This window comes from Macrotis lagotis, chromosome 2, assembly GCF_037893015.1.
Source record: "Macrotis lagotis isolate mMagLag1 chromosome 2, bilby.v1.9.chrom.fasta, whole genome shotgun sequence".
In the NCBI taxonomy this organism is placed as follows: domain Eukaryota; kingdom Metazoa; phylum Chordata; class Mammalia; order Peramelemorphia; family Peramelidae; genus Macrotis; species Macrotis lagotis.
The window spans coordinates 89,595,985-89,740,163 of record NC_133659.1 but is presented as its reverse complement, the minus strand read 5'-3'; the positions used below and the strand labels follow the sequence as shown (position 1 = coordinate 89,740,163).

At 33.5% G+C, this 144,179-nt stretch overlaps 1 non-coding gene and 1 pseudogene across 1 annotated transcript; both read right to left on the bottom strand.

Moving 5' to 3' along the window:
• Nucleotides 1–30,404: 30,404 nt before the first annotated feature.
• Nucleotides 30,405–138,198, bottom strand: LOC141511905 (ADP/ATP translocase 3-like; annotated as a pseudogene).
• On the bottom strand, nucleotides 81,016–81,122 carry LOC141515660 (U6 spliceosomal RNA). Its single transcript, XR_012476421.1, has one exon. It is a non-coding gene; the product is annotated as a U6 spliceosomal RNA (small nuclear RNA).
• Nucleotides 138,199–144,179: the final 5,981 nt, after the last annotated feature.

The following is a 144,179-nucleotide window of genomic DNA, read 5'->3' as shown; positions in this document are numbered from 1 at the left end:
GCTATCTTCCCTCTGTTTTTATTTTCCCCCTTCCCCCACTTTTCCATATTCCCCAGTTTGTTGTTTCTGAACAACACCCTCATCAGTGTGTTTGCCCTCCTGTATCACCCCTTCTCTTTTCTTTCCCCTTTCCCATTTTCCCTTTTCCCTTCCCTTCCTTTTGTTGTTTCCCCTTTTTTCCCCACTCCCCTTCCCTTTCTTTGTCCCACCCTCCCCTTTTCCCCTTTTAATTCTTGAAAGGTTAGATGTTTTATAAGTTAACTGTGTATGTGTAGGTTGACTTTAAGCCAAATCTGATGAGAAGAAGATTCAGGTGTTTCTCCTCTGCTCCCTTCTTCAACTCTATTACCATAGGTTTTTTGTACCTCTTAGTGTAATGAGATTTTCCCCATTCAATCCCCTCCCTCCTCCAGTCTCTTTCCTGTCCCCCATTTTAAGGAGTTGGTGCTTTTTAAAGTCATTCTAAGTCATAGAAAATTCTGAGTGTCTGTCCCTTTTAGTTCAGTATATTCTATTGAACAGAGGCAAAATTCCTGAGAGTTATTTGAGTCTTTCTCCCAAGTGGATTAATGTCAGTTACATCCCATTAGATAGCAGTCTCATGGATAGGTCATGAATGTCCATCATTTCTGACTAGGTGTATTCTTTCTGTTAGAGTTACATTTCTCAAGATTTATGAGAATTCCCCTCCCCCATCCTGGGAAATAGCCAGTTTCAACTTATTGGATTGCATTTTTTTTCCTTTTATCACCCCCCCTTTTTTTAGCTTTACATGTGTCTTTTGAACCTCCTGTTTGATGCCCAAATTTTCTGTTTAGCTCTGGTCTTTTAATCAGAAATTTTTGGAATTCTTCCATTTCGTTAAATGTCCATCTTTTTCCCTGGAAGAGAAGGCTGAACTTTGCAGGAAAGTAGATTCTTGGCTGCATTCCAAGTTCCCTTGCTCTTTGAAATATCTTCTTCCAGGCCCTTTGATCCCTTAATGTTGATGCAGCCAGGTCCTGAGTGATCCTGTGGCTCCTTGATATTTAAATTGTTTCTTTCTGGCTGCTTGCAGAATTTTCTCTTTTATCTGATAGTTCTGGAGTTTGGCCACAACATTCCTTGGTGTTTTCATTTTAGGATCTTTTTCTGCTGGGGATTGATATACTCTTTCAATAACTAATTTGCCCTCCTATTCCATGATATCAGGGTAGTTTTCCCTCACTAGATCCTGTAATATTCAGTCCAAGCTTTTTTTCTCTTCGTTTTCAGGAAGTCCTATAATTTTCAGGTTGCCCCTCCTCCATCTATTCTCGAGGTCTGTGGTTTTGTTGATGAGGTATTTTACATTTGCTTCTATTTTTTCTATTTTTTGATTTTGTTTATCTGACTCATTAGTTTCTGTAGACTCCATTCTTTTTTTGGGTGGGGAGTTTTCTTCATTAACATTTTGCAACTCCTTTTCCAATTGGTCAATTCCACTTTTGAAAGAGCTTTCCATTTGGCCAATTAAGGTTTTTGAGAGAATTATTTTCTTTTTGCCTTTGCTCATTTGAGGATCTAAGAGAATTATTCTCATTTTGTATTTGTCCAATTGAGGATCTGAGAAATTTATTCTCATTTTGTATTGGCCCAATTGATGCTGAGAGATTTATTCTCCTTTTGTATTTGTTCAATTGTACTTTCTAAGTTTTTGTTTTCTTGTTGGGAGGAATTGTCTCTCCCAAATTTTAAAGCTCCTTCCTTATTTCAAGGAAGTCTTTCTCTGCTGAAGACCTGATTGTATTCTCCTTAGAGGTTCCAGGTCTCTCTGAGTTAGGGCCTTTCCTTTCCAAGAATTTTTCTATGGATCCACCTTTCTGCTTACCCTTCTTCATTTTGCTAAGAGTTTGAGTTGGGGAGGGGCTGGTTCACAGGGGCTTGGGATCCCTAAAGGCTTTACTCACTGTGTGCAATTTCTCTGGCTGGCCAGTAGGAGGTGTTGGTTGCTTTCTCTGGAGCTTCTGTGACCTTGGCTGAGGCCTCCTCCCTTTGCTTGGAGGCAGGATTTGGAGCTATTGAACTCTTTTGCCTTCAATCAATGGTGCTCTTTACCCTGGCCTGAGGTCATTCCTCATCTGAGCTGGTTCTTCTGCTCACACACCTGGGCCTGAGGCAGAAGTAGTTTGCATTTGTGTGCTCTGGGAAGAGGTCTGAGTTGTCATGGGACTCAGACTTCCTCAGACCAGAGGAGCTACCTCTGCTTTTTTCACTTCCTCTGAAGCAAAAGATATGTTGTTCCAACCTTTTACCTTTACTTTTTACGTATCTTTCTGCTTCAAATGAGTTACTTGTAAACAGCGTATTGTAGGATTTTGGTTTTTAATCCACTCTGCTACTTGCATACATTTTCACATTCAACATTCTAATTACTAATTCTTTATTGTCTTCCATGCTATCTTTCTTCTGTTTGTATTTTCCCCTTTTCACTTTATCCATATTCCCCAGTATTTTGTTTCTGAATACCACCACCTTCAGTGTCTTTGCCCTCCTATATCCAACTCTCCTGCCCTTTCTTTCCCCTTTCCCTTTGCTCCTTCTTTCTCCCCTACCTTCTGTTAGGTTTCCCTTTTCCTCTCCCCTCCCCTTTTCTTAACTTATCTGAGTGTATGTATGTTAACTTTAAACCAAATTTGATGAGAGTAAGATTCAGGTAGTTCTCACCTCCTCCTTCTTCCCCCCATTGCAATAGGTCCTTTGTACCTCTTATTTTTTAGTTTTTACAAGACAATGGGTTTAAGTGGTTTGCCCAAGGCCACACAGCTAGGTAATTATTAAGTGTCTGAGGCTGGATTTGAACTCAGGTTCTCCTGACTCCAGGGTTAGTGGTCTATCCACTGCACCACCTAGTCACCCCTGTACCTCTTAATGTAATGAAATTTACCCCATTCAGTCTCCTCCGTCTTCCCATAGCATTCTGTCCACCTTTTTAAGGAGGTATTGTTTTTAAATCATTCTATCTGAGTCACAGAAAAATTATGAGCATCAGTCACTTCTGGCTAAGTATATTCTCTCTAATAGAGTTACAATTCTTGATAGTTATTAGAGTCTTCTTCCCAGATAAGGATATAGCCAGTTTCATCTTATTGGATAGCAGTTTTTTTGTCTTAAGTTTTTTTTTTTTATTACCTTTTCATTTGTCTCTTGAGTCTTCTGTTTGATGGCCATATTTTCTATTTAGTTCTGCTCTATTCATCATGAAATCTTGGAAGTCTCCCATTTCATTACATGTCCTCAGCTTTGCTGGGTAGTGTAATCTTGCCTGCATTCCAAGCTCCCTTGCTCTTCACAATATCTCATTCCAGGCCCTTGATCCATTAATATTCATTCACCCAAGTCCTGTGTAATTCTTACTGTGGATCCTTGCTCTTTAAATCATTTCTTATTGGCTACTCACAGAATTTTCTCTGTTATCTGATTGTTCTGGAATTTGGCCACAATATTTCTTGGTGTTTTTATTTTAGGATCCCTTTCCAGAGGGGACTGATGTATTCTATCAATAACTATTTTGCCCTTTGGTTCCAGGATATCAGGCAGTTTTCCATCACTAAATAAGTTAATATTAAGTTCAGGCTTTTCTTCTCTTCAACTTTTTTTTCAGGAAGACCAATAATTCTTAGGTTATATCTTCATGATCTATTCTGGAGGTCATTGGTTTTGCTGATGAAAATGTGTTATATCTGACCAGTCTCCCCCCATGGTCCATCCTTTCCTCCTTTATTCACATCCCCACCCCTTCCCCCTGCTCCCCCCCTCCTTCTTACTTCAGATGTCTATATCCCATTGAGTATATATACTGTTTCTTCTCCTAGCCATCTCTGATGAGAGCAAAGGTTCCCTCATTCCCCCTTGCCTCCCCGCTTCCATATCATTGCAATAGCTCATTGTAATAAAAAAAATCTTACGTGAAATATCTTGAACTATTCCCCCCTCTCCTTTTTCTTTCTCCCATTCCATTTCCTTTTTTTCCTATTGACTCCATTTTTACAACATATTTTATCTTCGAATTCAGCTTTCTCCTGTGCTTCAACTATAAAAGCTCTCTCTACCTGCTCTATTAACTGAGAAGGTTCATATGAGTATTATCAGTGTCATTTTTCTATGCAGGAATACATGCAGTTCATCCTCATTAAGTCCCTCATATTTCCCCCCTCTCCTCCAATCTCCATGCTTCACCTGAGTCCTGTATTTGAAGATCAAACCTTCTATTCAGCTCTGGCCATTCCAAAAGGAACATTTGAAATTCCCCTGGTTCATTGAAAGTCCCTCTTTTTCCCTGGAAGAGGACATTCAGACTTGCTGGGTAGTTCATTCTTGGCTGCATTCTAAGCTCTTTTGCCTTCCGGTATATTGTATTCCAAGCTCTGCGAGCTTCCAATGTAGTTGCTGCTAAGTCCTGTGTGATCCTGACTGCAGCTCCACGATATTTGAACTGTGTCCTTCTGGTGCTTGTAATATTTTCTCTTTGACTTGTGAGTTCTGGAACTTGGCTATAATATTCCTAGGGCTTGGTTTTTTGGGATCTCTTTTTCTGGGGGATCGGTGGATTCACTCCATTTCTATTTTGCCCTCTGCATCTAGAATATCAGGGCAATTTTCCTGTAGTAATTCTTTGAAAATGATGTCAAGGCTCTTTTCCTGATCATGACTTTCAGGTATTCCAGTAATTTTTAAATTATCTTTCCTAAGTCTGTTTTCCATATCAGTTGCTTTTTCAGTGAGATATTTCATATTTTCTTCTAATTTTTCTTTTTTTTTGTTTAGAAGTATTGATTCATGATTTCTGGTAAATTCATCAACCTCCCCGAATTCTATTCTATGTCTGAAGAATTTGTTCTCCCCAGAGAGCTTTCTTATCTCTTTTTCCATCTGGCCAATTTTGCTTTTTAAAGCATTCTTCTCCTCAATAACTTTTTGAACTTTTTTATCCATTTGACCTAAGCTGGTTTTTAGCATGCTATTTTCTTCAGCATTTTTTTGGATTTCCTTGACTAAGCTGCTGACTTCATTTTCATGTTTTTCCTGCGTCTCTCTCCTTTCTTTTCACAGTTTTTCTTCCAATTCCCTCATTTGATTTTCAAAGTCTTTTTTGAGCACTGTCAAAGCCTGAGCCCAATTTCTGTTTTTCTTGGAGTCTTTAGCTGCAGGAGCTTGTGCTTCCTCATCTTCAGACTGAGTATTTTGATCCTTCTTGGACTCATTTGCAAAATATTTCTCAATAGTTTTCCTTTTGTTTCTCTGCTTGGTCATTTTCCCAGCCTGGTCCTGGTTTTGGGGTGCTTCCTGAGCTTTTGGGACACTCCCACAAGGGTCTCAGTGTGTGAGGCTCTGTCCAACCTCCTGGTCTGTGAATGACCATAAGCACCTCCTTCTGCCACAGGGCTGAGGTGGGGGGGGGGCTGCTGTTCTATGGGGGGGCCTAGATTGCGATCAGGATCTGAATGTGGTCAGAGCCCCAGAGTCCTGTTCCAGGGGAAGAGGACAGAGCTCCACAGTCTCTCTTCACTCCCCTCCCTCAGCTCAGTGGGCTCATGCCCTGGAGGCTCCTGCTTACTGACTCTGCCTGCTTCTGTTTCTGGCTCGGGGCTGCAGAAAGATCATGGTGTTCCCTCTGTGCCCTGAAGGCTGGGCTCCACATGCTCTCCCTGGCAGAGGTCCCCCGCTGTTCCACCACTTTGTGCCTGGTGCTCCTCAGGTGCAGCTCTGGAGACTCCCCCACTGCTGTGAGCTGAGGCTCCCATCGCCCTGGGGCTGCCTCCAGGAGGCTGAAGTTCTTTGGCTCTGGCAGGCCATCCGTCTGGCAGGCTGCCTCTCTGATCCCAGGGAGCAGAGCCTTTCTACTCTTTTCCAGTTTACCTTGAGTAGGAGAACTGCCTCACTGGGTCCCTTTGTGGGTTCTGTCTCTAGAAAGTTTAGAGTCCTTAGCTGATGAGTTTTATCAGAGAGCTCCTAAGACTCCATCCCTTCTTGTTGCCATCTTGGCTCCACCCCTTCATCAATCTTAAAGAAATAGTATATCTTACACATTTCTATAATCTCATCAATATCGGAAGTCTCACCAAAAGTACAGATCACAATTCTTCCACATCTTCCTATCCACTTTACTTCTCATCCATGGGTTTCTGTGATCTTTCAGAGGGAAACTATCAACCTGATCTTCATCTTATTACTTAGTGAATACCAACTGAACACTCATGATGTCCATTGCTTTTCCCTTTTTCCCACTATTTTTCTCTAGTTATCACTATTTTCTCTAGCCACACATATCCATGTTTCATTTATGTGACTTTTCTAGATCAATTCTTTATTGCTAATGTATTGCATTTTATTCATTCACACCATTCTCCTTTCAATAGCCCTTTGTGTGATCCAAAAGTAACTTTTCAGCTGTGATACTGCAAAAATCCAACTTTTTTTTGAGAGACCACCCAATGAATTAATGCCATCCCACATATGTACCTTATGGGAAAATTCATTTCAGATTTTGTCAGATACTAAAATAAAGTACTGAATATTTTACCATACTGAATTTATGATCCATGGATAAATCAGTTTTATTTACTGTTGTACAAGTTGAAAAGCTCTTCACCCTGTATAAAATTTATTACTGGGAATATAAATAAAAGAGGCATTCATGGAACTTGAGACTAAAAGGGACATGAATAAGTTCTTAAATTTATTATTACATGAGGCAGAAAACTATCTGACATTTTAAAATTTGTTTTGTACATTAGGGAATGATCAATTTGTATTTATAATGATTAATCCAGTAAGTCCAGATAATTAGGGGACAAAAGGGAAGAGTTAACCCTTTTTGTTTAATTATTATTTTAAATAAATTTAAAATTTCTATTACACTTTAAGGTTTAAGAAGTACTTTGTAACATTTGATCCACCCAATTCTTTGAAGTAAGAACTCTTGTTTCCTCCTTCCACAGATGACAAAAATGAAGGTGAAAGAGGTTGCACCTCATTCAGTCCCAAAGCTCACTCCTAACTCAGTATTGAATTTAGATATTCCTGATGCTAATTCTAACCTATAAGTAATCTGGGATAGTTTTTCCTTAATAGTTTCCTATCTCAAACAGGACCAAGTTCAGGATTACTCCTGAACATATATCAGAAATATATGTGACTTATCCTAAGTACAGGAGTTTCAAGATTTACCCTAAGAAAGTTTTATCACCTACCAAGGTGGAAGTGAATCTCTATAAACTTAGCTATCCTGATCCTTATATAAAAAAATCACATCAATGTGTATGCCACCACTGAGACAATATTCAGGCCTTTCCAGTATGATAGTCCTTACTAGATTTTTTATTCTACTGACTGGCTATTCAAAACACAATTTTATCTCCAGGCTAGCCTAGAAGAAGAAGAATTTTAATGGAAGATAAATACCAAAGGATTTAGCATTTCTGAGTAATAATAAGAGAATGGTTCTATATCGGTATGTTCATGAGGGATCAATATGACTCAGATAATATGTGAAAATTAGTGACATGGACTTCTGGTCAAGATGGTGGAGAGAAGACAGGCACTGTGCTAAGGCCTCCTGGCTTCCCCTCAAAAATAACATGAAAGGAAGCTCTTAATAGAAATTAAATCGAAGAAACCCAGAAAGACAAGCTTAGAGAAAAATACCTACCAAAAGTCTGTCTCAAGGTACCAAGAATGAACCAGGAGGAAAGCAGAGAACCAGAAAAGGGGAAGTAGTGGGGTAAAGCCAGAGGACAGGCCTTAGCCACAGAGGCTTTGGTGATAGGCAGGTTGGAGGAACAACTTTAGTCATGGAATCTAAAGCTGGGGGAGCAGAGGTCTGGTGAGTCCCAGCTAGGGTGGCAGGTGAGTCCCAGCACAGAGAGCTGCATAACACAGCTAGACATCAACCTGCTGGGCTGGGGACAGGAGCTCCATACTTTCAGCAGAGACCTCTTTCCAGAACAAACAGTAACTGCTTCTACCCCCCAACCCCACTCAGGTTCAGGTTTTAGCAGCAGAACTCCATCAACAGAAAGGGAGAGGAACTCCTTCCCCCCAGGGCCCAGTCCATTATTCAAGGACAATTCAGACCCTGCTGCTGAGGGTTTCAAACACTCCAAGAAAAGTAACAAGCATGTCATACAGGCTGACCCATTTGGAGCTACTAAGCAAAGCCTCTAGGGTTTTCAAAAGCAAACCTCTGAGGGGTAGCTAAGTGGTGCAGTGGGGCAGCTAGGTGACACAGTGGATAGAGCACCAGCCCTGGAGTCAGGAGTACCTGAGTCAAACTTGGCCTCAGACACTTGATAATTACCTAGCTGTGTGGCCTTGGGCAAGTTACTTAACCCCATTTCCTTGCAAAAATCTAAAAAAAAAAAAAGCAAACCTCTGAGAGTCAATCCCTCCCCCAACACCAGATCCTAGGAGAATGAAGAAAGGTCAGTGGAAAAGGGGCCACTGAGAATTACTTTGAAAGCACAGACCCTAACCCAGGGAGATTGAGAAATTCTGATGAGAATATGAATTGATTTCCAGCCCAGAAAGAATTCCTTGAAGAAATCAGGAAGGAGTTAAAAAATGAATTTGAAAAATGGAAAAAAAAACTCAAGAGAAAATTAACACCTTGCAAGAGAAAATTAACATCTCACAACAAGAAAACAAATCCTTGGGACAATGGGACAAATACAAAATAAGAATAATTCCTCTCAGATCCTCAATTGGGCAAATGCAAAAATCCTTGAAAACTAGAATTGACCAATTGGAAAAGGAGTTGCAAGAGGTAAATGAAAAAAATTCTTCTCTAAAAAAAGAACAGAATCTGTCAAATTACTTTATGAGACAGCAAGATTCTGTTAAAACAAAAAGATCAAAAAAATAGAAGAAAATGTAAACTACCTTTCTTACTTCTTGCAAGGGGCTGGGATTGGAAGGTCTGCCCAGGACCATGGGGCCAGGTGGATGCTGGGCTTAAAGGGTGGTATGGGGGCTCAGGGCTTCTTGGCCCCAGGACCAGGGATCTGTATGCTGAGCCAGTAAACGACCCTAAGCAGAGTCAGAGTGAAAGGAGAGAGAAAATAGAGTACATGGTAGTGGAGAAATAAGAAAGGAGGGAGTTGCGATCAGCAATGGCAACGGTGGAAAAATATGAAAGTAACTTTTGTGATGGACTTATCATAAAGAATGAGATCCACCCATGACAGAGTTGTTGGTGTTGGAACAAAGACTCAAGCACATTTTTGTTATTATTATTTGGGGGAGGGTGCAGGGCAAGTGGGGATGGATGGCCTGCCTGGGGCCACATAGCAGGGTGATCTTTGGGTGTCTGGGGCCGGATTTGGACCCAGGTGCTCCTGGCTCAAGGGCCAATGCTCTGTCTGCCAGCCAGCCACCCCTACTATTATTACTATTTTATTTTATTTTGGGTCTTGTTTTTCTTTTTTTTTTTTTTTTTTTGGTTTTTGCAGGGCAGTGGGGTTCGGGTGGCTTGCATGTCACACAGCTGGGTGATTGTTGGGTTTATGAGGCTGGATATGGACTCGGGTGCTCATAGCTCCAGGGCTTGTGCTTCGTCCATTGCGCCACCTGGCCATACCTAAAATTATTACTATTTTTTTTATTTTAATTTTTTTCTCTCCTCTTTACTTTTTTCACCCAAGCAAGTCTATCTATATTCATGGGGGGAGGGGTATTTTTTACTTGTAAACAAGAATATTTTATTAATGTAAAAAAACATTTGTACAAAATGAGAATAAAAAAATAAATTAAAAAAAAGATTGATGAAACTTTGGTGAAGAATGTTTTTTTTTTAAATCTTTGCTCAAACACAGCTTCCTTTTTATTGAGATAAAAGGTGTAATCATATAAATTTATAGAAAGTATATACAAAATAAATTCAAGACAATTTGGGAAGAGAGAAAGAACTAGTATCTGAAAGTGAAAATAAAGTCCTAATGTGGGAAGTGACTTTTCAGAATGACTTTTTAAAAAAAAAGTATTTTTGTGTAAAGGAAATGATTCATATTGATTGTCAAATGATATAGGATATTGCCATTTAAGGATGAACATTTTGAGCCTAACTTGGGTAGAACCAACAGAAATTTATTTAAATATTGATAATACATGTATAAAAAATAACTTTCACATAGGATTTAAGAAATTATAGAGAAAAATTATTTTTAATATCTAAGGACAGTTCTCTTTGTGAGATGGCTTGATGCTTGCCAATGAAGAATTTAATGCTAAGAACAATGGAGAAATATCTTTTGTTTATTAAAAATTAAAGGAATGTGCATTAAAAGAAATAGTTTCAAGATCCCCAAAGAGACTATTTTTTTAATGAGCTAAGATCTTTTTTGCATATCAGAGAATGTTCATTATATAAACTTTATGTTTAAAGAAGGAAAAATAAAAAATATTCTTTTCAAGAGAACTGATAAGAAATAAAAACAAATTCCATTTGGTGAGGTACTAGAGAGGCCAATTTGTGTAGTGGCTAATGCTTTGAACTCAGAGATATTCCTGGATTCAAATCCTTTCTAACTCTCCATCAAAGAATGACTCTTGACAAATTATTTAATCTCTCTGTGCCTTAGTTCCCTTATCTGTAAAAGGAGTGGGGGGTAGTATATTTGATGTCCAATAAGTTCTTTGCAACTCTGATCCTGTGGTCTTCTGTATGCAATTAATTCATTTCACAAGTAAACACTGGAGTGGGGGGGTGTTTAAGCACATATTCTGATTGATATTCTACACAACCCAAGCATTTTATTATTTTTCTAAAGAATTAGTATCAAACAAGGGAAAGCATTTAAGGTTTACAGTTAGAGAAACTTGAATGGAATTCCACCTCTAATACTTACTAGATGGGTGACATTGAGCAAATCGCTTCTAATTGTATTTCAATTTTACCATCAGTACATCTCTAAAGCCCCTTTGAATTGAAATTCTATGATTCCAAAAAAATAACATAAAACAATCTCCAGACAATGTCGCCTTCTAGTCAAAGTGTCATATTTGTATTCAGTCAATCAACAAACGTTTATTATGTACCTACTATGTTCTGAGCACTTTGCTGAGAGATGGGGACATAAAGATTAGGAAAAAGTTACTGCCCTTCTGGAGCTTACTGAAAAGCAAGGAGAATGGAGGGTTAGAGGAAAGACATTGGCATGGAGGAACTTGATAAGCAAGTGGGGTATAGCTTGTGGGAAATGAAGAAATGTTTGACCTTTCTAAAATAGACATTATGGGAGAAGCTTCCAGTTCTCCATCTGCCTAATGGAGGAGAGAAAGAGTTACCAGTGAGAGAGTTCTGAGCTGCTGTGAGTCTCAGCTGAGGTCACCTTACAGCATGACAAAGTTCCAGGGATGGAAAAGTTCAGAAGAGTGGGGAAAGATGGATGGAGAAAAAGTCAAGTAGACTTTGATTTAAATACTTCTGACATACAGTTGAAGGAGAGTGTGAAGCTTACCATATTAGTATACCCAGTTTACACTTAGATAGTTGTTAGACATAAGAATTCAATCTGCTTCAGTGAAGAGAGTTTTCAAATTGGGAGTTCACCACACTTAATGAAATCACATATCTGTGCAAAAGAAAATTAATATGAAAATTATGTTGAACACAATTTAATCTTTCTATAATGTCTCAGAAATCACCTCAGCACCTAGCAAAGTACCTAGAACAGAGAGGGAGTTTAATAAACGCTTGTTGATTGATTAAACATCCTTGGATTTTGCAGTGCTTCAGGGAACACTAAAAACATTAATTATCATTAAACTTGGATGTGCTGAATGCTACATAACATAAATTTCCAGTTGGTAGTCAGACATAGGGGTTATTACCAAACCTCTAAGGCCAAAATGATAACTTTGGACTATTCTCTGATTGCTTCTGAACCAATCTTAAAAATACTATATTTTCCTAATATCTTCAGAACAACTTTTGCAATAACCCAAAACAGAAACTCTCCTAAAGAAGCACTTAGAATCTGTTTTTCTTCATCCTGGTTAAGCTATTCCATGAACCTTTTAAATACTTGTTTCCCCAGAGTCCCAACTTCATTTCTCATGGTCTTCTTTGCCACTATTTGTACTATACATTTAAAAAAATGCATTAACTCCTTTATATCTTATTCTTAAAAATTGAATAAAGCTTTCTTATTAACTAAAAGTTATTTTCAGGTTTCAACCACTCTAGAAATTGAAGCCTGCTAACCTTCAGATCTTTGCATAATGGATGCAATGCCAATAGAAGTCCTTATTAGCAAATTTCAGCATGAAATTTATAAAATTATATGATTTTATTTTCAATGTTTCCATCAAAAACAGAAACCTTCTCTGGATCTTTTAAAGCACAAATCCAAGAAAGGGAGATATTTAGAACTCTTGCTTTTCTATTATGAACAATCATCAACCTGATTTCAATAAATTTCCAGAAGAACAAGAAAGTGGTTTATATAAGCAAGTGTCCATTTTTGATACATATAGTTAAAGAAGTATATCTATGTATATATGTGAATATTTATACACATATTTTCAATTTAACAAGGTAACAAAACATCTCTAAGTATAGTCCCTTTTGAATGAAAAAAATTCTAATAAATTCCTAAGGTAAAAACATAATGCCCCAATATGAAGTTGAAGTCTGCCCTCCCTCCCAAAAATCCATGGAAATAGTCATAGCACATCTAATTGCCTCTGATGAATTAAAGCCATCTAGCACAGATTTATGAAATTCAGTGGTACTGAAGGAGGTGGAGAATATGATATTTGAACCACTGTCAGTGACATATAGAGAAAAAGAGAGGGAGAAGTCTTATCTACTTTTCCTTCCTTAACATCTCTTAACTCTTTTCCCATTTTCCCTACTACAATATACCACAATTCAAGTCCTCATTATATTTATGCTTCACTAACACAATAACTTCTTGACTGGTTTTTTCATTTCGAGGATATCCCCTCTCAATTTCACAACTGTCAAATTGTTATCCCTGAAACACCAATCAGTACACTACTTGAAAATCTTTTCTGATTTCCTATTGCCACTAGAATAAAATTCATAATCCTCCATGTGGTGACTTGGAAAAAGCATTCAATATTATGACTCAATCTGACATTTTCAGATTCCATTCATATACTCAATTTTCTTTTCTTTTTTGATTGATATTTTATTATATTTTTCCAATTACATGTTATGAAAGTTTTTCAACATTCATCCACTAGCATCCACTATTCACAAGTTACACATGTTTCAGGCAACCCCCCTTTCAATCCTACTCTCCTCAGCAAATAGTCCAGTAAACATTGCATATGTACATTTGCATTCATTCACTTTTCTAGTCAAATAGTCAACTAATTGTTTCTTAAACATAGCATTCTATATCCAGTCTTATTACCTTTTTCACAGATGGTCTCCTCATGTCTCAAATTAATCACCCCAATACCTGGTAATGCTAACTTCCTTTAAATACACAGTGTAGGAACAAACCTTCTTTCTTGATCTATTCTGCTATCCTTATTGTTAGTATTTTCTTCATCTTGAAATTACTTTGCCTAACTTTGTATTTATTTTTCTGTGTGTAAATTGAATCTTCCCCTTAGACTGTCCATTCCCTCAAGGTTATTTTTTTGTCTTCCTATCCCCATGGCTGAACGTGGGCATTTTGCCTATTTAAAGTGCTTAATAAGTATTTCTATAATTGAATTATAAAAGTTCAAAGAAATGGTGCATAAGAAAATTGTACAGGGAAGTCAGTGGAGGTGAAGTAGGGAATGAAAGACTCAATAACAAAGTTCTGAAATCACATAAAAACATAAAAAAATAGTTCTGACTAGAAAGAGAGAAACAAAAGGGCCTGGGTTTGAATTTTTCTTTTCTTTTTCTTTTTTTTTTAAGTTTTTGCAAGGCAATGGGTTTAAGTGACTTGCCCAAGGCCACACAGTTAGGTAATGATTAAGTGTCTGAGGCCGGATATGAACTCAGGTACTCCTGACTCCAGGGCCGGTGCTCTATCCACTGTGCCACCTAGCTGCCCCCGGTTTGAATTTTTCTTCAAAAATTTCCTAAGCTCTGTGACACTATACAATTTTCCCAAATTAAGTTTATTTGTCTAAAATATAGGGTCAATTATTATTCCTGCCTCACAACATTGTTTTGAGGATCAGCTGTAGCAAAAGAATATGTTAAAAATCTTCTTCAAAACTTAAAGTACTACATAAACATTATTTTAAAATATTATAACTAGAGCAACCTACTATAATTTTGTAGAATTGTAATTTTTGATCAAGTTCTTTGCTTATATGCAAAAGTTAGCATCTATACTATTCCCAGCTATTGATCATATTATTTACCATCATCATTGTACACAAAACTAATCCTTTTGGCACTTTATTTCATATATCTGATGATAGATATACTATTGTCCTAATTCTTATTTTCTTTGAATTATATATTTCAAATGGTGTTCCTTTGGTTTCATTTTAAGTTCTCACCATCTTGGTTATCATCCTCAGCACATTTTGAATTTTATCAATGAGGAACAATTCAGATATGATTTACCCAGAATTGAATGTAATGGGACTTAGATAGATAGATAGATAGATAGATAGATAGATAGAGAGATAGAGAGATAGAGAGATAGAGAGAGAGAGAGAGAGATAGAGATAGAGATATAATAGAGATGGAGATGGAGATGGCGATGGCGATGGCGATGGCGATGGAGATGGCGATGGAGATGGAGATGGAGATGGAGGGAGAGAGAGAGAGAGAGAGAGAGAGAGAGAGAGAGAGAGAGGCAGCTAGGTGGTACAGTGGATAAAGCACCGGCCCTGGAGTAAGGAGTACCTGGGTTCAAATCCGGTCTCAGACACTTAATAATTACCTAGTTGTGTGGCCTTGGGCAAGCCACTTAACCCCATTTGCCTTTCAAAACAAAACCTAAAAAAAGAGAGATAGAGAGATATAGATATAATTTTCTGGATACTATATTCTATTAATTTGACTCTAATTGTCTTGATTGTTTTTGTCTTCCACTTTGTATACTTCATTCCAATTGAGTGAAATAACTAAAACACATAAGCTTTGCTGTTGTCTAGACCATCTATTAATTTTTAAAATTGAAACGTACTTTGGCATCTGGGAAATATTTCCATTTGAAGATGTACTATCTCAAAGGTAAGAACTTCAAAGAGTTCTTATACCCATCATCACCAATATTTTTCTCTCTTTTTCACACAATATTTCTCCAAATGAGGCACCAATCCTCAAAAGCTACCACTATGAAATCCAAATTGATGCAGCAATAAAAAATGATTTTTATCAGGTTTAACAGCAACCAACCAAGCTTCTATTAGAAACAACCTCTCACAGATAAAATTGAGTTTCCCCATGGATAATATTTGACAATGCCAACATAGCCAGTTTATTAATTAAAGTTATTAACAAACACTTCCTTTAAGGAATGAAATAAAGCAACTATCTTACAATAAGTCACATTATTCCTGTGTTATATATTATTTATGACCACTTTGGTTCAGAAAACAAAACAAAGCAACTCAAAGAAATCCCTTGCTTTTCTTTAGCCTCTATTCAACATTGTATATATTAGTTTCAGGACTCTTGATAAATCCCTTTATGTAACCCCTTATGTCAATTTTTTATTTTGTGGAAAAAAATTCTTTTCTCCTTTAACAATTATTTATGGTACAAAGTACTATCAATTTTTTTCTTCTGTAGCTTTTCTTGCATTTCTTCAAATACTCACTCATTGTCCTTAACTATTGAAGGTTGAAGGTTTATATATTGTTTCAACCAATCATACTGTATTTATTTTCCCAGTTCAAGAAATCTGTAAAAACATGACTTTCTTAGTTGTTATTATTCTGTAAAAATTTTCAATTGGATGGCCCTTTCTCTTTATTCGTTTTGAGAATACCTAATCTCTTGGAAAAGATGCTACTTGTTCTATTTAAAAATATATCTATATTTAGATACACATACATATACATATATATATAGTTATTTATTATTCTCATTATTATTCAACTTCTTTTTTCAAAATTTTCTAGTGTTTTATAGTACTCTAATCAAAAAGTAATTAAGTTATCATTTCATCATTTTCCCTTTACATTAAATTCTCTAAAACTTAAAGATTCAATTAATTATCAATTAATATTGCTATTGCTTATTTTTTCATATTCTCTAATTTCCTCATGCTCATGTTAAACTGGAAAAAGTTTTCAAGACATAGAGGTAAAGGATCTGGATTTTAATTTTGGCTCATTTTTAACAAGTCAATCAATTTCTTTGTCCTTGGTTTCCTTACCTGTAAAATAAGAGTATTAACCTAGATGAGTATTAAAATGCCTTCTAGTAAAAAGTTTAGGATTCCACTATATATTCACATCCTATTTGTAAAGACATAACTGTTAGCATGTATTTCCATAATGTTCCAAATTGATCTCTATACATTCCACTTACATAATCAGTTTAGTACATTCAAGAATGAAGAAAGGAAAAATAAACATTTATTAGGTATCTATGATGTGGAGTATTCGATCAATGGATTAGGATATTTCAAAGAAACAATAGTAAATGACTGCTATTTGACAAACCCAAAGACATTAGCATCTGGGATAATAACTCACTATTTGACAAAAATTAATGAGAAAACTGGAAAATAGTATGACAAAAACTAGACATAGACCCACATCCCACATCCTATATCAAAATAAGGTCAAAATGAATACAGCATTTAGACATAAAGGGTGACACCATAGATAAATTAATAAAGCAAGAAATGCTCTATCAATCTGATCAATGGAAAGGAGACAAATTTATGACCAAACAAGAAATAGAGAACATTATAAATTACAAAATGAATGATTTTGAATGTATCATATTAAAAAAGGTTTGCACTAATAAAATCATTGCTGCCAAAATTAGAAGGAAAGAAGAAAACTGGGAAACAATTTTCACAACTAGAAGTTCTGATAAAAGTCTCACTTCTAAAATGTATCAAGAATTGCATCAAATTTATAAGGTTGCAAGTAATTTTCCAATTGATATATGGTCAAAGGATGGTCAGCTTTCAAATTAAGAAATTAAAGCTATAGATAATCATTTGAAAAAATGCTCCAAATCATGGATTAGAGAAATGCAAATTAAAACAACTCTGAGATATCACCTCACACCTATCAGACTGGCTAAGATGACATAAAGGGGAAATGATCATTGCTGTTGAAGTTGAGAAATGATGCAACCATTTTGAAGAAGAATATGAAATTATGCCCAAAGAGCATTAGAATCATTCATATCCTGTGACTCAGGAATTTCAATTCTAAGTCTATATCCCAAAGAAATTATAAAAATGGGATAAACTCCACATGTTCCAAAATATTTTTAGCAACTCTTTTTGTAGCAGCAAAGAATTAAAATTGAGGGGACTCCCATCAATTGGAGAATGATTAAAAAAGTTATGGTATATGAATATTATGGAACACTATTGTTCTATAAGAAACCATGAAGCATGGAATGACTTACAGGATCTGATATTGAGTGAAGGGAGCAGAGCCAAGAAAAAAATGTACACATTGACAACAATATAGTGAGGTGACCAACCTTGATGGATGTAGATCGTCTTAGCAGTTGAGTGAGCTAAGACAACTCTATTAGATCAGTCTTAGACAATTCTATCCCCACCCAAAGGAAGAAAAAATAAAACAAATAAACAAAAAAACCTTCTGAATCTGAACATTATATTCATTATATATATATATATATATATAATATATCATGTATTTCCCTTAATCCTAATTCCTCATACTGAAAATGACTACTCTGTAACCATGCTTAACATAAATATATATGTATAATATTAACCAGATTGTTTGCCACAAAGGGGAGCAGGGTGGGAAGGGAGCTTGGATGAATGTTGGAAAACTTTCATAAGGTGTATTTGGAATAATAAAAAAATTTTAAAATTATCTATGATGTACCAGTTACTGTGATAATCAATTTATAAGTATTTCAATTGATCATAACAACAGCCCTGGAACTACCACAGCATCACCTTTCTTTATTCTGAACACTGTGTTAACAGATGTGGATTGCTTGAATTATCTTTCTTGGCATGTATAGTACAGTGTAGACTCCTAGAGATCTTGTAATTCACTAATACCTTCAGATCTTTTCCTTATAAATGTCTGTTTTACTTTCAATACTTTTCTTTTTAATCCAGATATAGGATATATCATTTTAACCCATTAAATTTCATTTTATTAGTCACTGTACTCAGAAGTATGTGTGGTTATAAAAAGTACTGAGCTGTACTCTATCATTAAGGAATTTAGTGACAAACTAAAATTATTTCAGAATGCCAATATTTAAGTAGTTTTCTTCTATATTTTTATCTGAAAATAATTTTTCCAGTATTAACTTCAAAAACCTTTCCCTAAAATTAGTATAATGATAAGGACACTATAATGTCCTATGGAATGCTGTTTTAATGTGATCATGGTGTCAAAATAAGTATTTGTATAAATACCTCATGGTTATGAGGTCGCAAGTACAGCCACCCCATTGTATTGTAGAATTTTGAACTAGAAGCAGATAGAAGACTTCAAATCCTGTCTTCTACACTTAAAATGTTCCAGAAACTATCCAGCTTTGGGGACATACAAAGATTCAGAAAATATTATCTGCTTCACAGTCATCAATATTAATTGGTCAGACAAGTATATAGATAGATAGATAGATAGATAGATAGATAGATAGATAGATAGATAGATTACATAGATATATAGATATATGTATAATTTTCTCCAATTTCATGAAAAACAGTATATAAAGGAAGGAATACACAAGACTTAAGAGATGTAGGGAAAGGTTTCCTATGAAGTAGAACATGGGATTTTAGTTAGATCTTGAAGAAATTCAAGAAAGTCAGGAAGGAGAGATTAAGAGGGAAAACATGGCATGAGGGATAGATAGAGTACTTGGAGTAAATAGATGAACTGTCTTATTCAAGCAACAACAAGAAGACTAATGTGACTGCATAGAAGAATACATGATAGAAGATAAATGAGTAAGGTAATGAGGATGGAAAGCAAAGAGAGAACTTGGTTATGAAGGGCTTCGGTTACTATATAGAACCATCTGTATTTGATCCTGGAAATAATGAGCTATTCAATCACTTAGCCTCTTTTAATCTCAATTTCTTCATCTGTAAAATGGAGATAAAAGTAGTTCCTCCCACAGAACTGTTATCTCAAGTGAACTAATTTAGGCTTTGATTTGGAAAGTTTAAATAATTTTATGAATGCCAGTTATTATTATTATCATGATTGTAGCACTCCCTTTTCTTTTCTATTCCTCCATTGTAATAGACTCAGTTCTCTGATAATTGAAACATTTTTAAGTCAAAGAATTGAATAAAAGATATGGTAGTGATTAAACAAGATCTCTGTCCTTAAAGGAATAAAAAGGACACTAATAAGGATTTTTAAGTATGTATAAATACGGTATATAAAAATAGATTAAATATAAACCAAATAGGTATAAAATAGATAACTGAAGAGTTCAGTCAGCATTTATTAAGCCCTCTGTGACCAGTCACTCTTCTAAGCGCAAGGATTACAAAAAAAAGTAAGAACAATTCTCTCTTAGAATGTACACTTCTAAAAGAAGGACTTTCAAAAGGTGAAAATTGAACTAGGTTTTGAAGATAGACAGAAAAAGATGGTGGTGGGGGTGGAGAGCAGCATACTTAAGTCATGGAAGACAACTAATACATGGACAGGGAGATAGAGCTGTTTTTGTGTAAGTACACAAGTGTGACTGAATCAACAATATGTAAGAAAATTGGAGAGGTAGGAAGGTTTGGGTCATAAAAGGTTTTGAAATAGCAAACAGAGGAGTTTATATTTGATCATGTAGATACTACTGGGCCACACAAACTTTCTGAGAATGGTCAGGAATTATATAATAGGGGGAAAAGAATCATCTTGGTTAGATATGGTGGCATACTTCAGTAATACAGACTATGACTGGTAGATAATATGAAATCAGGAGTTCTGAGCTGCAACAGGGTTAGATATTGTACTGTCTGTCACCAATATTTTAGGCAACCTGAAAAGGATGGGAAGTGACTTATCCAAGGTCAAGAACAGAATAGGTCAAGGATTCTGGATAGGTCAATAGAGGGATTGGGTGATGATTAACTACTATATTACCAGCCTAGACAAATTATGGATAACCAGTCCAAGCTCAAAGGAGGTTAGAGAGACAATGGAGAGAAGGAGAGGAGAGAGGAGGAAACATATAGGATAGTTATTGTGAACCCAGGTTTTTATGTCTTGTCTCTCATCTAGAGGGCAAAAGGTGAACTCCCTTTCCCTATACTGGACTGGGACTTAGGTAGAGGTTAAAGCCTAAAGTCAACGCCCAGATTCTTCCTGTTACATTCACGATTCTCTTCATTTTCCCCTGTATCATTATGAGACCTAGGTTTTCTATATTTGCCTAGCCTGACTAGTTCTTTTTCAAGGTATCTCTACCTTACTGGAAGAAAAATGGACAATTATGAACTAATTCTAAGATTCACCAAATATAATATTAGTATAAATAATTTAAAAGTTAGAATTTTTTAGTACTCTAAAAGTAGAGAATGGATAATGAAAGTTTTTAAAAATGATTTTTAGATTTAGTGTGAGAAAATAGAATATACTAGGAACTTACCATCTTCTGTAGTCAATATATGTCAAATTAGCTTAATTTAGCAAGATTACTTATCATAAGAAATTTCAACATTCCAAAATAGGCAAAAAAAAACTTGCTTTCCAAATCAAAGACAATTTGGTTCATATCTAGTGGTTGCAGGAACCTACAAGTAAAGCATTGGATTTGAAGGCTACCAGAGATCAAGGAAAAGTTCATGAAAAAAAATTATTTTTGAGTATTACTTTAAGGAAGCAAAAATTCTAAAGTAGGATCTGGAGTGAGAGTCTCATATTCTATTTTCTTTTCTTTCTTTCACTACTTCTCTTTTTCTAAGAATTAAAGAAGAAAAAAATACAACAATGGATAGCAATTGGTGGATAGAAGGATAGATGAAGAAACCTTATCTCTTTAGCATTATTTCCTTCTTAAAATCATTTTGCTCTCTCTTGACTCATTAAATTGTTAACTTCTCCAGAGCAAGGACAGTTTTTTTTATCCTCTCTTTTTCTTCCAGAAGTTAGTATAGTTCTTATCATCCAGTAGGCACTTAAGGGCAGAAGGATAAAGTGCTAGTACTAGAATCTGAGTTTACATGTATCCCCAAACACTTATTAATTGTGTGAATCTAAGCAGGTTATTTAATTCTACTTTGCTCAGTTTCTTAATCTATAAATGAGTTGGGAAAGGAAATGGCAAAGCATTTCAATATTTTTGCCAAGAAAACCCTAAATTGGAACGTGAAATTTTGGACAAGACTGAAATTTAAAATATGTTCATTGGCTGACTGATTCCCTGTCTCACAGAAAGTCTACCCTTTCCTTCTTGGTTTCATCAATCATTGCTGCAAGATCTGCTTCATTCTATACCAAACACCTTATTATTTTTTTAAATATAAAAGAGACTTTTTGGCAAATACATTGTAGCAAACATATCAAAAAGGATATGAACTATCTGATGAAAGTTCATCTGTTTCAGAGCACTCTACCATCTTTTATAGTAGGTGAGTTTTTGATTTTTATTCATGTCTGTGTCTACATAGGAAGAATTTCAAAAGAACTTCGAATGTCATTTCTTTATTCTCTTCAATAGCAGGGAGCAGGGAGACTTCCATGCTCATACACTTGTTTATTTATTTCAGTCACTAAGTCCCAAGTATGAACTACATTCAAACCCCCAAGGCTCAATTGTGCCATGCAATTTAGAAACCCATGATATTAAAAATGTTTCTAATGTCAGCCGAACAATTTTTCTTCTCTCTATAGATATGTGTTTCCCGTGATGTCCCACTGACAAGTCAGTATCACAGAGGCAAGTTGTCACTGGAATAAGCTTCCAGTGTGTAGTTCTAATTTGCTTGAACAGACAAGGAAAAAAAATCCATAGTAGAAACTCCCTGCTGAGACTTACAGCTCTTATTTCTTATCTTTGGGCATATGTGGAGTTTGGTTCACAGCCACCTCAAAAAAGTGTGCCAGACTTTAACTATAATACTATGGTATTTATTTATAATTTGTACAATAATTTGTGGCAACTAGAGAGCCCGTCTCAAAGTTAGAAAGATCTTGATTCAAGATCCACTTCTGACACGTATACTGACCCCAAAAATGTTACCTAACCTCTCAACCATTCTGTAAGCCTAAAAATTATATGGATGATGATGACTTGTAATGATAGAAAAAGTTTTCTCATTCCAAAGTTCCTTATACCAATTAAATAATAGATCTGGTCCCTATCCCTATATCTAACTAAAATAAAGGGGATCTTGAGAAGTATCTGGGAAATAATATTGCTGTGTAGTGTATAAATAAGTTTGAACTGAAAAAAGTTCAGTCAAAATAACTCTCAATTTTCCTACTTTTTCTCAATCTCAATTGTGATACCCTACAAATACCTAAGTAATATTCAAGAATAAAAGGGAAGAAAACATTTTATAGCTTTATAATTGAACATAAGAAAGGTTCTCAAGGGAGTATCTAATGTTTATTCTGTTATTAAAAATAAATGTGTGGTATAATAGTGGATAAGGTGTAAGAAAGGAACATAATTACTGAAAGCATCATGTAAGCAATATATTACTCACAAACATGCATGTTTCACCCTAAACCCCATAGGCTAAGGATGGGTAGTGACAACAAGGACCTCCTGTGAGTTGAATACTTTGATCAAGGACACAAATGTCTGATTGTCTTTGATGGGCAGATTCACAGAGATGAGGTGAAAAGGGCATCTTAGGGATTTTCAATTATTAGGTGACCCAAACTGAAAACTTCCTTATTGGTCACACCAGTATCTTGATTAAGCAATCTTTCAAACTTTGCATACCTGTATTAGATAAGATTTGTTCATCTGATTATAATCAGGACAGCTTTAACTTCTTAAACTAAATGAAGCCACTGAATCAGTTATTAGATACATAAGAATGTCCTAGTACCCAAGCATGTGAATATGAGTTTTCAAACATGGACTCATATTTGTCAGCAAGGACCTAGTAGTAAACAAATCTTTACAAAACACAAGGAGAACTCCACAAAATGTAGCAGGAGAGAAAATTACACCCCATCCTTTACTTTTTTATGTGATATGATGGGGGAAAATGCTGACTCTGGAGTAAGAATTTCAATGACATGAATTACCTTAGATCTAGAAATAGATACGACTTCAGAGGCTAGTGGGTCAACTCTCTTATTTTATAGATGATGCAACTGAGACATGAACTGGCCAAGTAAATATGATAAACCCATAAAGGTTAAAAAGTATGAAGGGTAGAATTTGAACTCAGGTCCTCTGACTTTAGGGTCAGTGCTCTTTTCCTAGTATCATGTTTCCAACTCCTCTGATGAGATGGCCTCTAAGATCCCCTTCCACTCCAATTCTATATCCCAAAGAGTTTGTTATTCTTTCTATCACCCCTTCTCTACAACCCTATAGACCCTAAAATCTAAAGCAGCCTTAAGTCAAGACAGCTAGGTAGCACTGTGGATAGAATGTTGGACGTGGAGACGGGAAGATCTGAGTTTAAAATTGGACCTCAGACACTTCTGAACTATGTCATCTAGTGCAAGTCTCTTAAATTCTGTTTGCTTCATTTTCTTCATCTCTAAAAAGTAGATAATAATAGTTCTTCATTTCATTGTTGTGAAGATCAAATAAGATAATAATTTTGCATCATATAGTGCAGTGCCCTGAATATAAATATTATCTAAATGTCAGTTATTATCAAATAATTTACTCATTTATTTCAGATTGTCTGAGCTTCAGAAACAGAACTTGTCAGGTTCACAATTCTTTCAAGAAGACACTTAATAGTGAAGTCAGTTCAAGGATCTCACATACACAACAAGATTATGTTAAGATTAATCTCAAATGTCCTCAGAAAAGACTAGAACCCTAAAATTATTTTATTTTCCAGGAATCTCAAAATATTTTTCTTACCTGGGGAAAGACAGAAGCTCTTGAAATTTGTGTGTATTGGGGACCCCTTGGCAATCTGGTGAAGCTTAGTCCTCATAATTATATTTTTAATGAATACAATCAAATAGCAAAATTGTAAAGGAAACTAATTATTTTTCAATGTTTGGTTTTGTTTTATTTTTATTTAGTCCAGGTTATAGAATTCATTTCAAGTACAGCTTCTTCAAGCTAAAGTAGTCCCTATTCATTCCAAATGCAAAAGCCAATTCTATAGGTCCTTTTGTTAGGATATAGTCAAGTCTTACAGAAATAACTTCCTGGAACGTTTTTCAAGACTACACATTTATACCTTATATGAATTGCTTGCTTTCTCAATGAGGGAGGATCAGAGAGAAAGGAAGAGAATTTAGAATTCAAAGTTTTAGAAGTGAACATTAAAAATTGTTTTTACATAAAACTGGGAAAAATTAAAATATCAAATAATTTTTATTTTCATCATTTGTAAAAGAAGAATCAAATAAAAAGAAGGGAAAAACTATGACAGTGAAAACAACATAATGCATAAAGGACATTGTAAAAATTGAAAATAGCATGCTTTGGTCTTCATTCAGACTCCATAATTCTTTCTCTGGATATAGATAGTATTTTCCATCTCAAGTTCTTTAAAATTGTCTTTGATTATTGTACTGATGAGATGACAGAACACACTGTAGTTGATCATCACGAAATGTTGTTGTTAGTTTGTTAATGTTCTTCTGGTTCTTTTCACTTTATCCAGCATCACTTCTTTGCAGGCTTTTCTGAAGTCCAGTTCCTCAAGATTTCTTACAGAAAAATAATTCTCCATTACATTCAAATACCACAATTTATTCAACTTTCCCCAATTAATGGACACCCCCTCAATTTCAAGTTCTTTGCTACTATAAAAATAGGTGTTATAATTAGTTTTGTACATGTGGATTTTTTACCCTTTTACATGATCTTGTTCCTTTTTTAAATTTTAATTTACATTTTTATTCATTTAGACATTTACTAAAATAGTCTTGATGTAAGAGTAAACATAATCCCCCCTTCCCCAACAAAAAAAAAATAAAAAAACCTCACAAGAAGTAAAGTGAAAGAAAGAAAAAAATTTCTTTAGTCTGCACTCTAATACCATCAACTCTGTCTCTGGGGTGGATTGCATTCTTTATCATTAAGTCCATCAGAGAAGTTACTTACATATTTTTCAACAGTGCTGTTGCTGCTTGTAATTCCCTCCATCCATTCCTTCCCACTATCATTTATTATATTTTCTTTCTCTCCTTTCACTCTGTTACCCTTCAAAAGTTTGCTATGAAGCAAGTGAGTAGTGCAGTGGACAGAGCACTGGTCCTAGGCCAGGAGGCCCCAAGCCTACATCCTACCCCAGAGACCCAGAGCCACCCAACTGTGTGGTCCCAGACATACCACCCAATCCCAGCACATTGCAAAAAGTAAAAAAAGAAAATGTTTTATATTTGACTACCCTCTCCCATGATCTACCCTCTCCTCCCCCTGTTCCCTTTCTCTCCTTTTTCTTTGAGATTTCTATACTCTACTGAGTGCATATGCTGTTTGCTCTCTGAGTCATTTTTTTTTTTTAGTTTTTGCAAGGCAACAGGGTTAAGTGGCTTGACCAAGGCCAGACAGATAGGTAATTATTAAGTGTCTGAGATTAGATTTGAACTCAGGTACCCCTGACTCCAGGGCCGGTGCTCTATTGACTGTGCCACCTAGCTGCCCCTCTCTGAGCCATTTCTGATGAGAATGATGTTACCTCATTCCCCCTCACTTCCCTACCTTCCAAATCATTGCAAATATTATTTCTTGACTCTTTTAAATGAAATATCTTAGCTTAATCTCCTTCTCCTTTCTTACTCCCAATGCATTACTTTTTCACTCATATACTCCAATTTTACAATATATTATACCTTTATATTCAGCTCCCTCCTGTGCCTTGTTTACATATGTTCCTTCTACCTGCTCTAGCTTCATATGAGTATTATCAGTATCATCTTCCCATGCAGGAATACACACAGGACATCATCTTTAAATCCCTCATAATTTACCCTTCCCATCTGCCCCCTCTATGCTTCACCTGAGTCCTGTACTTGAAGAGCAAATTTCCTGTTTAACTCAGGTGATTTCAATAGGAACATTTGAAATTTCCCTGTTTTATTGAAAGTTCATCTTTTCCCCTGGACAAGGATGTTCAGTTTTGCTGGGTAGTTGATTCTCAGTTGCATTCTAAGCCCTTTTTCCTTCCAGATTATTATATTCTAAGCCCTAAGAGCCCTTAATGTGGATGTTACTAAATTCTGTGTGATCCTGACTTTGGATCCACAGTATTTAAATTGTGTCCTTCTGAAATACTTTAAAAGTGAAGTCAAGGCTCTTTTCCCGATAAAGACTTTCATGTAGCCCAATAATTTTTAGATTATCTCTCTTGGATCTGTTTTCTAGGTCTCTTGTTTTTTTCATTGAGATATTTCATATATATATGTATATATATATATATATATATGTATGTATATACATATATATATTTTTCTAGCTTTGCATTCTCTTTTTTTTTTTTTTTGATTTTTCAAGGCAACTGGGTTTAAGGGCTTGCCCAAGGCCACATGGCTAGTTAATTATTAAGTGTTTGAGGTCGGATTTGAACCCAGACATTCCTGACTCCAAGGCCAGTAGTATATCCACTATGCCACCTAGCCACCCCAGCTTTGCATTCTTTTGCCATTGTTTTATTGTTTGTTGATTTCTCACAAACTCATCAGCTTCCTTTAGCTCCATCAACATTTGAAGGAGCTATTTTCTTCTTTTCGTCTTATTTTATCTTGTTTTTATCTTCTGTTCCATCTGGCCAGTTCTGCTTTTTAAGGTATTCTTCTCTTTATTAACTTTGTGGACTGTTTTTTCCATTTGACCTAAACTAGTTTTTAATATATTGTTTTCTTCAGAATTTTTTGGATCTCCTTGACTAAGCTGCTGACTTGGTTTTCATGATTTTCCCGCATTTCTCTCATTTACTTTCCCAATTTTTCCTCTACCTCCCTTACTTGATTTTCAAAATCTTTCTTTAGCTCTATCATACCCTGAGCCCAACTTCTATATTTCTTGGAGGTTTTGAATAAAGAATCTTGGAGTTCTCTTCTAACCTCTAAATCAATTAAAATACTCACAAAGATTAAATCTCAGTTTAGAAGTAACATAACTCCATGAGTATCTATCAGTCACTTTTCAGGATCTCAGGAAATCTAATGATTATGAATCATAAGGTAATATTAATATTACTATAGAATATTATATATTTGGAGTGGCAGCAATGGTGTTACAACTATTTTTTTGCAAATTTCTTATACCTATAAAGTGTAACTTATTAGATAGCATACTGCATTTGGAATCAGAAAACTTTGAGATCAGATATGACCCCAAAATGCTTCCTAGTTGTGTGTCCCTGGGTATTTCACTTATCTTATTTCACATTGTTTCCTCAACTATAAAATGGTATAACAGTACCACCTACCTAACAGCTTTGTAATGAAGATCAAATGAAATAATATTTGCAAAATACACAGTGTCTGGCAAATAGCCACAATTAATAAATGCTTGTTTGTTTTCTTTATTCCTTTCTTGCCTCAGTGGATTATAAAGAATATCATTCTGTAACTCTCATAAATGTCCTTTATATATTTACATTTTAATAAGGTCTTCTTTTCACATTATATCTCTGATTTCATTACAATATCATTCATTTTACAACACTGCCAAATGTCAGAATTAAAATTTGGAGAATAGGGCGTGGCTAGGTGGCATAGTGGATAAAGCACCAGCCCTGGAGTCAGGAGTACCTGGGTTCAAATCCCATCCCAGACACTTAATAATTACCTAGCTGTGTGGCCTTAGGCAAGCCACTTAACCCTGTTTTCCTTGCAACCCCCCCCCTTTCAAAATACAATGAAATAAAATAAAATTTGTAGAATAGGAGCAATTATTTTCAGGGGGAAAAGCTACAAACCTAAAGAAATGGTACTAATCTTTTTAAAATTTAAGAAAAAGAGATATTGAGGAAAAACTAAAAAATGAAAATAAGAACAATTCAAGAAAAACAATAAATTATGAAAAGAAAATAAATAAACTTGAAAAGAAAATCCAGACTCCTAAGGAAGAATATGACTCCTTGAACATCAGAATTGAGCAAGGGGAAGCCAGAGAAGTTTTAAGGCACAAAAAAATAGAAAGAAAGATATAAGAAAAACAACAGATTTGGAGAACAGATCAAGAAGGAAAAAACCATAAGAATAATTGAACTACTTGAAAACTATGTTAAAAAAAGAATCATGATAGAATAAAACAAGATGTAATTAGAGAAAATTGCCCTGAAATGTTAAAACAAAAGGAGAAAGTCAAAATAGGGAAAAAATTCATCAATCACCAATCAGAAGGCATCCTAGGAAGAAAATCTACAGTAATACTATAGCTAAATTCTCAGACTCCTAGGTAAATGAGAAAATATTAAGAGCAACAAGAAAAAAATTAATTTAAATATGGCAGAATCACAGAATTATACAAGATTAAGCAGAAGCTATTATAAAGGACAATTGTCAAAGAGTAAAATAAAGGGGTTGCAGGTGAAAATATCATATCTAGCAAATAATGAAATACACTGGACATTCAATGAATTGCCAGACTTTCAGGATTTTGTTGCTTAAAGATTGAAACTTAACAGAAAATTTGACATACAAAAAAACAAAAGAAATACAAAGTAAAAGATAAAAAAGATAAAAGATAAAAATCATAGAATAATTACAAGGGACTCAACAAGGACAAATTTTTACTTTTAATATGAGGAAATGTAAACTATACGTCCAAAATTATTGTCAGTATTTGAATAATTAGCGGAAAAAATGAGAGTAGAGCTGATTAGGATGGGATTTTTAAAACTAAAATGGTCTAGGAAAAGATTTTTTTTTTAAAAAAGTTGTTATCTGGGAGTCTAGGTGGCATAGTGGATAAAGCACTGGCCTTGGAATCAGGAGAACCTGGGTTCAAATCCAGTCTCAGATACTTAATAATTACCTAGCTGTGTGGCCTTAGGCAAGCCATTTAACCCCATTTGCCTTGCAAAAACCTAAAAAACCTCCATAAAAATAATAAAAAATTGTTATCAAATTGGATGGGAAAAGAAGAATTGATATGGAGGAATTAGATGGGGTAGGAAAACTGGTGGCTCTGGAAACCTATTCTCATTGGGAATGGGTTAAAGAAGGAACTATACATATATATATATATATATATATATATACACATATATGCATATATTATTGTGTGTGTCTATGTGTATGTATGTATTTAAATGTGTGTATATTATATATATATATATATATATATATATATATATATATATATATATATATATATATTTGTTCCCAGGCTTTATTATAGTTGTCTTTCAGGGAAAGGGGAGGAGAAAAACAAGCATGCATAGCAGGGAATAGAACAGATGAAAACCTGTTAGCAAGGAAAGAAAATATAAACAATTTTTAACATAATATGTAAAATTATTTTAGAGAATTATTTGAAATCAAAAGTTATTATTATTTTACATTATAAATCCTCTCATGTTTAGTTGCACACAAGATATTTTTTAATTTGTAAAATATAAAATTAAAAATAAAAATAACTTAATAAAAATTTAAATCAAAAAACAAATAGTATTAGTTAAGTCTTTTTCTTTAGAGTCTTTTGTGTATTTATTGTTTTACAGCAGAATGCCCAACACAGATCATCATAACTGCCAAATAGTGAGCAAAATAGTAAATATATATATATATATATATATATATATATATATATATATATATAGTGCTTAAGTACAAATGGGAGACATGGAGACATGATTTTTTTTAAATAAATACTTAAACACAAAATTATGGTCCTACAAAAGAGTATTTAAACTAGATGGTCTAAGTTGATCTGCTTTCTTGGACCCATAGTAACTGTTATTTTCCCAAAAGCCAATAGAATCAATATGCAGAATCATCATCAGTTCCACTGTATGAATAATGGATCACAATAAATGAGTCCCTTTTTCTAAGAGCTGTTCTTGGCTCTTCTACAAATATGATCTGGCCTGAATAAAAAGACAACAGGAATTTCTTGAAGGTCAATGGTCCAAAAATGCTAAATATGGTTAAGTATTCTACATGATCTATATTTACTGGTTCCATTTTTAGTTAGGATATTCTTAGATTATTTTCTTCAATTCATCATACAGGACAAGCATGAAAGCTCCACCCATGCCTCTTAGAACATTGGACCAAGCACCCTTGAAGAAAGCTTTGCCACCCTCATCTTTAGCGATTTTCCTCCGGCAGTCAATTATACCAGTGTTCATGATATCAGCTCTTTTGCGTCCAGACTGCATCATCATTCACCGCCTTACGGTTACAAAAGGATAGGAGACCACACCTGCTACAGCAGTCACTGTCTGTGCAATCATCCAGCTTTCCACAATGTGAGTGTTCTTCGGATCTGGGAGGATACCTTTTGCTGTATCATAGATTCCAAAGTAGGCTGCTCTATAAATAATGATAGCCTGAACTGAGACATTAAAACCTTGATACAAGCCACGAATTCCATCAGATTTGGTGATTTTTACAAGGCAGTCTCCCAGGCCTTTGAATTCTCTTTCAGTGCCAGACTTCCCAACATCAGCTGCCAAGCGGGTTCTTGCAAAATCCAAGGGATAGAGAAAGCAGAGAGAAGTGGCTCCAGCTGCACCACCAGAGGCAAGATTGCCAGCAAAATACCTCCAAAATTGTGTGTGCTTGTCCACTCCTCCCCAAAACACCTGCTTATAACTTATCCTTAAAGGCAAAGTTAAGGGCCTGAGTGGGGAAATATCGGATGATATTGGCTACGTTTCCCCCCAAGAAAGAAAGCATCCCTTGTTCCTTTGGAATTCGGACTATACAGTCCACAATGCCTTTGCACTGCTTATCTGCAGCAATTTGTTTACTTGCATGCTGCACCTGCAACAGCAGCTTGACTCTCTCGATGGGGGCCACCGGGGTCTTGGAGATGGACGCGGCGATGCCGCCGGCCAAGAAGTCCGTGGCGAAGGAGATGGCCAGTTCTGTCGTGGTTGCGGCGGGAGAAGGAGCTGGAGCTAGGAGCAGAAAGCCGGCGGGAGAGGGCCGAAAGCCGGAGAAGTCGGTGCCGCCCGCACAGCCACTCGCTACAGCTCGGAGCGAAAGGCAAATTAAGTCTTAAACATGAACATTCAATGTACTCACTTTCATTCTTGTTGCCTTCCTTATATCTGCTTATTGGAAATTTAATCTTCCTTCAACAACAAAGTCAAATCTTATTCTGTCAAGAAAAATTCTTGGATTCTTTCAGCTGAAAAGGATCATGTGATTTATATAGATCAGTAAGTTATTTTAGAAGTCCTCTAGTCCAATTCATTTTACAAATGAGATCGAGGCAATATACATTAAGTGATTTGCTCATAGTCACACAGCTAATAGTACCTGAGGAAGAATTAGAACCCAGATTTTTCTACATACAAATCTTGTATTCATTACACTTTACTAAACTATAATCTTATAACACTTTTTATACCTATCTTTAGTACTCATAAATTTCATATAATTATGTATTTTCAAATCTTATTTCCCCTGCTAGTATTTAAGTACTATAAGAGTGACCGCTTCATAGTCATATTTTCCTTTTGGATCTAGTATTGTGATTTAAACGTGACTGATATCAATAAATATTTACTCATCTGAATTGACTTCCATGGTATAACAATAAGAAAAATACTGCATTTGTAATTCAAAAAACTTAAATTTGAATTCAGTTATGCTCCTTACTAACAGTGTAACCTTTGATATCATAGAATTTTTCTTGCTTTGTTTTATATCTGTGAAATGGAGAATGAATTCAAAGAAATATCCTACATTTCAATAAAATAAATGGAATTTAGGTTAAGAACTTTCACTTGTTTAAATGAAACACTATGACTTGCCCAAAACCACATCAAATTAGTAAAATGTGCATTGAGAATTCAAATCTGGTACTCCTTTTTACTATCCCTGCTACTTTACTGTAACTTTATTCATCTACTTCATTCAACTAATGGGTAGAAAGCACTTGATTGAATAATTGAGCTTAGGTATAATAAAAAAAAATGGTCAAGGGGGTAATCCTTTTGTACTAAGAACATAGTGCAGTTAGAAAACACAACTAACAGCTTAGGAACACAACTCTCTCTCTCTCTCTCTCTCTCTCTCTCTCTCTCTCTGTGTTTGTGTTTGTGTGTTTGTGTGTGTGTGTGTGTGTGTGTGTGTGTGTCTGGTTGTCTCTGTCTCTATCTCTGTCTCTGCCTCTATCTCTTCTTTTATCTATATTTCCATTCAGCATCAAATCAACTGTCTTTACATCTCTTATGCAGGAAAATCTGTGTGGTGTCTGATTTTTCCCACAGGATAGTGTGGTGAAGTAACACCTACATATTTGAATTTTAAAAGGTAAAAAAATATCTTTCTCCTCCATTGGTTGTTTTTTAGATTTATCTTCCACTTCTCTTGCCTTTAAGTCACGGTTTTGCATTCAGAACACCTACTCTTCATCCACTACTCTGCCTGATGCTTTTAAGGATTCTCTACCTACCATTATAACTTTTCCGCCTACAGTTTTCTCTTCAGCACTGGTGGAAACCTGCAATGCATGATCAAAACAAATAAAATTAATTATTTCTCATCTCACTCTAAGTAATCTCCTTGGGGCTTAATGTTGCATCCTTTCTAATGATGTGATAAAGTATGAGATACTTTAAAGGACCAGAGGTGTGAAGATGTTTGTTAGTTCTTTTTGTGACTGACTTGACTTATTAAGGGGATTACTCTTAATTACCTATCTCATTCCATATTTTATTTAATCATTTAAATTTATATTTTGTCCAGACTCCAAACACAACTTCTTTCATTTGAACTTTCCAATAATAATAATAATAATAATAATAATAACAATAACTGTCTTGAATCCATAAAATCTAGATCTAAATTGCATTACATTTCATTATTTACAACTTTTATACATTTTTGAGGTAGTTCAAAGACTATATTAATTCATTAAGCTATATAAAGTAGCTGTGCAAAATCTATTCAGTAGTACAATTCAAGAGACTACACTCATTGCCAAATTCAGCAAATTTCTTTATCTGTTAGGGGTTTGGGAAACATGACATGGATACATAAAGGCAGAAAGTAGAACACTGTGCTGCTACTTCCCTTTGATTTATGCATCTTAAAATTCTGAGAAATGGAATGTGTTTTTCCTTATACTTCTACACCAGGTTTGCAGATTGAAGTGTATAAATTGTAAAGAGAAGGATGTCACATGGAGAGTCAGGAAGAATTCAGTACAGTAATTAATTTTTGTGTCTATCACATATCTACAACTAGACATCACTATGTATAAAGTTTTAAGTAAGAAAATGGATGGAGTACTGAAGCTTAAATCAGAAAGAGCTGAATTCAAATTTGACTTCAGATACTTACTTGCTATGTGACCTTGGGCAAATTACTTAACTCATATTCGTCTCAGTTTACTCCACCATAAAATGGAAGCCATTAATATCCTTTACTTCTTAAAATTGTTGTGAGAATAAGAAAAGAATCAAGTTATGAAATGGGATACTTTTTGTAAAGTATTTAGCACAGTGCTAAATATATATATATATATATATATATATATATATATATATATTAAGAACTAGATAAATGCTAGTTAATGTTATTGTAATTTTTACTATTATAGAGTAAGATATAGAGATAAATCAGACAGAGTTTCTACCATTCTGAATAGGAATATTTCAAATAAAATAAATTCAAGTTTGCATAATACAAGCTGTGATAAGATGGGAGGTAGGAAAATGGTATATATGATGAGAAAAAAAAGAAAAAGATATATATGTCACACTGAAACAAGTATGGATTCATGAAGGAGGTGCCAGTAGTTAAGGTGAACCTTGAAATACTAGTAGTATTTCAATAGATAAAATTAAGGGGAAAGGTCATTCCAAGTGTAGGTTAACAAGAGATTTGTAGAAGTATGAAAGCATCCAAGTTTTCTAGGTGCTAGTAGAATACATAGTAAAGAATAATATGAGAAAATATTGGAAAGGGAGGATGTTTTCATGTCTCAGAAGGCCTTGAATTCTGTGATAAGCTTCAAGATTTTAAATAAAGATTTCAGACATTTATGTAACTATCTTCATTTTAACCTTTTTAAGCTAATTGTATTTACTTATTAGCTTCCATCTACCAGTTATATTCTTTTATATTCTGAATTAAAAACATGTTTGTAGGCAATTGTTTCTGATTCTATCACTGTAAAACCAATTTTTATATAGCCTAAGGGCACTCAGTGAACTACACAGTCTTTTATTTGGCTTTTTATCATGACAACCTTTCTGTACATTATGAAAGTAACACTTAACCTAGGTTAAATCCAACCTAAGTTGTGTATCTGGCATGTTGATTTTTTTAAGTGTAAGATTATACGATTTGCAAATGTATGACTGCTAAAAAAATCCATTGCATGTAATTGGAAAAATAAAATGAAATTTCAATTGAAAAATGATAAAAATAAATAAAATAAAAAGTACATAAGAAAGAACAAAAAACAAAAAGAAAAACATGGCACTATTTAAAGTTGGGATCTTTGAGGACAATCCTGTCTTCCCCTCTCCGAATCCCCAGTCAAATCCTATCAATTTTAAAATGGTGATACATACCTTGACACAGAAAGAAAATATTTATTTCAAAAATTCTGAAAAGTAAATAACTCCACTGAATTCTAAAGCAGGAAAATTAGGAGGAGCTATTATCTATCTTAGACAGAAAGTCTTTAAAAATAAAGCCCTCTGGGGTGGCTAGGTGGTATAGTGGATAGAGCACAAGCCCAGGAGTCAGGAGTACCTGAGTTCAAATCCAGCCACAGACACTTAATAATTACCGAGCTGTGTGGTCTTGGGCAAGCCACTTAACCCATTTCCCTTGCAAAAACCTAAAAAATACAAAAAAATAAAAATAAAGCCCTCAGAAGACAGACAAAATGACAGATTTATACAGACTACTTAATATAAAATTTTCATTTTCAGAAATATTTAATCATTATGTACTATATGCTAGCCACTGATGCTAGAACCACTTTAAAAGGTATTAAAAAGGAAGTATCAATAAAACTTGGTGAATTATTATATTGATGTATAAGGTAAAATAAAGGAATAAATAATAATTATTTCAATATTTTTTCGTTTTTTCTTTTTTTAAATTTATTTTTGTCAAAGATATTATGTGAGTTTTACAATTTTCCCCCCAATCTTACTTCCCTCCCCTCCCCCCCTCCCCCATGGAAAGCACTCTGTCAGTCTTTACTTTGTTTCCATGTTGTACCTTGATCCAAATTGAGTGTGATGAGAGAAATCATATCCTTAAAGAAGAGACAAGAAGTCTAAGAGATAACAAGATCAGACAATAAGATATCTGGTTTTTTTTTTTCCTAAATTAAAGGGAATAGTCCTTGAACTTTGTTCAAACTCCACAGCTGCTTATCTGGATACAGGTGGCACTCTCCTTTGCAGACAGCCCAAAATTGTTCCCAATTGTCGCACTGATGGAATGAGTGAGTCCTTCAAGTTTAATCAACACTCCCATGTTGCTGTTAGGGTATACAGTGTTTTTCTGGTTCTGCTCATCACACTCAGCATCAGTTCATGCAAATCCCTCCAGGCATCCCTGAAATACTGTCCCTCCTCGTTTTTAATGGAAAAAATAGTGTTCCATGACATACATATACCAAAGTTTGCTAAGCCATTCCCCAATTGAAGGACATTTATTTGATTTCCAATTCTTTGTCACCACAAACAGGGCTGCTATAAATATTTTTGTACAAGTAATGTTTTTACTCTTTTTCATCATCTCTTCAGGGTATATACCCAGTAGTGGTATTGCTGGGTCAAAGGGTATGTACATTTTTGTTGCCCTTTGGGCATAGTTCCAAATAGCTCTCCAGAAGGGTTGGATGAGTTCACAGCTCCACCAACAGTGTAATAGTGTCCCAGATTTCCCACAACCCTTCCAACAATGATCATTATCCTTCCTGGTCTTACTGGCCAATCTGAGATGTGTGAGGTGGTACCTCAGAGAAGCTTTAATTTGCATTTCTCTAATAATAAATGATTTAGAGCATTTTTTTCATATGGCTATGGATTGCTTTGATCTCCTCATCTGTAAATTGCCTTTGCATATCCTTTGACCATTTGTCAATTGGGGAATGGCTTTTTGTTTTAAAAATATGACTCAGTTCTCTGTATATTTTAGAAATGAGTCCTTTGTCAGAATCATTAGCTGTAAAGATTGTTTCCCAATTTACTACATTTCTTTTGATCTTGGTTACATTGGTTTTATCTGTGCAAAAGCTTTTTTAATTTAATGTGATCGAAATCATCTAATTGGTTTTTGGTGATGTTCTCCAACTCTTCTTAGTCATAAACTGCTCCCCTTTCCATAGATCTGACAGGGAAACTAGTCCTTAATGTTCTAATTTGCTTATAGTATTATTTTTTATGTCTAAGTCCTGTAACCATTTGGATCTTATCTTGGTAAAGGGTGTGAGATTTTGGTCTAATCTAAGTTTCTTCCATATTAACTTCCAATTATCCCAACAGTTTTTATCAAAGAGGGAGTTTTTATCCCAATGGCTGGACTCTGTATTTATCAAACAGCAGATTAGTATAATCATCTCCTGCTTTTATACCTAGTCTATTCCACTGGTCCACCACTGTATTTCTTAGCCAATACCAAACAGTATTGATAACTGATGTTTTATAATAATATTTTAGATCAAGTACCTTTTTAGATAAGCCACCTTCTTTTGTACTTTTTTTTTCATTAAGCTCCTGGCAATTCTTGACTTTTTTATTTCTCCATATGAATTTACATAAATTTTTTATAACTCATTATAGTAATCTTTCGGAATTTTGACTGGTAGGGCACTAAACAGATAGTTTAGTTTTGGTAGAATTGTCATTTTTATTATATTAGCTCTACCTATCCATGACAGTTGCTATTTGCCCAGTCATTTAAATATGATTTAATTTGTGTGAGAAGTGTTTTATAATTTTTTTAGGTTTTTTTGCAAGGCAAACAGGGTTAAGTGGCTTGCCCAAGGCCATACAGCTAGGTAATTATTAAGCGTCTAAGAGTGGATTTGAACCTAGATACTCCTGACTCCAGAGACGGTACTTTATCCACTATGCCACCTAGCTGCCCCTATAATTGTTTTCAAAAAGATTCTGAGTCTGTCTTGGCAAATAGACTCCCAAATATTTTGTTGTCTAAGGTTACTTTGAATGGGATTTCTCCTTCTAGCTCTTCCTGCTGTATCTTGCTGGATATATATATATATATATATATATATATATATATATATATATATATGTAAAAGTTGAGGATTTATGAGGGTTTATTTTGTAGCCTGCAACTTCACTAAAATTGTTCAATGTTTACAGTAATTTTTTGGATGATTTCTTGTGATTCTCTAGGTAGACCATCATGTCATCTGCAAAGAGTGACAGTTTTGTCTCTTCCTTCCCAATTCTAATTCCTTCAAATTCTTTTTTCTTCTCTAATTGCTGACGCTAACATTTCTAACACAATATTGAATAGTAGTGGTGATAAATGGCACCCTTGTTTCACCCCTGATCTTATTGGGAATGCCTCTAGCCTCTCCCTATTGAATATAATGTTTGTTGATGGTTTCAGATAGATACTGCTAATTATTTTGGGGAACAATCTATTTAATCCTACACTCTCTAGTGTTTTAATAGGAATGGATGCTGCATTATGTCAAAAGCTTTTTCAGCATATGTTGATATGATCATATGATTTCTGATAGGGTTGTTGTTAACATAATTGAGTATACTAACAGTTTCCTAATATTGAACCAACCCTGCATTCCTGGAATAAATTCTACTTGATCATAATGTATTATCCTAGTGATAACTTGTTGTAATCATTTTGCTAAGATTTTATTTAGATTTTTGCATCTATATTCATCAGGGAAATAGGTCTATAATTTTCTTTCCCTATTTTTACTCTTTCTGTGTTAGGTAACAGCACCTTATTGGTTTCATAGAAAGAGTTAGTCAGAGTTCCATCTTTCCCTATTTTTCCAAAGAGTTTATATAGGATTGGAACCAATTGTTCCTTAAATGCTTGGTAGAATTCACTTGTGAATCCATCAGACCCAGGAAATTTTTTTTTAGAGAGTTCAATGATGGCTTGTTCAATTTCTTTTTCTGAGACAGGGTTGTTTAGGTATTTAATCTCTTCTTCAATTAACCTGGGCAACTTATATTTTTGTAAATATTGATCTATTTCACTTAGATTATCAAATTTATTGGCGTAGTCGGACAAAATAATTTCAAATTATAACTTTAATTTCCTCCTCATTGGTGGTGAGTTCACCTTTTTCATTTATAATACTAGCAATTTGGTTTTCTTTTTTCTTTTTTTAATCAAATTGACCAGATGTTTAGAAATATTATTGTTTCTTTCATAATACCAACTTTTGGTTTTATTTATTAATTCAATAGTTTTTTTTTGCTTTAAATTTTATTAATTTCCTTCTTTAATTTTTAGAATTTCTAATTTGGTATTTAATTGAGGATTTTTGATTTTCTCTTTCTCTAATTTTTTTAGTTGAATGTTAAGTTCATCGATTTCCTCTTTCTGCAACTTATTCATGTAAGCATTTAGAGCTATAATATATCCCCTGAGAGTCACTTTGAATGAATCCCATAGGTTTCGTATGTTGTTTGATTAATATAATTATCTAGGATAAAATGGTTAATTCTTTCTATAATTGTTTTTTGTCCACTCATTTTTTAAAATGAGGTTATTCAGTTTCCAGTTTGTTCTAGGTCTATAACTCCTTGGTCCAGTATTGCATATGACTTTTATAGCATTGTGATCTGAGAGAGATCTATTAACTATTTGTGCCTTTCTGCAGTTGATCATTAGGTGTTTGTGCCCTAGTACATGGTCAATTTTTGTATATGTTCCATGTACTGCAGAGAAAAAGGTATATTCCTTTCTATCCCCATTAAGTTTCCTCCATAAGTCTACCATATTTAATTTTTCTAACAATCTATTTACCTCCTTAATTTCTTTCATGTTTATATTATGACTCAATGTATCTAGATCTGATAGCAGGAGGTTGAGGTCTCCCACTAGTAGAGTTTTGCGTCTATGTCTTCCTGTAGTTCTTTCAGCTTCTCCTCTAAGAATTTGGGTGCTGTCCCACTGGGTGCATATATATTCAATATTGAAATGACTTTATTGTCTATGGTACCTTTTAGGAGGATAAAGTTTCCTTCCTTATCTCTTTTAATGCTATCTATTTTCGCTGCTGCTTTGTCTGAGATAAGGATTGCTACCCCTGCTTTTTTTACTTCAGCTGAAGCAAAATATATTTTGCTCCAACCCTTTACCTTTACTCTATATGTATCTGTCTGCTTCAAATGAGTTTCTTGTAAGCAGCATATTGTAGGATTCTGGTTTTTAATCCACTCTGCTATTTGCTTACATTTTAAGGGAGAGTTCATCCCATTCACATTCAAGGTTATGATTACTAATACTTTATTGCCATCCATGCTATCTTCCCTCTGTTTGTATTTTCCCCTTCCCCCCTTATCCATATTTCCAGTATTTTGTTTCTGAATACCACCCCCTTCAGTGTGTTTGTTCTCCTATATCACAGCTTCCCCTTTCTTTCCCCTTTCCCTTTTTCCCTTCCCTTCCTTTTGTTGTTTCCCCCTTTTTCCCCCACTTCCCTTCCCTTTCTCCATCCCCCCCTCCCCTTTTCCCCTTTTAATACTTGAAAGGTTAGATGTTTTATAAGTTAACTGAGTATATGTAGGTTGACTTTAAGCCAAGTCTGATGAGAAGAAGATTCAGGTGCTTCTCATCTGCTCCCTTCTGCCCTTTTATTACATAGGTTTTTTGTACCTCTTAGTGTAATGCTATTTACCCCATTCAATCCCTTCCCTCCTCCAGTCTCTTTCCTGTCCCCCTTTTTAAGGAGGTAGTGTTTTTTAGATAATTGTATCTAAGTCATAGAAAATTCTGGGTGTCTGTCCCTTCTAGTTCAGTGTATTCTATCAAATAGAGTCAAAATTCCTGAGAGTTATTAGAGCATTTCTCCCAAGTGGGGTTAAAACCAGTTACATCCCATTAGATAGCTGTCTCATGGAGAGGTAATGAATGTCCATCATTTCTGGCTAGGTATATTCTCTCTGTTAGAGTTACAATTCTCAAGATTTATGAGAATCTTTTTCCCCATGCTCGGATATAGCCAGTTTCAACGTAATGGATAGGATTTTGTTTCCTTTTACTGCCTCTTTTTGTTTTCTTTTGTTTTTTGATTTTTGTTTTTTTCCTTTTCATGCGTCTCTTGAACTTCCTGTTTGATGTCCAAATTTGCTTTTTAGCTCTGGTCTTTTCATCAGAAATTTTTGGAATTCTTCCAGTTTGTTAAATATCCATCTTTTTCCCTGGAAGAGAAGGCTCAGCTTTGCAGGAAAGTAGATTCTTGGCTGCATTCCAAGCTCCCTTGCTCTTCCAAATATCTTGTTCCAGGCCCTTCGATCCCTTAATGTTGATGCAGACAGTTCACTGGTGATCCTTACTGTGGCTCCTTGATATTTAAATTGTTTCTTTCTGGCTGCTTGCAGGATTTTCTCTTTTATCTGATAGTTCTGGAGTTTGGACACAACATTTCTTGGTGTTTTCATTTTAGGATCTTTTTCTGGTGGGGATTGATGTACTCTTTCAGTAACTACTTTGCCCTCCAATTCCATATCAGGGCAGTTTTCCATCACTAGATCCTGTAATATTAAGTCCAGGCTTTTTTTTTTCTCTTCAGTGTTTTCAGGAAGTCCTAGAATTTTCAGGTTGCTCCTCCTCGATCTATTCTCGAAGTCAGTGCTTTTGATTATGAGGTATTTTAGATTTTCTTCTATTTTTTCCTATATTTTGATTTTGTTTAACTGGCTCTTGCTGTCTCATGGAGTCATTAGTTTCTGTAGAACTCCATTCTTTTTTAGGGAGGATTTTTCATCATTAAGCTTTTGCAACTACTTTTCCAATTGGTCAATTCTACTTTTGAAGAAGCTTTCCATTTGGCCAATTCAGGTTTTGAGAGAAGTATTTTCTTTTTTGCATTTGCCCAATTGAGGGTATGAGAAAATTATTTTCATTTTGTATTTGTTCAATTGATGATGTGAGAGATTTATTCTGCTTTTGTATTTTCACAATTGTACTTTCTAAGGATTTGTTTTCTTGTTGCAAGGTATTAATTACCTCTCCCAAATTTTTAAGCTCCTTCCTTATTTCTTCAAGGAAGATTTTTCTATGCTGAAGACCAGATTGTATTCCCCTCAGAGGTTCTAGGTCTTTCTGAGTTAGAGTCTTTCCCTTCCAGGAATTTTTCTAAGGATCCACCTTTCCGCTGACCCTTCTTTATTTTGCTAAGAATTTGAGTTGGGGGGGGGGGGCTGGTTCACAGGGGCTTGTGATCCTAAAGGCTTTACTTACTGAGTGCAATTTCTCTGGCTGGCCAGTAGGAGGTGCTGGTTGCCCTCTCTGGAGTATCTGTGAGCTTGATTGAGGCCTTCTCCCTTTGCTTGAAGGGAGGAGTTGGAGCTGTTGAATCCTTTTGCCTTCAATCAGTGGTGGGCTTTACCCTGGCCTGAGGTCATTTGTCTGCTGGGCTAGTTCTTCTGCTCACACACCTGGGCCTGAGGCTGCAGTAGTCTGCATTTGTTTGTTCGGGAAGAGGTCTGAGCTGTAGTGGGACTCTGTGTTCCTCAGACCAGAGGAGCCCAGAGATGGTGTCTGCAGCTCTCCTGCACTGGAACTCTACCCCCAGCCCTGTCCGCAAGCTTCAGAGGGACAGCACCAACACCAGTGCCTCTACTTCCTAGTTGATTCAAGCACCTGTCGTACAGCCCCAAGGCTGATCCAGCAGTTCCAGCTCTCCGGGCCCTCAGGCTCCTGACTCCAATTCAGCTGTTAATCTGTTTGCTCAGGGCTGATCCTCCCTCTGAGCCCAGATTCACCCACCGGAATTCATCCAGTGCTGCCAGGGGAGACTATTCCTGAGGTAGATGTTCTTCCTCCTGGCTTTTCTTTCTGGGTTTTGTGGGTCAGATTTCTTTTAAGAGGTTTGTTTCATGTGTTAGATGGGGAGAGATCAGGAGACTTTAGAACTGTGCCTGTCTTCTCTCCACCATCTTGGTCGGAAGTGTATTTCAATATTTAAAGCATGGGCGATTGATGATGATGATGTTTGTCCTTCATTCCTTTCTTATTTATTAAATTCATTCATTCATTCATTTATTTGTTTGTTTTTTGTTTTTTCATTTATTTGCATGTCCTCTATTCTTGAAGAAGACCATTATATTAGGGAGGTAATGTTATGACAACAATTGGATTTGAGTGGAAGGGTGCTGTGGTGTCACCAGCCTCACTTTCTCCTCCAGAGCCATCTGGGTTCAATGGCCAGATATGAATCAGGATGACTGGAGATGACTCTGCATATTGGCAATCAGGGTTAAGTGACTTGCCCAAGGTAACACAGCTAGTAAGTGTAAAATATCTGAAAATGAACTCATATAATCATCCTCCTTGACTCCAAGGCCAGTGCTTTATCCACTGCACCACCTTAGCTGCCCTTGGAAGAATTATGGAAATATTGGAATAAGAAAATAAAGAGCAATACATATTTGAGTCAAATTGCTTTTACAAAAGGATATCAATATATTCTAGGCCTATCAAATAAGACTAAGACATATTATTAATCTAATTATCAGGAATATATCTATATAATATTTTTTCACTAGAGAATTAGAAAAAATTAATAATGATCTAAGTAAAATTTTCAGAATGAAAGACTGAATCTTTTTAATGATATCTAATTCCATAGGAAGTCACAACGTTAGCTAACTTTTTGATAGTTATAAACAAGTAGATAAAAGAAGCCAATATTTTAAATTTTATGTTACTTAGAGTTAAGGAAAGATTTTTATTAAAATTCTCAAATGTTTTGGATAAAATGGAGAAATAAACTCTAATCCATCATATAATTAGATGGATTAATGCCATGGGATTATTAATATAAAACAACACAGAAAATAGAAGAAAGTTGTGGATAAATGAAAGGATGATTGACAAGTTATCTTTAGAGAGGCAAATAAAGTGAGTACCTACTATCATAAATCCAAAGGAAGCAAAAAATACTTTCATGGGTCATCTTATTTATGTCAAATTATTGGCATTTACAAAAGGATTAGCATTACCTTTAGAACAGAAAAAATACAAATGTCTGCTACAGTGTATAAAAATAGATGGCTATATGTTTTGATATTTGGATAGTTTCGATGAAAAAATCAAATTAGAATCACAAAAATATTGGAAAATTATTGCATCCACAAAACCTTAACTATATAATTTAGGAGTAAGGAATAACAGACTAAGCACACATGTATCACAAAGAAGCCTCATATCTCCATATTAGGAAAACTATATTAAAAAATTAGAAGACTGAGTAATCTGTAAAACTTTAAAGTATATATTTTAATAGGCAGGAAATGATTTATTACTGTCAATGAAATAAGTTCTGAATTCTGTTTAAGATCACATTTAGAACAACATTTTCATTATTTCTTGGAGCTGCAAATGTATTTTCTCTCCAGTTATTCAATTCCAGGATCTCTGAAAACAGAAAAAAAAAATCAAGCATAAAACTCTTCAATGAAGCTAGACTAGATTTTCCGAGCCTTATATATAGAAAATGTAAATGAATTTTTGTTATCCATTCAATTCCTTCTCTTCTTAATCTAGGTTCATTAATTTTGTTTTAAGAAAACTTTTCAACTTCATGAATTCAAAATTTTCTATTTTACCTTTAGAAATTGCTTCCATCTCTTACTTGATTAAGGATTCAACTCATGTCTTCTTGCAAATGCTCTGGTTTTCTTTATTTCATGATATCTTTAATATTTGAATATATTATAGAGTACGATACAAGATGTGGGTCTAAATCTAAATTCCAAGAGAGTACTTTCAAATTTTTCTAATAGCTATTTTCAAATAGTGATTTCTTTACTAACTAAAACCTGCTTGTATTTATCTAATACTAGTTTATTAAGTTGCATCATTTATGATTTTCCCTTTTTGGATGGATCCATTGATTTACTTCTCCAGGGTAAATCTTCATATCATTATCAAATATGGTTAGTTTTATCCCTTGTTTGCCCATCTTTATGTTTTTTACTTTTATTTTCTTTCCTATTACCATTTGTGAACTTATACAACTATATCAACAGCAGAAAAAGTAGACATCTTTGCATTATTCCTATATTTATTAGGAAAGCTGCCCTGCAACACTATCAAATTACTTTAATTTTATGTTTTTCATAATAATAAAAGATCCTCAATAATTCATTATAGTGTTTTTGCCTAAATGGATGACTTACTTTTGAAAATATTTTTCTATATTTATTGACATAATTAATGGGATTTTTATGTTTTTGCTTTTAACATGATTATTTTGAAAGCTTTTCTAATATTAAACTCTTCTTGAATTCTAGTATAAATGAAACTTATTATAGTGAATGATACTTTGGAAGAATTGCTATAGTTCCATTTGACAGGTTATTATTTAAAATATGAAATTGGTATTTATCAATGATAATGATCTACAGAGTTTTGCTTCTCTCCAAAATCTTTATCAGATTTATAATAAACTTAATCACAATAAGCCATAAACAATTTTTAAAAAATAGAAATAGACATTTGTGTTACTATCTCAGATTTCAAAAAAATATATAGAAATACAACTAAAAAACTTATTATCTACCAAATGCAATTATAAAAAACATACATATATTTCATATCTCCAATTGAACATTAGAAAAACTAAACAGATATGAAGACAAAATATTATTTATAGATATAAAAAGACAGAAATATTAAAATATATTATGGACTTTAATGTTTTAAAAAGTAAGTATAACCATATTTCACAAAGCCAAATGCACAATGAAATTCTTAATAATGAATGGTTCATCCCCAATTGATAAATGGTAAAAGAATATGCATAGATAGCTTTCAAGTTAAGAAATTAAAGCTATATATAAACATATAATAAAATGTTTCAAATCATTATTAATTAGAGAAATGCAAATTAAAACAACTTTGAGGTATCACCTCACACCTATCAGATTGCCTAAGATAAAGGAAAGGGAAAATAATCAATGTTGAGGAAGTTGTGGGAGGATTGAGACATTGATACAATGCTGGTGGAGTTGTGAAATGATCCAAACATTCTGGAGAATAATATGGAATTATGCCCAAAGACAAATAAAACTATTCAATTCCAATTCCAAGCTTATAACCAGAAGAAATCATAAAAAATGGGGAAAATCCCTCATGTTCCTAAATATTCAAAGCAGTTCGTTTTTTGCAGTGGCAAAGAATTGGAAATTGAGGGGATGGCCATTAGTTGGGGAATGGTTAAACAAGTTATGGTACATGAATACTATAGAATACTAATGTTCTATAAGAAATCATAAATGGCTGTACACAAGAGAAGCATGGAATAAATTGGAGAATCTGATACAGAGGGAAGAGAGTAGAACCAAGAGAACAATATCCATATTAACAACCACATTGAGATATGATCAACCCTGATGAATGTAACTTCTTTCAGCAGCTTAGAGCTATCTCCATCAAAGGAAGAAAAACGAAACAAACAAAAAATCCCCTTCAGAATCTGATGAATACTACATTCAGTTTTTTTTAAATCATGTATTTCTTTCCCTTAATCCTAATTCCTCATACCAAAAATGACTAATCTGTAAATATGTTTAATAAAAATGTGTACATTCAAAATTATCCTGACTGTTCACCACTGAAGGGAGGGGGAAAGGAAGGGAGGGGGGAAGGAAAATATTTATATATGCATTTGGATGAATGCTAAAAAATCTTCATAGTATGCATTTTGGAAAATAAAATAGCAATTAAAAATAATGAATGGGTCAAAGTATATCATTAAAACTTTATTTTGAGAAAAACAGTATGTTTAGAGTTTCAGATTTCTTAGATATATCCAAAGCAGACATTAAGGAAAAAGTCATATCCCTAAGAACGTGCATGGCATCTAACAAATACATTATTTACATAAATTAAAATACATAGCAATAAATTGCACAAATAATTAGACTATGCTTTGAAAAATAAAAAGTCAACAAATACAATTAAAAATACAAATATAGAGATATTGAAAAGTATAGAAATGTATAATTTACAAACCAAAATTGAGTAACAATGCATATGTGTGTATATGTAGTACATTGAAAATATTAGCAAATGATTACACCATTAGCCAATCTGACCTTAAAGAAGGCAGAAAATCTGATCAATGAAATAGCAAATGAGCAAAGCAAAGTAATGAACAAGCTAAATGAAATGAAATAATCTTATCAAAACTGCAATTTATGTTATCAAAACTGAGAACACAATGAATTGAAGCTATAGTTTCAAAAATATAAGTTATCCAAGCTACCAGAAGTCTATATATTGGTATTAAATATCCTAACCTCAGAAGAGATAATAAGCTAGCTGAAAAGTATTTAAACACTTTCATTAACAAATAACTGAAAGATCAAGAAATTGTTCACATTACTTAAAAATAAAAACTTTGCAAACTAAGTTTAAAAAATAAATGCCAAAATTGAAAGACAAGATAATAAAATTTTATAATAAGTTTAAAAGGTAATTGTTTCATGAATGAAATTGAGTTCTTTTAAAAGTAATTAACCATTATTGAATAAATTTTAAAAGAAAAAATCAGGTTACAGATTTAAAAATTAAGAAAAATTATTCATAACCATTTGGGGAGGGATATAGTGCCAGCTTATAAATACTTTTGCTCAGCAATTTTTAAATAAATCAACAATTCAAATACACTAACTGAACACCTATAAAAATGTAGACTATCTAGAATAACACATTGAGAAATTTAGAATTCAAATAATAAAATAACAAAGAATAAGAAATTGAAGGAATCTGAGTTTCCTCCAGATAGTGATAGGGAAAAATGAACACACACACACACACACACACACACACAACACACCACAAACAGAAACAGAAAACTGAGATTATATCTATTTACAAATGGACATGGACACTCAAAGAACAACCAATTTCCATATTGCAAAAATTGCAAAAGAAAACTTGAAGAGATTCTGTCAAATTTCTTACATAACATCAAAATTGTCTCTTGAAAGACCAGGAAAATACAGTACCAAAAAAGAAAACTCTAATCCAAAATCTCAAATGAATATTTATTTAAAAGATCAATGAAATAGTAATAAAGAGGCTAATCATATTATAAAGATTATACAGTGTGACCACTTTGTATTTATATCAAGAATAAAGATGTAGTTCAATAAGATAATTTAAAAAAATCATAGGAAGATATAAATAATGAAGAAAATTTTTTGACAAAACTTAATTTAATTATAATTTTAATATAATTATAATTTAAATTAAATTTTAATTTAAAAATTAAAATATAAATTATAATTTTAAAATAGTCTAAATACATGAATAAATGTTTTTATTTATCATGGAAAGTAGTGTATATATCTAAAACTAAGAGCTACCATTTTATGTAATGAAGAGAAAATGGAGTTCTTTTTAATAAGATTGTGGGTAAAGCAAAGATGTATTTTTTCCAATACTAGTTATCATAATTTGATGATATGATGAAAAAGAAAAATTATTTGGTATTCCATTAGATCTCTGTTTCAAAGTGTTAACAACTTTATCTTCAAAACAAAAACAAAAAACAAACTTTGGAAAAACCAATATATGTCAATCTGTGCTAACAAGACATTAAAATCTTTAAAGCAGTATAATTCCTGTACTCAACCCGCTCACATTTTTATATTGGGAGACAGCACAAATAGGATTCTAATGCAAGTCAGATAGAAAATCCCAAATGTTGTTAGATACAGTGGCAAAGTACATTTTTTTTTTTTACGTTTTTGCAAGGCAAATGGGGTTAAGTGGCTTGCCCAGGGCCACACAGCTAGGTAATTATTAAGTGTCTGACTGGATTTGAGCCCAGGTACTCCTGACTCCAGGGCCAGTGCTGTGCCACCTAGCCACCCCTCAAAGTACATTTTTCAATCTCATTTCTTTTTTTTTCCATTGATATTTTATCTTCCCAAATACATGCTTTGAATGTTTTTCAACACTAATCCATATGCATATGCATCCTCGTTCCATCTTCCCCTCCTCTTGGTGGTGAACAGTCAGGATAATATTGTGCATACACATTTTTGTTAAACTTGTTTACAGATTAGTTATTTTCTATATGGGAAATTAGAATTAAGGGAAATAAAAGCATGAGATTTTTTTTTTTAAGTGAATGCAGTGTCCATCTGATTCTAAAGGGTTTTTTGTTTGTTTTTAATTTTGTTCTATTGTGCTTTCTTTCTCTTCCTCTGGATGGGAATTACATTGTCCATAGCCACTCTAATAGGGTTGTCCTAGAATCTGCTGAAGATTTGCTTCCATCAAGGTTGATCAACTCACAATGTTGTTAACATGTATATTGTCCTCTTTGCTCTACTCCCTTTGCTCAGTATCAGATCCTGTAAGTCATTCCATGCTTCTCTTGAAAACAATTATTTATGGTTTCTTATAGAACAATAATATTCCATAGTATTCATGTGCATAACTTGTTCAGCCATTCCCAAATTAATGAGCATTCCCTCAATTTCCAATTCTTTGCTGCTATAAAAAGAGCTCCTATGAATATTTTGGAACATGTGGAACTTTTCTCATTTTTTTATGATTCCTTTGGGATATAGACTTAGAATTGGAATTCTGGGTCATAGGGTATGAACAATTTTAATCTTCTTTGGGCATAATTCCATATTGCTCTCCACAATGATTGGATCATTTCTCAACTTCACCAGCAATAATCATTTTCCCTTTATGTAATCTTAGCCAGTCTGATAGGTGTGAAGTGATAACTGAGTTGTTTTAATTTGCATTTCTCTAATACATAATGATTTGGAGAATTTTTAAATGATTATATATAACTTTAATTTCTTCATTTGAAAACTATCCATCCGTTGACCATTTATCAATTGGGAAATGACTTGCAACCTTATAAATTTAATGCAGTTCTCCATACATTTTAGAAGTGAGACTTTTATCAGAACTCCTAGTTCTGAAGATTGTTTCCAAGCTTTCTACTCTTCTTCTAATTTTGGCAGCTATGATTTTATTAGTGCAAAAACATTTCTTAATTTGATACACTCAAAAGCATTCATTTTGCAATTTATAATATATTCTATTTATTGCTTGGTCATAAATTTGTCCACTTTCCATAGATAAGATAGATAATTTCTTGGTCTATTAATTTATCTTATAGTGTCATCCTTTATGTCTAGGGACTGTACCCATTTTGACCTTATTTTAGTATAGGGTGTGAGATGTGGTTCTATGCCTAGTTTTTGTCATACTATTTTCCCGTTTTCTCAACAATTTCTGTCCGATAGTGAGTTCTTATCCCAGAAGTCTTTTGGTTTGTCAAACAGTAGGTTACTGCAGTCAATTACTTGTTTCTTTTGAAACTATTCTAATCCACTGATCCATTTCTCTATTTCTTAATCAGTACCAGGCAGCTTAAATGACTGTCTCTTTATAGTATAGTTTTAGATCTGGTGGAGCTATGCCATCTTCCTTTAATTTTTTTCATTAGTTCACTTGTTATTCTTGACTTTTTGTTGCTCCAGATGAATTTTGTTGCTATTTTTTCTAGCTCAGTAAAATAATTTGTTGGTAGTTTGATTGCTTTGACACTAGATAAGTAACTTAATTTGTGTAGAATTGTCATTTTTATTATATTAGCTCACCTAACCATGAGCCATTGACATTTTTCCAATTATTTAGATCTGAATTTATTTGGGTAAGAAGTGCTTTGTAATTGTATTCATACAATTACTGGGTTTGCCTTGGGAGACGGATTCTCATTTTTTTAATGCTGTTTACAGTTACTTTAAATGGAATTTCTCTTTCTATCTCTTGCTCTTGGGCTTTATTGTTCATATATAGAAATGCTGATGATTTATGAGGGTTTATTTGATATCCTGCTAGTTTGCTGAAAATCTTGTTTCAAGGAGCTTTTTTAGATGATTTTTCTCAGGTTCTCTAAGTATACCATCATTTCATCTGCAAAGAGCAAAGTCTTTCTTTCCCATTGCCAATTCTATCCACCAAAACCGAGCATAATTTTTAAGTGGAAAAGGTGGATAATTGATGAAGTAGGAGTCTTCAAACTTTCCTAATGAAAAGACTAGGATTGAACAGAAAAATTGATTTTCAAATATGAGGCCCAAGTGAAACATAAAAAGGTAAACAGGAAAGGGAAATCATAAGGACTTAATGAAGTTGAACTGCTTATATTCCTGCGTAGGAAGATGATACTGATAATTCATATGAAGTTTCCCATTTATTAGGTAGTTAGAAGGCACACATATAGACAAGACACAGATGGGAGTTGAATATGAAATGATAATATATTAAAAAGATGGATTTAAGGAAGAGAGAGGAATGTATTGGGAAAAAATAGTTTGATTTTTCATGTAATAAGGTAAAATAAAATGCCAATAAAATTTTTTTAGGTTTTTTTCCTCAAGGCAAATGGGGTTAAGTGGCTTGCCCAAGGCCACACAGCTAGGTAATTATTAAGTATTTGAGACCTGATTTGAACCCAGGTAGTACTGACTCCAGGGCCTGTGCCTTATCCACTGCGCCACCTAGCCTCCCCCAAATAAATTTTTAAAAAGTAATTTCTAGTTCATCTTTTTGGGTTTTGATAGTTGTATAACTAAAAAACAACCTATGGATATGTTTCTAACTAGAAGATTATCACTTCTGTCATGTGAATCATTTTTCATATTTAGTTCCTCCTACAGATGCTTACTTAGTCTCTTATTCATGTAACTTTACCATTCTTTCAACTTTTTAAATGGCTAAAAATCATTTGTGAAATACCAAAGTAAAAACAAGAAAATAAGGCAATTGACAACTTAGGAATGAATATTCCTCCTGTGATATCTTTGTTGCAGGGAACTTCCAGATGAGTAGGTTAGCATCTTACAACCTCAGAGTTACACAGAGAAATAATATCAAACTGAAATGGAAATAGGGACCACTAAGACATACATAATAAATCATGCAGGTCAAAATATACATTTCTTTTTTATAGATTCATAAAAAGCAGATTGGACCATACTCTGGAGCACTGGGGCCAACTACATGCATTTTTTTTTGCAAGACAATGGGATTAAGTGGCTTTGCCAAGCCTACACAGCGAGGTAATTAAGTGTCTGAGGTCAGATTTGAACTCAGGTACTCCTGACTCCAGTGCTTGTGACTCCACTGCGTCATCTAGGCACCCCCCAATTACGTGCATTCTTAAAGAAAAGTCCTTACAGAATGAAGTTTTTTAGAAGCTGAAAGAAGGATTTTTTTTTTTTATTTCTTCCATTTGGTTTTGAAAATAATATATTCAGGGAGTAGGTAAGTGATGTAGTGGATAGAACAATAACCCTGGAGTTAGGAGGACCTGAATTCAAATCTGACCAGCCTCAGGCAATTAATGAATACTTAGCTGTGTTACCTTGGGCAAATCACTTAATCCTTATGGCCTTGCAAAAACCAAATAGCTAACTAACTAAATACAAATACAAGCTAATAATACATACAAACTAATAATATATTTAGATGACACTTTAAAGGTTTATATCATTTAACATTCTCAACACTTCTCTGAGATAAGTAATTCAAGGATTATTATCTTAGTTTAAAGAAAACTGAAATTCAGTTCACATACTAGACTGATTTATTTTTAATTTTAACATTTTAATTTAAATCAAATGACTATAGATTAAAGCATACTTAACATAATTTCATTTTTATTGGAGCTTCTTTTTTTGGGAGGGGTTCTAAGTCTAATTTCACAGCATGAATATTATGAGAAATATTTTGCATGACTATACATTTTTAACTTATATCGAATAGTTTGCTTTTACATGTAACCAAGAAAAAAATAAAATAAAATAAGATTGAATTAAATTAAATTCCAAATTCTATTCCTTCCTCCCTTAAGTCTTTCTTAATGGGTTGATCCATCACCTGAAAGATGGTCATCTACTTAAAAATTCAGAAAGAACTGAAGTGTGTTTTATATGGTCTTTACTGCCCGACATGTCCAGGAGAAATGCCAGGAGCAGAACAGAGGTATGTACCAACCATTCACCTGTCATACCAAAGCTTTTTATTCTATTAGTTGTGAAGGGTTATGGAAATTTATGTCAAGATTTAGTTCATCATTATTGTACAGCAATTTCTTTTTTTTTTTTTTAGATTTTTTTTTGCAAGGCAATGAGGTTAAGTGGCTTGCCCAAGGCTACACAGTTAGGTAATTATTAAGTGTCTGAATCTGGATTTGAACTCAGGTACTCCTGACTCCAGGGCAAGTGCTCCATCCACTTCGCTACCTAGCTGCTCCTGTACATGAATTTCATGACAACATGCTTGCCCAGGTCCTGGATAATGGACAATGTTCTCAGTCTTTCCCAGTTACCAGTGTAATGAAAGAAGATTCCATGTTTTTTTAGCATGATATTTTCAGCCATTTTGTTAGAAGCCTTCAATTAGGATGAAAATGACATCATAATCATCTAAGGAACTGATGATAAATTCTTCAACTGGAAAAGACTACAATGCAAGATTAAAGTGTGGGAGTGTTGGTGCATGATTTTTTTGTTTGTACATGATTATGCACTCAAAGCAACCTGTGAAGATGAGATGCAACAAAGTATGGCTCAATTTTCAGTTGCTTCTGCTAAATTTGGCTAAGAAAACACCAAGAAAACACAGATGTTCCTTGCACCAGCATCACATCATCTTTATGTGAAACCATTGGTTACAACAAAAGGAGAAGTTTTGAATATTATGGATAAGTTGTATAATTTCCAAGGAATGTACACAAAGATAATGATTTTGTTTACATGCATTATCAGAGCCAGCTTAGTGCTTGGGAGACTCCTAAGGAAAATGTGTAACAGAAGAGGTATTAAGTTGACAAGCACACTAAATGTTTATGAATCTGTTATGTTGATCTCTTGGTGGTATGCCAGTGAAACATGGAGAAAATGTCAGGAAACTGAGTCACTTAGGAAGATTCTAAAGATCATCTGGCAAGAGAAGGTTCTGGACACTGAGGACTTTTCTAGGGTAAGCTACCAGGCATTAATCTCCAATACAGAATGCAACTCCAGTGCCTGAAAGATTGTTTGATAGAGAACTCATTCAAGTAAGCCCTCCTGTGATGATCAGAAGAAACAATAATGTCAAGGTCTTTCTAAAGAACTTTCCAATTGATTGCATGACATAGGAAATGAAAGGAAAGGACCACCCAACAAGACATGTCTGCATCAAAGAAGGCACTGTACTCTATAAACTAAGATGAATAGCAGAAACTCTAAAAAATGTGAGATGCACAAATTAGACACACCAAAGGAAATGTTCACATGTTCCAGACCTATGGAAGAACATCTCAAGTTCCTATCAGTCTGATCAGTTATGTCAAACACTTTAGCTTGACTTGAATATAGGGATGCCATTTTTATTTTCTTTGAAAATGAAGAACAACAACCAATTGAGAATGAAGAACAACAACCAAATGTATTTTCATAATTTTCTTATTTTTCTCTCATTTCTTTATTTTTCTTCTGCCATTCTGATTTTCAAGATTAAAGTTCTTCCAGGAATTCTTGTTAGGCTTTTGTCCCATTCACTTTTTTTTCCTCTGAGATTTTGCTTTTAGCTATTTTTTGACTGTATTGTCTCATTCTACATTTGTGTTTTGATCATTCTTGCTACCATAGGAACGTTTAAGTTCAGGCTCTTTTTGTGCTTTAATAATTTTTCTACCTTATTTTTTTCAGTTTTTTCCCTTTATGTTAAAGGTATATTCTGTTCTGGGAATTTTCAACTTTCAGGTTTATTTACACTGCTTTTTCAGTTACTTGCCAATGTTTGTAAGTTTTTGGTGTTTTCAAGGTGGTGTGATCTGGGGAGAGGTGTGGTCAATGCTCTTCTGGTCTGTGCTATGGTTATCACAATATTAGGGAACTTATTCCCATGGATTTACAAACAATACTGTTCCTTAGGGCTCTTGCTCCCTTGGGGGTCAGAAGTATTCTGACTATTCCTCAGGGTCCCTGATTCCACAAACACTACTGCTCCATGTGAATCTCCCTCTTTCCTTCACCAAAAGTGCTCCTCGCTGCCCTTGAACTCTGGCCCAGAATTGGGTACAGACAATTGATTTGCTAAACAGCATCTGACCCTGCAACCAGTACGAGCACAACAGCATACCCTATAATCTCTTCCTGACCAGTTGTCAGATCCCGTTCTTGCCTCTGGTATGAGAACTCCTAAAGCTACTGCTTCTATCACTACCACCTAGCCCCACTGCTAGTGTTTCATCTCTATGGGCTTTCTTGGATCAGTCTCTACTCCTTTGTCACAGTTCTCCCTTTGCAACCTCCTAAGTTGCCTAAGAGGCAGAAATAATGTCTCACTCTGACCTTTTGTTCACTCTTCCATTCTAGAATTCTATTTGAGGTGTTATTTTAAAGTTGTTTGAAGCCATATGTTGGGAGAGCTCAGTGGCATTCTTTCTCTCCTCTGCCTTTTGGACTCCACCCCTAGAAAATAGGGGCAGATATTAGTTTAAAAGGGGATATTTGAGGCCTTTGATCAGTTCACAAAGGTGAGACTCTGCATCCAGGCAAGTAGAATTATTTTGAAGAAGAAAGGATTTTAGAGACTACTCAAATCACCCCAAAAGTGTCTTCAGCCAAGATATATGCTAGATCTTTGATGTGATATCCTTGGGATACAACCACAATATTAAGAGCACAACTGATAATACCTGATGCTCATTCTCAAAATAAAAACCTTTTTTCTACAAGATAATGACCTCATTTTCTTTATGTCATTCAATTGTTTACAACTCTTATTTTCTTCCTTAATAATAATACTTATTGAAAAAGAAATCGTTTCATTTTAAATTCTCCTTTTCCCACTAGATACAAATTGCCTCATTCTTTTCAAATTGCTAAGTACTGCTATTCCTTTTCCTATTATTCCTTATTTAAAATGTTCATATATATATTTTGATCTCACATACTTTATTGAATCACTGGCCTTATTTCTCTATTTTATAGGTCAATATCTACTTTTTGACATAATGATTTTGTTCAGTCATTTCAGTCATGTTAAATTCATTGTCACCTCTTTTGGTGTTTTCTTAGCAAAGATAATGGAGTGGAATACCATTCTTTTCTTTAGTTCATTTTACAGATGAGAAAACAGGCAAATAGGGTTAAATGACTTGCCTACGGTCACATACCTGTGTCAGAGGACATACTGGAATTCAAGAAATTGAATCTTTCTAATTTCAAGTCTGGGACTTTTTCTACCGTACCACCTCATTAATAATGCTCTATTAATAATTTTTTCCACTTTGGGTAATATCCTGAGTAGGATCTCAAATTGATAAGATAAAATTTGTAGCATCCTGTATTGGGAATGCAAGTGAGAACAAAAACATACACATAGTCCTTTCCATGAAAGGAATGGAATGAATAGTTTAGCTAAGATACCAATTATTTGTATAAATTTTTAATTTTTGGTTTTTTGATTAAATTTTGTTTTTGATTAAGTGAACTTCCAACCAGTTTTTATATTCCAACCAAGAGACTCTGACACTATAATACTTAGTGAGGTAGAGAATGCTGTAGACCTCGATATTGGTGAAACTGGGAAGATATAAGTCAATCTACCCCATCACCTCCACTCCAAAAACACAAGGACATGCTGATACTACAGCAAGAATTCTAGGGCAGTTGATCTTAATATTGCTCCAGATAAATAGATCTGGGATTTTACTTTGAACTCTTTATTCAGGGAGTATAAAAGAGATTTTTACAGTTTTTCAAACTGTTCCTGAGACCCTAGGGAGCCTTCTTTCAGGCTGCCTTTGAAAACTTGTGAGTAGTCTTTATTTGTTTCTGTCTTCTGGATAGATAATTAACTGCCTTGAAAACTGCTTCTATTTATGAGAATTGTAATTTTTTTTTTTAGTAAAAGGACTTTGAACGCTGTGAATCTAAGTGACTCATTGTATGAGAAGCAAAATAGTGCTCAAGACAGAGGCAGACAACCAGGCTTAGGAAGTAACCCTATTTATTTGTGGCTGTAGCAATGAGCAGTGATTTCCATTATACTGTATTTGAAACCCCAGAGAAATCATTATAGGCTGAGACAGGATTAAAATCTACTTAACCCAAGGGGAGACTTACCTGTGGCAATTACTTGTTTTTTCTCTCATCCAGTCTTTTAAGTTTACAAATGTCTACTAAACGGAGCAACCATCTTGCAATTCATACAATTTTGTTATAATGATAAATGAGGTAAACTAGGAGGAAGATGGAGGGAAATAAGACAAGTCCAAGAACCAGATATGGTATAAGAATTCTTTTTTATTGCATGCATAGTGGTCTAAGGAAAATTACGTGAGCTATTCCTCTTTTGTTTTCTCTTCCCTTGTTTGACAATGAATGTTCCAACCTTTCAAAGACTGATTTTTAATTAATTGGGACTAAAGCAGCCTAGTCGGGCTATAGAGAGGGAAATGATTGTTAGTCCATGGAGGCATAAAGTGTCTTATGGACAGTTGGTTGGTGTGGTGGACAGAGCACTGGCCTTGGAGTCCAAAGGACCTTAGTTCAAATTTGGCCTCAGATGCTTACCACTTACTTGTGTGACCTAGGCAAGTCACTTAACCTTGATTCCCTCACATTCAGGGCCACCTCCAGTCATCTTGATGCATATCTTGCCACTGGTGCCAGATAGAGGAGAAAGTGAAGCTGGGAGCATCCCTTCCCTCAAATCCAATTCACCTGCATGTCTTGGCAGTACCTCCTTGATGTCATAGTTTTCTTCTAGAAGAAAGGACAAACAATAACAACAATAACAAAGGAACTTAGAGAATAATTGGAGAAGAAGAATTTACAGATGTTTTTATTAAAGAGTAATTGATTATAGTTGATCACAATACTTACATTAGGCTAAATTTTTTTTTCTGGACGTATATGCAGGTATTTTATGTATGTGATTTGCATTTGTTATGTCTTGGGGGAATCTGATCAAGCTTATTAAATTTTCATATACTATATGATTTTTAATGTTAATTTAGCCTCAAATAGTTTTTAAATTAATTATTTTGTATATAGAGGAGATTCAATTTCTTGTGGGTAAAATATATAAAAGTTATAAGGAAAACAATCATGAGAAACTAATTAAAACTAGTTAGAGATCCTAGATTGCTATCTTTAATCTAAGGCATATGCCTTCCTAGGTAATCCTTTTTACTGATAGAACTTCAAGTGACCATTTGCATTTTTTTCTGAAAATAACTATTAGATCTTCCTTGTTCAGATATAAAAGCTTAGTCAAAGCTTTTAACTTTGTTATTATGTATACTCAGCTTGTCCAAAGAATGTAGTCATGAACACATAAATCGCAAGTACACTGATTGCATAGCTGTGTTAATGGGGTTTTACTAAAGTTCAGAGAATTCTGTATTATTCATATGATACTGATCAAAGCATTTAAACATTTAATCATATGGACTTTGGAGATTTTGTGGGATCAGATTTAGTGATTTTTTTGTGGACTGAGATTAATTTTCTCACAATTCAATAGACTGATGATTGAGATTTAAAGTAGGTTATAGAGTGGCTATAGAGTTCTTAGCATTTATCCTCTTAGATTTAATCTGTAAAGTCAAAGCTTTCAAATTTAATTTGAGCACAAGTTTTATTTTGAGCTTTAGAAAACAATTTTCCACATGTTATTTTGAATCAATCTGGAATGGATCAGTTTTTGTGTCTTTGAGAATAGTTTATACCTGATTATGTTTAATATTCAATTGATAGTAATACCATTTGTTTTTTACCATTGTAGAAATATTTTAAAAGGATTTTATAAAAATGACTGCAAAGGGAACTTTTTTATGGTTGATGCAATGCAGAAAATTATTTTACATTATAAGCTTAACCAAAAGTAAGCATCATGATTTTCTCCATTTTTCCTCTCAGGACTTTTATATTTTTATTATAAGAATATAACTAAATCATTATAAAATGCAGGGTGAAAATTACTTTTTTACTTTAAGTAAAAAACAAAAATATGGATTTTTTGAACCTTTGAATAAGTCTTTTATGCAACCTGTTTTATATAATTTGTTTATTGCTTTTTCCCTTTAATTTGCAAGAAATCAAAACTCAAATAATGTACAACAGATACACTTAAAAGTTAGCCATCTTATTCAATCACAGACTTGTTTATTTGATAAAATATCATGTCTTTCAAAAGAGCATAATGGCAATATTCTTTATAATACCAGATACATATATTAAAAATGAAAAATTATTTGTCTATAAATACATACAGAGATATATAGATGTCAATTAACAAGCAATTATTAAACTATTACTATATAATAGTCACTGTGCTTAGTATTGAAAAGGCAAAAAATATTCTGACCACAGTTTACATTTTGATGATAAAAATATGAATGTAAGTAGGAATATAATTTTCATTTGGGGCTCTCTGTGCATTTAATTATGCCCCATTTTGGGAGTACATACCAGCTTTTTTCCAGTTAACCCAAAACTTTATGTTTTAGACTCCTTGATGAAAGGGTCAGGTTTTGTTTTTGTTGGTGGTGGTTTTCCTTTCTCTATTCATGGCCCTCCTCAGTTAATGACCTTGTCCTTAGTAATTATATAAGATATTTTGTTACTGTTATTGTTGCTGAATTTTTAATTATTGAATAGAGCTAAAGTTAACTTCTTCTACCAAATGTGAGCACCTACCAAAACTTTTCCAAGCTAGTGAGTAACCCCCTAAAGGAGGAGAAAATTATGTATGTCTCTTTCTGTCTCTTCTCCCATCCATGATTCACAGATAAGTGTCTCAGAGTGGTAAGGGACCTCAATAGTCATCTAGTCAAAAGTATTCCTGAAGAGAATCACCACTGTAACAAGCCAGAAGGTGCTCATTCAAATTATAATTGAAAGCTTCTTGTTGCAAGATGAGAGGAGGGAGGTTGCAGTGAGGGGAGACATCATCTCTAAAGGCAATTCACTTCTTTGCTCTCAGATATTCTTAGGTAGATTTACAACTTTGGAAAGAGATTATCAAAAGTGTGTGTGTGTGTGTGTGTGTGTGTGTGTGTGTGTGTGTGTGTGTGTGTGTGTACAACCTGTGTAAAGGCAAAGGACCTGGAACAGGAATATTGATTTAGGGGAAAAACAAGTAGAACAGTTCAGTTAGCATTCCAGCAGTATTAGTAGCTGGTGCTTGACATGGAAAAGTATGGTATAGAGAGGACACTAAATTAAGAGTCAAAAGATTAAGATTAGAGAGATCAAAGGACCTCTAATGACAGAAATCTGGTTTTACAGGGTGATAGAGCAATAATCAAAAGGAGTATTGCTCGGCATTTCTTATTGGCCTTGTTTTCTTTTATAAGTGAATATAGACTATCCTGCTATCTTTTCCTCATCACATATGATTTTAAATGTCCAGTTGATAATATCCCAGCTGAGCTTTCAGGCTTATAGTGTTCTAACCAAGCCATAAAGATTATATTATCGGGGCGGCTAGGTGGCGTAGTGGATAAAGCACCGGCCCTGGAGTCAGGAGTACCTGGGTTCAAATCTGGTCTCAGACACTTAATAATTACCTAGCTGTGTGGCCTTGGGCAAGCCACTTAACCCCATTTGCCTTGCATAAACCTAAAAAACACAAGAAAAGAAAAAAAAAGATTATATTATTATCATCTATAACATGACTACATACTATAAAGACTTGTGGATATTATATAAGGTAAATATGTTTATCTTAAGCAATCATATTTCTTTGACTGAGAGAAATTTACAATTAGCTTGTAATGATAGTATTGATATTTGGGTAATGCTGCTCTATAATTAAGGGGTAAGCTGTTGGATAACCCCAGAAATATAGTTTGATTCTGTGTGACTATCAACCTGTATGATTAAGATATGACACTATTATCTTAATAAATTTGTTTAACAAAATATTTAATGTCCAAGCTTTATTTTTTCATGACAAAAAGTGAAATGCTATCATTTCTAGGGCCCTTGACAATGTTCTCTTTTTTGTGAACTTTCATTGTAACATTTAATTGACATGTTAAATCATTCACAAAATCTGTCAATTATAGTGATGTAGATAATTGTGAATTAGCAGAAACAAAATCTGTCAAATGGCTGGCGATTCCAGCTCTTGAGATTCTGCCTCCTTTGGACACTGTTGATTGTATCCTGTCTTCTCTTGATCCTGCTGTTTGTATCTTATCCCCTATTTCCCCTTCACCTAATCTTGACCTGGACAATGGCAGGCAAGAAATGACAGGTTAAAATTGAACATCAAGTACCTTGAGGCAGGGAGGACAAGCATGTAGAATGTCATTGGAAGTAACCTATTCCACGGTGTAAAAAGACCACTCCCAAGCATCACCCTCTGTCCACCTAATAATGGAGGAATATTTAGCAGGAAGCGCCGCCCCTTGACCTTCTCTCTTCTTCTGCCTCCCATTCAGAAGGATGTGGCATGGGCTTCATTATGTGGCCTGGTTAGCCTAAGCCTCGTGGCTGCTGGCCCTTTTCTCTTCCCCCCGCTCCCCCTTTCTTTTCAGACTTCTGCTGAAGCTGCCAGTTGACCTGCCAAGATTAATTAGAAATCCAATCCACATGGCTTTTCCTTAAACTCTTCTTAACTTTCCTATTGCTTTCTTATGTGTTGTAACTTCTTTTAATAAATCCCTATTTTCTTTTACACTTGCATTCCTGGTTCAAAAGTGTGATTCTTCACAGGTGGATAATCAAACCCAAGCAGCAACACTAGCATACTGCATATAATCATCTACTTGAAAATTACTTACGTATTAGATAATTTTTAAGCCAGTAGTTTAAAATCCATACAAATCTCTTTCTTTTCACATAAACTAGCATTTAAAGTAGTAGCTCAACCGAGACCCAAACTGCTTCATGGGAGCCATTTTACTCTGATTACAAACAGCGTAATACTTTTTTTTTAAAAAATGAAATTCTAATTAGTGTTGGCTTTCTGTCAGAGTTAGTAATTAAGAAAATTGTCAGTGTCAATCCTATTATTCTTGATAATGAAATTATTTAAACATCAAACACGAATGTTCTATTAGCATAAAAATTGTAATTATTGTTAACATCCTCATGGTGCCTAATAAATGTATCTCATCAACTTCTATTATCTTCTTTAACACCTGTACACAGATGTTAGTGATTAAGAATTTGTAGAGGGACATGATCCAAGATAGGGATTAAGTTTACCTAATAGATTACAAATAGCTTTTCACAATTAAAAAAATAGATCTTTTGTGTGAAAACATGTTTCAAATTTATTCTCAGATGTATATTTGACCTTCATTTAATGAAAAGTACAAAAACAATCCTGAGCCAAAAATTGTGCTTCAATCTAGGGAAATTCATATTCTATTTCTAAAAAGGAAGAAAATGGTCCTTTTCATATATCCTCCTCTTTGATTTTCCCTTTTCCTAGACCAATGCATGATTTCAAGTGGCAATGATTAATGCCATTTTTCCTTCTCTTATGAATGAACTATATGAAGTGGGAAACATCAATAGAAAATCACCTTATACATGTCAGTGGCTGATGAGGAATTTGCTCCTTTGCCTTTCCTCACTTGGGATAACATTTTATAATGAAAGGAAAACTGTATATAAAGTCAGAACATCTGGGTTTGAGGAACAACCCCATTACTAAAAAGTTTTGTGTACATGGACAATTAATTTGACCTCTTAGAGCTTCAGTTCCTTCATTGTGAAATGGGTTTCATGATATACTCCTTACCCCAAAGGTTTTGAATATATATGTATGTATATATATATATATATATATATATATATATATATATATATATATATAGTGTATTTTATGTGTGTATACATCATATAATATATAAATACAATTATATACCAATATGTACATATATACATTAATACACAAATTAAAAAAACAGTCTATATTTTGTCTCATTAATTTTTTTTGTATTCTCATTAAATTCTGTAGAAAATTTTGTTAAGCAGAGACCAGCTCCCCAAGACACTGACTCCAACAGAAGCCTAGAAAGAATATATACCAGAGTCATGAAAGGAAAATCCAATGAGACAATGCAATAGATTATTTTTTTCGTCTGAAATCAGAATAAGGAAATAGATAAAGATCTGTAGTCACTGGAGATGAGGTCTGGCCAGGAAGACACTACCCAGAGGTTTCTAGCACAAGGACTGGACAGAATTTTGAATTAAGGCAAGAGTGAGGCCCCAGTACAGAAGGAGCAGAACTAAGAAAGTGTAGGCACCAGAAAGAGCACTGAAGTTGCAGTCCTATCACTCTGACTCCAGAATAGAGTTTCAGACAGAGATGCAGAGGGAGCCTGGTCCTCTGTAAACCCAACAAGCAATACTCTAGCAGAACTTAGAGCTTGAGGCTAAGTTTGCATCTTCACAAGAATAGCATAAATCGGCAGTTAGAAGTCTTTTTCCCAAGAAAGGTTAAGAATTCAATATTCAATCAATAAATATTCTCTAAACACTATTATGTGCTAAAATCTCGGAATACAAAAAATGAGGGGAATGATAATTTCTTGTCTCAAGGATTTACAGTCCAATAGGCGAGACAGGATACAAGCAAATGTACAATCTCTATACAGTCCAACTAGGAGATAATAAGCAGATAGAAGCAGATAATTAGCAGATAGAAGGAATTCTGAGAGGTTGGGAACTCCCTGTAAGAGAGGCTATTTTGTCCCGGCCAAGGGGGACACCAGGAAAAATTCTGTGAGCTAAAAGGGGAATTGTCTTTTTAAAGGAAAAGCAAGGTATGAGTGTCATTGGATTTAAACGTGTATATTGAGACTTCCAGGGTAGAGTCCAGGTGGCAGCTTGATGCTAGCATGCTCAGGAGCTTTTCCCCACACCAAGTTAAATGAAGTCTCTACACAAATTGTAAAGCTACAGATCCTACCCCCCCCAAAAAAAAGTTGAAACACATTTTGAACAGTAGATATTATGAAGGATCTTCAATGAAGGTCTGTCTCTTCAGTGGGTGGGGAAGGGAAAGGAAAGGCCAATTGGGCAGGAGAGCAAGAAAATCCAGCACCAGGTTTCTAGCCACAATGCAGACCAGGTCCTGGAAGCTAGACAGCAGCCCAGGTCCCAGCAGTTAGATAACAAGCTAGCAGGGAAGGTCCCAACCCCAAACAAAGTCTGACCCCTAAGAACATTGCGGCAACAGGCAGTTCTGGGTTGGAGCAAATCACTACATAGTCAGAGTCTGGACATAAAGGAGGAAACAAATCTTTGCATGATGCAGAGGAACGATGAAGATATAATTGACTTTTGAGATGTAAATTGACTTCAAGTAGAGAATTATGATTGTAACAGAAACAATTGGAAATCTTGGGTGGAGACCCTCCCCATTCTTCAAGTACCATTGATTCATTGTTTAATGTAAAATTTGTATACTGATGTCCTTGGGTTTTACCCTCCACCTAATTCAGGGTCTAGTAAGAGAAAGGGAGTTCACCTTTTGCCCTCTGGATGAGAAGCAAGACATAAAACCCTGGGTTGAACTCCAGCTCAGGGCTGCCCCATTCTTCTCTGACTATGGCCCAGCCAACTCTGCTTTGGCTAGTCATTTATCTCTCTCTCCCTCTCTCAACCCGCCTTATGTCTTGTAACCTTTTTAATAGATTTTTGTTTTATTTCCACCGATGCTTTCCTCATAGGTAGAACTGAACCCAAGTAGCCAGTGGCTATAGGCAACATATTCCAGCCCCAGTACAAAAAGTTTGGGTCTATACTCAGTATACTTTAGGAGCAGAGCTCAACAATCAAAATGAGCAAAAAGTCAAAAAGAGTGCTAACCATAAAAAGCTACTATTTAGACAGAGATGATAAAAATGCCATCTCGGAAAAGGAAAGCATTGACAAATTACCTACATGAGAAGTCTCAAAATAGTTCATGAATTGGATTCAAATACAAAACCTCATAGAGGAGCTTATAAATGATTTTTAAGAGCCAAAGAAGAGAAGAAGAAAAGTGGATAAAAGAAATCAGAGTATTATAGGAAAATTATGAAAAATTGGCCAAAGAGATCATAACCTTTCAAAAGTAAAAATAATAAACTGAAAAAAGAATGCAACTCATCTATTAATCACATTGACCAACTGAAAAAGGAATGCACTTTAGCAAAACATAAAATTAATCAAATTGAAAAGAAAAACAACTCACTGAAAAAGTAAAATTATCCAACTGGAAATGGAAATAAAGAAGCAGACTGAAGAAAATAAAAGTGTAAATATTAGAATTGGACAAATAGAAATTAATGAATCTATGAGCCACCAAAATTCCCTCAAACAAAATCAAATACCTAAAAAAAGGAAGAAAATAAAAAGTCCCTTTTAGGAAAAATAAACTACCTAGAAAATAGATCCAGAAGAAATAATTTATGAATTATTAGTCTTCCAGAAAGCCTAGATCAAAAAAAAAAAAGATTCTAGAAAATAACTTTCAGGGAATTACTATGGAAAATTGTCATAAAATACTAGATCAAAGAAGACAAAATAGTCCACAAAGAGACACCAGGATAAAATCTCCAAGGACAATTGTAGCCAAATTCCAGAATTTTTAAATAAAGGTGAAGCAATTTCAAAAACATAGGGCACAATTAGAATTACACAGGACTTATCAGCTTCATCATTAAAGGATCAGAGGACCATTAATATAATATCTCAAAGGACAAAGACTTGGATTACCACCAAGAATTAATTATCCTGCAAAATTTACCATGTTTTGTCAGGGAGAAAGATGGAATTTCAATGAAATAGAGGACTTCCAAAATTTTCTGATAAAAGACAAGAACTGAACAGAAAATTCAATCTTTTTATGAGATGCACTCTTTTTACAGTCGGTTAGTTTTACTTTTAAAGGTGTTAATTTCCTTTGGCAAAAACAAGACTGAAGAGATACATGAAAACATGAATAGAAAAGGAAAAAAACAAAAACACAAATGCTCATCAAGAATATTATATTGTAAACATACCTATAAAGGAAGAAAACACTAGTAACTCTTGAGACTTATATTTCTTTTAGGATTGTTAAAGGGTTGACTCAAGTTGAAGGGACTGTATTTAGAGAATATTCCCCACAGAAGGCAATCTGGTAATCTTTATATTGTTTCAGTGCTATACAATGTTTTAAATTGAATGTGTTGAGAGAGAAATCATATCTTTGAGAAGAAAATAAAATATTAGACATAGCAACATTATGTAGTACACAAAATAGTTTTTTTAATAAAAAAAATGAAGGTAGTAGACTTTGGTCTTTGTTTAAACTCTACATCATTACTTTTAAAGTCTTAGAAATATTAGCTTTAGCAATAAGAGAAGAACAAAATTGATAGAATTAGAATTGGTAATGAGAAAGTAAAACTTTCACTCTTTGCAGATAATATGATGGCATACTTAGTGAACCCTATAAAATCATCTAAAAAGATTTGAAACAATTAGTAAATTCAGCAAAGCAACAGGATATAAAATAACTTCAAATAAATCATTAGCATTTCTTTATATGAAAAACAAAGCCCTGGGGCAAGAGACAGAAAGGTGGCTGCTGGGTGGTGTAGTAGATTAAGCATAGGCCTTGGAGTCAGGAGTACCTGGGTTCAAATCCAGTCTCAGACACTAAATAATAATTACCTAGCTGTGTGGCCTTGGGCAAGCTACTTAACCCCATTTGCCTTGCAAAAAACCTAAAAAAAAAAGTTAACTGATGACAGCATAAAATACTTGGTAATCTACTTCTCAAGACAAACCCAGAAACCGTATGAACACAATTACAAAACAATTTTCACGCAAATAAAATTAGTTTTAAATAATTGGAAAAATGTCAATTGTTCATGGTTAGGTAAAACTAATATAATAAATGACAATTCTACCCAAATTAAATTATTTTTCAGTTCCATATCAATCAAATTACCAAATAACTATTTTGCCTAACTAGAAAAATAGTATAACAAAATTCATCTGGAACAATAAAAGGACAAGAATAGCAGGGGAATTAATGAAGAAAATGTAAGTGTAGATAGTCTAGTTTTGCTAGTTCTAAAGCTATACTATAAAATGGGAGTCATCAAAACTGCCTGGTACTGGATATAGAACAATGGTCCAAAGGATTAGGATAGGTACAAAAGAAACAATAGTAAATGATTACTGTAATCTATTGTTTGACAAACCCAAAGACATAATCTTTTGGGATTGGAACACTATATTTGAAAAAAAATGTTGGGAAAACTGGCAAATAGTATGACAAAAACTATTCATATACATATCTCATACTGTGTACCACAATAAGGTCAAAATGGGTACAGGAGGGGGCAGCTAGTTGGCACAGTGGATAGAGCACTGGCACTGGAGTCAGGAGTACCTGAGTTCAAATCTGGCCTCAGACACTTAATAATTACCTAGTTGTGTGACCTTGGGAAAGCCACTTAACCCATTTGCCTTGCAAAAAACTAAAAAAAAATTGGTACAAGACTTAGACATAAATGGAGATATAATACACAAATGAAGAGTTCAAGAAATACACTGTCACATCTATAGAAAGGGGAGAAATTTATGACCAAACAAGATATCCAAAAGGGATGATTTTGATTATATTAAATTAAAAAGGTATTGCAATGCTGCTAAGATTATATTTTAATTAATATTTTAATTGTTTTCCAATTATATACAATAGTAGTTTATACCCATCATTTTCTGTAAGGTTTTGAATTTTACAATCTTTCCTCCATCCTCCCTTACCTCCCCTATTCCCCCACAGAAGGTAATCTTTATATTGTTTCAATGCTATACAATGATTGAAATTGAATGTGTTGGGAGAGAAATCATATCCTCAAGAAGAAAATAAAGTATTAGAAATATCAACATTATGTACTACACAAAACACTTTCTTAATAAAAAAAAATGAAGGTAGTAGACTTCGGTCTTTGTTTAAATTCCAGTTTTTTCTCTGGGTATAGATAGTGTTCTCTATCACAGGTGCTCTAAAATTGCCCCTGATTATTACACTGATGGAATGAGCAAGTCCAATAAGAGTGATCATCACCCCCATGTTGCCCTTGGGGTGTACAGTTTTATACTGGTTCTGGTTATCTCACTCATCATCAGTTCATGGAAGTTTTTCCAAGCTTCTCTGAAATTTCATCTCTCCTGATTACTAATAGGACAATAGTGTTCCATAACATACATAGGCCACAATTTGTTCAGCTATTCCCCAGCTGATGGATATTCACTTGATTTCCAATTCTTTGCTACCACAAACATAACTGCCAGGAATGTTTTTGTACAAGTGATGTTTTTACCCTTTTGCATAATCTCTTCAGGGTACAGACCCAGTAGTGGTATTGCTGGATCAAAGGGTATTTACATTTTTATTGCCTTTCAAGCATAATTCCAGATTGCTTTCAAGAAAGTTTGGATGAATGCGTAGCTCCAGCAACAATGTATTAGTGTCCCAGATTTCCCATATCTCTTCCAACATTGAACATTGTCTTTTCTGATCATATTGGTCAGTCTGATAGTTATGAGGTGGTACCTCAGACCTGTTTTGATGTTCATTTCTCTAATTAGTAAAAGATTTAGAGCAATTTTTCATATGATTATGGTTATCTTTGATTTCTTTATCTGTAAGTTGCCTTTGTATATACTTTGACCATTTGTCAGTTGGGAAATGACTCTCTCTCACACTCAGTTCTCCATATATTTTAGAAATGAGTACTTTGTCAGAAATACTAGTTGTAAAAATTGTTTCTCAATTTACTACATTTCTTTTGCAGCTTGATCTTGGTCACTTTGGTTTTGTTTGTGCAAAAGCTTTTTAATTTAATGTAATAAAAATTATCTAATTTGTTTTAATGATATTCTCCATCTCTTCCTTTGTCCTAAATTGCTTCTTTTCCTATAGATCTGATAAGTAAACTATGCCTTGATCTCCTAGTTTGCTTATAATATTGTCTTTTATGTCTAAACCTTATACACATTTTTATCTTATCTTGGTTTAGGGTATGGGATGTTGGCCTAATCCAAGTTTCTGCCATGTTAACTTCCAATTATCTCAAAAGTCTTTATCAAAGAGAGAGTTCTTATCCCAGAAGCTGAACTTTTTGGGTTTATCAAAAAGCAGATTACCATAATCGTTTCCTACTGAATCTTTTGCACCTAGGCTATTCCATTGATCCACTACTGTATTTCTTAGCCAATACCAGACACGATTAGAAAGAAAACAGAAATCTGGGAAACAATTTTTACTGCTAGAGATTCTAATAAAGATCTCATTTCCAAAATATGCAGAGAATTAGGTTAAATTTATAAAGTTATAAGTCATTCCCCAATTGATAAATTTTCAAACAAATAAAAAGCTTTTTACAATCATATGAAAAAATGCTCTAAATCATATTGAATAGGAAAATATAAATCAAAGCAACTATGAAGTAGTACTTCATACCTATCATATTTACTAAGATGACAAAAAGGGAAATGATCAATGTTAGAGACTTTGCAGAGGAGTGGGACATTAATGCACTGCTGGTGTTGTGAACTAATTCAACCATTTTGAGAACAATATCTAACTATGTCCAAAGAGCAATAAAACTGATCATATCCTTAGACCCAGCAATTCCAATTTTAGGTTTATATTCAGAAGAAATCATAAAAAAATGGGAAAAATCCCACATGTTCCAAAATAGTCAAAGCAACTCTTTTGTAGTGGCAAAGAATTGGAAAGTGATGGGAAGCTCATCAATTGAGAAATGGTTGAACAAGTTATGGTTTAAGAAGAAATATAGAAGAAATATCATTCTATAAGAATCCAGAAATGATTGGACTATAAAGATACATTGAGAGAATTACAGGAACTGATGCTGAGCAAAGGGAGTGCAACCAAGAGAATATTGTAAAAACTTAACAGCAACATTGTGAGAGTGATAGATGCAGCTCCATTCAACAGTTCAGAGAGCTAGAACTAACCTGGGAGACTTGTTATGGACAATGCCATCTACATCCAGATAATCACAGAATCTTAATGAACACTAAAAACATTTAAAAAGTGAACACACTTTTTAAAAACCTCTCTTCTGTTTTTCCTTCATATCCCATGGTTTTTCATTCTTTTCCCTTGGCTCTAATTCTTCATATACAAAATGAATAATATATAAACACATTAAAAACAAATGTACATGAACAATGTTTACTTGCATGTTGTTGAGGAGAGAAGTAGGAATGGAAGGTGGAAGGATAAATGTTGAAAAACTTTCATATCATGAAATTAGAAAACAAAGTAAAATATCAATTAAAAAAGTGCATGATGGAAGCAAGGTGCAAAAAAACTAAAAAAGTAGAATGGGGCAAAGAAGGCAAGCAAAGAATAAATTTTTATTTGATCCTGGAGGTCACAGGGAACATCAGGAATTTATTAAACAAGGTGGGATGATGTGGTTGAATCTGTACTTTTAGAAAATTCTTTTGGTGACTGAATGGACACTAAATAAGATTGAAGAAGGAGATGAGTCAGGGAGACACATCAGCAGGTTATTGTATTAGGCTAAGAATCAAAGTATTAGTATCACAGAAGGGGCAGATTCTAGATATGTTGTGAAAATGAAATAATCCTTGGCAACAGATTATACAAGGAAGGGTGAGAAATAGTGAGGAGCAAGGATGACCCCTAGATTATAAGGCTAAAGGAAAGGAAAATGGTGTTGCCCTTTGCAAGTGGGTTTAAAATGAATGGTAATGAGATCATTTGGGGAAATGTTGAGTTTAAGAAATATATTGAACTTTCAGTTTGAGATGTTTGAAAGGCAATTAGAGTTGAGAAACTGGAGATCCATGAAGAGATTAGGACAGTATAGGAAGATTTGAGAATTAAATGGAAATTAAATCAATGAAATAACCATATAAAGTAGTATAGAGAAAGAAAAGAAGGTTTAGGAAAGAATCCTATGAGCCATCTATGGTTAGAAGATCTGGATAAAAATTCAGCAAAGAAGACTAAGTATGAGTGCTTTGATAGGTAGAAGAAGAAATAGGAGAGAATGGTTTTTTGAAACTTTTAGAAAAGAGGATATCAGAGAGAAGAGGGTCAGCAACAGTGTCCAAGACTGAGGGTTTGAGAATAAAAAATTTAAAAAAGTTTAATAGTTTTGGCAATAAATAGATCAATGTTACCTTGGAGAGAACAGTTTCAGTGGAATGATGAGGTTAGAAGCCAAATTATAAAAAGTTGTGAGAAAAATTTTTATTATAATAAAGTTAGAGGAAAGAAAGTGGAGACATATATTGTAGATTTATCTATGAAGGACAAAAGTAATTTAAGACAGAGGCAGCTAGGTGGTACAGTGGATGGAGTACTGGCCCTAGAGTCAGGAGGACCTGAGTTCAAAGCCTCTGTATGACTCTGTATTACCTAGCTGTATGACTTTGGGCAAGTCATTAACCCCATTGCCTTGCAAAAACCAAAAAAAAAGAAAAAGTGATAAGAGTATAAGTAGTAGGGATGGAAGGATTAAAGATTTTTTTTAAGGGAGAGAGACAAAGAGATGTTTCTAGATAGTACAGAAGAAACTTAGTTAAAAATAAAATTAATCAAATTGTATTTTGCTTTCAGTTGAAGCTGTGCTAAAAAAAAAAAATCAGGGGTAGCAATCAGGATCCCAGACAAAACAATAGTCAATACATATTTTATTTTAGATATTGCAAGGCAATGAGGTTAACTGTCTTCCCCAATGTCATACAGCAAGTTATTATTAAGTGCCTGAGATCTGATTTGAACTCAGGTCCTCCTTACTCCAAGTCCAGTTATCTATCCCCTGAGTCACCTAACTGCTCCCAATACATATTTTATTTTAAAAAAAAGATAACATTCATAAATGAATTACCTAGGCATTGTTAAACAGGGACTATACTAAATTTGGTATATTGAAGGAAAGGAAAAAAGATAGTCCCCTCCCTGAAGAAGCTCATAGTTAATAGAGGAAACCACACACAAACAACTAGACTACATACAGGATAAATTAGAAATAATCTTAGAGGGAGTATAGTAAAACTAAAGTACTAGGAAGGGTTTCTTATGAAAGATGTGACATTAATTGAAAGTAAAGGAAGCTAGGGAAGGTAGGAGGTAGAAATGAGGAGGGATAAAGTCATAATCAGAATTGGGATAGAGTGTGTGCTATTAATAGCAAAGATATCATTGAATAGTACAATACAAGTATGTGGGAGGAGAAAAAAATTAAGAAAATTGGAAAAGCAGGAAAGGCTCACTTTATTAAAGACTTTAAAAGTCACAGAGAAAGTTTAGTATTTTGTCGAGGAGGCAATAGGGAATCACTAAAGTTTACAGAATTGGGGGGGTGGTCTGGAGGTAGTGGCTGAATTCACAAGTCAGACTTCTACTTCAGGAAGATTAATGTGATAGCTGAGTATACAATGAAGTGGAGTGAGGAGAGATTTGACACAGAAATCCAGAAGCAGGTTGTTGTAGTAGTGCAGGGGGCACATAATGAGGATCTGCACCAAGGGACTTGGCAGTGTTAAGAAAGGGACATGTATGAAGAATGTCAGCAGCTGGTTAGTTATAGGAGGAGGACAGGATGATGTTTAGGTTGTGGGTATGAATGACTGAAGCAATGGTTGCTTGAAAGTAATGGGAGGGATAGGAAAAGGAGAGTATTTTGGATTAAAAGATAATGTGTTCAATTTTAATCATAACATCCATTGACACACAACTGACATCCATTTTAAGATATCTGGTGGGCAGTTGGAGATGAGAGACTGGAAGATGGCATAGAGAATATAGTCTGATAAATAGAGCTGACAGTAATCTTCAGAGATCATAATTAAATTAATGGGTATGCTATAATTGGATGGAAGCAATTGAATATCCTCATGATATCCTAAAAAGTGGATGAATTTCAACATTTAACAACTATGCACTGAATCAGATAGCCTTTGAAAATTTAAAGAAAAAGTTAAACAAGCTCAAGGGGAGTCATACTAAAACTGTCGAGGATCTTTAATATGGTTGGTTCTTGTCCTTCATTATCAAAGAAGAAGAAAATGATATTTTCTCTGAAACAAATTACAGTGTGTCTGACTGTGACTGATCAGACCAATACAAGCTCAGAATGCTCAGTCAAATAGTCCATGTGAAACCCTGGGGTGCTTACTCAACATAAATTGAATGAAAAAATAAACAAGAAAAATTTAAGAATCTGAAAAGAATTGTAGAAAAATAAGATATGATAGCTATCAGGCAATAAGCAAATAATAATAGAGAAAAACATAGATATTATTTGAACACATATAAATATTGTATATTTAAGTATATATATATACAAGTATATAAATATCCTATATAAATATTGATTTTACATTAAAGCATAAAACCTTAGAAACATCTGAAAAAGAATCACTTTTGAACATATTCTGCATTGCTCATAATTCAATGAAAATTATACTCAGTAAAGGTTATTGAAGATGAGATAAACATTAATTAGAGACTAACTGAAGTATTGTGATTTGGTAAATAAAATGACACATCATACAAACAACTGATAATTTCATGAAAGATAATGACATCAATAAAACATCATAGCAAAATGTTTAATATATAACCAAAGTAGTTCTTTAACAGAAATGTATGTTTTTAAACATTTTCATTAGCAAAAGAAAAAAATTACAAATCAATTACATTCAGGAAGCTAGGTGGTATAATGGAAAGAGCACTGACCTTGGAGTCAGGAAGACCTGAGTTCAAGTTTGACTTCAGACACATACTAATTGTGTGAACTTGGGCAAGTCTTTTAACCATCATTTTTCTCTATAAATAATTAGATAGATAGATACATACATACATACATACATACATAGAATGGACATGCAAAGGGAAAATACTCTTAAAAACCTGAGTGTTTTTAAATGAATACAAAATAAAAAAATTCTAAATTTAAAATGAACTTAAAATTGAAATGAGAAATATTGAATCAATAAATTAAGAGATAGCTACATAATTTAGGCTTCTTTGAAAGCCTAATATTGAGAAGGAATCTTTAGGTGGTATAAAGTGAGGGATCTTGAGTATGCCCAAATTGATTAACATGGAGCTCTACCCTGTAGTTGGAAGTAGCTCCTATTTTTAGCTGCTGATCTTTAAACATTGCCTTTCTCTTTTTTTTTTACTGCCATCTTTTCAGTTGCACTCATTTTTGGTGATTCCTGTCAGAATTCTATCTCCTGTGCCCAGTAAGAAAAATATTCATTACCTAGAATGGTAATGAGGAAGTATAATTTTTCTTCAGCTCTCTTTTACCCTAAATCCAAGAAATGTGCCTGTGAGTATTTGTTTCAATTTTATGTTTTCATCCTCAGCTTCAGGTGGCAGAGAGGATTCTCATGGATTGGGGAGTTAAAGTCATGATTAAGTCCTGTTCAGTACTGCAGGTAGGGTAGTGCAGCTAGCCAGCTCAGTATGAAAACCTTAAGAACCAAATTGCTTAGGATGCAAGCCTAAGGCAGGGCTTGGGACTTGGAAGAAGCACTAAACTTTGTGAGAATTAAACTAAATTTTTACCCTAAACCCCTTCACTTCATCTCCCCAAGGTCTGAGGTGTGAGGGGAGGTGAATTATGTCCTCTGTTTATTGGGGGCAGCATTGTTATTATACCATTTGAAGTAAATATTCCTTTTCTAAAAGGTGTCACATTCATTAGACACATATATAGAAATATCTATATCTATATATAATCCCCCCACATAATACATATATATATATATATATATATACACAAATAATAAACCATTTACTAATTTGATTTTTAAAAATTATTTAAGTGACTTGTCCAAGGTCACACAGCTAGGCAATTAAGTGTCTGAGATCAGATTTAACTAATTTAATTTTTTAAAATAAAGAAAACCACTGGTGGAGTTGTTAACAGATCCAGCTCCATTCTGGAGAACATTATGGAACTATTCCCAAATAGCAATAAAACTGTTCATACCCTTTGACCTAGAAATTCCAATTCTAGATCTATATCCAAAAGAAATTATAAAAAATGGGAATAATCTTACATGTTCCAAAATATTCCTAGCAGTTTTTTTTTGTAATGACAAAGAGTTGGAAATTGAGGGGATTCCCATCAATTGGGGAATGACTAAACAAGTTATGATACATTAATACTATGGAATACTATTGTTCTATAAGAAACCATAAATGGTCAGACTCTAGAGAAGTATGGAATGAGTTACAGGATATGATGTTGAGTGAAGGGAGTAGAACCAAGAGAACAATGTACACATTAACAGCACTGTGAGATGATCAACCTTGATGGAAGCAGTTCCTCTCAGCAGCTCAGAGAGTTAGAATAACCCTAATAGAACTGCTATGGACAATGTTATCCCAATCCAGAGGAAGAAAAACAAAACTAAAACAAACAAAACACCCATACACAGGCAAATAACCCTTCAGAAGCTGATGAACACTTTATAAAAATTATCTCTTAAGTATCTCAGTTTAATCCTAATTCCTCATATTGAAGATGATTTATCCGAAAACATGTTTATCAAAAATATATATGTACAATACTAACCTGACTATTTGCCACTGAGGGGAGGGGGTGGGAAGGGAGGGTGGAAGGAAATTTTACAACTAAAAAATATACATGTGCATATGGATGAAAATTAATTGAAAATAATCAAAAACTAAAGAAAATCAAAGTATAAGATTTATACATGAGAAAATGGGATTCACGACAAATAAAGAAGTCATAATAGATATTATTTGGAATTATTTTGCCTACTTATATACCAATAAAACCTAAATTTTAAATGAAATGAAAGAATAATTATATAAATATAAAATGTTCAAATTAACAAAGCATAAAATAGATAACCTAATCTCTTGGGGGGCAGAGCTCTTTATATCTATCAATATATGCATTATTAGTAGGGTATAATTCAGGGAGTCACTAAAGTAGTTTCTTTGAGTTCAGAATCAATTTAATGATATCTACAACATTTAGTTCAGAAAAGTATTGACCTATGGAAAATATGTTTTGATTCCTTCTTTAGAGATGCAAACAACTTTTAATTGGCTTGGTGGGGGGCGGGGTGTCCTGAGGCAAAGGCCAGAATAATTGGATGTCTCAGATTCAGGGAAATCTAATCTTGGAAGATCTACTCTTCTGCAGTAACCTATTATGGAGAATGAAAGGGAGAATTTTTGTTATTTTTTTAAATCCCTTCATCTCTTCTTTTTATTATTTCTTCTGTGTTACTGCAGGAGGTAGAGAGGTAATAATTATTCCTTCTTTCTCAAAATTCTTTTCCATTAGTTCACCCAATGTAGAAGCTGATAGTGAATTAGGGCAGAAGGATGTGGCAAAGCTAAATGTACACTTAAAAATGATTCCTGAGGCTAGACCTTTTAATAGATGGTAGAAACTGGAGCTTTGGCAAGCTTCCCATAAAAGTACATTTGCTTTTAAATTGCAGAACTAGATATGTACAAACATCCCTAGTCTTAGAGAGAAACTCAAAGATAAAGTTCTTTAAACCCCAACTCCCATGAAGAAGTAGGTACAATTCTATATCTTAGGCATCATGATCCTAGAATCAAGCTTCCTAGCAATAGTAAAGTTTGAATAGGTAGTGCTAGCCTTGGAATTTGCTTTGTGATACATTCTATCATCTATCTATCTATCTATCTATCTATCTATCTATCTATCTATCTATCTATCTATTCATCCAGATCCTAAAATTTCTAAGATTATGTCTTTGCAATTTTGGGACTTTGTTGTCCTGGATTTCTAGAGAAAGGGATATCATGAATATGTGTTGCTTGTAAAAGAGAAAGAATTCTCAAATTGCCATGGCTAGCAAATCAAAGAAAGGACCATGTGATTTGTAGAAGAAAGAGCTCTAGGTAACATTATTATTAAAGAGAGGGACTTAGCTAGTATAGACATTTTGTAGTTTTGCACGTTCAACATTCCCATAATATAATGGAATTTTGGAGGGAAGGTTTTTAATTTTTTTAAATTTGTTCTACAAGTCCCAATGAAGCCTTTTATGTACTGAAAATGTTTTAGTGTTCTCTTTATTAGTTTATTGCCTTTCTGCATAATTTTCTTTAACATATATTTGTGGGTTTCTGTAAATGATTTGTATAGTCTCCTGTACATTTTACATTTTATTATCTTAGGAACTTGGACAGGAGCTGGCAACCCTTTTGCCTAAAACCACATTTAAAAAAAATCCTTTTGTCACCAACTACATAAAAAAAAAAAAAGACTGTCAAGTCGTAGTCATGATGGAACAAAGGAAGAAAATGATCCAGTGAATACAGAAACCCAGATGGAACTCAGTCTATGGGAATAAAAAACCCTTGGGGGATGTTCAGCTATTGGTTATGTTTACATTATACAACTGAAAAACTAAAATTAAGGAAAATTGATCTGCCAAAAATCAGATTCTTGTAAATGGTAGAAATGGTAGTCTGAACCTTTACCTTCTAGATTCAAATTCATTATTTCCAATTTCGTGAATGAAACACAAAGGAATAAAAAGTAATAGTGTTCTAAAAAACAATTGAACATAATGGAATATAAGTGAAATGTTGTTTCTAAAGATATTTCCATTTTTTTAAAACACATAAGTAACAGCAAAATGTCTTGACAAACATAAAATTGACTGAATGAAATTAGTTAAAACAGCAGACCACCTGAAGCACATGTTGAAAATAATAAAGAAGAGATTTATAAATGTCTTGTTTTTTTTAAAGATAAGAAAAACTAGCAATAATTATAAATGAATATCATGTCTTTTATTATTTCTATAGAATATGTCTTAGGTGATTCTAGTAAACATTATAAAAAGTTTAGGATTTTTATTCACATAATTATTCTATAAAAGCTCTATTTCTATCATCTACCTATCAGTTGGGAAAACTAGTCATGTGGTTGAAAATAAATAATCCTGTCCTTTAGTTGTTCTCTAATCATGCATGTTGCTTACTATATCTTCAATGAATGAACCATATATATCACTTACTTGTTTTTCATTAGTTTTACTGGATATGATATGAACAAATATTAAGAATTTGTACCCTTTAATATTTATAATTATACTTAAGAATTAGAACTCCTAAAATGTCATCTAAAATGAAATCAATTTAATTAACTCAATCTAGAGAGAAAAAAAGTTTTAAAAATTGAACCATATCAAACATTCAAAAGGTTAGTTATTTAAAGAGAAATTAAGCTTAGTAATATGACAGATAAATTATTTAAACCATATTGCCATTCAAACAGAGTCTAAATAACAATTTGTTGCAGATATTGGAGGATAAATTTATTTTTTTCATATTTAAAGTAGAGGTTGTTTCTGTAAGGTCTCTGAACTCTGAAAGTCTAAAATTTTATGATTTTGAATTCCTTAGCCAAAATTTCAGTAAAAGAACCTCCCTTTCTCTCACAGATAAAAAGGGCAAAAAAAGGCCACTCCAATGTCGAGTTAAAAAAAAAACCAACTTCACATGAATTATTCATGGTCATTAAGTAATACAAATGAATATTCAAATCAACAGTACTTGTTTGTGATATTTCATTCTTGGACTACATCAAAGGACTGTAACAGAGCTGCACTATAAAACCCTATCTCAAGAGTATTTTAGTTTAACCTTTAATGGCCCCCTCTCTAAAAACAAAACAAAATAATTACTTCAAAAGCACACAACAATCAAATATTTCATTAATGAAGACAATTCCATGATGGGTCTATTTGGTTTGGTATACAAAACAGGTTTTTAGCATTAAAAATGTATTTCTGAAGTAGCCTAATGAAGTGTGTTTAAGATGTCTAAACAAATTTAATTTCCGAGGTGTCTGTTAAAGAGATATTACTCACTGAGAAAGCTTATCTTTTTTTTTTAATTTCAATATGCACATTGACATTTCTCTGGTGTATCCTCTGCAAAGTTAGATAAGAGTGTGGTGTATGTGGCAGTTTGCCCTGACTTTCAGAAATACTCTTGTTTGAAAACAATATTTGGAATTTGCAGTGATTTTATGAGGGATGGAGTGTTTCTTATTACATTTCCAGATAAGTAGTGTAAGTTTTGCAAATTTCCCTGTGCTTTACTTCTTTCCAAATGATAAAGGTACTTCTACTATTACATACCATTATATGTCATAATTTTAATGTTCATTTCCTGGTGATAAATAATATATGTGCCTTATACTTGAGATTTTAACTTTATTTTACATGTCATCTTTCAAGATGATTAGATATAAAATGTTTTCTAAAAGAATAAAATTATTATATAGAAAATGATAAATACATAGAGAATTAAAAGTAAATGAAAAGTACAGAACATTTGCATTTGTAAAATGAATCTTTTGTCTATTTCCCCTAAAATAATATTAACACAACAACTTATTGCTACCTGGAGAAGAAAAATCTATTAATAAAAAATGATGTGTAAGATGACCAAAATGAGACTTTTAAAATTATTTTTCTTTCTGTTATTTAGAGTTATTTAATAATAACTATTTCATAATGCTATGTATTCATGTAGAATACAAAAGCATGGAATGACGTGATTAAAATTGAATCAGAGAGAGGAAAATATAGACAATGTCTATTAAAATGAATATGGAAAAATAACCAATACCAAAAGATTGATATGGAATGTTTCTAATATAAAACTTTAATTTGTTTTCCAATTATATATATATATATATATATACATATATATATATATGTATATATATATATATATATATATAGTTTCTACCAATCATTTTGGTAAGGTTATAAATTTTACATTTTCCCTTCTCCTTCCCCTTCCTCCCTCCTCCCCTCAATTAGAATGTAATCCAATAATCTTCATTTATTTATATGATATGCATATATCAAAATTGAATGTGTTGAAAGAAAAAAAATCATACCCTTAAGGAAGAAAGAAAATATTAGAGATAGTGAGAGCAAAATTATGTAGTACATAAGAGTACTTTTATTAAAAATAGAAGATAATAATCCTCAGTCTTTGTTCAACTCCTCAGTTCTTTCTCTGAATACAGATGGTATTCTCCCTGTTAGATACCCTAAATTTTTTTCCCTGATTATTGCACTGATGGAATGAGAAAATCCATCAAGGTTGATCAACACCCCCATGCTGTTGTTAGGTGTACAATGTTCTTCTGTTCTGCTCACCTCACTCAGAATCAGTTCATGCAAGTCTTTCCAAGCTTCTCTGGAGTCTCATGCCTCCTGTTTACTAATAGAACAATAGTGTTCTACTGCATGCATTTGCCACAATTTGTTCAGCCATTCCCCAATTGATGGACATTGCCTCAATGCCCAATTCTTTGGTACTACAAACAGAGCTGCTGTGACTATTTTTGTACAAGTGATGTTTTAACCCTTTTTCATGATCTCTTCAGGGCATAAACTCAGTAGTGGTATTGCTGGATCAAAGGGCATGCACATTTTTATTGCTTTTTGGGCATAATTCCAAACTACTCTCTAGAAAGGTTGAATGGATTCACAGCTCCATCAACAATGTATTAGAGTCCCAGATTTCCCACATCCCTTTCAACATTGATCATTGACCTTTCTGGTCATATCAGTCTATTTGAGAGGTGTAAGGTGGTACCTCAGAGAAGGTTTATTTTGCATTTCTTGAATCAGTAATGATTCAGAGCAATTTTTCTTATGATTATAGATAGCTTCTATTTTCTCATCTGACAAAACCATTTGTCAATATGGGAATGGCTTGGTCTTTTTATAAATTTTACTCAGTTCTCTATATATTTTAGAAATGATTCCTTTGTCAGAAATACTAATTGTAAAAATAGTTTCCCAATTTAATTCATTTCTTTTGATTTTGGTTAGAGTTATTTTGATTGTGCAAAACTTTTTAAATTTAATTTAATCAAAATTATCCAGTTTGTTTTTACTGATGGTCTTTATATTTTCCTTGGTTATAAACTGCTCCCCTTTCCATAGATCTGACAGGTGAACGCTTCCTTATTCTCGTAGTTTGTTTATAATATTGTCTTTTACAACTAAATCCTACACCCATTTTGATCTTATCATGGTGTGGGGTATAAGATGTTGGCTTAATCCTAGTTTCTGCCATACTATCTTCCAGTTTTCCCAGCAGTTTTTACCGAAGGGTGAGTTCTTATCCCAGAAGCTGTACTCTTTTTGATTATCAAACAGTAGATTTCTAGTCATTTACCATTGTCTCTTTTGCACCTGGTCTATTCTACTGATCCACCATATTCCTTAGCCAGCAGACAATTTTGATGACTGATATTTTATAATATAATTTTAGATCTGCTAAGCCAAATATATGGAACATTTCATGAATTTGCATGTCTTGCTTATTCAGGGACCATGATAATCTTCTCTGTATCATTCCAATTTTAGTATATGTGCTGCTGAAGCAAGCACTTAAAATGAAATGTAAAATTTTAATGATCGTGCTTTGTCCAAGAAAAAAGTTATGAGGTGGATACCTGACCTCACTCCTTAGCAAGGACAGAAGAGTCAATGGGCATGGAATATTGTTTACACAAGAAGTTTTATTTTCCTAATACGTTGATTAGTTTTGCTGATTTGGGGTGGGTCTTATTTCTCCTTTACTGTTGAAAGTCTCTGCCATATTTCCCTGAAAATAAACCCTAGCATGATTATTAAATCCTACCCAAAGATAAGTGCCAGTCAAGATTGTCAGCCAGATGGATGCATTTAAGGTGCTAAAGACATGAAAACCTCCTTTCAATGAAAAGGTCAAACATTGAATCCTACAGAAATGATTATCTGAAAACTATTGATATTGCAATAAACAATCCATTCAAGGACCATTTGCACATGGAAATCAATGACTACATTGAAAATAGAATGAATGGAGATCAGCATGGAAACTTTGTGAAGCCTATCCTGCAAGAGATCATAACTTGGGTGAAGAATTCATGGGATAAAATCACTGAAAGGTATGTTGCAAATGCTTTATTAGCAGACTACATGCACAAGAAGTGCTCATTTAAAGAGAGCTCTATTGTTGGTCCTGAAAGATTGGGGCCAATGATTGCTGCCATGGAGCTGCAAGAAATTCAGGTCATAATTAGGGGTTTAGAAGTTATGACAATGTTCCAGGAAGTGACATGATTGTATTTGAAATACAGTAGGGAAATGGAGGGAATGTGAAAAAAGACAGTAAATATTGAATTAAAAAATCCTTTTATTACTATTAGTTACTTAGAGCAGATTTCAAGTAGTCATTTATAATTTGTCTTTGCTCATCTGAAATGTGTACATATCCTTTAAATAACTAAGTATTTGGGGAATGGCTCCTGTATCAATTTGCTATATTTTTTTATTTTTTACTTATTTTGAAATTTTTAATTTTTTAAAATTAAATACAAAATAGGGAAAACATTAACATGTATACAGCAAAGCATAAAAGAGCATTCGTAATATAAAAATAAATTTATATTTCAAGAAATTCTGTATAATAAATAAAATATATAATATCTTATATAATAAATACATTCTTTTCAAAATCATTCATCTTTTCCTTGATTCTTTGTTTTTCTTCTGTTCTGTGTTGTGCATTGTTTATTTTAGTTTTGATCCTTCCCTCTATAAGGATATAATTAAACAATTAAGTCTGGATATATAATACATATACACAATAATGCATATATGCATATTCAAATACATATACATGCAAGCATATAAGTATACACTTTATATACAAATCCTATACATAAATATGCAAATATATAACCATGCATGCATATATACTCAGACCAATATATATATATTTACCAATATTCATAGATACCTATATATGTGGGCATTTTCCATTTTTTATAACATTTTCTGAAAGCAAGAAACCCTCCTCACACCTATACTCTATTTCTACTCTTCCCCTTGTCTTCCTTTTCCTTGAGCTAATTCCCTTCAAAGAATCTTCCCGTAAACACCCTTCGATGATGTTTTTCCTTAATTCGCAAAGAGCATCATGACATCAGGAAGGTGATACCATGACAAGAATATGAATTGAATTTGAGTGAGGGAAAGCTGTGCTAAGTCAACAGTCTCACTATCTCTTCCAGTGCCATCTAGGTCCAGTGGCCAGATATGAATCAAGTTGACTGGTGATGGCCCTTTATATGAGGCAGTCAGGGTTAAGTGGCTAGCCCAAGGTCACATAGCTAGTGAGTATCAAGTGTCTGAGGCTGGATTCAAGCTCCCATCTTCCTGTCTCCAAGGACAGCACTCTTCCCACTGTGCCATCTAGTTGTTCCATACCCTTCTATACTACCCTCCCCAATTAGCTACACTCCCTTCTTACCCACCTTCCAATTGATCTACACATACTTCTATATTTCCTTTAGCCTATTCTCTTAGCCTTTTTAACTCAATACTCTCTCTATTCCCTCCTCTTATTTCTTTTTGAATTTAAAAGGCATATAATATATATATACATATATATACATATATATATATATATGTGTGTGTGTGTGTGTGTTTGTGTGTGTGTTTGTGTGTGTGTGTGTGTGTGTGTGTGTGTGTGTGTGTGGGTATGTGGGTATGTGTATGTTGTACCTTTTTAAACCCATTCCAAAACTAACAGCTCTTCTTCCTGATCTAATTCCTCTATGTCAATTCTTCTAACTTCATTTGTATAAGATGATAAATTTTTCTTACCCTACACCATTATACTTTTTAGTATTCTATGCCACTCAGTTCTACTCCAATCTTCCTTTCAAACTACTCAATACTAATAATCATCTTGGAATTATTGTTTACATTTTCACATACAGATAGTAAACAATTTATCTTTATTGAGTCCCTTGTAATTAGTCTTTGAGGTTTGAGTTGTTTTTCTTGAATGATGTTTTTAAATTTTTCTATTAAACTTAGGTCTTTTTGCAACAAAATCTTGAAAATTTGACAATTCATTGAATATCCACTTCTTCCATTCAGGATAATGCTTAACTTTCCCGGGTATGATATTTTTAATCACAGATCTTTTGAACTTTGACACATAATATTCCAAGACCTGTGATCTTTTAAGGTAAACATAGACTTGTGTAATTTTAATTGTGAATCTGCTATATTTGAATTATTTTTTCATTTGTTGCCTTTAATATTTTATCCTTAACTTGAGAATTTTGTAATTTAACTGTGATATTCCTGTCAGTTTTCCTCCTATGAACCCTTTTAGATCTTGATTTGAGATTTTTTTTTCTATTTCTACTTTTTACCCTCTTGTTATAACACATCAGAACAATTTTCTTTAATCATTGCTTGAATTATTATATCAACATTTTTTGACTGTAGTTTTCAGGTAGTCTAAATTTTCTTATGGCTTCTCTTCTTGATTTGTTCTGCAGATCAGTTGTTGAGGTAATTCAAATTCTCTATTTTTTCATTTTTTATATTTTGCTTTATTATTGTTTGATCTCTTATAACATCACTGACTTCCCCTTCTCCAATTCTAATTATTTTCTTCCTTAAGATGCTATATTTCTGACCCCAGGATAAAAAGGGCTGTTTTACTCAAATTCTAGAACTCTCAAAGAAAGGAAAGAAAACTACAAACAGCAAAAAGAAATCAATTTAAATGAAAAGAAAACACAATCAGATTTATACAGTACCTATATGCCACAACACAGAAGGACCAGAAGACCTGAAGTACTATATATCAGAGGCAAAAGGACCTGGGATTGCAATCCAGAATGTATTACCCTGCAAAGTTCAGCATATACTGCCAGGGGGAAAGAAATGGAAGATTTCCAGAATTTCCTGTCACAAAGACCAGAATTGGACAGAGAATTCAATTCCCAATGCACCACTCAAGAGTTTCATAAAAAAGGTAAATGGAAAGGGGAAGGAAAAAACAAAACAAAACAAAACAAATGTCAGTCAAGATCATCAGATACATCCCTGAAAGGAAAATATAACAGTTCTAACTCTTGAGAACTTTACTTGTCTTAGGATAGAGGTGAGACTGTACATAAAGGATATGGCTATAGTTGGGTCTTGTCTCTCCTTTGAAGAGTTCCAAGATGACCTCACCGTGTTTAGGACAAAAAAGTCTAGATGCAAAGCAGGAGTATGAACTCTAAACTTAAGTTTATTATCCTTTGACATGCTTTAATTTTGCTTTGCTGAAAAAGCTTATCACTTTCTCAGATGAGGGCATCATAAACTGGATGATCCTGAGTCTCCCATAACTTACAATCAATTTTAAAGTTTTCAAGGGACCTTAAGAGTCTCTCAATACTTAGAACCCTTTAAGATTCTTGTATTTAATTAAATTAGGGTTTGACTCCATCTTTGCTTCACTTAACAAGGGGCTAAGTACTCTGGGTAGAGAGGTGGCAGTAATGTGTGAGAGAAAATAGACCTGGGGGTAGGTTAAAGAAATGACTTGGTTTTGGATGATACTTTGGCTCATGAAGAGGACTGTGTGTTCTTGGAGGGTATTTGACAAGGGAGTAAAGTAAAAAAATGATTTTAATTATAATTTGTTGCAATTTGAGACAATATTGTGTATCAAGTAATCAAGCAATCAATCTGTGATCATACTTTGAGCTTATCAAATAATCAAATAATCAAATTGTGATTGATGATACCTGATTAATAGTAAACGGGTGATAACAACAGTTGAAGAGTCACAAAAGCTTATAATTTTAGAGGGAAAGAATGGAGAGTGTGACACTGATTAAATTCTGTTTAATAGATTTGGCTCATAGAGAGGATAAGATACATTCCCACTTGTGTTTAAAAATCTAGACTATTTTATAGGGAAGGGGGAAATGGGGGACGGAAAATAGAAAGGAAGAAGGCACTAATAAAAGGGAAGACTAGAGTATGAGTGAAAATAAACTGAAAGTTAAATTGTAAAAGAAAATTTAAAGCAGAAAGGGAGTAAAATTTTGGTGAGGACGAATAAGAGAAAAGAAAAGAGAAAACTACAAATGGAAAAAGATAGTACAAAGGGAAACACAGAATTAATAATCTTAACTATAAATGTGAATGGAATGAAGTGTCCTATAAAACAGAAGCAGATAGTAGAATGAATTAAAAACAAGAATCCTTCAATATGTTGTTAACAAGAAACATATTTGAAACACATAGGGTAAAGGTAAAATGAAGGAGCAAAATATATCATGCCTCAACTGAAGTAAAAAAAAATCAGGAATAACAATCCTGATCTCAAATAAAGTAAAAGCAAAAATTGTTCACATTAAAAGGGATAAGGAAGGAAATTGCATCTTTGAAGAAAGCACCATGTAATGAAGCTATATCATTACTAAATATGTATGCACCTAATGTTATCGCATCCAAATTCCTGGAGGAAAAAGCTGACTGAATTACAAGGGGACATAGACAGCAAAACTTTAATAATGGGGACCTCAAAATACCTCTCTCAGAACTAAATAAATCTACCCACAAAATAAATAAGAAAGAAGTTAAGAAGGTGAATGAAAGTTTAGAAAAGTTAGATATGAAAGACCTTTGGAGAAATCTTAATCGGGATGGAAAAGAATATGCCTTTTTTTCTTGGCAGTACATGGCACCTATACCAAAACTGATCATGTACTAGAGCACAAAAATGTTGTAATCAAATGCAGAAAGGCAGAGATAATAAATACACACTTCTCAGACCATGATGCAATAAAAATTATATGTAATAAAGGGTCATAGAAAGATAAACCAAAAGTTAATGAGAAACTAAATAACTTAATATTAAATAATGAGTGAATCAAAAAGAAAATCATAGAAATAATCAATAATCATATCCAAGAAAATGATACTAATGAAATATCATACCAAAATTTATGGGATGTAGCCAAGGCAGTTTTAAGGGGAAATTTTATATCTCTAAATTTCTATATAAATAAAATAGAGAAAGAGGAAAACAATGAATTGGATATGAAACTAAAATAGTTAGAAAAAAGAACAAATTAAAAACCCCCAATTAAATACCAAATTAGAAATTCTGAAAACCAAGGCAGAGATTAATCAAATAGAAAGCAAGAAAATCATTTATCTCATAAAGGAAGCAATAAAATACACAAACCTTTGGTTAGTCTAATTAAAAAGACAGTAGAAAATCAAATTACCAATATCAAAAACAAAAAGGGTGATCTAACCACCAATGAGGGGGAAGTTAAAGTGATAATTCAGAGCTTCTTTGCCAAACTACATGCCAATAAATTGGATAATCTGAGTAAAATGGACGAATATTTACAAAAATATAGAATGCTCAGATTAGTAAAAGAGGAAGTAAAATATATATATAACCCCATTTCAGAAAAAGAAACTGAAGAAACCACTAATAAACTTCATAAAACAGTGTCCATATCCAGATGGATTTGCAAGTGAATTCTATCAATAAGGAACAATCAATTCTATCCTACATAAACTATTTTAAAAAATACGAGTAGTCCTGCCAAATTCCTTTTATGACACCAACATGGTGTTGACCTTTAAGTCTAAAGGGCTGATACCTAAGCATTGAAGAACCAAAACAGACAAAGAAAATTGTAGATCAATCTCCCTAATGAATATTGATGTAAAAATTTTAAATAAAAATTTAACAATGAGACTAAAGTATGTTATTAATAGGATAATACACTATAATAGGGGGAAATTATACCAGATAGCAGGAATGGTTCAAAATTAGAAAACACTGAACATAATTGAACATATCAATAGCAAAACCAAGAGAAATCATATGATTATCTCCATAGATGTTGTAAAAGTCTTTGATAAAACAAAAATCCATTTCTATGAAAAAACACTAGAAAGTTTAGGAATGAATGAAATTTTCCTTAAAATAATCAAGAGCATCTACCTAAAACCTTCTATACATATTATATGTAATGGGAATAAATTTGGAGCATTTCCAATAAAATCAGGGGTGAAACAAGATTGCCCATTATGACCATTTACTATTCAACATAGTAATAGAAATGCTAGCTTTAGTAATAAGAGAAGAAAAAGAAATTGAAGGAATCAATATTGACAATGAGGAAGCAAAGCTTTCACTCTTTGCAAATGATGTGATGGTATATTTAGAGAATCTGAGAAAATTATCATAAAATATCAACAAATACAGTAAAATAGCAGGATAAAAAATAAACCCACATCAATCATCAGTATTTTTTTTAGTATTTGCAAGGCAATGGGGTTAAGTGGCATACCTAAGACCACACAGCTAGCTGATTATTAAGTGTCTCAGACTGAATTTGAACCCAGGTACTCCTGACTCCAGGGCCAGTGCTTTATCCACTGTGTCACCTAGCTGCCCCAATCATCAGTATTTCTATATATGCACAACAACCCAAGAGCAAGAGATAGAAAGTAAAATTCCATTTAAAGTAACTGCCGACAATATTAAATACTTGGGAATCTACCTCCCAAGACAAACTCCAAAATTGTATGAACACTATTATAAAGCACTTCTCACCAAAATAAATTCGGATCTAAATATTTGGGAAAAGGTCAGTTACTCATGATTAGGTCAAGCTAATATAGTATAAATGACAATTCTACCCAAATTAAATGACTTATTCAGTTCCATACCAAACAAATTATCAAATAGCTATTTTACCAAGTTATAAAAAACAGTAACAAATTTCATCTGGAGCAATTAAAGGTAAAGAATAGGAAGGAACTGATAAAAAAAAACTGTAAAGGAAAGTGCCCTAGCTCTACCAGAACTAAAATTATACTATAAAGTGTCTGTCATTAAAACTGCCTGCTACTGGTTAAGAAATGGAATAATGAATTAGTGGATTAGGACAGACTCAAAAGAAATAATACTAAATGATGACACTAATCTACAGTTTGACATTAACTTCTGGAAAAGAACTCACTATTGGGGCTACTAGGTAGTACAGTGGATAGAGCACCAACCCTGGAGTCAGTAGTACCTGAGTTCAAATCTGGACTGAGACAATAATTACTTATCTATGTGGCCTTGGTCAAGCCACTTAATCCCATTTGCCTTGCAAAAAAATAAAAACCTAAAAAACAATAACTCATTATTTGACAAAAATTTTTGGGAAAACTGGAAAATAGTATGACAAAAATTAGGCATAGCCCTGGATCTCATACCTTACACCAAAGTAACATCAAAATAGATAAAGGATTTAGACTTAAAGGGTAACACCATAGAAAAAATTAATAGACCAACAACTGCTCTATCAGATCTATGAAGAGGGGACAAATCTATGACTAAACAAGAATTAGAATACATTCTAAACTGCAAACTGAATGATTTTGACTAATATTAAATTACAAAGGTTTTGCACTAATTAAATCGATGCCTCCAAATATAAGGAAAGCAGACAGATGGGAAATAATCTTCACAACTAGGAGTTTTGTTAAAGGTCTCATTTTTAAATATATAGAGAATTGTCTCAAATTTATAAATCATTCCCCAAATGATAAATGGTCAAAGGATATGAAGAAATAATTTTCAAATGAAGCGTTTAAAGATATACATATATGATCATATGAAAAGCATGCCCCAAATCATTGATTAGAAAAATGCAAATTAAAACATTTATGAGATATCACCTCACACCTGTCAGATGGCTAAAATGAGAAAAAGGGAAATAGTCAATGTTGGAGAGGTTGTGAGAGAATTGGGTCATTGATGCATTGATGGTAAAGTTGTGAACAAATCCAGCTATTCTGGAGAATAATATGAAACTATGCTCAAAGAGCAATAAAACCTTTGGCCCAGCAATTCTAATTCTAGTCTATATCCAGAAGAAATCATCAAACATGGGAAAAGTTCCAATGTTCCAAAAGATTCCTAATAGTTCTTTTTGTGGCAAAGAATTAGAAACTAAGGGGATGCCCATCAACTGCGGAATGATTAACCAAGTAATGGTAAATGAATACTATGGGGTATTAGTGTTCTATAAGAAACCACAAATGGTCAAACTCTATAGAAGTCTGGCATGAGTTACAGGATCTGATGGAGCAAAGGGAGCAGAACCAAGAGAACAATGTAAACATTAACAACAACATTGTGGGATGATCAACCCTGATGGAAGCAGCTCCTCTCAGCAGTTCAGAGAGCTAGGACAACCCTATTGGAATGGCTATGTACAATGTAACTCCCATCCAGAGGACAAAAGACAAAATAAAACAAAACAAAATAAAACACAACAAAATTAAAAAAAAAACTTTTGAATCTTATGAACATTTTTATAAAAAATTATCTCTTCTGTATCTCTTTCCCTTAATCTAAATTCCTCATAACAAAAATGATTAATCTGTAATCATGTTTATCAAAAATATGTATGTCCTATTTTAGCCTGACAGTTCACCACTAGATGAAGTAGTTGGGAAGGGAAAGTATAAGAAAATTATGTAATTTAAAAATATGTATATATATATATATATATATATTAATGCTGAAAAAACTTTTATAACATGTATTTGGAAAATAAAATATCAATAAACTATCAAGGCATTGTAGGGTGTTAAGAAAACCCTCAACCACTCTCTTGTAGACCATCGCAATAGGCTTCTAATTAGTTCTCCTGTCTCAGGTCTCTTTCTGTTCCTCCACTCAGCTTCCAAAATTTTCCAATCAGAACAATTTGAAACTATGCCATAAGAGAGAGCATACTGGGTTTATTCTTTGATCTAAGTAGAACAGATAAAAAAGAAAAGGACCTATGTGACAACTATATTTATAGTCATTCTTTTTTGTGTTGGCAACAAATGGGAGTTTGATGGCATGCTTATCACTTGAGGAATGGATGAACAAGCTGTAGCATAAAATTGTGATGAAGTACTATAATGCTATCAGAAATGATGAGGGAAATACTTTTCAAAAAATGTGCCAAATAAACTGATGCAAAGTAAAGTGAGAGATCATGGTGCACAGTAAGAGTAATATTGTTCAACTGTGAAAAACCATACTCTTCTGATCAGCACAATGATTCTAGACAATACAAAAGGAATCATGAAAAAAGATATGCTATTTACAAAAAAGATAAATGATGAACTCTGAACAAATGGCAGTATAATTTTATCTTTATATTTCTTGATTTTTTGTGGATATATATGTTTGCATGTTTTCATGTGTTTAGTTGATGTAATTTTGTCTTCTCAATGGATGGTGAAGATGTACAAGTGAGCCAAAGATATAATTTGGAACTCAAAATTTTAAAAAATGAATGGTGAAATAAATAATATATATATAAGAAAAGAATTTAAACTCTTTGAGTCCAGGGAGCAATATTTTTGCCTTTTTTAAAAAATAATTACAAGGAATACTATAGTACTATAGTATCTACATGTCTCCCCACAGATAGGGAGCATGATTGAAATGTGATGCAGCAATTAAAAGGGGTCAGGATGGTGGAGAGAAGCCAGGAGCATTGTTAAGCTCTCCTGGGTTTCTCTCATAAACGATAGCAATCAAGCTTCTTAACAGATTTCCGAGGGACAGAAGACACTGAAAATCAGGGCTTCCCAGAACAGAGAACAGAAGCCCAGCACACGGTTGTCAGGGTGAAGCAGGAGTCTAACCTGAGATCCTATATTGGGGAGTGGAGGTGTTAGGTGGGTGATAGGTGCCTGGGAGAACTTCAGCACATTGGGAAAGCTCCAGCATGTGTATCCAGGATTGCCATTCATTCAGTGAGGCAGGTCTGGACAACCTAAGCCTGATAGTGAGTCTCTGACATTTGTAGAAGGGAAGAGGGTCATGTGACTCCAATTTAAAATATACCTGAGAAAGTCCCAGGTGCTTCAGCTTTCTCACTGGTCCAGGTAGTGGGCAGCTGATTTTTTCCTGATCTTAGGGTTGAAGGAAAAGAGAGAGAGAGAGAGAGAGAGAGAGAGAGAGAGAGAGAGAGAGAGAGAAACTCCCCTGGCATATCCAGCTGGGCAGGCCCTAGCACAATGACTGGACTTTCTAGGGACAGCATGGAGATAGAATCTGGTCTTCCCACTAACCCCACAACCTAGGAAGTGGGCTGCTAACATCCCCAGAACAGGCAGCCCATAGAGAGAGAGAGAGTCTCCGACAATCTTTACCAATCAATCCCCTGAGCAACCCTGCAGGAGTTTCTAACCTCTTGTCCCCAGGCCCATGACAAACCTCCAGGGTTTTCAACCTCAAAGTGTCTATGAGTAAGCACCTCCCCCAATTCAAGAACCTTGGGATAATTAACAAATTTCAAAATTCATAATAACTGTTAAAGAAAAGCAGGGCCTATTGAAAGTTATCTTGGAGATAAGAATGGGCAAACCTCAAGCTTAGAAAAGGAGAATAGAAGGGGGGCCACATATGAAGCTATGGAGGAGAATATGAATTACTCACCCATCCAGAAAGACTTCTTTTAAGAGCTCAGAAAACATTTTAAAAATCAAATGGAATAATTGAGGAAAGAAATGCAAGAGAAAATAAATATCTTGAATCAAAGTGACAGAAAGAACAAAATCCCTTAAAAATACAATTGGGCAATTGGAAAAAGATAATCACTCAAAAATAGAACTGACCAAATGAAAAGGAGATGCAAAAATTAATTGAAGAAAATAGTTCTTTGAGAAATAAGATGGGACTAATGGAAGAAAAAGACTTCTACTCAAAAAGATTAAACTGGTGCATTCCTACTTGGAAGGAAGATTCTCATAAATCTTGGGAATCATAACTCTGTTAAAGGGAATATACTTGGAGTGAAGTTATAGACATAAGTTGATTTTGGTAGAAAACAGTTTTTAAAATTAAGACATTAAGCTGTGTGGCCTTGGGCAAGTCACTTAAATCCATTTGCCTTGCAAAAACCTAAAAAAAAATTCAGACATTAAAAGGTGTGGGGGGGGAAGTGTAATGAGACAGGAGAAAGGGGAGGCAGAATGGTGAAAATTACATCATATGAAGAAACGTAAAAGACCCATTGCAGCAGAGGAAAAGAAGGGAGATGGTGAGAATTGTTTGAATTTTATTCCCCTTAAGATTTGATTCAAAGAGGAAATAACACATGCACACTCAGGTAGGTCTAGAAATGGAGGATAAGGGAAGGAGGCATTGATGGAAGGGAAGGAAGAAGGGGAAAAGGGATAAATAGGAAAAAGAGAGAGGATTACTGATGGAAGGGGGAACACACTGAAGGAAGCAGTATTCAGAAGCAAAACACTGGTGAGGAAGGATAGGGTGAAGGGAGGGAGAAAAAGTACAAATAGAGGAGAGATAGCACAGAGGGCAATAAAGAGTAATAACTGTGAATTTGAAGGGGTTAAATTCTCCCATTAAAAAAGAAGGGTTTAGCAGAGCAGATTAAAAACTGTAATCCCGCAATATGCTGCCTATAAGAAACTCATTTGAAGCTAAAAGATATACACAGAGTAAAAATATAAGACTGGAACAGAATGTATTATGCTTCAGCAGAAGTGAAAAAAAAGCAGGGGTAGCAATGCTTATCTCAGATAAAGCAATTGCAAAAATATATCTCATTAAAAAGGATAAGGAATGGAATTACATTCTCCTAAAAGGTTACATAGTCAATGAAATAGTTTCAATACTAAAAGTGTATGCCCCAGGGAGATAGCATCAAATTCTTAAAAGAGAAGCTAAATGAGTTATAGAAAGACATAGACAACAAAACTATACTGGGTGGGGAGGGAAGACTTCAACCTCTCTCTCTCTCTCTCTCTTAGAATTAGATAAATCTAACTATAAACAACAAGGAAGTTAAGAAGGTAAATAGAATATGAGAAAAATTAGATATGATCGACCTCTGAAGAAAATTGAATGGGGATAGAAAGGAATAAACTTTTTTTCCTGTGGTACATGGCACTTACACAAAAATTTACTATCTATTAGGAAAAAAGAAATTCATAATTAAATGCATAGAGGAAGAAATATTACATACATTCTTTTCAGATCAGGTTACAATAAAAACAGCACACAATAAAAGTCAATGAAGAAATAGACCTAAAATTAACTGGAAATTAAATAACCTAATTTTAAGGAATGAATGGGTCAAAAACAAATAACAGAAATAATAATTTCATACAATATAATCACAATAAAAAGAAAACATACAAAAACTTGTGGGATACAGTTAAAGCAGTTGTTAGGGAAATATATCTTTAAATGAATAAAATAGAGAAAGATCAATGAATTGGGTATGCAACTCAAAAGACGAGAGAAAACAAACTAAAAATTCCTAAATAAATGCCAAATTAGAAATTCTGAAAATGGAAGAAATTAATAAAATTCAAAGAAAGAAAATTATTGAACTAATATATAAAGCTAGCAGTTGGTTTCATTAAAAATTCTATTAAATAGACAAAATTTTGTTTAATTTGAAGAAAAAAAAGAAAGTCAAATTTTCTGTATCAAAAATGAAAAAAGGTGAATTTACTAGCTATGAGAAGGAAATTAAAGTAATAATTCAGAGCTATTTTACCCAACTGTATGCTAATAAATTTGGAAATCTAAGTGAAATGGAGGAACATTTGCAAAAAAATATAAACTTCCCAGGTTAAAAGAAGAGGAAATTAAATATTTAAATAACTCCATATCAGAAAAAGAAATTGAACACAACATCAATGAACTCACTACAAAAAAAAAATTTCCTGGGCCAGATGTATTCTCATGTGAATTCAACCAAATATTCAAAGAACAATTAGTTCTAATTTCATATAAACTACTTCAAAAATAGGTAAAGAAGGAGTTCTGCTAAATTCCCTCTATGACACCAATATGGTGTTGATGCTCAAACTAGAGTTTGCAGGATATAAAATAAACCCACATAAGTCATCAGCATTTCTATATAGTAACAACAAAGCACAGAAGCATGAGATAGAAAGAGAAATTCCATTTAAAGTAACTGTAGACAACATATAATACTTGGGAGTCATAAGCTATATGAGAATAATAAAACTCTTTTCACACAAATAAAAGCAGGTCTAAAAAACTGGGCAAATGTCAATTGCTCTTAGGTAGGCTGGTGGCAATTCTAACTAAATTACTTATTCAATATCATACTAATCAAAATTCCAAAAAAGTTGCTTTCTTTAGCCAGAAAAAATGTTAACTAAATTTAGAGGTAAGGAAAAAAAGAACAAGAATATCAATGGAAATAATGAAAAAAATTAATTTAATTCATTACAGATCTAAAATTATATTATAAGCATCAGTCATCAAAATTGGTTTGGCTTAGAAATGGAACAGTAGATCAGTGGAATAGATTAGGTTTAGAAGAAACAGTAAGAACTGATTATAGAAATCTCCTGTTTGATAAACCAATGAGTCCAGCTTCTGGGAATTCATTCTTTGATAAATCTGTAGGAAAAACTAGAAGAATGTTTGGCAGAGCCTAGGCATAGACTAACATCTCACACACATACCAAGATAAGGTTGAAATGGGTATAGGATTTAAATATAAAAGGTGATGTCAGAAGCCAATTAGTAGACCAAGGAATTGTTTACCTGTGAGATCTATGATAGGAGAGTAGTTTATGACCAAAGAAGAGAGAGAAGAAATTTAAAAAAATCAAATTGGAGAACTCTGATCATATCAAACTGAAATTTTTTGCACAAATAAATGTAATGCAATCAAGATGAAAAGGAAGGCAATAAGTTTGGAATTTTTTTTACAATCAGCATTTTTGACAAAGGATTTATTGCTAAAATATATAGAGTACTAAGTCAAATATGTAAGAAAATGTCATTCCTCAATTGACAGATGGATAAAGAATATGAAAAAGAAACATGAAAAAATGCTCTATATCACTACTGATTATAGAAATGTAAATTAAAACTGCTCTGAGGTACCACCTCACACCTATCACAATGACCAATATGACTAAAAAGAAAAATGATAAATTTGAAGGAATTATGGAAAAACCAGGGCATTGATGCATTGTTAGTGAAATTATGCTCTCCAACCTCTTTGGGGACCAGTTTGGAACTATACATAGAGGGCAATAAAACTGTGCAAAGCATTTGATACAGCAATACTACTACCAGGTCTGTACTTAAAGAGATCACGAAAAAAAAGAGTCAATAACTCTCATTAGGACAATGGAAGTCGAGGGGATGTCCATCAATTGGGGAATGGAAGAACAAACTGTAGTATATGAATATGATGGAAAGCTATTGTTCTAAAAGAAATCATGAAGGATAGGACTTCAGAATAGCCTGGAAAGACTTACCAGAACTGATGCTGAGTGAGCAGAACTAGAAGAGTATTATACACACTAACAGTCACATTGGGTGATGATTAACTGTCATGAACTTATCATTTCAGCAGGAAAATAATCAAGGATAATTCTAAAAGACTTATGATGGAAAACATTATCCATAATCAGAGAAGGATCTGTGAAGGGAAATGCAGACCAAAACTTACTATCTTTAATTTTTATAAGTTCTCTTATGTATTATGCTTTCTTCTCTCTGTTGTTTTTTTTTTTTCCATTTTGAGTTCATTCTATACTCACAACATAACTGACTTGGATCTATGTGTAGCATGACCATACATTTATGGCCTATGTTGGATTGTTTTCTGTCAGGGGGCAGATAGAAGGGAGGGAGGGAGAAAAATACAAAACTTAAAAAAAAGATTGTTGAAAATTTCCATCCCATATAGTGGGGGAAATATAAATAAAAATATTTAATTTAAAAAAATGTGATATAGTAAAAGAGATAGAGTGGTTGGAGAAAGTGGTACAAGGAAAATCAATATAACAATAACTCAGGAAGAAGAAAGCATTCAGAAAAAGTGGGTAGTTGACTGTCAATTGCTACAAAGGATCAAGAAGAATGTAGAATGAGAAAAGGAAATCAATTGGCAATTAAAAGATGAATGGAAACTTTGGAGAAAATAGTTTTATTTGAGTTATAAACTCCCAAGAGGGATTGAAAAAGCTTAAAAAAGTTGGAGCAGAGAAAACAGAAGGAACTTCCTTCTTTTTCTAGGAATTTGACTGTAAGCAAGTGACAAGATTTAGATTGATAGCTAAAGTTCAATACTCTTGCTATATAGGACTGTGCTTTTTCCCCCAATGTTGATTTTGAACTTTTATTACATTATTTTCCTTGGTCTCCTTGATTTTTTGAATTCCAATTCTGTAGTTCCTCTTTTCAGAGAATATATATTAATGATAAATGAATTTACTTTTTGTTCAAAATTAATTTCTGAAAGGTAGAACCAAGATAGCAACATAAATGTTGTGACTCATCTGAATTTTCCCTAAAATCTTTGAATAACGACTCTAAAAATACTGTACTGTTGTAGAACCCATTAAAGAGATTGAGTGAAACAATTTTGTAGCCCAAGGCAACCGAGAATTTCTGTATGAAATGTCTATTGTACCAGATAATGAAAGAAGTCCAATCTACCACAACCTACCCCCAGAACAGACTGAGTCCTAACAAATAAGTAGCAGGTCTTGGGACCCACTGAGTCAGGAACATACAGCAGTTACTTTTAGTAAGGTAATCAGCAAACTGGTCAGAAGGAGATTACAGGGGGGGTCTCTTTTCCAGCATTTAGTAAGGACTCTGTTATTTTACCCATACTCAGATTTGGTTATAATACTGGTGGTAGTATCAAAACCAGGAGGACCACTAGTATACTACAGCTTGTGATTGCAGGGGAAAGAGACCTTCCTCACAGTTATAAAACATAAAAAGACTTATTTACTCACAGAGAAGACTATGGACCAGCAGAATAGTGAACATCTTTTGTTAGATCATAACATATTGGAAGAACTGAAAGCATACAGGATCCTAGAAGTCTCTCTAAAAACAATTGCACAAGATACCTAAAACGTGGAACAGGGTATAACCCGTCATGGAAGTTGAGTCTGACTTTAACAATGAGTCAAAAAGTCAAGTAATAGATTGGAAAAATGAGTCAATAACTGAAAAAAAAAAAACTTAGAGTAGAAACGTACTATAGTGACAAGGAATATCAAAACACTAACTCAGAAGAAGATAGCAATGTCAAAGTTCTGATATCCAAAGCCTCCAAAAACTGCATTTGTTTCAGGTCATGGAAGAGCTCAAAAAGAATTTTGAAAACAAAGTAAGAGATAGGGAAAATTGAAATAAGAAATGAGAATAATGAGAGAAAAACATGAAAAACATATCAACAATTTGGTTTTAAAAAAGACAGAAACTAATGAAGAAAATAAAACCTTAAAAAACAGACTAGGTCAAATGGTAAAAGAAGTGTTAGAAGTCAATGAGAAGATTAAAGCCTTAAAAATGGAATTGATGAAATGGAAAACAAGGCTCAAAAATCCACTGAATAAGAAAAGAAAAAGAGATAGCTTTAAAAACAGAATTAGCCAAATGGAAAAGCAGGTAAAAAACATCAGTGAAGAAAATAACTCCTTAATAATTAGAATTGAGTAAATGGAAGCTAATGACTTTATAAGAAATCAGGGAAGAATAAAACCAAACTAAAACACTGGAAAAATAGAAGACAATGTGAAATATCTCATTGGACAAACAAGTGACCAGGAAAATAGATCAAGAAGAGATAATTAAAAAATTATTTGACTTCGGGGCAGCTGGGTGGTGCATTATCGACCCTGGAGTCAGGAGGACCTGAGTTCAAATGTGGCCTCAGACATTTAACAATTATTTAGCTGTGAGACCTTGGGCAAGTCATATAACCCCATTGCCTTACCAAAAAAAAGGCAAAAAAATTACTTGATTTTCCAAATGAGATGATAAAAAAGCCTCAAAAATCTCCTTTCAAGAAATTATCAAGGTAAATTGCCCTGTTTTCAAACCAAAGGATAAAATAGAATTTGAAAGAATTCACTGAACAACTCCTGAATGAGATCCCAAAATGAAAACTCTCAGGAATATTATAGAAAACCAGATTTCCAAGGTCAAGGAGGAATTACTGCAAGTAGCAAAAAAGAAACAACTCAAGTATCATCAAGCTGGAGTCAGGACAACACAAGATTTAGTAGCCTCTACATTAAAGGATCTAAGGATTTGAAATGCTATATTCTGAATGGCAAAAGAGCTGGATTACAACCAAGAATCACCTATTCAGGAAAATCAAGCATAATCTTTCAGGGGAAAATATAAACATTCAGTGAAATAGGAGACTTTCAAACTTTACTGATGAAAATAACAGAAATAAGCAGAAAATTTCTCCTTCAAATTCCAGACTCAAGAAAAGCATAAAAAAACAAACAGGAAAGGAAAATCACAAGGAATTTAATAACATTAAACTTTATATTCTTATATGGGAAAATGTTAGTAAGGGCATTAGAAGGAAGAGAGCATAGCTGTGATTTGAAGATGGACGGATAATTAATAAATAAAATTAAGAGGATAGGAGAAAGGAATAAGGAGAGAGAATGGCTTAAATTATCTCATATAAAAGAGGCAAGAAAAAGCTTTTAGAGTTGGGGACACCATGAAGGATATGAGATGGAATGTGTGACCTTACTCTCATTAGAATTGGCTCAAATAAATACAGAAATTAATCCTTTTCTTGCTATTCAAGAATTTAGGAGGGAAAGGTGATAAGAGAAGGGTGGGAGATTATAAAAGGGATTGCAGATTCAGAGAGGTTGTAATCAGAACCAAACACTTTTGAGGACAGAAATAGGAATAAAAAGAGAGGATATAATAAACAGAGGGAAGAAATAAGATGGAGGGAAATTCAGCTAGCAATAGTACTTGTGAAAAAAAATTGAGGCAAATTTCTCTGATAAAGACCTTGTTTCTTCAAACACATAGAACACTAATTCAAATTTATAAAAATAAGACCCATTCATCAATTGACATATAAAAATGTTTTAATTCATTATTGATTGGAGAAATGTCTATTAAAACAATTCTGAGTAGCTACATCATTATTCTTAGATTGATTAACAGGAAAGAAAAGGAAAAATTACAAATTTTGGAGGGGATGTAATGAAAATAATGCACAGCAGGAAGAGCTATGAACTGATTCAGCTATTCTTTAGAACAATTTGGAACTATACCCAATGGTCTATAAAACCATGCATACGAGTTCAGTGAGGGGCCGGAACCAAGATGGTGACAAGAGAAGAGCCTCTCCTAGGTGTTCTCTCTATAATATTTCAAAAGTCATAGAATTATGACTCTAACTAAATTTTTGAGAAACAGAACCCACAAAGGAATCCAGTGAGGCAATTCTCCAGACCCAAGTAACCTGGAAAATAGTGGAGAGGCTCCACCCCATGGGGCTAGGGGGTGATCTGCAAGAGTGAAGGAGCTTCAGCCTCCTACAGGCAGCCCAAGGGTGCCTAGGAGCTATGGCTAATGGCAGATGGGGCAGTTTACCAATCTACACCCCGTGGAGCACCAGGCAAAACTTGGAAGATTAGTAGGGGGACCTCTGCTAGAGTGAGTGCCTGAAGCCCAACCCTCAGTTTACTCAGTGAGTAAAGGTGGCCTCAATAGCCCAGTTCCAGGAAAAGGAAGCAGGCAGTGAAGGTAAACAGGAGCCCCCAGGCAACTGAGCCTTGAGTGCTCAGCCTACCAAATATAGGGGAGTGGAGAGAGACTGCCAAGGTCTGTCCTCTGTACATGGAACAGGACTCTTAGTGCTCTGACCACATTGAGATCCTGATAACAGTCTAGGCCACTCATAGAACAGCAGCCCCCCCCCCCACCTCAGCCCTCTGGCAGAGGGGTGCACTTGTGGTCATTAACAGACCAGGAAGGTAGATAGAGCTTCATGCACTGAGATCCTTGTGTGGGGGGGTGTCCCAATAATACTAAAAAGCTCAGGAAGCACCCTAAAACCAGGCACAGATTGGGGAAATGAGTAAACAGACAAAATAGAGGAACACCATTGAGAAGTGGTGTTTAGTCAAGGAGATCCAAACAAATGCTGAAGAAAATAACATGTTAAAAACCAGCATAAGTCAAATGGATAAAATAGTTCAAAAAGTTATTGATGAGAATAATGTTTCAAAAAAGCAGAATTAGCCAAATGGAAAAAGAGATAAGAATGCTCTCTGAGGAAAACAAATCCTTCAGTTGTAGAATGGAATGAAAGGAAGCTGTTGACTTCATGAGAAGTCAAGACACAATGCTTCAACACTAAAAGAATGAAAAATTAGAAGAAAATGTGGAACGTCTCATAAAAAAAAAAAAACAACTGATCTGGAAAACAAATTTAGGAAAGATAATTTAAAAATTATTGGGATACCTTAAAGTCATGATCAGGAAAAGAGACTTGACCTCATTTTTAAAAAATTCCTACAGGAAAATTGTCCAGATATCCTAGAAGCAGAGGGCAAAATAGAAATTGAGAGAATCCCCTGATCTCCACTGGAAAGAGATCCAAAAATACCACGGCCCCAGGAATATTATAGCCAAGTTCCAGAACTCCCAAGTAAAAGAGAAAATGTTACAAACAGCCAGAAGGACACAATTCAAATATCGTGGAGCTGCAGTCAGGATCACACAGGACTTAGCAGCAACTACATTAAGGACTCATAGGACTTGGAATATAATATCCAAGAAAGCAAAAAAGTTATGAATGCAATCGAGAATCAACTACCCAGCAAAACTGAACATCCTCTTCCAGGGGAAAAAATGGACTTTCAATGAACCAGAGGAATTTCAATTGTTCCTGTTGAAACAATCAGAGCTGAACAGAAAGTTTGACTTTCAAATACAGTACTCAGGTGTAGCATAGAGAGTGGAGGAGGAGGGTAAAATATGAGTGACTTAATGCTGATGAACTGCATGTATTCCTGCATAGAAAAATGATACTGATAATACTCATAAGAAATTTATTATTTAATAGAGCCGGTAGAAGGAGCTTTTATAGATGAAGCACCAGAGAGAGCTGAATTTGAAGATATAATATATTGTAAAAGTAGAGTCAGTGGCTAAAAGGGAAATGTAATGGGAGTAAGAGAAAGGAGAGATGGAATAAGCTAAGATATTTCATATAATAATATTCTTTTATTTCAATGAGCTGTTGCAATGATATGGAAGGGGGGAAGGCTAGGGGGAATGAGGGAACCTTCCCTCTCATCAGAGGTGGCTAGGAGAGGAAACAGCATATATACTCAATGGGGTATAGACATCTAGAGTAAAAAGGAGAGAAGGGGGTGGGGCTGGGGGTGAGGATGTGAATGATGGAAGACAGGGTTTACCATGGGGCAGAGAGGTCAGATATAACACATTTTCTTTTTTACTTCTTGCAAGGGGCTGGGTTTGGATGGCCTGTCCAGGACCACAAGGCCCAGTAGTTGCTGGGCCTTATGGGCAGAATGTGGGCTCGGGGCCTCTGGGCCTCAGGGCCTGTGATCAGACTGTTGAGCCACTCAGCTACCCTATAGCACATTTATGAAAAGGGACAGAGTGAAAGGTGAGAGAAAATGTAGTATATGGTAGTGGGGGGGGGTATGAATGAGGGTAGTTGCTATCAGCAATGGCAAAGGTGGAAAAATATGGAAGTTGCTTTTGTGATGAACTTATCATAAGAATGTGATCCACCTGCAATGGAGCTGGTGGTGTTGGAACACAGACTGAAGCACGTTTTTTTTTATTTTAATTTTTTCTCTTTCCTTTACTTTATTGCTCATGAAGGTCTATATTTTTTTGGGGGGGGTATTATGTTTACTCTTAAACAAGAATATTTTAGCAATGTAAAAAAATAATTTGTACAAAATAAAAAATATATATATTAAAATCCCCCCCAAAAACCTAAGAACAAAAAATAATGTATACCCTTTGACCTAATAATATCCTCAAAGTGATCAAAAACATGAAAAAAAGTGTCCATGTGCACAAAAATATTGATAACAAATCTTGTGGTAAATAATTGGATATTGAGGAGAAGTCAGTCAGTGGGAAATGGCTGAATAAATTGTGGCATGTGATTATGACAAAATGCTATTCAACTATAAGAAATGATGAGGATGCTTTCAAAAATGCTTGACGGTATTACAGGAGTTGATGCAAAGTAAAATTTACTGTTTACAAAGTACCATCTGTGAAGGATTTAACTATTCCCAGCAATACAGTGATCTAAGAAAACTCTGAAGGATTTATAATGAAAAAAATGCTGTCCACTCCAGAGAAAGAACTGATTGTCTCTGAATACATACTGAAGCATACTTTTTTATTTTTACTTTCTTATTTTTCTTGAGGATTTTTTCCTATATCTTCTTTTTTTACTTAATTTTTTCCTATATCTTCTTTCACACCATGACTTATGGAAATATTTTGCATGACAACACATTTATAACCCATATTGAATTGCTTGCCTTCTCAATGAGATAGGATGCTGAGAAGGAAGAAGAGAGAGAATTCAGAAGTCAAAGATTTAAAAATGGATGTTAAAAATTGTTTTTACATGTAACATGTAACTGGGGACTGTGAAATATTAAATAAGCTTGGGGAAAAAACCTCTGTATATAACTACTGATTCCTTCTTAAGAAATCTAATTTTTACTCTCATTTATTTGATACATATTCACTTTTTTTGCAATTCTGAGATCATTCTAGAAATTCTTGGAGTTGCTCTATTGTTATTTCAGGTGTCCTTGAAGAAATCATGTTATCTTCATCTTTCTCAGACTATTTCATCTTTCTGCTTGAAATTCTTTGCTTTTGGGTGGCTAGGTGGCACAGTGGATAGAGCAAAAGCTCTGGAATCAAGAGTACCTGAGTTCAAATCCAGGCCTCAGACATTTAATAGTTACCTAGCTGTATGACCTTCTACAAGCCACTTAACCCCATTGCCTTGCAAAAACCTTATAAAAAAGGAACTTGTTTTCTTTGAATTCTTGCTAATTTTTATTCCTTCAGTTGCATTTATCTATATTTCTCAAAGAGTGCTAATTTTTCCTTTGATTATCTTGCTTTAAAATGTTTTTTGCTGTTCTGTCTCACCCCTTGTTTTACTACTTTTTCTCTCTCTTCCTTCAGATCACCAGGCTTTGATGACCTTTGTCCCTCAGATGGTTAAAAATGACCTCACTTTCTTGAGTACAACTCCAGGAGAGAGCCTAAAGACCACTGGATCAAGAACTGTTCTTCAAATTCACCAATTCCACCTCTTCTGGACTCTTCCTTCAGAAACTGAATCTTTTCAGTCTCTAGTCTAGTCCTTAGGAGTTGGATTTTCTACTGCTCAAAGTAGTATTCCCCAAAGTATTTGAATTCCATCTTTACCAATCTCTTTTCCCCTTTACAAACTACATTTTTCCTAGTGGATTGTATAACTAGTTAAATGCACTGTGCTTCTGGTCTCCAACTTCCTCTCTTATTCCTCTGCTCTCCATAGTTTTTCATAATGGTCATTTCCTTCTTCCTAAGTCTCAAGTTCATCTAATTATCAGGCCTCAACTCAAGCTGATAATGGGATAATGATAAAGTTTCAATTCCTTAACTATATTTCTTTTTGTTTGTTTCTTTTTTGTTTTTTGGCAAGACAATGGGATTAAATGACTTGCCTAAGGTCACACAGCTAGGTAATTATTAAGTGTCTGAGGCTGGATTTGAACTCAGGGACTCCTGACTCCAGGGCTGGTGTTCTATCCACTGTATCTCCTACCTGCCCCTTAAGTATAATTCTTAAAACAATCCTAAACACATGGCACAGCTAACTGGCACAATATGGGTTAGATGAAACAATGGAAAGAGCATCAAGACTGGACTTAAGAAGGAATGAATTGAGAATTATCTATAAATACTTAGTGACCCTGAGCAAATCACTTAACCGTATTTCAGTTTTCTCATCTGTAAAATGTAGGTAATAATAGTGTTTGCCATTGTTATGAGGATCAAATGAGATAAATGTAAGGTGTTTAACACGGTCACTTCTTCATAATAAGGATTATGTAAATGTTAGTTATTATTGTTTTTGTGATTATTATCATCATCATCATTATCATAATTAGCTATCTCGGTTTTGTGTTAATAATAGTAATGATAGGGAAGGCTAGGTGGTGCAGTGGATAGAGCACCATCCCTGGAGTCAGGAGTCCCTGAGATCAAATTTGACTCAGACATTTAATAATTACTTAGCTGTGTGGCCTTGTGCAAGGCACTTAACCCCACTTAACCCCATTGCCTTGCCAGAAACCTAAAAAAAATAGGAATGATAATCATGATTTTAATAATAATAATAATAATAATAATAAATAACATCCTTGATCTGTGTCACTAGATGAATGGCAGGCACAAGAAGATACAGAGCAACTGTATCTTTGCCCACATTGGAAGAGGAGTTCACTTTCTACTGCTAAAAGTTCTAATTCCAAAATTAATTGTCAGTTATATGATTTGTAGGTTTTCCTGGACCTCGATTGAGCTGTGGGAGCCAGGGAAGATTAAAGGAGGGAGCATGGCCATGGTAAAAAAAAATTTAGAGCACTGTTCTAAAAAAATTGATTTTAAGTTTGTTTATTTTTCCCTATGAATCATCTCATTCTGAAGATATTTTTCCCTTTCACTTTTCTTCTTCATGTCATTACTGAGTTTTGAGCATTTTGGAGTTCTTGATTCAAATCATTTAGTGTGTTATTGAAGAAATACCCCTAGGATACCTTTCATTTATCCATCTTCCCAGGATCACTATCCTGATAAATTCTTAATTTCCTTTGATACTAAGTGTTCATCCTTCAAAAGAAAAAAAAAAGAACTCAAGGGAATATTAGAGTTTCATCCATGTGTTTGAAGGATTGTCATATGCCTTGGGATCCTTAAACTCCTCTGTGAACTTGGCAATCATCCATCAAAAGCACTCAAAGCATGCAATCAATGTCAGCCTTGTCTGTGTGTTCAATACATAAATGGGTTTTAAGTATTTGTGTATTAGTACTAATATTCTTCATGCATAGAGGTTATTTAGATATATCAGCATGTCTGTCTCTTAGGTTATTTCCCCAAAGAGGCTGTTACATTTTTTAGTCATGTATTCAATAAATAAGCTCTTCAATCTTTCAAAAGAACCAGCGTGTGTATGAGATATATTGAAGGGGGAAGGTTAGAGTACTATATGAAATTCAGCTATCATCCCTTTCAAGGTATAGTTTATAAGACTAGATGTGTCAAGGAATGCAGGTATCATCATTTTACTTGAAGAGATCTTGTGTAAATGTTTCCTACGAAGAAAGCAATATGGAATATTGGATCAAGATTAAAGTTTGGCAAGAATAAGTGCATGACACATATTGAGTTTTATAACTATGTATAAATCATTTAACCTTGATGCCCTTAAACATTCTCAAAGACTGTAAGGTGCATATGGTACTTACATAAATGGAGAGAGGGTTTTCACTGAGAATTCCTTACGAGAATGAAGGAACCATTCTTTATACCTAACTGGAGAGAAGAAAATGCATATATAGTTACCTTCTTGTCAGGAAGTGAATTGAATGGAGTGAGCATCATTAAGTTATAACTTGGTATTTCCCTGTCAACTTTACCTGTATTATTAGCAAGAGTCAAAGATTAATGGGGAGTGAGGAAGCTTAGCAAAGTAGGTATGGTAACCTCTTGGATTCCCTGACTTTTGTATTTCACTTCTATCCCAAAACTTGTACTAAGAAGATTCTTTTCCATGTCTTGTCAGAATTTGCCTGCAAGACTCTCCTAATCATCCTATTTGAAGGAAGTAAGAAGATATTTCTCACCTCAGTTAATGTTTTGTTTCCCTTTTCTTAACTTAAGAGCCTAGACTCTCCATTCTAGGACTTACTTTTTGATTCATAGAGATTCTACTTAGATTATTTTTTAAAATCTATGCAATTTTCATTACATCACACTAACTTGAGCATATTCTATTTTTATCCTAAAATTATTTCTGCCTATTTTTTTATTCCTGAATTTCCTCTCTTTCTCCTCTAATCCTTGATAACATTATACCTCAACTCTGGTTTGTCATTCCATCTTGTTTATATTAGAAATGGAGGACAAGGAAATGTTCAAAAGAGATTACCCTGAGCTGTTGACTCACTGGGAATGTTAGTCCTGAGCACGTGCCAACTTGTGTTATTATGAATGCTTTTGAAACCAGAATTTTGATCCAAAACAGAAGAAAAGGAAAGGTGTTTCAACAGAGATTTGATTATGATTTGTGCCAGCCTCTTTGGGACTAATTCCCAGGAGTTAAAGAGCTCTTGTACATCTTATGAAAAAGGTTCAGACGAAACAACAGTTGGTCTACTGATTTTTGGCATCTCTATTCCAACACCAGCTGTAATAGCTACATCATTAAAATGTTAGAAAAGAAAAAAAGAAAAAATCCTCAACCTTCATTCTACATTTTTCATCAACAAAATATAAATAGATGCAGTTTTCACCTTTCTATGCCCTGCAGTGCAGGAAAGCCTAGGGCTAAAGTCCCAGTGATGATACATAATGATTAAAGCCCCCCCCCCCCAAAGATAGTCTGGAAGGCTGAAGAATAAGAACAAGGTAGACTGGGCATGTGCTTTTGGGAAGAAAATGTTGACAATCTCCCAAGTGGACTCCATTATGACATAAAGCCACATGCCTATTTCAAATCCTTTAGGACTTTCTCTGTCCACTGTCTAGGAGTGAATGTCTGCTAAGGACAATCTACTCCCTTTCCCAAACCATCCTTACAACTTTAAATAAGAAACCTCAGAATTGAAATATAGACAAGCAGGAGAAGAAGCCAGAAATGACAAAAAAATTAGAAAAAAATTTCATGGATGGAAAGAGAGGATATAATGTGACACAAGAAGGAATTAGCAGGGAAATCAAATAAAGAAATGGGAAGGAGATAAACAAAAGTCCTGAGCTATTAATGGTCAAGTCAAAACACAGTACCACAATAGCCTAGAAAAGCCCACATAGAATGTGCTCCAGTTGTAGATATGCTCTCAATCCACAACTTAGTATAATTTAGTTTGTGATGTTTTAGCATACTTAATGGAAATTTTACTAAAATGTACCATATTCTTTTGTGCTTTCCTAAACAGTGGACACTGTAAAAAATTTAACATTGACTTGTTCTGAATCAATCATATCTGTAGTATTATTTACAAAGCTGGTTTGAACTCTTAGAACAGAAAGGAGCTGAAGGAAAAACGAGAGGTATAAAAAAGTATGCCACAACATAAGTCCCTGATCTCAAGGAGATTAAAAGATTCAATAATCAAAATTATTAATTTATTCACATATCTATACTTTTATCCTTTTATTCTACTTTTCTACAACTTCAATGCCTAAAGGTTAACATTGAGTCATCCAGTCATCCAAACCATTGGAAGCACCACAAATTTTGATCATGCTGGAAAATTAATTGTCTAATGGATTTGATATTCCCTAATACAAATTTAATGTTTGCTATTCATATTAATGCCAAAAGTTTCAGTACCTAAAATTAACTACCATTTTAAACATATTCTATAGCCTATTGTGAATGGATTTGTAGTTGAAACACTGTGAATTGCTTTGTTGTGCTAACGGAATGTGAGGTTTCCCTTCTGATTTTTCAATTCTGCTTTTTGATTTGAAATGGATATTTGTCCTTCTCTGAAATAGGTTACTGCAAATAATGGTATCCTAGAGAATTATGAAGGATTTTTTATAATATAATACATTTCTTATAGAAAATGAGTATTATATCACATAAGAAAGTTAAGTAGTCACTCTTTCAGGAGTCAAGGCAATATTATATTGCTATAGAAAATACACTTAGTTTACTTTGTGCAACATTGTATCAGAGTCAGATCTCATTAGGTTTGCTATTTGCCCATTTGGATAGTGCTGAAGGAACTGAAAGCTGTTGAAGTATAAGAACCATTAGCAACACAGGAATCAAATACTAGCTGTTAGGATGTATTAAGATCAGAAGATTTTTTTTTTTTAACAAAGAGGTAGAATAAATGCTCTTCTAAGATACTGCTGTGTTTGTGTGTGTGTGTGTGTGTGTGTGTGTAGTGGTGATATTTAATGATGATACATATATAATTCCTTTTAGGGTCATTTATTAATCATCTCAGTTATATCAAAAATCCTCTATTTTTCTGCATCTTGGTGAGGATGTGAGGACTTGAGATGATATTTTCTTTTTCAATTGATATCTTTTCATATATCAGGAAGAATCTAAAAATCCCTTAAGAAGAACATAAACCATTAAGGGATCTTATAATTCTTATTAGTGAATTTTAATTTAAAAATTCTTTAATCTCCAATCATTCATCTAAGTACAGATGTTAGAAGACTTTTGATACCTTTAGGACCAATACTGATCATATGCACTGACTACTCACATTGAAGAGAAGGAGGTCTCCAAAATAAAGAGGATAGTTTATGAAACTGACGTGAACTAATATGATCAATACTTGTCAGAATGATTTTTAGAATTGCAGTTAATTATAGCCTCAAATTGAAGGGGTATATGTTTTGCCATTTTATTGAACATTTTAATGTCATAATTTCTCATTGTCAAAATATCAAATTTAATATTCTCTTCAAAAGCAAAAGCCTATTATTTCTGCTGATCAGCAATGATCCCAGAAGTTGCTTTTATTATTAGGTGACTGAAGGTTGAGCTTCCAAACAAAATTTTTCAAGTATTTTTAGTCATTGGTTATTATAGCAATGTTGTAAAAAATGAATCAGACAGCTAGAACCAAAAATTTTATTTGGATCTAATTTTCCCAAGATTGTCTACCATAAAAAACATCTGAAAAATATACTGAATACAATCACCTCTTCAGTCAGATTTTATTTGCTCATAGTGAAAGAGAATAATTTTTTGACCATAAAGGTGGCTGAAGCAAACTCTATGAGGAACTTAAAGCTTGGTAAGAGATGGAAGATACCAATGCAACAACCTGTATCTGGGTCATAGCCAGTCCTGACTTTTGTCTTACCTCTGAACTTTGATGAGTCTGGAAGAGAGAGTAAGACTGACAACTTTGTGTAACTCTGCCTCACTTAAATCATGTTCAAGTCAGAACATCACTGGTTTTCTTAGAAAATGAAAAAAAGGGCAGCTAGATTGCACAGTGGTTAGAAATCATCCCTGTAGTCAGGAGGATCTGAATTCAAATCCAGCCCAGACATTTAATAATTACCTGGCTGTGTGACTTTGGGCAAGTCACTTAACCCAATTTTCTTGCCAAAAAAAGGAAACAAAACAAAAGAAGAATAACAATAGCAATATTTGTCCATAGTTATTTAGGTCAAGTCATAGAATTGGGAGCATATGAAACAAATTTAAGGCAATTTAGAAATAATCTAATTACAGAGGAAGAAAAACAAAAAACAAAACAAAACAAAAAAACAACCATTCAGAATATGATGAACACTTTATAAAAATTATCTCTTATCCTTAATCCTTTTCCTCATACCAAAAATGACTAATCTGTAAACATGTTTATTAAAAATATGTATGTACAATTTTAACCTATTTGCCACTGAAGGGATGGGGGTGGGTAGGAAGGATGGAAGAAAATTTTGTATCTTAAAACTATACATGTGAATATGTATGAATATTAAAAAATAAAATAGATGCAATTTTGGAAAAAAATTTAAAAAATTAATTGAAATCCACTGTTTTATAGATGGGGGATTCAAAACCGAGAGATTGAAATGACCTACTAAAGATCACATAGGGGAAAATAGCACAATTTGGGATATAGATTCTCTGACTTCCAGTTCTACAATTTTTGTAGAGTCACCAAGGTCACTTTTTACTAAAAAAAAATGACATATGAGTCACACAAGGAATTTTGTATTCCTTAATTTCTTCTTTAAGACACCTTGAATACTTTCTATATTTTGTAACATAGCATTAGTCCCATGTAAGATTTGCTTTGGAGGAGAGGTAGCTTAAAGACCATATTATGACTGTCTTCCAACATTTTTTTAGCATGTAGAAATGATATTAGACTTGATCTTTATCATTCTCACCTCTTTTAATTAGCCTGATCACCACTGCACATCATTTCATCTCTAAAGAAAATACATTTTTTTTCATTTAGAAGACATATCCTATGTATGAATGACACAACCACTTGCCAACCTTTGAACTTTATAGAAAAGATTACAAAGTGCATGGAGCTGGTTCAGATTTCTGAAGGAAGAAATGATAGCTTGAGAGGCATAATCTTTACCCAAAGGGAAATAAGGTTTTGGTTTTGATGACTGTGTTATCAATTACTCATGGATGAAGGAATTACCTCAGATAGTTCCAAGATTCCTAGACTGGACAGGTAAAGAATATAAAACCAGTTCTTGAAGGTCTCCATCAGTCAAGGACTCATTGCTTCCCTAGGCAATTACAACCTTAAGCAGTTGTGATTTCCTAGGAAATTTTTCTTCATATCAAAAGAAAATTGACTCCTCTTTGCATATTGCTTTTATTTCTGCCTTCTATAAACAAATAGGACAAACCTAAGCTCTCTTCTACAGTATAATTTTCTAAATACTTAAGTACACCAATCACACTAGGTAGATACTCAGTTCTGGGCTTGAAATCAGAAAACTATTAGTTCAAGTCTGGCTTCAGACTTACTAGCTTTTATCCAAACAAAATGAATTCAGCAAAGATCATAAGAGATGCAGGAAATTAGATGAAAAATATGATGACAAGTTTCTCTGATAAAAGTGTGATTTATCAAATATATAGAAACAGAATATGCTATATTTATAAAAATATAAATCATTAAACAATAGTCAAATGATATGGACAGGCATTTTTCTAAAGGAAAAAAAATCAAAGTTATCTATTGTAATTTGAAGAAGTCCTCTAAATACTATTAATTAAAGAAATTCAAATTGACTCAAAGTATTGGTACACACCTTTCAGATGAGTTAATATGATAGAAAAACAAAACGCTAAATGTTGGAGAGTATGTGGAAAAATTGGGACACTAATGCTTGCTTGAAATATTTTGGAATAATTTGCAACTGTGTCCAAGGGGCTACAAAATTGTTTATATGCTTTGAGTCAGCAATATCACCACTAGGGATGCACCTCAAAGAAATCAAAGAGAAAGGAAAAGAACATATAAATATAACCAAATAACAGATCAAGAAATATTCTGTCAGAGCTATAGAAAGGGGAGAAATTTATGGCCAAGCAAGAAATAGAGTACATTATAAATTGCAGAATGAATGATTTTGACTATATTAAATTAAAAAAAATTGCACTTAAAAACCCAATGCTGCCAAAATTAGAAGAAAAACAGAAAGCTGGGAAGCAATTTTCATGGCCAGAAGTTAAAGGTCTCATTTCTAAAATATTTCTTTTCTTCAGACCATTCCTTCTTCCTAGCACTTTAGGGATCATGATAATAGAGTAAATTTTGGTGGTTCCACCATTATGGCAAAATGTTTGCTTTTATATAAAATATAGATTTTTTAAATTTTCATCTATTTGTTGTTACTCTGACCTATGATGTCTTTTTTTATTCTTCTGACATCATCCATATGTTTTAAAAGTGATTTCTGTTTACTCCAATGTTTCTTCAGGTGATAATACTCATTCTCTTTAACTCCTCATCTAATTAAAATTTTACAGATAAATTGATAATGGAATTAGTGTTCATGGGTTGAAACAGTTTTGAGTTCTTCCTACCTCTAATAAAGAATAACATTCAAATGTTGATTATTTGGTAAGTGGTAATGATTTAGTTCTATATTATTTTGTTCACTATTCATATATTTTGTATTAGTATTTTTTCAAATATATTGGAATGATTTTTTACATCTATTTATATTTTAATTTTATTTTTCTTTCTAGTTAAATATTGATTTCATCTTTGCTCTAATAAATCATTGGTCTAAATGGCTGAAAGCATTTGATTAGGGAATGACTCATTTATGAATAAACCAGGCTTTTTTTCTATAAGTTAATACATGACCAAGTTCATTTTTGTGATGTTATTTTGAGCTTCCCATGCCTGGTGTTTCTCAGTTCCTAAATTAATATTCCTAGCATATTTGTAATATTCTGTGTAGACCACAAACTTTTGACTTTTTTCATTCATAATGCTGAAAAATATTTTCTGTCATTTTCTTTATCATCTTCATTTATGGTCACTTTTGCATTGACACCACTGAGCATGCAAAATATTTTATATCAGGACTTTGGGGAAGCAAAGTATCAATCTTATTTTAAGCAAAAATTGTGTTGTGTATTGTATTTTTTTCTGGAGAGAGTAACAGCTATAAAAAGCAAAACAGTTGGACATTATAGGTAATAAATTAAATAATATATTTTCATAAGAGAAGACACATAAAATTGACTTGATCTACCTTTCTACAGTATAATCTTTCCAATTTTTGTGACTTTCGGGCTTACAAAATTTATAGTCCAAGAAACAACTATTTTTCTTTTAAATTTACTTTATAACATTTACTATTATTGCTTCAATTTTTTACATTAATGCATTCATTTTCAAAAGGATAATTCTTGTGTACTTATGGTTCTGATCCATGAGGCTACAGTCAAAATAAAATCATGAATATATTTTTCTTCTGAAATCTCAGTAAAATTGTATTTTTACAACAAATTAATGTGCTTCCTCCACATGATACTTATAACTTAGAAATATTCATTTACTCTTTTCTAAATATTTCAATAATTTATTACCAAAGACTCTATTTTTCAAAATACTATACCATTATGAGATTTCAAGATTACAACAATAATGTTCCTAACAAGAAGAGAGGTTTCTATTCTATTGTTTGAGAAAAAATTGCTCTATAAATAAAATGAAGCATTTAATAATTATGAGAACATACTCAATCATTTTGACCAACCAACTCATATCATTCATAAAACATTGTGAATTTGAGTATTGTGTAAAAACAGTAGCAACTAGAAATTAAGTATGATCTTCTGGATATACTTCTTGTTATCACAGTTTTAAATATTCATTTAGCACAGAGACTTTATTATTTTGCCATATTTTTGTCTCATTGCTTCAGAGAGTTTAATGTCATATTAAAATAGATTATCACATCATCTAAATTTTTTGGAGGAAGTTTTATGAATTGTTTGTAGTACATCAGCTTTTATGTGCATATCAGCAAAGCAATTAAAATTGATGCTGTTTTATTTAATTGAAATATGTTGGCAGTGATCATGCATGTAAGCACTAGTTTATTAAATATATCCACAACTTGAAATTCTTCTGGATGAAAAAAAACCTAATTATATTTAATTGTATTTTCGTCTTGAAGATATGCCTTATATACCTCATTGTGGCATAGATGTGACCATAGGTTTTCAAAGAATCAATACATTTCATGGTTTGTCTGGGTCTAGAATTAAAAGATTTCAAGGATAAATAATCAGTCTCTCAACCACAATTGGGATATTCTGTCTTTGAAAAATTCCTTTGAAAGAGGATTTGGAATTCTAATGTGACATTATAATAGAGTTATTGAAAAAAATAGTGGAAAATGAAAATGTTGCAACCTTAGATTTCTCCAAATACAGAGCTAGCCTTTTCTCCTCAGTCTTCCTCATGTTGATTATTCGTATTTTTATTTGCTATCCAGTGTCATTCAATTCTTTAGATAGCATGACAACATCTTATCTTTGTAATAGGATATCTTACTTCTAATCTGATAGTTGTACCACTAAGGATTTTTTTCTGTAATGTTCTAATTTTCAGAACTCCAATTTTTATCTATTTGCATACAAATTGATTTATTTTTAAATTTTTATTTATGATTACATAAATGTGTGGCAATTATTTTATAGGAAGGAGTCTAGCCTGTTGATGTCAACTTAAGGCTACCTTTTTCTCTTCAAGTGATGGTGACCAAAGCCGGCACCATCAAGGATGAACCTCAAAGACCATGCTTCTAGATTAAAAATATTTGAGGAAGTGGTTAGATAATTCTATTTAATCCTATTTCAGAGGAGAACTGAATGATCAGTCTCAAATTGACTTCTTTTCCCCTCCAAAAAAGAATCAAAGCCCTTCTTGAAAAGGAGAGCAAACATTTGCAGAGATATCTATAAATGTCTCATTTCAGCCCATCTGAATATACTTATAACCTGCATTGGATGCATACATTACACAATTTTCTTAGTATTCTATATATTTGCTATTTCTTATTCAAAATGATATTACATTTTATTCATATGCCAGTAATTGTCCAGCAATTCCCAACTTGATTTACACCAACTTTGTTTTCCAGGTTTTTTATGTTACAGAAATACTGATATAAATATATCTACATATAGTATTTTCTCTCTCTTTATATAACCTCTGTGAATCACATTCCTAGTAGTGGTATTAGTGAGCTAAACAGTGTATATAGCTTAATGACTTGGGGGAGGTAGAAAACTAAATTTGTTTTCAGCATATTTGAACCAATATACAGGTCAACCTATATGCATTAAGCTGTCTCTCTTGAATCTCATCTATAAAATCATCATTTTAAACTTTATCTTTAAAAATCTGATAGGCATGTAGTGCAACTGCAGAAACATTTCATTTTTCATTACTCTTGTAAAAGTGATTGGACACATCCTATGTAGTTTTTTTTAGGGTTTTTTTTGGCAAGGTAAATGGGGTTAAGTGGCTCGCCCAAGGCCACAAAGCTAGGTAATTATTAAGTGTCTGAGACCAGATTTGAACCCAGGTACTCCTGACTCCAGGGCCAGTGCTTTATCCACTACGCCACCTAGTTGCCCCCATGTAGTTTTTTTGATAACTTGAATTTCTTTTGAAAACTTACTACTCATATACTTTGGCTACTTATCTGTTGAGGAAAACATCTTGTTTTCATCTATCACATTTATTCAACATAAATTTGACTTCATCATGCATATAAAAACTTTGTATAAAATTTGTATGCTTATATCTTAAATTTTCTCATATTTTTTATTTCTACATACATTAATGTTTAAGCAAAATCTTCTCAAATTTATGTAATCAAAGGTGTCCATGCTTTCTTCTGTGATTATCTTTATCCTTTGTAAAGTTAAGAATCTTTCAGGGGCAGCTAAGTGATGTTGAAGTAGCAAGGTGGCAGCAATGGTTAGAGCATCTGCTCTGGAGTCAGAAGGACTGAGTTCAAATTCGGACCCAGACACTTAATAATTACTTAGCTATGTGACCTTGGCCGAGTCACTTAACTCCATTACCTTGCCAAAAATAGTCAAAAAACCAAAACTTTCACATAGATATATTTCTATAACATTCATTCTTTCATTCTCCACTATCTTGTTTATGATATCAACTTTAATATTTAGGTCACATTCATCTGAAATCTACTATGGTATAAATTACTGTCCCAAACCTAATTTCTGCAAGATTACTTAGTAATTTTCTTATTTTTAAAAAATAATGAATATTTACAAATTAGAATAACTGGTATTCTGGGATTTATTGAAGACCTTGTTGCTATACTCAGTTCTACAAGTCTTCCATTTATTTACTTTTCTCTATTTTAACCAAGTATCAACCTTAATGGCTATTATATTGTAATATTTTGGGGGGTCTGGTAATATTAATCTTCCTTGATTTCCATTTTTAAGATTTCCTTTATATAAGAATTTGTTCAGATAATTTTTTGCTCATTGTATTTAATTTTCTAAAGAGACCCTTTAATATTTTATTTTATTTTATTTTATTTTATTTTATTTAAGTTTTTGCAAGGCAATGGGGTTAAGTGGCTTGCCCAAGGCCACACAGCTAGGTAATTATTATGTGTCTGAGGCCAGATTTGAACTCAGGTACTCCTGACTCCAGGGCCAGTGCTCTATCCACTGTGCCACCTAGCCGTCCCCAACCCTTTGATAATTTAAATGATAAGCATATAACTCTATTAATTTACAAATTAATTTAGGAAAGGATTTTTTTATATTGTTAACTTCAATTTTTATTGTACTGTTATATTATTATTGTTAGTTTCAATTAGAAATAATGAATGTCTCATTATATATCTTGCTTTTTATTTATGTAAAGAGTGTTTTCTATTTGTAGTAACACAAATTGACTTTCTGCTATATTCCCAATTTAAATACTTTACACATTATTTGTGGTTATTTTGTTTTAAGGGTTTTTGCAAGGTAAACGGGGTTAAGTGGTTTGCCCAAGGTCATACAGCTAGGTAATTATTAAATGTCTGAGACCGGATTTGAACCCAGGTACTCCTGACTCCAGGTCCAGTGCTTTATCCACTGCACCATCTAGCCGCCCCTACTGCGCCACCTAGCCGCCCCTATTTGTGGTTATTTTTAACAAAGTTTATTATTCTATGTCCTCCTTAGATTTTTAAGCAATAGTTAACAAAATGTTTCATAAAGCTTCTGTCATGAAATTCTTGTGTAAAAAAAAATAGAAATAGATGACCTAGATAATAGAAAAATTTTGGACAGAATTGATTTAATGACTTTTCCAAGAGTAGTTAATATCTAATCAATGTGGAGTTTGGCAGAAAAAAGAAGTTTCTAAGAAGTTGACTCAGAAATTTCACTTGAAACTTTGATATTTAATGTTGTCTTCATTAGTGGTTTAGGCAAAGGCCCAGATGACATACTTGTAAAATTTGAAGATGACAAGGTTGGAATAGTTAACCAACACTCTGAATGATTAAATAAGCATTCCAAAAGATCTTGGCAGGCCAAAACACTGAAATAAATGAAATTTAATACGGATATATGCAAAATCTTGTACTCAAGATTAAAAATTTCATGAGCATAAATTAGACCAGGTGTAGATACAAAACAGGTTGCCTGAAAGGATATGAAAGTATCAGTGGATAACCAATCCAATTTGATATAGCATTGCCCCCCCCCAAAAAGAACAAATTAAAAAAAAAAACTAATGCTAACTCAAGTCAAATTTGAAGTGCATATTTTTCCAGAATGAAGGAGATAAAATTTCTCCTACATTTTCACTTGATTAGGTCACATCTTTAGAATGTGTTCATCTTGGACTATAAATCTCTTTCTGTTTTTCAGATTCAAAACCAAAATTCATTCAATAATCTTTGGATACATAAAACATAGGATGCTTTATGTTATGACATATTATAAAAAATAGGCAAAACGAATGGGTGTAGGAAGAGATAATTAAGTACCACAAGTTAGAAGTAGGAAAACTAAGCAAATCAGAGACAAGAAATAGAAAATTTAATGCAATACAGGTCAGAAATTCAAAACGATGTTGACATTTGGAAACATCCTTCTCAATTACACAAGAGAGACTAATAGATGACATACAAGATATCAAATGGTCAATCTTTCAAGTGATTTTGAACTTTTTTGAACCAGGTCTCACATATTGTTGTATCTGCAATTTCACTTCAGCATGATAGCACACAATGTTTTTTGTAATAGCATAATAAAACATTTTGTGGGGCTAATACTATATAGTGGCTATTGAGAGATGACACCATGAGCCATAAATATAAGTTTGATGCTCTTTAGGAGAATTGTTATCAATCAAATAGAGAAGTGTTAAGTGCAAGAAAATTTTCAATAAGAAAAGAATCTAGCTAGGAATGAATGTAAAGGGGTAGCACAGGATTGCATTAGCTTTTTCAGACCTTCATAAAAGACTTCCTCTTGGCATGCACTCCATTTAGGACAAGCACAATTTTGTGACCAAAGACCAAAATACAGAGATGATTTCTGGAAGGTAATAATATTAGTCTATTTTATAGCTTTTCTTTTCCATGCTGTTCTGTTCATATTAAACTATATTTCAAAGGAGACTTGTAATATGATTCTATTTATAGTGCATTTTATTTTCCTTGTTATTTATTTCCTATTGTAAAGTTTCTCTTTGTGTTATAAATCTATTTTATAGACATCTTCATTGTAGTTGTTAGAGTTGAATATTAGAGGGAAGTACAATATGTTCCATTTCTTACAGAACATAATCCTTGTCCTTTTTCATAAGGAAAACATTATATGGTGAGCATGTCAGTTATTCCACTTTAATTTTTTTCTAAGAAATTGGTACTTTAGCATCAGTATCTAAATAAGTCTGTTGAGATAGAAGAGGTGAGGTTGCAATAAAGAGTTAAAGTTATGTTTTTAACATTAGAGTACTAAGAATGATTTCCCCAAACCACTGCCCTAATTCTATTACTATTATTTTTCCTTTCTTGTAAGCATTAGGAGAAATGTCTTGCCAGTTGTCAAGTCCACTACTCAATGTATCACTTAGATAAAATCTAATTATTCATTTAAAATCAAGATTCTATTTCTTTTTTATTTAGTGGAATGTTTCCAATTCAGAATAAATGTTGTTTATGTTGTTGTTGTTGTTGTTGTTGTTGTTGTTGCTGTTGTGTTGTTTCAGTTTTGTCTGATACTGATTAAGCTCATTTAGGTTCTTCTTGGTAAAGATACCAGAGGGGCTGACATTACTTTCTCTAATTCATTTCATAGATGAGGAAACCGAAGTATAATGGTTAAATGACTTGCTGAAAGTTATATAGTAGTGTCTAGGACTGGATTTAAATTCAGGTCTTTATAAACCCAGACTAGGCACTTTGCCACTTAGCAGACAAACATACATACATTGGTACATATATGCATATACATATAGATATAGATATACATATATATGCATATTTCCTGAGAGTCATTTCAGTGATTAATTAAAATTATTTATATGAATATATTTTTGAATTTCCAACTATAAGACAATTTCCTGGGACTATTACACAATAAATATTTTGAAAAATCATCACAATCATAAGACTGGTTGTAAGCATTTCTCCATAAAAAGAAGAGTCATTTATTGTGGTATTCAATAAGTATTAAAGGTCTCAATTTTTAAAAAAGAAACTAAAACATAAATGATTTTTAGCTGTGTTCTTCATATTTTTTTACTCAAGAATGATTTAATCTCAAGGTAGATCACCTGTTGACAAAAGATATCTATTCCTGGAATAAATTGGTTAGAATACAATCTTCAAAGAAAATGATCTTTTATAAGTGATTAATTATACAAAAATCAAACTTTAATGGTCCTCCAATTACTCATTTTTTTGTAAATTATAATACATCACAAACTTCATACAGGTCAATATTTCAACAGATCTTTTATAGAAAGTCCCAATTAATTAATATTGAAAATTAATATTGAAATAAATGTAATTATTGTTGAAATTAATATTGAAATAAAATAAAGGGAAATAATCTAAGACAGGATGTAATGGTAAAAAGAGACATGGACTTCTATCACTATCATCTATCTATTTTTTACTTACTTTAGATAAGTAAATCAATATCTCAATTTCTTTATATATATATATATAAAATAAAATTGTACCATATTATCTGTAATTCTACATTTCTATGCTTTCTATTATATAGGTGATGCAGCCTGGTTTGGGAGGAAGGGCATAGAATTTTGCACAGGATGTAGAATAAGGGGAAAACTAGATTCTAATACCATCTAAGACACTTGTTATTTCTGTAATCTTATGGAAGCTACAAAAACTTCTTCAAATTATAGTTTTATCATGTACAAAATATAGATAATAATGTTGGTAATATTTACCTTCAGAATAAAATAAGAAATTCCAGGTTCTTTGAAATTTTCAAAGTGCTATATAAGGATCTATGATTAAGATGATTAATTTTACAATAAACAGTCATTCTATATGTAATTTAAAGCAGTTATGGTGGTAATAAAAAAGAGAAAAATAGTTCCTGACCATCAAGGAGCTTATATTTTAATGAGGGAGATATTCTTTACACGAAGAAAGATACAGTTTAAAAGAGATAATTACATAAGCGATACACTAATATTAAAGGGAAACCGGGAAAGGCTTCTTTCAGGTTACAATGGGTTTTACAAGGCTTTGTCAGCAGAACACATATTTTGACCAATATTTCAAAGTTGACAAGACTCCAAGTATAGACCAGTAGTGAACTATGACATCTATCATCTGGTGACTAACTCAGCTAAAACTGTTGAAGGTATTATCATCTCAACATGAATTTTAAGGCAAAACAATTCTGTGAGACAAACAACCAAGTTGTAAAGGCATTGTGAATTGTGCATGTGGAATGACTTTGCCACATGAATGGAATCATGCATCCTTGAAATAAATCCAACTCTTTTTGTAATATAAAAATTTTAATTAATATATTAAAAGAATTTATCAGTCACAGTAAGAAAGCTGAATAGCATGTCATTTAATATCACTTTTCTGTATTCAACAAAAGTTAAGCACAATCAATTGAATTTTTTTTTAATTTCTCCTAAAGCTGAGAATTTAATTTGTTTCATTTAGTTGAAAGCAAACCTGGTATTGTTTTCTTTGCCATAAAATAATGAAAGTATTCAAAACATCCATAACCCAAATAGAATACACTTTAAATAGTTTGGCATAATTCTTTCATGCACTTCTGAAAAGAACTCTAGAGATAACATTTTGAAAAATATACATATATGTAATCTCATTGAGCAATAGAATTTAACAGTTAGAAATGGTAGGATTCATATATATATATATATATATATATATATATATATATATATACACACACATACATATATATTGTCTCTGTTTGTCAAAGCATTCTCACAATACTCGGTTTGTAGCAAAGGATTATTTCCAACATATATTTGTCTGTCAAAAACTTAAGAATATATCAGTTCAAGTTTCTATGGAAAAGTAAGCAGTTTGAGTTATTCTTTTAGTTAAACCAAATTCAACAATCACAAAACTTTTCTTCATTCCTTCACTACATTTTGTTGCCAAATAAATTAATCTTCTCACTGAAAGCTTGCTGTATGTCCTGTTCTTTCTTGATATGAAATAACAATTGTCCAAAAAGATACAGCATTCTCATTCATTGAGTACTCAAATTTTGGCTTTAGATAAACACTTCTTCTTGGACTAGTAAAGGGATTATTAAATGTTATTGTAAATAAGATCCATTAGTTACACTTTTAAGTCTGCATGGAAGCTGGCAGTAGTTCATAATATTTTTCCTCATTTGGGAACAAGATAGGCAAATATCTTTGATATAATTAATCAACCAGAGTAAAAAAGAAATCAACTCTTTCTTTCCAAATTATGTTGAATCAGGATATAAATTATCAAAGAAAAAAAATTTAGCATAGAGAAAAACAGAAAAATGTATTACCCAATAAGAAAATAGCACAATTAAGGTAGCAAAATAGCCACTAAAGTGTAAATAATATTTTGTGTTTAGAAATTTCAAATTATATTAAAAATAAGGAGAGGTATATTGATTGATTGATTTGGATGTGTAAAGTGTGACAATCACTGAGATTCTGAAGCAAATTTTAAATAATTAATTCTATCAAATCTTCCCCATTGGATTTGCTTTCAAGTGCCAATCACAGAAAGTCACACTGTAAAGACAATCCTGAGTTTTCTGTTATACCCATGAGACAATGACAAGTCTGCTATGAAAAGAATAGCACATGAAACAACACTCTATCAATCAGACTGTATTTTCTGGATGGAACTAAATTCTGCTATAAAGTCTGTTTACCCACAGGTTCTTACCTCTTGGACACTTTACTTACCACCCTAAGGGAAAACAAAAGGGAGAAGAAGATTTCCAAAAGAAATTAAGAAAACTGCCAACTGTAATATAAGGTTGTGCCTATAGTACAAAATATGTTTCAAAAATACATGTCTAAATAAGTCAGTATTTTATGGTATTTAAGAACATCTCAAGAGTCATAAGTGATCTTGAAAATTAGAAATGGAAGATGTTTTTAAGATATGGAAACAGGAATTGAGTGTCAAGGGTTCTAGATTTATATTAAGGTTCTGTCACATAATACCACCACCCTTTTAGATGAAGAAAATGGAACCAAGAAATGACATGTGCATTTTGTAAATTTTACACTTAGTAAATAGCAGTTTGGGATTTTAAAATCATATTTCCCAAGTCTAAATGTCACCTCCACTTTCCAACATATTTATGCTGAACTCCTCACCAGATACTCTTTCATCCAATGCCTTCTATAGCTATTCTAGAAATGACATTTCTTCAATTTTTCTATCACTCTTGCCTGAAATGCTCTTTCTTTCTCTCTCTCTCATCAATTCCACCTACTGACTTCACTGACTTCATTTAAGTTTCAACTAAAATCTCAACTTTTATAGGAAGCCTGGGCTGACCAAGTTGTTTGAATGCCAAATTTATTCTCACCTTAAAAATTTATATTTTGCAGAGAACTTACACAAGACAAGCACTCACATTTATAGTTTATACCTATATTTGAAAAATACTTTCAAGTCTTTTTTTTCTTTACCATGGAAGTTACCAAATATCAATGATTCTGACTGTGAGTTCACAGAATTTGGATTGTTTCTTTCTGGATATTTGCAATGTTTTCTCCTTGATCTGAGAGAATTTGGCTAGGATAATACCAGAGATTTTCATTTTGGGATCTCTTTTAGGAGGGAATCATTGATTCCTTTCAAAGTCTATTTTAACTTTAGGATCTAAAATACCAAGGTATTTTTCTCAATGATTGCTTGATACATATTATGTAGGTCTATTTTTTAATCTTGACTTTCAGATAATACAAAAATTTTTAAATTGTCTTTCCTTGAAGTATTTTCCAGGTAAGTTATTTTTCTGTTATTCACATTTACTTTTTTTCATTATTTCACTTTATTTTATTGTTGAAGTCTCATAAAGAAGCTGAATTATATTTTTCCAGAGGTTATTTTAATAGTATTTTATTTTGTTGCCATTTACATATCAAGGCAATATTTGCAATTCATTTAAACAAGATATTGAGTTCCTAATTTTTCTTCTTTCCTTTCTCCCTTTGCTCCTTTGGAAAATGCTAGGAAATTTGATATAGGTTATACCTGTGATATATCAGAAAACATATTCCCATATTAGTCATAGTTGCAAACTAGGAACAGGGAACCTCTAACCATATTGTTCTGGTGTTGCCCAGGCAAACAGGTAGAATTCAAAAATACAATAAATCAAGCAGGTATTTTAAGGGCGAATGAATTAAATGTTTGAACAAATATAACCTATGAATGATGTTATAAATCCCCAAATGGTCCTTGGCAGTAAAAAAGGTTTTCTACCTCTGTGGTATAAGGACAAATATATCAAAAGAAAAAAAATGAAAAAATAAAGTAAATAAAAAAAATAGGCCTCCATCTGCATTCAGAGTTCATCAGTTGTTTATCTGAATGTTAATAGTATTTTCTTTCATGGTCTTTTGTACTTGTCTTAGATCATTTTGTTGCTGAGAAGAGCCTAGTCATTCATAATCAATCATGATTCAATGTGTTGCTGATACTGTATACAGTATTTTCTTGAGTCTGTTCATTTCATTTAGCATTACTTCATATGACTTTCCAGGTTTTTCTTAAATCTGTCTGTTCTTCTCTTCTTGCAAGAATATTCCATGATTTTTATATACAATTTGTTCAGTCATTCCCCAATTTATAGGCACTTCTAAATCTTCAATATTTTGCCACCACAAAAAAGGTTGCTACAAATATCTTTTTCATCACCTCTTTGGGATACAGATATAATAGTGATATTGTGCAATCACCTGGCATACATAGTTTTATAATCCTTTGAGCATAGTTTCAAATTTCTCTCCAGAATGATTTCATCAATTCACCATTCCACCAATAGTTCATTAGTGTCCCATTTTTCCCACAACCTCTCCAACTTCTATCGTTTTCATTTTTTGGAATATTAAGCAATCTGATATTTGTCAGATGTTGTCAGAGTAGTTTTAATTTGTATTTATCAAATCAAATGTAGAGGACTTCTTTTTGTTTGGGGAGTAGGGTTTAAAAACCTTTTATTAAATTTGTATAGATTATTTTTAAAAATTTATATATTCATTTTTCCAACTACATCAAAAGTTTTCAACATTCACTTTTTGTAAAGTTTTGAGTTCCACATTTTTCTTCCACTGTCCCTTCTCTATCTCCTCCCATTAATGAACACTTCTTTTTATGCCTATAGGTCACTTTTATTTCCTCATATTTAGGTTGTTTGTTGATATCCTGTGACCATTTATCAATTGGAACTTGTATTCTTGTAAATATTTCTCAATTCTCTATATATTTGATAAATGTGACCTCTATCAGAGACACTTATACTGAAAAGATTGATTTTTAATTTTCTGATTTTTTTCTAATCTTTGTTGAATTGATTTTGTTTGTAGAGAAGCTTTTTCATTTAATATAATCAAAATCATCTGTTTTACATTTTTTAGGTTTTTGCAAGGCAAAATGGGGTTAAGTGGCTTGGCCAAGGCCACACAGCTAGGTAATTATTAAGTGTCTGAGAAAGGATTTGAAACCAGGTACTCGACTCCAAGGCCGGTGCTTTATGCACTATGCCACCTAGCCGCCCCTGTTTTACATTTTCTAATGTTCTATATATCTTGCTTGGTAATGATTCCTTCCCTTCCATATAGATCTGACAGTTAAAATATTCCATTCTCTCTAATTTGGATATTGTAGTACCTTTTATATTTAAATTATGCAACCATTTTAATTATGTTTGTATATGATGTGAGATGATAGTCTATCTCTTATTTATGTCCTATTGTTTTCTAGTTTTCCCAGCAGATTTGGTCAAATAGGGGAGGCTTTTTTAAAAAAAGATTTTAGTCATTTTGAGTTTCACAATTTTTCCCCCTAATCTTACTTCCCTCCTCCCACATCCCACAGAAGGCAATTTGTCAGTCTTTATATTGTTTCCATGGTATACATTGATCCAAATTGAATGCAATGAGAGAGAAGACACATAAAATAGAAGAGATAGCAAGATCAGACAATAAGATATCAGATTTTTTTCTAAATTAAAGGTAATAGTCCTTGGTCTTTATTCAAACTCCACAGTTCTTTCTCTGGATATAGATGGTATTCTCCATTGCAGACAGTGCCTAATTATCCCTGATTGTTTCACTGATGGAATGAGCAAGTTCATCAAGGTTGATCATCACCCCCATGTTGCTGTTAGTCTGTACATTGTTTTTCTGGTTCTGCTCATCTCATTTATCATCAGTTCATGTAAATCCCTCCAGGCTTCCCTAAATTCCCATTCCTCCTGGTTTCTAATAGAACAATAGTATACAATAATATACAGATACCACAGTTTGCTAAGGCATTTCCCAATTGAAAGACATTTACTTGATTTTCAATTCTTTGCCACCACAAACAGGGCTGCTATGAATATTGTTGTACAAATGATGTTTTTACCCTTTTTTTCAACATCTCTTCAGAGTATAGACCCAGTAGTGGTATTGCTGGATCAAAGGGTATGCACATTTTTGTTGCCTTTTGGGCATAGTTCCAAATTTCACTCCAAAAAAAGGTTGGATGAGTTCACAGTTCCACCAACAATGTAATAGTGTCCCAGATTTCCCACAACCCTTGCAAAAATGATCATTATCCTTTCTGGTGATATTGGCCAGTCTGAGAGGTGTGAGGTGGTACCTCAGAGAAGCTTTAATTTGTATTTCTCTAATAAGTAGTGATTTAGAACAATTTTTCATATGACTATGGATTGCATTGATCTCCTCATATGTAAATTGCTTTTGCATATCCTTTGACCATTTGTCATTTGGGAAATAGCTTTTTTTTACAAATATGAATCAGTTCACTGTATATTTAAGGAATGAGTCCTTTGTCAGAAACATTAGTTGTAAAGATTGTTTCCCAGTTTGCTACATTTCTTTTAATCTTGGCTACAGTTGTTTTGTCTATGCAAAAGCTTTTTAATTTAATGTAATCAAAATCATCTAGTTTGTTTATAGTGATGTTCTCCATCTCTTCCTTAGTCATAAACTGCTTCAATTTCTATAGATCTGACAGGTAAAGTAGTCCTTGTTCTTCTAGTTTGCTTATAGTATTTTTTTTATGTCTAAATCCTGTATACATTTGAATCTTATCTTGGTATAGGGTATGAGGTGTTGTTCTAATCTAAGTTTCTTCCATACTAACTTCCAATTTTCCCAGGAGTTTTTATCAAAGAGAAGAGTTTTTGTCCCAATAGCTGGACTCTTTGGGTTTATCAAACAGCAGATTACTATAATCGTTTCCTGCATCTAGTCTATTCCACTGGTTCAACATTCTATTTCTTAGCCAATACCAGACAGTTTTGATGACCGATGCTTTATAATATAATTTTAGATCAGGTAGCGCTAAGCCACCTTCTTTTCCACTTTTTTTTCATTAAATCCCTGGAAATTCTTGACTTTTTATTTCTCCATATGAGTTTACTTACAACTTTTTCTAACTCTAAAGTAATTTTTTGGAATTTTAATTGATAGGGCACTAAACAGGTAGCTTAGTTCTGGTAGAATTGTCTTTTTTTATTATATTAGCTCTAGATATCCATGAACAGTTGCTGTTTGCCCAGGTATTTAGATCTCATTTTATTTGAATGAGAAGAGGTTTGTAATTGATTTCCAAAAGTTTTTGTGTCTGCCTTGGTAGGTAGACTCCCAGGTATTTTATTTTGTCTGAGGTTACTTTGAGTGGGATTTCTCTTTCTAGTTCTTTCTGCTGTATCTTGCTAGTCATATATAGAAATATTGAGGATTTATGAGGGGGTTTTTTATGTCCTGCGACTTTGCTAAAGTTGTTAATTATTTCAAGTTGTTTTTTAGATGATTTTTTGGGATTCTCTAGTTATACCATCATGTCATCTTCAAAGAATGACAGTTTTGTCTCCTCCTTCCCTTTTTTAATTCATTCAGTTTCTTTTTCTTCTCTTATTGCTGAGGCTAACATTTCTAATACAATATTAAATAGTAGTAGTGATAGTGGGAATCCTTGTTTCAACCCTGATCTTACTGAGAATACATCTAGCCTTTCCCCATTTCACGTAATGCTTATTGATGGTTCCAAATAGATACTGCTTAGTATTCTAAGGTACATACCATTTATTCCTACACTCTCTAGTGTTTTTAGAAGGAATGGGTGCTGTATTTTATCAAAAGCTTTTTAAGCATCTATTGATATGATCATATAATTTCTGATAGCTTTGTTTTTGATATAATTGAGTATACTAACAGTTTTCCTAATATTGAACCAACTCTGCATTCCTGGGAAGAATCCTACTTGGTCAAAACGTACTATCCTAGTGATAACTTGCTTTAATCATTTTGCTAAGATTTCATTTAAGATTTTTGCATCTATATTCATTAGGTCTCCATATATATATATATATATATATGTCTATAATTTTATTTCTCTGTTCTAACTCTTCCTGGTTTAGGTATCAGCCCCATATTGGTTTCATAGAAAGTGGCAGAGTTCCATCTTCCCCTATATTTCCAAAGAGTATATATAGAATTGGATCCAATGTTCCTTAAATGTTTGATGGAATTCACTGGTGAATCCATCATACCCCAGAGATTTTTTTCTTAGGGAGCTCAATGATGGCTTGTTGAATTTCTTTTTTCTGAGATAGGGTTGTTCAGGTAATTAATCTCCACTTCATTTGACCTGGGCAACTTGTATTTTTGTAAATATTCATCCATTTCCCTTAGATTAATTGGCATAGAGTTGGGCAAAATAATTCCGAATTATTACTTTAATTTCCTCCTCATTGGTGGTGAGTTCACCTTTTTCATTTATAATACCAGCAACTGGGTTTTCTTTTTTCTTTTTTTTAAATCAAATTGACCAGAGGTTTATCAATTTTATTGTTTTTTTCATAAAACTAACTTTTAGTTTTATTTATTAATTCAATAGTGTTTTCTTTAGGTTTTGGTAAGGCAAATGGGGTTACGTGGCTTGCCCAAGGCCACACAGCTAGGTAATTATTAAGTGTCTGAGACAGGATTTGAACCCAGGTACTCCTGACTTCAGGGCTGGCGCTTTATCCACTACACCACCTAGCCTCCCCCATTCAATAGTATTTTGCTTTTGATTTTATTAATTTCTCCTTTAATTTTTAGAATTTCTAATTTAGTATTTAATTGGGTATTTTAATTTGTTTTTTCTCTAATTTTTTTAATTGCATATTTCATTCATTGATTTCCTCTTTCTCTAATTTATTCATGTAAGCTTTTAACTATACAATATATCCCCTGAGAGATGCTTTGAGTGAGTCCCATGGGTTTTGGTATTTTGTTTCATTATTTATCTATCTATCTATCTATCTATTTATTTATGTGTTTATTTATTTATTTGTTAGGTTTTTGCAAGGCAAATGGTGTTAAGTGGCTTGCCCAAGGCCACATAGCTAGGTAATTATTAAGTGTCTGAGACTGGATTTGAACTCAGGTACTCCTGATTCCAGGGCCAGTGCTTTATCCACTGCGCCACCTAGCCACCCCATGTTGTTTCATTATTGTCATTATTTAGGATAAAATCATTAATTCTTTATATAATTTATTTTATGATCCACTCATTCTTTAAAATGAAGTTATACAATTTGCAATTGATTCTGGTGCTATATATCTCCCTCACCTAATATTGCATATGATTTTTATTTCTTTTTGATTTGAGAAATATTTATTCACTATTTCTACCTTTATGCAGTTGATCATTAGGTTTTTGCCCTAGTACATGGTCAATTTTTGTATGAGTATGATGTAATGCAGAGAAAAAGTTATAGTCCTTTCTATCCCCATTCAATTTCCTCCATATGTCTATCAATATCTAGTTTTTCTAACAATCTATTTACCTCCGTGACTTCTTTCTTGTTTATTTTATGATTTGATTTTTCTAGATCTGAGAGTGGGAGGTTGAGGTCTCCCACTAGTAGAGTTTTGCTGTCTATGTCTTCCTGTAGTTCTTTCAGCTTCTCCTCTAAGAATTTGGTTGCTATCCCATTGGGTGTATATATATATATATATATATATATATATATATATATATATATATATATATATATTCAGTATTGAAATCACTTTATTGTCTCTGGTGTCTTTTAGGAGGATATAGTTTCCTTCCTTATCTCTTTTAATGTTATCTATTTTTTAGCTGCTTTGTCTGAGTTAAGGATTGCTACCCTTGCTTTTTTTTTTTACTTCAGCCAAAGCAAAATATATTTTGCTCCAACCTTTTACCTTTACTCTATATGTACTTCTCTGCTTCAAATGAGTTTCTTGTAAGCAGCATATTGTAGGTTTCTGGTTTTAAATCCACTCTGCTATTCTCTTATGTTTTAAGGGAGAGTTCATCCCATTAACATTCAAAGTTATAATTACTAACTATTGCCCTCCATGCTATCTTCCCTATGTTTGCATTTTCCCCTTTTACCCCATCCATATTCCCCAGTATTTTGTTTCTGAATACCCCTCCCTTCAGTGTGTTTGCCCTCCTATATTCATCCCTCTCCTTTCTTTCCCCTTTCCCTTTTTCCCTTCCCTTCCTTCTGTTAGTTCCCCTTTTTTCTCCCACTCCCTTTCTCTGTTCCCCCCTTCCAGTTTTCCCCTTTTAATACTTGAAAGTTAAGATGTTTTTTAAGTTCACTGAGTATGTGTGTAAGTTAACTGTAATCCAAGTCTGATGAGAAGAAGATTCAGGTGTTTCTCATCTTTTCCCTTCTTCCCCTCTATTACCATAAATCTTTTGTACCTCTTACTGTAATGAGATTTTACCTCATTCAATCCCCTCCCTCCTCCCATCACCTTCCTGTCCCCCTTTTTAAGGAGGAAGTGTTTTTAAATCATTCTATTTGAGTCATAGAAAATTCTGAGTATCCATCACTTATAGCTAATTATATTCTATCTATTTGAGTTACAATTCTTGAGAGTTATTAGAGTCTTTCTCCCAAGTAGGGTTATAGCCAGCTTCATCCCATTGGATAGCAATCTCATGAATAAGTCAAGAGTGTCCATCACTTCTAGCTAGGTATATAGTCTCTGTTAGATTTACAATTCTGAAGAACTATGAAAATCTTTTTTTCCTATGCTGGGATATAGCCAGTTTCATCTTATTGGATAGTAGTTTTTTTCTTTAACCCCCCCCCTTTTTTTTAACCTTTTCATGTATCTCTTGAACTTCCTCTTTGATGCCCAGATTTTCTATTTAGCTCTGGTCTTTTCATCAGTAATTTTTGGAATTCTTCCATTTCATTAAGTGTCCATCTTTCCCCTAAAAATGAAGGCCCAGCTTTGCAGGATAATGGATTCTTGGCTACATTTCAAGCTCCATTGCTCTTTGGAATATCTCATTCCAGGCCCTTCAATCCTTTAATGTTGATGCAGCCAGGTCCTGCAAATGTTTACTGTGGCTCATGGGTATTTAATTTTTTTCTTTCTGGCTGCTTGCAGGATTTTCTCTTTTATCTGATAGTTCTGGAATTTGGCCACAACATTCCTTGGTGTTTTTATTTTAAGATCTCTTTCTGGAGGGGACTGATGCATTCTTTCAGTAACTACTTTGCCCTCTGGTTCCATGATATCAGGACAATTTTCCATCACTAAATCCTGTAATATTAGGTTCAGGCTTTTTTTCTCTTCAATGTTTTCAGGAAGTATAATAATTCTCAGGTTTCCCCTCCTCAATCTATTCTCAAGGTCAGTGGTTTTGCTGAAGAGGTATTTTACATTTTCTTCTATTTTTTTCCTAATTTTTGGCTCTTGTTGTCCTAAGAAATCATTAGTTTCCTCAGACTCCATTCTTTTTTAAGAGAGGAGTTTTCTTCATTTACCTTTCATCACTCCTTTTCCAATTGGTCAATTCTATTTTTGAAAGAGCTTTCCTTTTGCCCAATCGAGGTTTTGAGAGAATTGTTTTCTTTTTGCATTTGCCCAATTGAAGATCTGAGAGAATTATTCTCATTTGTATTTGTCTAATTGATGATCTGAGAGAGTTATTCTCATTTTGCTTTTGTCCAATTGAGGATCTGAGGGTATTATTCACATTTTGTATTTGTCCAATTGTATTTTCCAATGATTCGTTTTCTTGTTTCAAGGTGTTAATCTCTTGTGTTTCTTTTTCCCAAATTTTCCAATTGATTTTTAAACTCCTTCCTTATTTCTTCAAGGAAGTCTTTCTGTGCTGAAGACCAGATCATATATTCCTCACAGCTTCTAGGTCTCTCTGAGTTAGGATCTTTTCCTTCCAAAATTTTTCTATGGATCTACTTTTCTGCTGGCCTTTCCTCATTTTGCTAAGATATTGAGTTGGAGAGGGGCTGGTTCACAGAGATTTGGTGTTGGGATCCCTAGAGGCTTTACTCGCTGAGTATAATTTCTCCAGCAGGCCAGCAGGGAGTGCTGGTTGCTTTCTCTGGGATATCTGTGACCTTGAATGAGGCCTTCTCCCTTGGCCTGGAGGGAGTGATTGAAGCTGTGAAATCCTTTAGTCTTCAATCAATGGTGGGCTCTACCCTGGGGTGAAGTCATTCCTTTCCCTATTGTCAGCTGAGTTGGTTCTTCTGCTCACACACCTGTGCCTGAGGCAGGAGTAGTCTGTAATTGTGTTTCTTCTGGGAAAAGGCTGAAATAGAAGTGTGGCCTCAGTGTTCCTCTGGACCAGAGGAGCCCAGGGATGATGTCCACAGCTCTTCTGCACCAGAACTCTCCCCTGAGCCCTCCCCTGAGCCCTGTTGGCCAGCTCCAGACAGTCAGCACCAACACCATTGCCTCTGCTCCCTGGTTGATCCAAGCCCCTGCGATCTAGTCCCGCTGCTGATCAAGCAGGTCCAGTTCTCTGGCCCTTAGGTTCCTGGACTCCTACCCTGCTGCTAATCAGACTGATCCAAGGCTGATTGGTCCTCTCTCTCTGTACATGGCCTCACCCATGACTGAGGACGACAAATCCTGAGGTAGATGTTCTTTCTCCTGGATTTTCTTTCTGGGTTTTGTGGATCAGATTTCTGTTAAGAGGTTTGATTCATATCATATATGGGGAAAGATCAGGAGACTTTAGAACTGTGCCTGACTTCTCACCACCATCTTGGCCTGAAGTCCAAATAATAAAGTCTTATCCACAAAGTTACGGCCTTTGAACTTTTCAAAAACTTAGTTACTATGGTCATTGACTACTTTTTCTTATATATCTATTTATTTCACTGACCCTCCACCCTATTTCTTAGCCTTTAGCATAAACGAACTTTGTAATAGAGTTTAATATCTAGTATCGTTAGAACACCTTTTGTATTTTTTTAATTAATTCCCTTAATTTTTTTTTTTTACATTTTGTTCTTCCAGATGGATTTTGTGGTTATTTGTGAGTTGTATCAAACATATTTTTGATAGCTTGATTGGTATAGCACTAAATAAATAAAAAATTTTTAAGTCAGAATTGGCATTTTTATAATAATAACTTGACCTATATGTGAGCAATTATCATCTTTTCAATTGTTTAGATCTGACCATTTTTTTTAAAAAGTGTTTTGCAATTGTGTTCATATAATTTATAAGCTTGTGCTAGGAGGTGGACTTCCAAATATTTTATATTGGTTACAGCTATTTAACCTGGAATTTATCTTTCTATTTCTTTCTTCTGGGCTTTATGATTTATTTATCAACTTTGATAAAGTTTTAATTATTTCTACTAGTTATTTTATTTTAATTTTTATTCATTTATATATTATTTTCCAATTATATGCAAAGGTAGTTTTCAGCAAATATATGAGTTCCACAATTTTTCTACAGTCCTCCCTTCCACTTTTCCCTCTGCATGTCAGTGAACAATATGATGAAAGTCATGCAAATACAATCATGTATAACATATTTTCATATTAGTCATGTCATAAAAGAGGAATTAGAATTAAGGGGTAAAATATAATTAAGAAAGGAAAACATAAAAGGAATGTTAAAAAGTGAACATATTAGACTTTACTCAGCATTCAGGCTCCACAGATTTTTCTCTGGATGTGAATGGTATTTTCCATAACAGATTTCTCAGAATTGTCCCTAAATCCCTGAACTACTAAAAGTATCTGCATCCAGTGTACTAAATCACCTCACAATGTTGTTTTAATGTGTACAATGTTCTCTTCCTTTTGCTCACTTGATTCATCATCAGTCTATGCACGTATTCTCATACTGGACTTAAGTCTAGCCACTCATGATTTCTTGCAGGAGACTAGTACTCCATCACATTCATATACCATAATTTGTTGAACCATTCCCCAATTGATGGGTATCCCTCAATTTCCAATTCTTTGCCACTACAGAGAGAGAGAACTGGTACGAATATTCTGGAACATGTGGGACATATCCCTTTTTTTGGATCTCTTTGGGATGTAGATCTTACTGGTGGTAGTCCTGGATCAAAGTTTTATTGACCTCTGGGCACAGTTCCAAATTAATCTCCAGAAAAGGTTGGATCAGTTCACAGCTCCACCATTAATTCATTAGTGTCTCAACTTTCCCACATCTGCCCCAATATTAATCTTTTTATCTTCTTTGTCATCCATGTCAATTTGATAGGTGTGGTGGTATCTCAGGGTTTTAATTTAATATCATCCATTTTGCAATTTACAAGGTTCTCTACCTCTTGTTTGGTAAAAAAAACAAAATGAAACAAAACAAAACAAAATGAAACAAAAAGCACTTCCCTCCTCTCCATTGATCTGACAGAGTGTTTTTTGTTATCCTAATTGGTCTGTGGTATTACATATATACATACATACATACATACAAATACACGTATATGTATATATGTATATATAAATCTTATGCCCATATTGATCTTATTTTGGTATAGATTGTGAGATAAAGGTCTATGGCTAGTTTTTGCCATATTATTCTCCAGTCCAGCAGTATTTTGACAAATAGTGATTTCTTATCCCAGCAGCTAGTGTATTTGGATTTATCAAGCAGTAGATTGCTATGGTCATTTACTATTGTTTCTTTTGTATGTAATCTAATCCACTGATCCACTTCTCTTTTCTTCACCAGCACCAGACAGTTATTATGACTGCCTCTTTAAAATAAAGTTTTAGATCTGGTACAGTTAGACCACCTTCCTTTGTGTTGTGCTTTTCATCAGTTTCTTTGATATTTTTGAACTTTTCTTGTTCCAGATGAATTTTGCTATTATTTTTACTAGCTCTATAAAATACTTTTGGTAGTTTGATTGGTATGACACTGAACAATTAATTTAATTTAGGCAAAATTTCATTTCTTATATTAGCTCAGCCTAAGCACGAACAATTGAAATTGGTCTAATTTTTAGATATGACTTTATTTGTATGAAAATTTTGGCTATTTTGTTCCTATAGTTTCTATTTTGTGTTTCATGTTGTCTACAGTTACTTTGAATAGAATTTCTATTTCTGAGTCTTGTTCTTGGGCTTTGTTGTTTATATAAATGCTAATAATTAAACGGGATTGTTTTATATTCTACTGTTTTCTTAAGTTGTAGATTGTCTTAAGATGTTTTTAGTTGATTAGCTAGGGTCTATTATTTCATGTGCAAAGTGATAGTTTGGTTTCCTCATGGTCTATTCTATTTCCTTTGATTTTTTTCACTTATTGCTATTAACATTTTTAGTGCTATATTTAATAATAGTGGTGATAATGGACCTCTCTACTTCACCACTAATCTTTTTGAGACAGTTTCTAGTTTATTCCTATTATAGATAATGCTTACTGATGGCTTTTGGTGGTTTTTGTTCTTTAGGGTTTTATTTTATTTCTCTAAATTACATGTAAAAACAATTTTAACTTTTTTTTCAAATTTCTAGTTCCAAATTCTATATCTCCCTCTCATCATCCCTTTGAGAAAGTAAGCATTTGACTTTGGTTATACATGTGTATTTGTGAAAAGCACATTTCCATGTATATCATGTTCTGAAAGAAAACACAAATGAAAAAACACAGAAACACAGAAATATCTGAATTCAGACTTCTTTAGCTCTTTCTCTGGAGTTGGCTATCATCTTTCATCATAAGTCTTTCAGAATTTTCTTAGATCATTGTACTGCTGAAAATAGCTATTATTCACAGTAGATCTTTCAATATTGTTCCTGTATAATGTTCTCCTTGTACTGCTCATTTCATTTTCCATCAATTTATGTGAATTTCCATGTCTTTTTTCATTTTTTTCAATAACACACAAAGATAGTTTTCAATATTCATCCTTTTGCAAGTTTTTGACTTCCACACTATTCTACCATCGTCCCATTATTTCCATGAAAGTGAATAATTTGATAAAGATTATATATTGTTAAGCATATTTTCACATTAGGTATATTATGAAAGAATTAGGACTAAGTGAAAAAAAGATCATGAGAGAGAAAGAAATATCAAAATTTGTTTCCCTTCATTCTATCTTTCCCCTATTTATACTTTTCTTTTCCTCCTCATAATTGTTTTGCTTCTAATTGTTGCCTGCCTCACATTGTCCTGTTCTCTTTTCCCTCCTATTTCCTATAGAGTAAGATAAATTTCTAAATCCAATTGGGAATATTTACTCTTCCCTCTTTCAGGGTAAGATTGATTCAGTATTTGCACTCTCTCTTCTTTCCCTGTACAATATTGACTCCTTTGTGCCTCTTCATGTGGTGTTAATTATCCTCTAATGCCTCCAACTTCTTTCACCAGTATAAAATTTTTTATTTCTAATTGTTTTATGCATCTTTTGTATTCCATCCTCTGCTCTGTCAAAATATACTCCTTTTCAACTAATCTGATAGAAGTACAATTCTCAAGACCATAAGCATTTTTACCATCACCTTTAATTTGTATTCATACTCTACTTTCAAGTATACTCCTTCAACTTTTCTCAATAGAAAGATAATTATTCATGATCATTTCATACCCACACCTTATGTCTAATTATGTCCCTTTCAACTATTCTAAGAGAAATACAATTCTTAAGAGTTATAGGCAATGTCTTCCCATTTAGACTTATTGACTTTTTTTTCCTTAATCTTATTGACTAACATGTTTTTTCTTCCCAATTATCTTTTTTTGGCAGTTTACAATATTTTCTTCTCCTTTATTTGAGAATTCTGAAATTTTGTTACAATACTCCTTGGAGTCTTTATTTTGAGATTTCTTTCTGGGGGTGTTCAATGGATTTATTCAAAGGCTAATTTATCTTGTTCTGCTAGGATATTAGAGCAATTTTCCATGATAATTTCCTGCATGATATTTTCCAGGTTCTTTTTATGATTATGGCTTTCTGGTAGACCAATAATTCATAAATTATTTCTCCAGATAATTTATCTCCTGGATAATTTTTCCTAAGCTCTTCACATTTTTTCTACCTTTTTAGCCTTTTGATTTTATTTGATGTCATCTTGGTGTCTCACAGATTCATTAGCTTCCATTTTTTCAGTTCTAATTTTCAGAGTTTTTATTTCTTCAGGTAGCTTTTTTATTGATTTTTATTTTTACAAATACATGGTAAGAAAGTTTTTCAATATTCATCCATATGAATACATATATATATATATATATATATATATATATATATATATATATATATATATTTTAAGTTAGAAAATTTCCTTCCACCTTCCCTTCCCAAACGCCCCTCCCCTCAGTGGCAAACAGGTTAAAATTGTACATCCATATTTCTGATAAACATGCTTACAGATTGGTCATTTTTGGTATAAGGAATTAGAATCAAGAGAAAGAGATACATAAAAGATTTTTTTAATAAAATTTTCATCATATTCTGAAGGGGTTTTATGGGTTTTTTTAAAATTCTTTTTGTTTTGTTTTTCTTCCTCTGGATGGGGATAGTATTGTCCATAGCCAGTCTAATATAGTTGTCCCAGCTCTCTGAACTGCTGAGAGGAGTTTATTCCATCAAGGTTGATCATCTCACAATGAGGTTGTTAATGTGTACGTTGTTCTCTTGGTTCTGCTCCCTTGGCTCATCATCAGATACTGTAATTCATTCCATTCTTCTCTAGAGTTTGACCATTTATGATTTCTTATAGAAGAATAATATTCCATAGTATTCGTATACTATAAATTGTTTATCCATTCCCCAGTTGATGGATGTCCTCTCTATTTCCAATTCTTTGCCACTACAAAATGAATGAATGAATATTTTCTTCAGTTAGCTTTTGTGCTTCCTTTTCTATTTGGTTAATTTTACTTTTAGAAGAGTTGATTTCTTTTTCCATTTGGTCAATTTTTGTTTTAAAGTTATTGTTTTCTACTGTCAATTAATTGTTCATAATTCTTCTATATTACTCATATTTTTTCTCTATTTTTCTTATTCTCTTTTTAAAACTATTTTTAAATTTTTTTCTGAGAAGTTCTTTTGGATCTGAGAGCAATTCAAAAACTCCTTTACTTAAAGGACTTAGTACTTAAAGTACTACATGCTTCATATGTAGTCATTGCTCTCCTCTTTTCAGACATGTTTCAGCAACCCTATCAGAATAGTAGTTTTTTATGATAAGCACTTTTTTTTGCTCATTTTCATAACTAGACTCCACTTCTAGAGAAAAGGGACCAGTCTCGCTTTTTTGTGCTGGGTCCTGGGGTTTGACCCCTGGCTTATGATTTGGCTTTGGCAGTTCAGGCGGCTTGTTCTCTACCTTAGGGCAACCTTACCCAGTCCTGTCTGTTGATCCAGGGTTCCTGAGGCTCGAACTTTGTCTTCAAAATTTAGGTTGGTACCCTCACTCCTGGCCTGCTGCACAACTGGCATACTGAGCTTGAACCTGAACTGTTCTGTGACTAAGAGTCTTCTCCCACATATTTGGGGTTATACTTCCCTTTTACTTATCTAGGACAGACCTCTACTGAAGATTCTCTACCCTTTTTTGAGTTGAGAACTTGTTTCATTCTGATTTTTTTTAAGTTCTTTCCCTCTGGCATCTGTTTAGGACCTTCATTTAAAATTGCTTTGGAAAAAGCTGCAGGAGTTTTCTCACTTTTCACATAAAACTAGTTTTCTAGCAATATCATCTTGGCTTCTTGCTCTTGGTTTCAGATAGATACTTATATGATGTACATTTATAGATTATATAGATATGTCTGTGCTCTAGTGTTTTAATAGGAATGGGTACTGTATTTTGTGAAAATATTTTTGAATCAATATTAGGAAAACTATCTTCATAATACTATGATTTCTAGTGACTTTGTTTCTGATATGGTTAATTATGAAGATAGTTTTCCTAATATTGATTCAAAACTGCATTCCTGCTATTGATCCCACCTGGTTGTGTTTCTCTTACCAAGACATTAATTGTCTTTTCTTATTTTCTCACAGAACTCTTCACTCCTCTTTCCCAGGTTTTCATTCTTACACTAATCTCTTTCTTTAATTCTTCTAAGAACTTTTGTTGGGCTTATGTTCAATTAGTGATTTTCTTTTTCTTTTGAGGTTTTCCTTATAGCCCTTTGCACATTGTTTTTCTCTTCTGAGTTTCTGTTCTGCTGTTTTCTACAACCATAGTAACTGTTTATAGTCAAGGGTTCTGTCATTATTGTTGATGTTGTTGTTTATTCATTTTTCTCAACATTTATTTTTAGTTCAAGTTTTATATTAAAGTTAGACTCTGCTGCTCACTTAAAAGGAGAGGTACTGTCCAGCCTTCAGACTTTTCCTTCATTGATGTTTTCAGGGCCAGTGCTGGAATTGTGTAAGATTTTTTTTTTCTGTTATAATATAGGGAGAAATGTGGTCAGTCTTTTCCTAGTCTGTGTTCTGGTTTTTCTCTATGAAAGATCCCTTTTCCCCTACAGCCACAAGCATTAATGCTCCTTTTGTCCTTGAAGATGTGACAAGACTCCCTTTTCTCTGGCTATGGCAAGAGCTAGTGTTTCTTTTTGACTTGAAATTGCATTAGGACTTGGCTTCCTTGTGACTGAAGCCAAGTTCTCCTCTCTACTGGAACTGTGACTTGCAACTGTATCTGAATCAGTCAGTACCTATTGCACCCAGTGCCAACAAAGTGTTCCCTCTAATCTACTTTTCACCAGTTGTCTCACCCTCTTACAATCTCTGGAATAGAGTTTCTGAATATGCTTCTCCTGCTTCTGTGGCAATACCCATTGCTTTCTCATCTCACTGATGCCAGTATATGCTCTTGGTTAGCCGTTATCCTGTCATTACAGACTTCTATCAACCTCCTAAATTTTCTTAAACTGGAAAAAAAATGTCCCACTTCAAACTTTTATTGGCTTCAATGTTCCAAAATTATTTTAAAATTGTTTTAGAGGAAAGTTTGGGAGAATGGAGCTAGTTTGTTGCTTCTCTTTCTACCGTCTTCACTTCACCAGATTTTTCCAGTTTGTTAATAATTTTCTTAAATATGACCCTCCCATCAGAATTGAACATGATAGTGCAAATGATTCTTATTGGTCTTTCAGATTTCTAAAATAGCAAGATATTTATTTCTTGCACTTATAAAGTATGCTTTTCTGTTACAGTGTGATTTTGCATTTATCCCTATTGAATGTCATTATATTAGATTGAGCTCACTATTGTACTCTCTCAAGATCCATTTCAATCCTGACTCTCTCTTCTAATTGTTACAATTCTCTCCCCAATTTTATTTGTTGTTTTATTCAAGGTCATACAACAAGTAACTATCAAGTGTCTGAGGCTAAAATTGAACTTGGGTTCTCCTGACTCCAGGACCAGTTCTCTATCCACTGTACCACTTAGCTTCCCCACCTTATGTTCTTTAGTGCTTTTGTTTTTGTTTTTGTTTTTGGTTATTGTTTTGGTATGGCAATGGGGTTAAGTGACTTGACCAACATCAAACAGTGAAATAATTATTGTGTCTGAGACTGGATTAGAACTCAGGTCCTCCTGACTCCACAGCTGGTGCTATTATTCAGTGTTCCAATTAGCTGCCCAGTTCTGTTGGTTTTGTTTTTATATCATCAATTATGTTGACAGTTTTCCCAATATTGAGCCAATCTTGCAATCCTTGTATAAATTTCAAGTAGTTAAAATGTATAATTGTTCTGATTCATTGCTATAATTGTCTTGCTAAATTTTGTTCACATTTTTTACACCAATTTTCATTAGGGAAATTGTTCTATAATTGACTTCTCCATTTTAGCTTTTCCCTGTTTAGGTATCAATGCCAGATTTGCATCATAAAGAAAGTTTGATAGGACTCTTCTTTCTTCCCCCATTTTTCCAAATAGGTTATATGGTATTAGAATCATATTTTTTCTTTAAATGTCTGGTGTAATTCAGTTGTGAACATATCTGACCAAGAAGATTTTACTTTAGGCAATTCATTAATGATTTGTTCAATTTCTTTTTCTTTGTTATTTTTAAGTTATCAGTTAATCTAGGTAAATCATATTTTAATATGTATTCATTGATTTAACTCAGATTATCATTTGGCTGGCAAATAATTGAGTAAAAATATTTCTTAATGACTGTTTTAATTTTTTTGTTTGTTTGTTTGTTTTTGTTTTTGCAAGGAAATGGGGTTAAGTGGCTTGCCCAAGGCCACACAGCTAGGTAATTATTAAGTGTCTGAGGCCGGATTTGAACTCAGGTACTCCTGACTCCAAGGCCAGTGCTCTATCCACTGTGCCACTTAGCCACCCCATAATTTCTTCTTCATTGGGGATGACTTTAAATATCTTATTAATTTTTTATACTGAATATTTGCTTTTCATTCTTTTGTTAAACCAAATTAATCTATGACTTTTCTATTTTGTTGGGTTTTTCATAAACCAACTCCAATATTTATTTATTAACTACTTAATTTTTTACTTTTAGTTTCATTAATCACACTTCTGATTTTCTGAATTTGCAATTTGATGTAAAATGGGGATTTTTAAATTTGTTTCCTTACTAGTTGTCTTTTTTTATTTGCATGTCCATTTTATTGGGTTTTTTTTTCTTTTTTCTGTTTTGTTGATGTAAAAATACAGAGGAATACATTTTCACCTAAGTACTGATATGGCAGCATCTCATAAAATTTGGTATGTTGTCAATTTTATTAATCTCTGCATTGATTTTCAGGACTTCTAATTTGGTATTTAATTGGGGATCTTTATTTGTTCCTTTTTTCCTAGCTTTTTATTTTAAGTGAATACTGTTCAGTTCTGTTGATTTTGTTTTTATATCATCAATTATGTTGAAAATTTCCCAAGATTCACATCCACTTTTTCTGCTTTTTGTATATAAGCATTTTGAGATATATTTTCCCTAAAAACTGCTTGGCCTACAATCCATAAATTTTGGTGTTATGTCTGTTATCTTTTTCTTTTTTTTCTTTTTTAGGTTTTTTGCATGGCAATGGGGTTAAGAGGCTTGCCCAAGGCCACACAGCTAGGTAATTATTAAGTGTCTAAGGTCGGGTTGGAACTCATGTATTCCTGACTCCAGGGTGGGTGCTCTATCCACTGCACCAACTAGCCACCTCTATTTTTTCTTGAAAGAAAGAATTGATTATTTCTATGATTTATTGTTTGATTTACTCATTCTTTAAAATTAAGTTATTTAGTTTCCAATTAACTATTGGTTTATCTTCTAAGGGTTCTTTATTACAGATAATTTTATTGCATCATAATCTGAAAAGTATTCATTTATTATTCCTGCCTTTCTACATTTGGTTGTGAGGTTTTTATGCATTAGTCCATGCCATGGTCAGTTTTAGTATAGTTATCATATACAGCATAGAAAAAGGGGTATTCAGGGGTAGAAGCAAGATGGAGGCTTGAAGCTAGCATACTCCCAGAGCTTTTCCATACACAAAGCAAAATGGAGCCTCTACACAGAAATTCAAGCTGCAGATCCCACCAAGAAAAAGATAAGATGGGGCAGCTAGGTGGTGTAGTGGATAAAGCACTGGCCCTGGAGTCAGGAGTACCTGGGTTCAAATCCAGTCTCAGACACTTAATAATTACCTAGCTGTGTGGCCTTGGGCAAGCCACTTAACGCCGTTTGCCTTGGAAAAAAAAAAAACTAAAAAAAAAAAGAAAAATATAAGATTAAAAAAAGTTTACAATGGTAGACATCATGGAGGATCTACAAAATAAAGCCCAGCAAGGCAGGAGAGTGGGAAAGCCAGTGGGAGTCTTTTAGCCACAGTGCAATCTAGTTCCCAACAACATAACAGCAGCCTAGGTCCTGGAAGCTAGAGAGCAAGCCAGCAGGGAAGGTCACAACCCCAAACAAAGTCTGAACCCTGGGAACCCTGAGTCAAAAGACAGTACTGGATTGGGAACAAACCACATAGACAGAGCCTGGATATGAAGGAAGAAATAAACCTCTGCAAAGGCAAGGCCTGGACTACATAGTCAATATCTTGGCTGATGAAAAGGCAGGGATCAGATCCCAGTCCTAGAAAAAAAAAAGTAGATCAATATTAAAGCATAGAATTTTCAAGATGAGCAAAAAATAAAAAAATGAGCATTCACTATAGAATGGTACTATGTAAAAAAAGATAATAACAATGCCATCTCAGAAAAAGAAACAGTTAAAAATTGCCCACAGGGGTAGTCTCAAAAAAGTCTATGAATTGGACTCAAATATGAAAGTTCACAGAAGAGTTTTTTTCTTTTATAAAAGAATTTAAAGAATTTAAAAATCCAAAAAAGAGTGGAAGAAAAAAAGGAAAAAAAATGAGAGCCATGCAGGAAAAAATATGACCAATTGACCAGAGGAATGTAATCCTTTAAAAGTAAAAATAATCAACTGGAAAAAGAATATAACTCTTTAAAATAAAATCGACCAAATGGAAAAGGAAATAAAATTTAATTGAAAAAAATAAAATTCTAAAAATTAGAATTGAACAAATAGAAACCAATGAATCTATGAGACTACAAGATTCCATCAAACATAATGAGAAGGCTGAAAAAACTGAAGAAATAGTAAAGTATCTTTTAGGAAAAACAACTTGGAAAATCAATCGAGGAGAAATAATTTATTGAATTTATTGAACTACTAGAAAACCTAGATCAAAAAAAAAAGAACCTGGAAAACATCTTGCAGAAATTAGCAGGGAAAACTGTCTATATCTGCTAGAGCAAAAAGACTTAAAAAGAATTGGAAGGGGTTGCTAGGTGGTGCAGTGGATAGAGTACCAGCCCTGGAGTCAGGAGTACTTGAGTTCAAATCTGACCTCAGTCATTTAATAATTACCTAGTTGTGTGGCCTTGGGCAAGCCACTTAACCCCATTGCCTTACAAAAAAAATACCTAAAAAGAATTGAAAGAATATACAGAACTAGAACTCCTCCAGAAAGAGACCCCAAGTTTAAAAACTACAAGGGCTATTACTGTCAAATTACAGAATTCTCAAATAAAGGAGAAAATAGTGCAAGAAGGAAGAAAGAAGCAATTTAAATACAAAGGAAACACAATCAGATTTATATAAGAATAATCAGTTTCAATATTGAAGGACCAGAGGAACTTGGAATATCATATATTGGAGGGTAAAGGACCTTGGATTATAACCACAAATTTTCTATCCTGCAAAATTCATCATAAACTGTCAGGGGAAAAGATAGATTCAATGAAATAGAGTACTGAAGACCAGAACGGAACAGAGAATTCAGTAGCCAAATATATGACTCAAGAAATGCATAAAAAAGATCTGAAGTTGAGCGAAGGGAGCAGAACCAAGAGAACAATATACACATTAACAACAGCATTGTGAGTTGATCAGCTTTGATGAAAGCAGCTCCTCTCAGCAGTTCAGAGAGCAAA